Raw genomic sequence first — 101,499 nt, 5'->3', positions numbered from 1 at the left:
CCTGGCTGTGTGACCTCGGGCAAATCATTTTTTTTTTTTAAGATTTATTTATTTGAGAGAGAGAGAGAGAGAATGAGCTGGGATGGGGGGGCGCAGAGGGAGAGGGAGAGGCAGGCTCCCCGCTGAGCAGGGAGCCCGATGCGGGGTTCGATCCCACGACCCCGGGATCATGACCTGAGCCGGCTGAGTCACCCAGGCGCTCCAGGAAAAATCATTTGGATTAACCTCTCTGCAGCTCCTTGGCCTTGATGGCCAAGTGGGGGTGACAGCAGTCCTGCCTCCAAGGGCTCTCAGGAGGATTAACCGAACTGGTGTTTAGAAAGCACTCAGGACCCAGCCGGCCCGCAGCCGGTGCTGTAGGAGGGCTGTTGAAATGAGCCCTGCCTCCCCTGCACGGTTTCAGCTGCTCCTGTAAACACCTGGCCAACCCTCACTTGCTGCCCCGGGGACCTCGGAGTCAAGGTCCCCAGAAGCCCCTCTCCAGTGGCCTCCTCCTTCATGCCATGGCCTGGCGCTCCGGTTGCCCTCAAGGCCCTGCTCACGGCTGTGCCTCCCCTTCCAGCGTCTGGGGCCAGGGGCTCCGTGTAGGGAGCCAGGAGGACAGTCCACAGAGCCCACGAGCAGAAGAAGACAGTGGAAGCCTATCGTCTGGCCGAACACAATTTTCTTGACTCTGACTCCCACTGCCTCTGACAATATAATCGCGACAGGTTCTGGGAAATGTAGCCCAAACCAGTGATGTTTCAGTCGCACTGAAGACAGAGTCCCAGCCATTGGAGGACATGGTGTCATACAAGGCCTGCCTCTGGCCTGGCCTGTGGACCCCAGGCCCACAGGGCCGCTGAGGGGTGAGTAGGAGCCCACTACAGCGACAAGACAGGTTGGTGGGACTGAGCTGAGGCTGGCTGCCTCTGCGGTCCCCTCCCCCACCCCCTCCCACCTGCCCCAGTGGCGGGGTGACAGGAGTGCTGTGGTTTCCCCTGCAGCTTCAAGGATTCGTGCTCACTCTGCTGTGGCTCTTCAGGCCTCCTGCTCGATGCCCAGTTGGGCGCCAGCCCACAGCTCCAAGGTCACCTCACCCCTGAGAAGACTGAGCCTCCCTGGGGGCAAGCACCAGCCAGCCATTCCTCCCAGCGAACTTCCGTGTCCCCATCGGAGGCTGCAAACACTTCTGGAAGGCCTCTTCACTATGCAAAGGATGTGGGACACCGCCGCCCCCTTCCCCCCAAATGCCCTCCCCCGTTTGCTCTCTCTGCCCTATCCCCGGGCTTCTCGGATCAACCACAGGACACTGGTGAAATCCAAATTTTGGACAACCAACGACTCATGTTTTGGGAGGAGTATGTCCCAAATAGCGGGTCTGGAATTTTTATTCGCCAAATCTGGCGGCATAACGGGGGCCTAGCAAATCCAGCTGTGGAGAGGGTTGTTGGCCCCCCTCTCCCTCGAAGGCACCAAACTCCTTGGGACCCTTTCTCTGCACTTCCTTCGCTTCCCTCTGCCCTCCGTCCCCCCACCTCACCCCCTGGACTGGCCCCAAGGAGAGGTAGGGAGGAAAACCTCCACCAGCTCAAATGCTCTCTCTCCATCCCTTTCCAGCTCACTACGGTTCCTTTCCTTGCCCTCGGCCTCCCCTCCCCAGGCCCTTCTGCTCACACCTGGCACAACCCTTTGAACTGGCAGTTTGGGCTCTGTGTCTCCACCCCCAGCTGCTTTTGTGGGGGGTGGTAGAAAACAGAGCACATGTTTTGATGCCTCAAGTGAATAGACCGCCACAAAGCCAATCCGTGGCCCATACGTCCTCTGGTCTGAGTCCCATCACAACCTGCCCATTTCACAGATAAGAACACTGAGGCCCAAGAGCGGTCGAGGCCTCCCCCCAGGTCACACAGCTGGTGAGTGGCAGACTGGGGGTCTCTTTCAAGGGCCCCAGGGATGCCCAGAGCGGGGCCCCCGCCTCCTCAGAGACCTGGCTTCCCTGCGGCAGCGGGGCAGGCCCTGGAGGAAAGGGCTGAGTTGCCGAGGTCCCCCAGGTCCCCTAGGCCTTTTCGCACAGGACCTGGTGCTGAAGCTGCCTGGTGAAGCCTCATCCCACGCCCCCCCCCCTGCAGCTGGGCCCCTGTGACATTTCCTCTCTGAGGATCAGCCACAGCCGTGCTGGGCTGGGGAAGAGGGAGGAAGAGGAGGCCCCTTGCACCCATGGGAACCCGAAGTCTGACTGCTCGAGGCGGCCAGGCCTGCATGCGTGGGAAGGATTCCAAACGGCCTTGGGAGCTCCTGCCTGACTCAGTCAGTGGAGCCACGACTCTTGATCTCAGGGTTGTGAATGAGTTCAAGCCCCATGTTGGGCCCAGAGCTTACTTAAACAAAAATAAAATAAGGGGCACCTGGGCGGCTCAGTCAGTTAAGCACCCGACCCCTGATTTTGGCTCAGGTCATGGTCTCAGGGTCGTGAGATGGAGCTCTGTGCTGGGCGTGGAGCCTGCTTAAGATTCTCTCTCTCCCTCTCCCTCTACGCCCCCCGCCCCCCCCCAAAGAAAAGTAAAATAAAAAAATATTTTTAAAAATGGCTTTAAATAATAAAAATAAATGGTTAACACTTAGGATGGATTATATAGCAGACACTGTTCTAGGCACTTTACATAACCCTCTCAACCACCGCAGGAGGTAGGAAGTATTATCATCCCCACCTTACAGATGAAGAAACTGAGGCAGAGAGTTGAAGTCACTTGCTGCTGGAGTCAGTAATTCGAACTGAGGGCTCAAGGGTCCAAGCTGCTAACGACCACAGCTTCCGAGGAAAACAGCACAGAAGGATTGTCCAAATCAGAGCTCACCAGCTGAAACGGCCCGTGAAGAGACAGATGTTATGGAAGGGAGCAGAAAATCCGAAAACAGGCCAGGGGAATGTTAAGGATGCAGCCCCATTTCGGATGAAGAAAGAAAATACGGACTATTCACTACATGGCATTGGGACAAGGTTTTGCCACCTGAAATAAATAAATAAGTAAAAGGCTGCTCCGTACCTCACACCTTACAGCAAGGATCAATTACATTAAAGATTTAAATGAAAACAATAAACCACTACATAAAAATAAAACAAACAAACCAACAAAAACTTCTCATAGCAAAAGCCCCAGTGATATGAACAGCAGTCGAGAGGTAACACAGGCGGGCTTGCTTTGTGAAGATTTATCAAGCTGCCCGCTTCCGATCTGATATTTGCTGTGTATGTCATACTTGGAGGTCTTCATGTTCGTTCTGGTTGGTTGGTTGGTTGGTTGGTTGGTTGGTTTTTATAAAAAGGGTCAAACTGGGAAAGTGACAAACCGGCAAAATATATTGGCTCCCTCAAATAACAGAGTCAATTTTCCTAATATGTAAAGTGTTCCTAGACATAAACAAGAAAAAAACTACCCGCCAAAGTGACAATGTATACAAACGGGTCACAGAAAAGAAAATACAGACGACTTTTAAACACATAAAGAGATGCTGGCCTTTTCCTCACGAAAAAGAGAAATGCAAATTAAAACTGCAGCTAGATGCCTGACAGTTTGGCAAAAAGTTTAAGAGTTCAAGAGCGCTCTGAGTTGGCAAGGATGTGGGGAGAAAGGCGCTGTCGGATATTGCTTGTGGGGGTGTCAGCCGGCCCCCTCCCCCGAAGGGGAATTTGGCAATATCTACCAAAATCACACATGCTTGTTCACTTTGACCCAATGCTTCCACTTCTAGGGATTCGTTATACAGAGATACTCCCACGTACGCTCAATGGCATATGTCTGAGGTTGTTCACTGTAACTTTTTTTGGGGGGAGGGGTAAATTATTGGAAGCCATCTAAAATGTCCATCCCTGGGGAGGGGGTGGAGGGTCGGGGTCACTGGGGGATGGGATGGAATGAGCACTGGGTGTTACAGAAGACTGATGACTCACTGACCTCTACCTCAGGAACTAATAATAGGCCATATGCTAATTAATTGAATTTAAATAAATTTTTTAAATAAATTTAAAAAATCAATCGATCCATCAATCCATCAAATGTCCATCCCTGGAGAACTAGAGGACGCACATCTACGTAATGCAGACCATGCAGCCGTGGAAAGGAACGGGTCCCTGGCGAGGTGTGACGCTGGCACGTCTCCCTGTACGGCCCACGTCACAGGCGCTCTGCCCACAGGCCCGCAGCTCACTCTGCGGATCTGTCTGTTGTGACCATGTTCTGGAATACGCTTATTCTTATTTGAACAAAATCAACAAATGACGACAACTTCCCGACCAGCAGACATAAAGTCTCTGGGAAATGGAGCATCTTTTTCTAATTTGTACAGACCCAGGTCCCTCTGTCCGGTATTTTTTTTTTTTAAGATTTTATTTTTAAGGAATCTCTACTCCCAACATGGGGCTCGAACTCACAACCCCGAGATCAAGAGTTGCGTGCTCCGCTGACTAAGCCAGCCAGACGCCTCCCTCCAGTATTTTTTTTTTTAACACCAAGAGAATTAGACTGTTATTTTGCCTGAGCAAAAATCGGGTCTCTGTTACCTACAGTCAAATTTAATTCTAACTGATAGAGCGACTAATTTTTTTTAACAATTTTAAATAGAGGGTCACCTGGGTTGCTCAGTCAGTTAAGCATCCGACTCTTGATTTCAGTTCAGGTCATGATTTCAGGGTCATGAGATGGAGCCCTGAGTCGGGCTCCACACTGAGCATAGAGCCTGCTTAAGATTCTCTCGCCCCCTCCCTCTGCCCCCCACCCCACTCACGCTCTCTCTCTTTTTTTTTAAGATTTTATTTTTTTTTTTAAAGATTTTATTTATTTATTTGAGAGAGAGAGAGCACAAGCAGGGGGAGGAGCAGAGGGAGAGGGACAAGCAGACTCCTTGATGAAGAGGGAGACTGATACGGGGGCTCGATCCCAGGACCCTGAGATCATGACCTGAGCCAAAGGCAGCTGCTTCACCGACTGAGCCCCCCAGGCACCCCTCAAGCTCTCTCTCTTACTAAAAAAAAAAAAAAAAAAAATTAAATAGGAAAAAAATCCATCTTAAATTCATATGGAATCTCAAGGGACCCCAAATAGCCAAAATAATCTTGAAAAAGAAGAAAGTTAGAAGTCTCCCACTTCCTGATTTCAAAACTTACTACAAAGCTACAGTGCTCAAAAGAGTGTGGTACTGGCCTAAAGACAGACATACAGACCAAAGGAATAGAATAGTGAGTCCAGAAATAAGCCATCACATACCTGGTCACTTGATTTCCACCAAGGGTGCCAAGACCATTCGCTGGGAGAAGGACAGCCTTTTCAACAAATGGTGTTGGGAAAACCAAATATCCACATGCGAAAAAAAGAAGAAAATGAGCTGGAACCTCACTTAACACCATATGTGAAAATGAACTTAGAAATGGATTAAGATCAGGGGCGCCTGGGTGGCACAGCGGTTGAGCGTCTGCCTTCGGCTCAGGGCGTGATCCCGGCGTTGTGGGATCGAGCCCCACATCAGGCTCCTCCGCTGGGAGCCTGCTTCTTCCTCTCCCACTCCCCCTGCTTGTGTTCCCTCTCTCGCTGGCTGTCTCTCTCTCTCTCTGTCGAATAAATAAATAAATAAAAATCTAAAAAAAAAAGGAAAGAAAGAAATGGATTAAGATCAAATGGAAGACCTAAAACTATAAAATTCCTGGGGGGGGGAGGGTGGCGAGCAAACAGGGAAAAAGCTTCAGGATGTTGGATTTACGATGATTTCTTGGATATGATGCCAAAGGCTTAGTACATGGGACCACATCGAACTTACAAGCTTCTGCCCATCAAAGAACAAAATCAATGGAGTGAAAAGGCAACTCACAAACTGGGAGAAAATGTCTGTGGAGCATATATCTGATAAGGCATTAATATTCAGGATACATATACGGGGCTCCTACAAGTCAACAACAAAAAACCAGAAAACTAGACTTTTTAAATGGGCAAAGAATTTGAATAGACATTTCTCCAAAGACAACACACAAATGGCCAATATGCACATAAAAAAGATGTTCAGGGGCACCTGGGCGGCTCAGTTGGTTGAACATCCGGCTCTTGATTTCAGCTCAGGCCATGATCTCAGGGTCATGAGATCGAGCCCCACATCCGGCTCCGCGCTCAGCATGGAGTCTGCTTGGGATTCTTTCTCTCCCTCTTCCTCTGGCCCTTATCCTGCTTGAGAAAGAAAGACAGACAGAAAGAAAAAGAGAGAGAGAGAGAAAGAGAAAGAAAGAAAGAAAGAAAGAAAGAAAGAAAGAAAGAAAGAAAGAAAGAAAGAAAGAAAGAAAATATTTTTTAAAAAAGAAAGAAAAGAAAAGATCCTCAACATCATTCATTAGGCAAATGCAAATTAAAACCACAGTGGGGTATCACCACACATACGTGAAGACGTCTACTATAAAAAAGTAGACAATTACAAGAGTCGGCACGGACGCAGACAAATTGGAACCCTTCTGCCCTGCTGGTAAGAATGTAAAGTCGTGCAGCCTCTATGGAAAATAGTCTGTTCTTTAAAAAAATGAAAAATAGCGTTACCCTAAAGATCCAGCAATGCCCCGTTGGGTACATGCCCCAAAGAATTGAAAGCAGAGTCTCGAAAAGATATTTGCACACCCATGTTCATAACGGTGTTGTTCACAATAGCCGAAAGGTAGAGGAGTCCACAAGGACGAACAGGCACTAAGTGGGGTGCACACATACACAGTGGAACAGTATTCAGCCTTCGCAAGGAAGGAAACCGTGTCACCTGCCACAGCATGGATGAGCCTTAGGGACACCCTCAGCGAAATAAACCAGCCACGAAAAGACAACTAGTGCACGATTCCAATTATATGAGGTCCCTAGAGTAGTCAAACACACAGAAACAGAAAGTAGAAGGGTGGCTGCCAGGGGCTGGGGGAGGGGGAGGCAGGGAGGTGTTGTTTAACGTGTACAGAGTTTTCGTTTTGCAAGAAGAAAACGTTCTGGAGGTCTGTTGCACAACGATGTGAATATATTTAACATGATTCGACTGCACCCTGAGAAATGGCTAGATGGTTGAATCTTCTGTTATGTGTGTGTGTGTTTTTTTACCACAATAAAAAAAAATTAAACACTGCGGTGGGCCACCAGTTTGCAATCTCTCCTTTAGACAGTGCTCCCCCGCACCCCTCCACCCCCCTGGGACGGGCATGCACCACTTGCTAGGACGGCAAGGACCGTGGGGAAACTTGTCACGTAGGGGCTGACAAGCTTGTCTTAAGTGCTCTTTTACTCGGTTCATTCGACAATACTTACCAGGTGCGGACTCCGCGCCAAGCTCCAGGCCCTGGAGCGACAGAGATAAGTGGGGGAACTCCTAATCTGGGGGGGGGGGGGAGAAGGACAGACACTGAACACATGAAAAGATCAGAGATGGTGATACCAATTCAATGGGGTTGCAGGATGCAGGGTGACTGGGAGGGCATGAGATTACAGGGAATGGACCGGAAGGGCTCTGAGAAGTGGAACTTCATCTGAGATCCCAGGGACAGAAGCTTCGGGGCCTGTGAGGATGGGCGGGAGCTCCAGGCAGAGGGAGAGGGAGCGCAGAGACCTGGAGGCAGGGGCAGGCCTGGCGGGGCCTGTGGTGGGCAGGAGCAGGAAGGCCTGACTCAGGGGCCGCTGGGGGGGAGGATGGCTCACGGGCTCCCAGCAGCCCTGTGTGCAAGAAACAGATAAAGCCCAGTCCTTTCTTGGCATAAACTTGCTCTGTGAGTTCAAATGTATCATTCTCTTTTATGATAAAAAAAAAAATTAGAATAAACTAGATATTCCTAGAGAAAGCCTGAATCAATCGATACCCCTCAAACTCTCATATTTGTCTCCATACACCCAATAACGGCTGGATCTCTGAATTAGCTCCTTGGTGTGATTTAAAAACCACGGATCTGCTTGGGCCCCATCACCCCCACTCGCCAGGTGGGTGTCCTGAGCCCCAGGGTGGGGAAGGAGCTGCAGGCAAGCCCAAGGCTGAGCAGGAGTTAGGTCTGGAGGTGAGGGGTGCCTGACTCCCAGGTCAGGGGTGGGAAGGCCCTTACTTATTGGGGCACTGGAGGGCCCTGGGGCCTGCTCCCCAACCTTGGGGCAGTCTGGGCATGGGCGTGGGGCCTTGGAGGGACAGCTGGCGGTCAAGCCAGTGGCTTGCTGGCTGGGCTGGGGGTGTCTAGGCACCCCAGCAGTGGCAGCCACCTGCTCAGCAGGACCCCCGCCTCACTTCCTGCTGGGTGGCCAAGCCCGCTTAGCCCTCTCCCATGATCCTCTGGGCCTGGCTCCCCGGCCAGGGAATCTCTGGATCAAACAGCCCCTGTGGGTGTCTAGGGCATTCTCCCAGGAACTCCGAAGGAGCTGGAAGTCCTCTCAGGGCCGGCGATCCTCCCACAGCCTGTGTGGTGGCTGCTAGGGTCCCAGCCCTGCCACCGAGCGGCTGTGTGGTCTTGGACAGGTGGTGGTGTGCTCTGCCGGCCTGGGAGGGATGCAGCAGGGCCACTGAAGGGTTCTCAGTCTCTCTAGGTTTCCTAAGGCTCCATCCTGAATCCACACATAGGACTTTTCCCCACAGCCACAGCTGCCCAAGCCAATTTTTTATTAGTGTTCCTTAAAATGGCTTCCTTTTTACACTGAAATTCATTTCCAAGACAACTAAATGGAAAACCAGTGTCGTTTGCCCTGAATTAAAACAAATCCAGCAAAATCACATCAAATTAAATTCCATAGAGCTCCCTGCTCGGGGTGCTGAGCTTGAGGCTTTCTCCCTCGGTGGGGAAAGTCAGAGCAGCGAGTTTCTCGGGGTGTCAAAGGGCAGCCCCGCAAAGAGCCTCTGTCTGTAACCAGAATCGGAATTGAGAAGAAAACGACTTTGTCTCCCCAGGATTGAAGGCGAGGTCATGCTGCCTCTGCCTGAAATGGGCACGTCACCGTACGCCCAGACCCTGGGGACGGTTCGTCTCCTTCAGAGTCCTGCACACGGAGGTTTCCTAGCTGTGTGACCTTGGGTGGGTCACTCAGCTTCTCTGTGCTCAGTTTCCCCCTCTGTAAAATAAAGTTGATAACAGTCCCCACCTCCCAGAGGTGCCATGAGGATTCAGGCAGTGGGTGTTGACAGGACCTGTAGCAGAGAAAGTGCTGCCCAGAGCTGCGAGACACGGAAGCCCACCGCCCACCGTGGTAGAGATGGGATGATTGAGGTGCAGGGAGGGGAAGGGATGGGCTTAGCAGCACCTGGGAGCCCCCCTGCTCTAAGCCCCTCTCCGCCCCAGCCAGCCTCACCCTCGGACTCCCCTGCACGTGTCCTCCCTCCTGTCCCTCATCCCCAAACTCCCTGAGCCCCCCACCCTGGTCAGGTTGCTTGGTGGACTCTCGCACCAAGCCTGGGAGGGAGCTCGTTCATCGGGCCCAGTCCACAGAAGGGGGCACTGAGGCCCGAAAAGGGGACATAATTCCTCTGTCTCTGTGTGTGCCACACAGAGGGTACGAGGAAGGCGCAGGGGATTCTGGGCTCCCCCACCCCCATCCAGCCCCAGGCCCCCCCCCCCCCCCGCATTATCTCTAGGCGGTGGCAGCAGCCGAGCCTCCCAGTATCTCTCTGATCCCCCAAATTTCCGGTTCCCCAAAGACAACTCAGGATGTGGGGAGGGAGGGGCAGGGAGAGGAGGAGGGAAACAGAGAACAAGAGAGAGATCACAGAGAGAGACAGAGAGCCACAGAGAGACGAGAGACAGACAACTGGAGACAGAGAGCCGCACAGAGACAGAGAGATGGCAGAGAGACAGAGGAGAGATAGCGCTTCCGAGACAGATGCGCCACAGAGGGAGGCGGGCAGAGATGGGGAGACACAGGTGGAGAGCCAGAAGGGGGAGAGGGGCCCCAGAGACACAGACCCAAAGGGAGACATGAAGGGAGGCCAAGAGCCTGAGAGGGAGGCAAAACTGAAAGTGGCAAGTGGGAGAGGGAGTCTGTCAGTGTTGGAGTGGGAGGCACGAGGTGTTGGAGGCATCCGGAAACAGAAAGGAAACTGGTGAGTGTGGGAGCCAGGTGGGAGAGGGTGAGGAAAGCTCAGAGGCCCGCTCGGGTGCACAGGGAGGCAGCTGGGGACAGGGACCCGGCCATGTAGGCCAGAGGGGCCCCAGGGGAAGCAGACCAGAGGCCCCACTTTCCCCTCTTTCTTGGAGCCCCCACGGGGCCGCAGATGCCCCAAGCGTCCACCCACTGAGCTCATGAAGCCCTGTGTCCCCGAGGAAAGGGACTGTGTTCAGACCCAGCCCCGGAGCCCCCGCAGCCCTGGAGCCAGCCGCCTCTGTAGACGTCCGGCTGCGTGCGCTCTGAGGGGCTCAGCTGCCCACCCTGACTGAGGCCTGTGGACGGACCCGGTGGGCACAGAAGTAGCCCTTGGGGGCTGGCTGCTTGGGGACGGAGCGCCAACACCCTGCTTGGCCTGGCCACCTGCCCTCTGTGAGCCTCAGCTTCCTCGTTTGTCCAAGGGTGGTCATGAGAGGAACGTACTCAGGGTCACAGTGAGGACCAAGCACATGTGAAGTGCGTGGCGCGGGGCATATGTAAGGGCCTGGAGGTGGCCTGTTGAAGGTCAAGGGCCTGGAGGTGGCCTGTTGAAGGTCGCTCCTCAGCATCCTGTCTCGATGAGTCAGGGCCCTTTCATTTGCAAATGACAGAAACCCAGCTGGAGCTGAGCCAAGTGAGGGAAGGGTGTTAATAAACTCAAGTAACTCAACAGTTCTTGGGTGGAGCAGGTTTCAGGCACAAATGGATCCAGGACCTCAACCCACATTCCCAAGAACCTTTCTCCCCGACGTGGCACTGCTCACCTCTGTGCTGCCTTCTCTCTCTCTCGGGTGCCCTTCCCGTGGTGGCCTCTGGCAGCTCCAGGCTCCTGTCCGCCCTGTTGACTGGTCCCAGAAGACAGAGAGAGAGAGACCGAGAGAGCGCCTTATTCCCCAGAGTTCTGGCAAAAGTCCCTGTGCAGAGCACAATTTACTCTCTGTGGAATTTCTCTTTTGGTTTGCCTCTTTGTTTTCTCCCTTTGCACTAACTTTTCACCAGAACATAGCCTCCCTCCCCCGACCCCAAAGTAGGCTGTGCTTCCCTAAATAACTTTGGAATGTGCTGTGTGACCTTAAGCAAATCACTTAACCTCCCTGAACCTGTTTTCTTTTCTGCAAGAAAGGTTCCTCATACCTTATACAGACAGGAGGGAGTGTAGTGAGACTCACTGAAATGACGAGCGTGGCACACAGTAAGTGTGGAACAAGGGCCTCTCAACAGCTGTCCTCCTTTCTACCAGCAGTAGCCCCTCAGCTTGGGAGCCTTCCCATCTCCAGTCCAGAACTGGGGGTGGCGCATACGACACAGCCCTAAGTCAGTCAGCACATGGCATCCTCCTGGGCAGAGACCGGTTCAGGCAGTCCTGGGCCCCGAGCCAGGGCAGTTAGAGTCGTGTAGGGCTTCTGCTGGAGGTGCTCGGACATCTTGCCCCAGGCTGGGAACCCAGGAGCACGCGGTGTCTGGAGGTGCTGGAACTGTCACGTGACCACACAAGGGGCGCCTACAAATAGAGGCATTAGAGAAAGGAGGGCTGAAGAGAAACTAGAAGGTGGCGATAATATTTAGGCCTCTGACTCCAGCTACACCTGATCGTTTCCAACCTTCTCAGCAACCAGGGAGCCCATCTTTCTACTTCTGGGGACATCTTTTGGGGCTATGGCCCTCAGAATGAGAAGGTTTTACAGTTGAGGTCTAACATCCTTGAAGGTCCCCAAAGTTCAGAAATCTAGTGGCGGAGTCGGGACTAAAACGAAGGCTCCTCACTTGTGTTCCGGTGTGCTTGCCACCAAACGTGGTCCTTGTTCTGGAATCATTGCTCATCAGCTCCGAGACTAAGAATTCCAAGTAAATAAAGCCAAAGTAAGGAACACCTGGAGAGATTTCCCCGCGGGGATTGAGGCGGGAGGGAAATGGAATGCAGGGCACGAACGAGGGTGGGGTGCCTGGGACAGATGGGTCACCTGCCTTAAAGTGTCCTCCCGGGTGTCTCCCAGAGGCAGTTAGAAGAGGTGGAGGGTGAGGGAAAAGGTGAGTCTGGAGTTTTCTCACGTGGGTTGCTAGGGTCTCATCATTAGACCAGGGTAGGCTGATTGTGGTTGTGATTTGGTGGAAATGATAGCAGCCATGGTTATGTTAGAAACCTTCCTCCTGTACGTGACAGAAAGCCTGGCTTAAATTAGCCTAAGCAAAAAAAAAAAAAAAAAAAAAAAAGTCGATTGGCTCTTCAAGTAATGGCTTCAGAAACACTGATCTGGGTGCTTTGAGGGGCTATCAGAGCTCAACCCTTCTATTTCCATTTCTGTCCCCTGCTTTCTTCTGTGGTGCCTTCCTTCACAGGAAGGCGTTCTCCAAGCAGAAGCCTGCAAACCCTGCAAGTGAGGACCTCCCTGGTAGCCCCACACCCAGGGCACAAAGAGCTTCTCTTTGCCAGGAATTCCTCCAAAGTCTCAGGAACGTGTCTCATTGGCCTGAATTGGGTCACATGTTCCAGTATCAACCAATTACAGGGCCAGGAGGACAATGGTTGGCCATCCTGGGTCACGTGCCCATCCAAGCCCGCAGCGCCACGCAGTCGCAGGAACATTTCCAAAGCAAATCCCATGGCGGCGCTGCGTTGGACAAAGAAGGAATGGATGCTAGGAAGGTGAAAACAAAAAAATGTTAAAAGGTGGTCTGCAGATTGCTAATAATAACTTTTTTTTTCGTGAGGTCAAATAAAGTCGGGAAATACCAGATTAGGCAAAGAAAAAGCAGATATTTTATCCCAGGCCCTCTCCCGAGCCATTAACTTACCACTGCGCATGTCTCTCTGAAAGGGTGTAGAAAGAACGCTCTTTTCCCAGGCGCCCCCGACCACACAATTCTTTCTTGAGAAGCCTCCCTCAGGGGCCACAAGATGCATTTTGGGAAAAACAACACAAGACACCACAAAAAGCCCAAGCAGTCACCGTCCGTGTGTCCTTCCGTTTCGCGGGGCACTGGCCTGAACGGCTCCTGGCACCTGTCTTCCTTTGCTCAAGGCTTGCTTCGGCCACCGGAAGCCGGAAGTTCTGGAGAATTGGGTGGGGACAACTGGGCAGAGACGTGGAAATACCCCCGCCCCCTCCCCAGGACGGCAGGGCCCACACTCACACGCTCCTCACCCACACGCACCGCGCTGGCTCCCAGCTGTCACAGGACCGTGCCCCGGGGCCCAGGAGTAACTGGCTTCATAATGCACCCTTGTTGGACGCCTTCTTTTTCCCGCCTCACTCCCCGACTCCCATGCCAGTGTTTTGGGACCACCTCCCAAATGAACTACTTGCACTAGGACTCTCACCTCAAGGAGTGCCTCTGAGAGAACCTAAATCAAAAGTGCTGTTGCCTACCGACGGCTTCTAGAAGCACCTAGATGTCCCCCCCAGCAATTCCAGAGAACACTCGCTTATCACTACACCGACCTTTCCAACAACAGACTTAAAAAAAAAAAAAATCTAATTCGCTCCCCAGCTTCCAGGGGAAGCTCTTAGGGATTCTTTCCACCGGCCACCCCAGTGGGCTCAAATACCCCAGGCCCAGCCCTATAGACCTCATTGCATTGGATCTCTCTGTCATGCCTGGCTCGACTTGTGGTAGAAAAGCCACATGTTCTTGCTGGTCCAAGAAGCAAAAATGGGAAGCTGCTTCATGCTTCAGGGAATGCCCATACCCCCAATGCACCAAGGAACGGACCAGAATCACCTTGGATTTCCCCATTCCTCACAATGCAGGGCCGTCACCACACCCCTTGCTTCAGCCTCCCAAGCATCTCATTCTACCACCTCTGTCCATTGTCCCTCCTTCTTTAGCCAGCTTACCACCATCTTTCACATAGATACTCCCAACAGCTTCCTCTCTGCTCCCACCTCAGGGCCTTTGCACATGCTGCTCCTGAGGCTGCAACACCATATGCAACTCGCCGACTTGGCACAGACAGATCCATGACTCTCAGCCTGTTTACTGTCTCTTAAAACTGCCCTGACCCCCCCCCCCCCGCCACTCCCTCCTTGGGCCTCCGCCTCTCTTATTATGAAATCACTCAGATATGCAAACACTTAAGAGAATCATATATCAAACACTTGTGAACCCAACCCTGCTTAAGAATTAGACAGTACACTTACCGCTGAGGACTTCCTGAATGCCTTCCCAACCATTCCCCACACTCTGCCGCATGGTTGCCTCTCCCCTGAATTTGGTATTCCTCGTTGCTTTGCCTATCTTGCATATGTGTGTATCCCTGAACCATATATACCCGTTTTCATGCTTTCAACTTTATATAAATAAATCAACTTGTTTTCCTTTTCTCACTCCATACTCTCTTGGTGATGTTTATCCATGCTGACAGGTGCTGCCCCAGTGCACTCATTCTTACTTGCTGGGGAGCGCCCACCCGCGGTGTGATGGGCTACCAGTGCTCCACCCACTGTCCGGCCTCTGTCCGCCATCGCCCACCGCCACCACCATCGCAAGGCCGCCCCAGCCTCTGGTACTCGCCCCCTTAGCTGGCGGGCTATTTGATCAGGGTTTATACCCAGGAATTTGCTAGGTAAAAGGACACACCGTCTTCAGCCTTACTGATGTTGCTAGATTGCTCTCCAAGGTGCTTGTACCAACATCCCTTTTTGATAGATTTTCTGTTCCTCGGCCCAGGGACAAACGTGCCTCTTCCCTTGTCTGTGTCCTCCAAATAAACTCTGCCTGTTGACGTCCAGCCCGTCCAGCCCTCTCCCCGGGGCCTCCCTCCCCCACTTCTCCAGTCGGGCCTCTTACAAGCCTCCCTTGGAGAGCAGCCGGCACTTTGGACAACAGCCAGAGCAAGGACGTTGGCAGCAGGGACTCCAGAGGCCAAGAGCTGCAGATGCAATCCCAGATTTACCACTTTGGCTATGTGCCTTTGGGCACATCGCTTCTCCTCTCTGGGCCCGTTTCCCCACCTGCGAATGGGGATACCCCCAGTCCACCGACCACAGGGGAATGGCAGTGATTAAATGAGATAAGCACGGAGACATGGCGGGTGCTTGAAGATAAGTTGTTACTATTGCCTTTGAAGCCCACAGAGGACGCCGACAACTCTGCGTCGCTCCGGGCTACTTTGTGTATGCAACAGAAACCCCAAGTCAAGCCGGTTGAAGACAATTGGGAATTTATTGGTCCACGTAACTGGGAAGCCGGAGGGGGTGTCTCGCTTCAGCTGTGACTGGATGCAGGAATTCGGACACCATCAGGAAGCTGGCCCTGTCCATCTCTGGGCCATTCTGTCCTCCACACCGCCTTCAATCTCGGGCAGCCTCTCCAATAGGGGCTCAAGGAAGAGACTCTTCCAGTTTACCAATGGCCATGAACGAGAGCTTCACCTTCCAGACACTTCCTGCCCAAATCCCAGGGCCGGTCCTCAGGGGCCCAGGTTAGGTTACGTGCCCAGACCAGAGCCAGTCACAGTGACCGAGGCATCACCCAGAAGCTGCTCAAAGTGCGGTTCTCAGCACAGAGCTGTCGGAAGGCCCTGGTAGCTCCTGTGAAATGCAGATGCCCAGGCCCCATCCCAGACCTACTCATTCGGAATCTGCATTTTAGCAAGACCTCCAAGGGAGTCATCTGCACATCAAGGTTGGAAAAGGCTGCACTGCACATTACCTTTCAGCTGCCCTGGCGTCCAGTCCGCCCCCTTACTTTAAAGATGGAGAAACTGAGGGCTGGCCGGAAGCGGTCTTGTTCCAGGTGTCTGCTTCGCACCCAGGGCTCCCCCAGGCCCTGCCCTCCCACCATCCCAGCCATCGTCTGCCACGTCCGTGGACTCTCATGGGGGGTGCATCGAAGCTCAGGAGTGGCAGCCTGGGTCGGACTTGCCTCGCACCGAGGTGGCAGAGCCGTGTCCCTGCCACCATCCAGCCACTCCCAGTACCTGGTCAGGACCGTCGGGAGCGCGGCGGCCCCAGGGAGGATGGAGACCCCAGACGCACACACAGGCTCGTGCACACACATGCAATCCCACACGGGTGCTCGGGCACGGCCCCCCCCCCTCATGCGGACTCCCATCCACTGGGCCCCCCAAAGGCAAGAGCGCTACAGACCACGTCAGCCTTTATTCGACTGCAGAATAGGGCTGGGCCGGGGTAGTCCATTCTCAGGCTGTGTCAGAAGGTGCAGTGTCGGGGGCACACAGACTGGACCCCAAAGTGACAATAAGTTAGGGGGGAGGTTCTCAGACAGCTCTCTGGCTGGAGTCAGGGCAGGGAGCCACGTGGGGCCCCCAGGGCCCTGCCGGCTGCCCGGCTCGGGGGTTCCCAGGCGAGGCTAGTTCCAAAACAGGCACGGCCTCACGCTGAAACAACAGGGCAGGGGGAGGGAGGGGTCATGAAGTCAGGAGGTCAGCAGGGGTCAGACGGCCCCGAAGGAGTCGGAGGACAGGGCTGAGGGGGGCAGGGCGGGGCGGCCGGGGCCTCTCACCGGACCCTCAGTGAAGCCCCTGCAGATTCTCATAATCTGGAGCTCCCTCTTCCTCTTCGTCGTCCTCATCCTCCACCTTCTGGGAGTTCAGGATGGCTGGGAGGGGAGGGACGGAGGTCTTCGGCTCACAGATGGCCCCCCCTTCCCCAGGCGGGCTCCCCGAGCTTCTGCCGCTGCCCACCCCCCCCCCCCGCCCCCGGCCCGCCCCTCCCCCAGCCCAGCACACACCAGCCTCGGTCCTAGCCATGGGCGGCAGCTCCTGGGACACGTTCACATACTCCCGGCTCCCATCTGCAGGGGGCAGAGCAGAAAGGGGGACGGCCACGTGCAGGGTGAGAGAGCAGGACACTCCGGAAGAGTGCCACAGCAGAGTGAGGCAGGGAAGGGGGACCCCGGTGGGCAGCGGCCACTCACCCAGAGACACGTCGGCACTCTCCTCGCTCTCAGCGACGTTCACGTAATCCTCCCCCGACTCCACTGCAGGAGAAGCAGGGCCCCCAGCCCCGTCACCCAGAGCCCCAAGCACAGACCCCCACAGTGTCCCAGCTAGACTTCTGAGCCCCGGACCCCCACCCGCAGATCCCAGAGGCCACCCCACAGTCAGCCCCGGGGGGTGGGGGCACAGAGGCCTTGGTGACAAGGAGAAGTAGGGCATCTTGGCCAGAGCGGATGAGAGAAAGTGGAACTGTGGCAGAGGGCGGATGGCAGACACCAGCATGGCCCCCAGGCCAGGGACAGGGACAGAGAGCAGCTCAGCGGCGAGGCTCTGGGCAGCACCATGGGCAGAGGATGCCCACAGCCACTTCCCCCACCGGTGCTGCCAGTCAGGCCTGCCCCGAGCCCCCACTCTCATCTCGGTGCCTCCCAGCCCCTGTTTCCATCAGCACCATCTTGTCCTTTTATGGGGACTTGTAGCTCCACGAGGCCGGGGACAAGGCAGGCTTTGGAGCCAGAGGGCCCAGGTTCAAACCCAGTTCCGGCACGAAAAGGTGTGTAACCCCACACGAGATACCCAGCCTCTCTGGGCCTCAGTGTTCTCATCAGTGAAAAGGGGCGAGTGGTGGCACCCGCCTCCCAGGGCTGTTGTGCGAACTGAAGCAGAGAACATCGAACCAGGCCTGTCCACAGTAAGTGGCGCCAAGTGTCTGTTAAATAAAGGACCCCTCCTGTTGTACGATCAGGACAACCGAGGCGCTGGAGGGCAAGAGCTGGGCCCAACAGCACCTGCGAATCATGGGGTTTAATAAGTTAACACACGAAACACTCTTAGGAGGGCAGGTAGGAGGCTCCCGACGCCGCTAGCTCTTGCCCCCCCCGAGCTGTCTGATCAGAGGTGCCCAGTGAACACGGGCGGGGAGGGAGGGGGTGAGGGACGATGAACCCGAAAGAGAAGAAGCGCCAGCACAGACGGTGAGCTGCCCGTTGAGCTGGCAGATGAAGCCAGCGTGGAACAGCTACGGAGAACGAGGAGCGTGACGGGAAACCAGGCACGGAAGGCAGCCTCTAACAGGCAGCGTGAGACCAACACGAAGGGAGAAGAGCAGCTCAAAGGAAACCGAAATGATGCCGGAAGCAGAAGAAAACTTCCAAAAAACCACCCCCCGCAGAAGATAAGCGATAATCAATAGCTTTAGAGAGTTCCGAGCCGAGACGGCCTCCGTGAAACAAAACAGAAGGCAAGAGAGGATCGCAAGAGACCAAGAAAGAGCTTCTAGATGGGAGAGACAAAAGAAGAGCGTCTGAGAAAAGAGTGAGGTCGAAGAAAGCGCGCAGGCAATAAAAGGGAAAGACAACGAAATAGGAAAGAGGACAGGAAAAGTAAGGAAATCAGAGGATCAGAGCAGAAGTCCACCCTGAGGGATAGGTGTTCTAGAAAGGGAGAACGTGGAGGGGCGGCGAGCATCAGAGAAACCGCAGGAGAGGGAAGCAAGGAGGGGCCGCGGCCCAGAGAGTCAGGAATGGCCAACTCACTGGAGAAGGCGCTGTCTCGGAGGCCGGGGTTGCTGGGCACGGGAGCCGGTGCGACAGCAGTGCTGGTGGCCGGCGTGCTGTCAGGAAGCACCTCCCTGAGGGACAGTCGGGGGGCGGGTGAGTGAGGACCCCCGGGCCACGGCCCCCCCCCCCCCGCCCCAGCCTGGCCACTCACAAGTAGCCCTCGTTGTGATAATCCTCCTCATCCTCGTCGTCGTCCTCACAGGCGGGCTCTGGGGTGGCGACACAGCGATCAGCAGGGCCCGGGCCAGGCCCTAGCCTCCCTGCCACCAGGGCACCTGGGGCCCCAGACGTACCCTCGTTCTCGTAGCTCGCCACACTGTTGGCTTCAGGGAGAGAGCGAGAGGGAAGCTGAGTCAGCTCAGACGGGATCTATCCTCTGCTCAGCCCCAGCCCTCTGAGCCCTGGCCTCACACTTACCCCCATCTGAGTCCTGCCGGGAAGATGGCATGCGGTGGGGCTGTGGGGACCTCCTGGGAGTCAAAGGCCAGAGGTCATGCTGCGGTGGGACTCTGGGGCAAGAGGGCTTGCAACGGGGAAAGAGACCCCCAACCTACAGAGGTGGGGGGTAAAGAGGGGAATTCGGAAGGGAGGATGCTACTTACGGGATAGGGAGCAGGTCCGGCTGGCTCAGGGGGGGGTAGGAGGTAACAGGTGCGTAGGAGGTGGCTGACGGCCAGGGCACGACCATGGCTGAGGACACAAGACCAAGCTCAAGGAATGAGTCCGGACAACTTGCCCCTGTCCTCGGGGAGGCGTTGATGGACAGACTAACCCCGTGAACCCTCCCATGCCCTGGACAGGCCTGAGGACAGCCATCTCCCTACCTGTCCCCAGCTCAGGTCAAAGCCATGTGGGCAGCCACTGGGGGTGACCTGAACAAAGGCACACGCCCTCTCACACGCCATGGGACCCTCTCCCCTACACCCGAGGGAGGGGGCCCTCCAGGTACTCACGAGGCCGTTTGAGCATGATGCTTGGGGTCAAGCTGGCAGGAGAGACACAGCTTGGTCAGGGACAGGAGAAGCCCCCACTCCCGTCCCAGTCCCCAGGGCCACACAGGGTAGAGAGGGAGCCACACGGGGCCCACGAGCAACTCACCTATCAGAGGCACCAGTGTCATAAGAGCCTGGGGAAGAGAAGTCGGTGAGGCAGGAAGAGAGGTGGCGAGGGGAGAGGGTGGGAGTGTGGGGCAGAGTTAGGGAACGGCTAAGATGGAGTGGGGGGTCCGGGAGGGCCGGAGATCCCTCCAGGTGTGTCCTGGCCCGAGCACCTGGTCGCCGGGCAGCCCCCACTCACCTGGCATCTCCCGGCAGCGCACGCACAGCGCCACAGCAAGCAGAGGGAGCAGCAGGAGGCCCAGCACATAGGGGATCAGGACAACGACCTCCATCTGCGGGAGAGAGCTTGGACCAGGCCGAGCTGCCCGCCGCACACCCTCAAGGGCCGAGCTGCCACAGGGTGAGGGCTGGGCCGGCAGGGGTGCGAGAGCCGAGTGGGCACCAGCCTGGAAGCCTGAGGGGGGACAGCTGCGCCCTCCTGGGGCCCTCCCTGGGCCCCCTCCCCTTGCTGGGCAGCGTGAAGGTCAGCACTGGCTGGGGAAGACCCGGGATCCCAGGGCAGTCCAGCTGGGGTCCGGGCCAGAGTCTGGGGCGCCAGTCACCCCGGCGCAGCCCCTGCGCGCCCCAGCCCTACCTGCCCCTCGGCTAGGCGCCTGTCTCTCCACGCCTGCCCGTCTGTGGCAGGAAGCTGTGGTGAGCCCCGGGCGAGGGCAGGAAATCATCGGGCTCAGCCGGCTGCACCCGCCCCCTTCCCACCCCCACCCAGCCGGTGGGGAGGAGGAGGAGGAAGAGGCCTGAGGAGCCAGCCCCAGGCCCTCAAGGTGGGTCGGCCGGCCTCGGGGACAAGGAGCAACTCCCACCATGAGAAGGAGGGCGAGACACTTACAGGCCAGCCAACAGCCACAGGCTCCACAGCCATGGCCCAAGGAGGCAGCCAGGAGGGAAGCCTGCCTCTGGAATTCTGAGGGGCACGGGGCAGTGTCCACCCCACCTTACCCTGGCCGGCCTGCCAAGAGGGGAGGGCTCTAGGGAAACCATGGGCGTGACTCACGGTCACACTGAGTTAGCTCATTCCACACTCTTGTTCGCCCGGCACAGGAGGGCAGGGATTTGCCCAAGGTCCCGCAGGAGTGACCCCGCAACCCTAGGCGTCCTGGGGCTTGGCAGGGGGCATCCCCTGCGGCCTACCAGTCAGAGGTCAGTAACACCCAGACAGACTCAGGCAGGCACTGGGGGTCTGGCTACAAATTTTATTCAGTTACAAATAGCACCAAGCCCCTGGGGCCGCTCCAGGGGAGGGGAGCCCCCCTCCCGGACCCACTGCCCCCTGCCCTTGGCCGCTGTCTGTGTAGTGTGAGGGAGCTGGAACGCGGCCCGAGGCCACTCCTAGAAGCTGGGCCAGGCCGAGGGTTTGGGCCTGGGCTCCTTGCGGGGTGGGCCCGGGGCCAGCTGTGGTAGGTATGCAGGCTGGCAAGCGACGGCCCCTCAGATGAGCACACTGGACACGGGGACCCGCGTGGAGCGGCCTCGCTGCGGCACCACGATTCGGTCGTCTGTGAGCCCTGCCTCATGCAGCAGACCTGCTGGGGGAGGGGTCAGAGCCAGGGCTGGAGGGACAAAAAGACACAAAGCCAGGGAGGGGACCGAGGGGCAGTGGAAAGCGGACAGGGCATCAGAGCCATCAGAGCCGTGGGCACAGTGGAACGTCAGCTCGGTGGCAGGCAGACCCAAAGCCCAATGGACATGGGCAGGGACAGAGGGATAGACGGACAAGCAGGTAGTAGCGTGAAGCCGGGTGAGGAGCCATGGAGGGGGAGGGGACAAAGGGAAGGCCCCACTGACCCTGAACGTGCAGCTGGGCCCGGCGGCGGTCCCCCTCGATGAAGATGGCGGTGCCCAGGAAGGCGGCCCCGCCCAGAGCCCCGACGAAGGCGCAGAGCATGAGCGAGAACTGCAGGGCCCGGAACTCAGACAAGAAGGAGGGCGGCCAGCTCCGGCGCAGGCGGTCGGATATCTGCAGGGAGACGAGAGAAGGGAAGCCAGGAGCGTGAGTCATGGAGAGGGAGCCCCCCCAAACTCCAGAAGAACAAAGAAGTCAGGGGCCGGCAGAGAGGGGTGGTCTGGAAGACCAGGGAAAGCCCCACGGCCTCCCTGTGGAATGTGCGAAGACGAAATGCTGCCTGCCTGGCTGCCGGGCCAAGGTGAGGGGGGCCTGGCACAGAGCACAGAGACCTGCCCGGGGGCGGCCCCTCTAAGTCAGCCCCAGCTCTGGCCAGTGGCTGGTGCTGAGAACGCAGGGTTCCATGATCCCCACCCCAGGCCCAGCCGAGGGGCAGTGCTCACCAGGCCAATGAGGTAGGGGCTCCCGGCATCACCCAGCAGGTGGGACAGCACGATCTGGAAGGCCTCGGCAGTGGAACGTCGTGTGGGGATCACCACGTACTGGGGAGAGGAGGGGCAGAGGGCAAGGACAGGGCCAAGGCTCAGCCCAGGCTGAGGCCAGAGGGCACCCCAGCTCAGGGGCATTGAGTGGGGTGAAGGCCTGACTACAGGCCCCTCTGGGGCTGACTCTGAAGTTAGTCTGGGTTTGGGTTTTGAAAAAGGGGCAAAGGCTATAATGATGGCAAGCGAGGCCTCCCGCCCCCACTCCTTGCTCCCGTCAGCCTTTGGGCTAACCCTGCAGAGACACCCCTACTCACCAGCAGAATGTCAGCTACAATGGCCCAGTTCATGGACAGCAGTGTCTCTCCAATAAAGATGAAAATCTGGGGGGATGGAGGGGGAGACCGGGGTGGGGTGGAAGGGGGACTGTCTCACGGCAAGAAGAGTGAAGACATGGAGGGTGTGCCGTGTACTAGGCCCATCTATTAACTCGTCTAATGAACCCTCAGAACGCCGCTGTGAGACAAAGCTATTCCTAGCTGACAGACGGTGAAACTGAGCATGGAAAGGGTAACTCGCTTGCCCGATGTCACACAGCTGGGAAGAGCCAGAGCTGAGATTCAAAACCAGGCACTCTGGTTCGAACTGTCTCCAAACCACTATACTGGTGGACCCCAGTCCTGCCCCAGTGCACCCCAGTCCTGCCCCAGGGCACCCCAGACCCAGAATGTCCCCTTTGACAGCTGCTGGCTACTCACATAGGTGGCCACGATGCTACCACGGGCACAGGCAAGGGACAGGAAGAGGAAGGGCGCGGAGCCCAAGAGGCCAGCAGCGCAGACCAGTGGGTCAGCCCGGGGGTTGGAACGACGGAGGCGGCGGCTGATCTCCACGCCCAGGCCCACACCCAGGACCCCGGTCAGGCAGGTGATGAGCCCAAAGATGAGGCTGAGGGCAGGGGGAGGGGCATGGGGGCCAGTCCCTCTGCCTGCACAGCCCCCTCGCCACGCCCCCACGGCCTACAGAAGAAGATGGTCCGTCCCAGCTGCCTGCACAACTCGGGTCTATCCAGGACCCCACGGGTCACAGAGCTCCGAGAGGAAGAAATCAGCCCATCACCTATTTCCCAGCCCAGGAAACGGACACTGGGAGAGGAAGTAGCCTGAGTCTGAATCAGTGAGTCTCTCCCTCCATCCCCTGCCACCTGCAGGCCACCTAGCCTCACCCCCTTCTGGTACCTGTCAGAGGAAGAGCAGGAGTCTCCAGGAAGGCAGGGTGGAGTCTCCCCCAAGACCACACGGGAACGCAGCAAGAACGCAGGAGCCCAAAGAGCCAGGGAGCCCGTGACAAAGGCCACAGCAGTGAAGCCAAGGGAAGAGAGGATGAAACTAGGACTGCAGACAGTTGGGAGGGAAGAAGTCAGACTCCACTGGGGTGTCAGGGTAGGGGACATCTCCTCTCCCTCCCTGGCTTATTTTAGTAAGGTCAGGACACTGGGTATGGAAGCAGTCTTGGCTCCTTGGATCTGGGCCTGTAATTCAAGTAGCTGCCACAAGGGGGCAGTCGTGACTAATGCCTGGCCTTGGGGGACCGCCAGTGGGGAGAAAACAAGAGCCCACACTCACGCGAATCTCAAACGCCACAGCAGGGCCTCCCCTGGGGGACCTCAGATATTGGGCTAGAATGGAACTAAACTCACTTTCTTGCCAGGGCCCTCAGATCTGCCCACCAGGAGGTGGGGTTGAGGGGCGGGGAGTCTGAGTGGCGCTCCACAGCTCCCCTTGGCGGCTCCCGTACCACCAGGAACAGCAGCAGAACAGCCACCACCCCTAGACCTGGAGTCACCTGGAGAAAGAGTGGGTTTCAGGACAGGCACAGACTGGGACACACTGAACCCCTGGGGCTGGGAAAAAGTGAGGTGTATAAAGGCAACTCAGGCCCCAAGGCCTCAAACCCCCAGCAACAGTCTGTTCACAGGCAGGCACTGAGCCTGCATCCCGAGGGAGGGGCAAATGCCACCAAGGGCCCGTTTCTGAAAGCCTAACTGCTCCCTCTTTGGCAACAGCACCCTAATTTCCTTTTGGGAAACTACTCCCCCCACTTTTCTTCATCCATGTGGTTCAAACAGGGCGGGGCTTGTAACCCAGACTTGGCCGACAAGAGTCATGTTAACCTCCCTGGCCTCCGTGATTGATTCAATGGCAGGCATGTGACCCACGTTCATCTAATCAGACACCATCCAGGACTATTGCTCAAGGATCCAGGGTGCCGAAGTTTCTAAATGGGAAGATAAACGCGTGGAGCTTTCACTTGCTTGAGAAAGAAATTAACATAGAGGAAAGTAGAGCTGAGAAAAAGAATAATTAAATTCCTGTGATGAAGTGGGAGTCCTGGATCCAGCTTTACCTGAAGCTCACCCTGGGACTCTCCATTACGAGAGCCACCAGAGTCCCATTTGGGGGGCTTACAGTTTTACGGGGCACCTGTCACCCGCAACCAAGAGTTCTGTCTAGCACACAGCTTCGTGGAGGGCAGCCAGGCTTCCTACACAGGCTTGGCAGACTGAGGACTGCCTTAAAAGGGGGGTGTCTGAAGGTAGGAAAGGGAGAAGCAGTGTGAAGGTTGCTGACTGTCCCCCAGGCTGTGTCCACACTCACCCGCAGAGCCCAGTGCCAGTCCCCCGCCACATCCTTCACTTTGGAGCCTGCAATGTAACCCAGACCACTGGGGAAAGGGGATGGGAGAGGAGAGGGGACGGCCAGTCAGACCTGCCCCACACCAGGTCCTTCTGCCGCCCCACCCTCCCCCCTCCCCGCCCCCCACCAGGCCCAAGGCCCACTCACCTGCCCACCGGGATAGCAAAGTAAAACACACTGAGCATCCGACTCCGCTGGTCCGCCACGAAGAGGTCAGCGATGAGGGTGGGCGCGATGGTGGAGTAACTGGCCTCCCCAACCCCCACCAGGCCCCGGGTCAGGAGGAGCAGCCAGAATCGCTGGGAAACGAAACATGGTGGAGGTGGCACCCCACCCTGCGGCCCACCCCCCAGCCCCCCTCACCAGCCAGCTCTGGAGAGGCGGCAGGGATGCACGAGAGGCCTGAGCTTGACAGACCTGAGCTTGAGTCCTGGCTCCACTATTTACTAGCTTTGACTTTGGGAAAGCAACTTAACCTCTCTGAGCCTCAGATTCCTCATCTGCAAAAGGGGGGAAATGATAACTTGCTCACGTCACCATCACCAGGATTGGACAATCGAAGTTCTATTCAGTACGCTGCGCCCAGCAGGTGCAAAATAAATCTTAATGTCTATCACCCAGGACACCGCGGTGGTGAATAATGACCTCAGGCAGAGGTTTATTTGTCTACCAAAGACACCTGACGCTAAGGACAGGGTAGGGTCACCCAAGGAGAGTATGTAGTGCCTGAGATTAAGGACAGACTTCCAGGGCAGAGAGTGAGAACAGACAGAGGAGGTTTCGAAGGAGCAAAGAAGCAACAGCCAGGGAGACAGGAAGAAAACCAGAAGAGGGGCATCACGGAAGTCAGAAGAGTGTTGCCGGAAGGAAGAAGTAGGTCAATAGAGCCAGAGGCTCCGAGGAGATCTAGCAAAAGCAGACTTAGGAAGTAGAAGCTACATTTAGCAACCAAAAGGTCGCTGTTGACTTTGGCAGTGGAGCGGTAGGGGCAGGTTGGCCGGCAGTGGGGTGAGTGGAAGGAGAGGAAGTGCAAGCAAAGTGAGAGCCTCTCCCTGGCTGCTCCTTCACCCAGACCGGAGCTGGGTCAAGGGGGCCTTGTGGGAAGTCTGACGAGGAAGGAGAAGAGGGAGAACGGACAGTCCGGGTAAGGTCTTTTCCCTGTACAGAACTGTGAGTGTTGAGGTGTGGCATGGAAGGAGTCAATGGTCAGGGGGAAAGGGGATGGACAGAAGAACGTTCTAGAAGAACAGAGGAGAGGATGGGGTGGGCAGATTAAGTCAGGCAAGCGGGGGAGATAGGATGGCACGGACCCAGGGAGGTGCAGAAGTTCCCCAGGCCCGGTCTGCAACAACTCCAAAGAGCAGCAGCGAAGACTGACGGGCAGCGGGGGGGGCCGGAAGCAGGAGCCAGCATGGAGCCTCACCTCTCTGGGGATGAAGGACGACCCCAGTGTCACCAGGGACCAGAAGGCAATGCCCCCGCACATGAGATACTTCCGATTGTACCTGTCACCCAGGTAGCCAAACACAGGCGCCAACACCATGTAACTGGAAATGAACACTGAGGGGAAGCAGAGAGTCACAGCCTGGCCCCAGGACCCCTCACCCACCCTGACCCCAGCTCAGGGAGGGCAGGGGGGCCAGGGTTAACTCCCAACCCTGAAACTACCACAGCTTGCGGCCACAGAAGTCCAGCCCCATCTTCAGCACCTTTCAAACTTTCCATGGTGGAATGAATGGCCCGGCTGACCCGTCACTTCCTCCCATCCAGCCAAGAGCAAAATCCGAACTCCGTACCACGGCCTGAGAGGCACTAGCTGACCTAGCCCCTCCATACCACTCCAATCTCGTGCTGATCCACTCTCCCTTCTCTGCATCCCAATGGCCCCACTGCCAAACCCAGCACCATCTTCCGACTTTTGACACCCACTGTCCTCCCCATTGGGAGCATTTCTCCTCTCGCCTGAGTGTCACAGAACCTTCAGGGTCCGGCTCAAATATCTTCCCAACCCCCACATGTTCAATCTCGTTTTATCACAGCTACTCTGTTTTCTTTTACAAAATACGCCTACCAAAAATTATCTCATTATTTAAGTTTAGGTTTTTAAGGACTGGTGCCCTGTCATTCTCAGCAGAATGTCAGCTCTGTGAAGACAAGGGCCTTGCCTATCTTGGCCACGGCTGTGTCTTCACCACTGAACACATGGCATCGCACGAAACAGGTGTTCAGTAAACATGTGTTGAATGAAAAAGGGAACGGCTCTGACAAAGACTTGCTTCTCCTCTAACTCGGCAACTTTTTAACGCTTTGCAGACCTTGACCTATGATCCCATTCCCGTTCCTCTAGACCTTGCCTTAAATACCTCTAGGTCCTCTCTGGCCTGGGGCAAAGCAAAGAACTCTTCAAGATCGTATCTCCAACTCCTCTTCTCTCACTTGTTGTGTGACTCTGGGAAAGCCTGAATTCTTCTCTAAGCCTCAGTTTCTCTACAAAAACGTAGACAGTACTACCTACTTTTTCTATAAAATAGGAACAACACTGACTCTTTGATGAAAGGATTGGATGGGCGTAAAAGGTCTTGGCCAAATTCTGTGAACATTATCACCTCTTCCTCCAGGACCTGGCACAGAGTAAGTGCTCAGAAATGTTCGAGAAATGAAGGAAGGAAAAGAGGATTTAGCCTTGGCTTTGCCTCTCCCATAAATCCCAAGGCTCTGAACAAGTAAAACTCAACTCTCCCCATTCCAGACACCCCCTTCTGCCATTATTTATTGGGTGCTACCATGCTCCCGACACTGTACCATGCACGTTATAGGCATTAATTTGCATAAAATCCTCACATCAGCCCTATGAGGTGCTCTGGGATGCTCACCAACAAGGAAAGTGAGGCTTAGAGAGACTGAGGGCCTTGCCTAACATCACACTAAGTTAAGTGGAAAGCTGAGATTTAAACCCAGGTCTGTCTTAACCATAACACTAAACTGACTGCCTTTAAAATGTGGTATCCTAACTGAACAGGACAGCCCAGAGCAGAATAAGGGCCATCTCCCCCCTCCACTAAGTCTGGTCACTCTACCTCTATTAATGAGGCCCCAAGCATGCCGGCATGTAACCCCATTTGGGGCAGAAAAGGAAGAAATGCTGCTGTGCCCAGAAGGGACCTCCACTCACCGGTCTGGATGAGGCCAGAGCTGCTGTCTCCGATTTCGAAGAACTGCTCAATGTCTGGAAGGACGCCTGGGAAGAAGACTCGGGATGGGCTCGGCGAGGCAGCCCCACCTCCGGGACCCCCCCTCCCTTCCCCTGGTCTGACGTCCTCCCAGGAGTCGGTACCCGCCACGGTGAAGCGATCCATGTAGTTGAGGAGGTTGATGTAGCACAGCACGGCCACTATGAGAGCCGAACGGCCCGGGGACAAGCCGGTGATGCGCTGCAGCCCCTCCCGGTCCGGGACCTCGGGATCCTCGGACTTGGAGTTCCCCAGGGACCCCGGTAACCCCGGGGTGCCGGGCACCGGCCCGTCGTCCGTGTCATCCGCCTGGCTGAGGAAGGGCGCGGTGTCGGACCCGGACATGGTCCCCGGGGGCCTCGCCCGCCCGCGCTCCGGTCCTACAGACGATCCCACCTGCGAGGGGAGGAGGCTGGAGAAAGGAGGCTGGAGGGAACCCAGGCGAGGGAGGTGCGCCCAGACACCCGCAGGCGCTTGCCCGGAAGCACGGAGCACGGCTGGGATGGAACCCGGGCCCTGCCTGTCATGCCTCCCCGTCCCGGCAGACACAGCGCGCGGCGAGTGACGCCGGAGACAGGAGCGGGGTGGGGAGGGCCGACCCCCCCTGCCCAGGCCGAGGCCTCCCCTCACCCCTGGTAGGAACCCACTGCAATCACCGTCGCTCAGCCCCGGCCCTGCACCACGGCCGCCGCCATGTTGGACTGGAGCCGGTCATGTGACGCTGGAGCCCCGGGGGCGGCACCACCTCCCTCAAGCCCTCGACACGTGACCGCCGTGTGACTACTGCGTCGCGGCGGCCGCTGGCTCCCCCACCACGTGACTGTCGGCCGGTCGCCAGGGCAACCGGGGAAAGGTCTAGGACTCCCACCGGGAGTCGCGATGCACCGGGGAAGTCGCCCGACCCTCCGAATCTCGGCTTGCTTATCTGCAGCTCCCACAAGGCACGGTTCTTATCAAACGATATCAAACGAGATAATCGAATCGTAACGGGTTCTGGAAGTAGTTTATCTCCAGAAATGCCAACGATCAGTTCTCGCTCTCGGCAGTTACCCTTCCTCGGTGTCTGGTTTGGGCTTCAAACACGCTCAGGAAGCGTTGAACGAATGAGTGTTGAACAGCGGCCTCTGGAACGGCCCGTCCTTATCGTTCGGATTCCCCAAGCTAGCTGCCTGTCAACTCCTGGGCTTCCCCCCCGACACTGAAGGGAGGGTCCCAGACCCCACACGCCCGGTCTGGAAAGGGTTTTCCTCGCCTCCAACCGAGACTGAAGTCCTTGCGCCCTCTGGTGGTCTCATCTGGGATTCTAGCTGCAGGACTGGCCTCAAAGACCACAGAGCCCTGGCGCCAAGGGATAGCTTGGAGGGGTTCTTTAGTGACCTCCCTGCCCCGCTCCAATCTCCTAGCTACAGTCATAAACGTACACTCGAAGTAAAATTAATATAGTTCCGGGGCGCCTGGGTGACTCAGTCTGTTAAGCGTCTGCCTTCGTCTCGGGTCATGATCCCAGGGTTCTGGGATCCAGCTCTCCATGGGACTCCCTGCCCTGCTTCTCCCTCTCCCTCTGCTGCTCCCCCTGCCTGTGCGCGCTCTCTCACTCTCTCTCAAGTAAATAAATAAAAGCTTTTTAAAAAAGATTTTATTTATTTGTTTGTCAGAGAGAGAGCACGCACAAGCCGGGCTCCTTGCTGGGCGGGCAGCCTGCTTCTCCCTCTCCCTCTCCTTCTGCCTGCCTCTCCACCTGCTTGTGCTCGATCAATAAATGAATAAAATCTTGGAGGAAAAAAAATTTTAAAAAACCTAAATACACCAATAACACAATTTTTTAAATGGACAGTAGACAGATATATGAATGGCCAACAAATATATGACACCATTGGTCATTGCGGAAAATACAAATTAAGACCACAATATCACTATACTAGGGGTCAGGGGGAGGAGGACATGCGAACAGGCACAGGAACCATCTGCGGAACTGGGTACTTCTACTAAGACTCACTGAACTGTACACTTCAAGTGAATGAATGGTTAGGCATGTAAATTAAACTCCAACAAATTTTTAAAAATTTAAAAGCCTGTAATCCAAATTATTTAGTAAAAATTAAATTTTTTGGTTATAAAGGCCAATATTTGGGGGCGCCTGGGTAGCTCAGCTGGTTGAGTATCTGCCTTCAGCTCAGGTCATGATCCCAGGATCCTGGGATCCAGCCCTGTATCAGGCTCCCTGCTCAGCGGGGAGTCTGCTTCTCTCTGCCTCTGCCCCTCCCCCCACTCGTGCTCTCTCTCAAATAAATGAGTAACATCTTTTTTTAGATCTCAGATCTTTTTTTTTTTTCCCAAAGATGTTACTCATTTATTTGAGAGAGGGCGAGAGTGACAGAGAGAGAGAGAGGACAAGGGGGTTCAGGGGCAGAAGGAGAGGGAGAAGCGGGCTCTCCACTGGGCAGGGAGCCTCATGGGCTCTCCATCCCAGGACCCTGGGACCATGACCTGAGCCAAAGGCAGACGTCCAACCAACGGAGCCACCCAGGCACCCAATAAATAAAATCTTTTTAAAAAAGAAATAAAGGCAAATATTTTGATGCTAATTGGTTTTGCCAGATGGGAAAAATATTTAGCTCTTCTCTGGGGACAGGTGTTTTTTCAATCTGATGGATCTCTTGAATAAAATTCCTTTAAGGTCAGATAAATAAATATGTCTGTACAGCTCTATTGGTTTAAACTGGAGCCCAACTTTTGTTCCACTTGCTGTGGTTTGTGACATGAAAACTATATGTGGAATTTCTTGGGGAAAAAAAAATAGTTCACCTATGACAAGTGCCACAAAAAAGACATCTGGCCTATGGGTATGACGAGGACCTGATAACAGGGCCATTGGACTGGGTCAAGGAGGTTGAGAGTCTCACTGAGGAAGTGGTCCTTGAGCTCAGATATGGGGGAGGGGCAAGCGCTGACCTCCCAGGAGGCAGAGGAAGGCTTGTGCAAAGGCCCTGCCACAGAAGGAAGCAGAATGAGCACAAGAATCTGAAAGGAGGGCAGTGTGGAGAACAGGGAGGGGAGGGACGCCAGCCAGGCAGTAGGCAGAGGCCGGCCTGGGCCTGGGCCTAGCCCATGTTAGGGATTTCCTTCATTTTAAAATCTGACTTGCGGGGCGCCTGGGTGGCTCAGTCGGTGAAGCATCCGACTCCTGATTTTGGCTCAGGTAATGATCTCAGGGTCGTGGGTCTGGCTCTGTGCTCAGCAGGGAGTCTGCTTGAGATTCTCTTTCTCTCCCTCTGCGCCTCCCTGCCCTGTGTGTGCACACTCTCTCAAATAAATAGCTCTTTAAAAAAATAAATAAAAATAAACTCCAATTTGCATCTGAGAAGATCCCTCTGGCTGCACTGTGCTTGGACTGAGGGGTCAGAGAGGCAGCAGCAGGCGGCTGGGGCACTGGGCCAGCCTTCAGGCAGCGGCGGCTGGCACCAGGGTGGGATGGAGGGAAGTGAACCCCTTTTAGAGACACCAGGGGCAGTTGAGTTGGGTGGGTGATGGAGCAGATATGGGGGTTAAGAGGCATCAGACACCAAGCTAGGGATCCTTGAGAACAAGATACAGTATTTGTTTCCAAGGAGCCTACAGTCTAGTAGGGGCGACAGAGACCTATGGGCGGAAGAGTGTGCTGAGCCAGACCCCTGCCCCGGGCTGAGATGGGACGCGCACAAGAGAACATGGCCAGTACCGGGTGGGGGGGGGTGTTACGGAAGGAAGGACAAGGGTCGGGAGACAGGAGGCTGTGCGGCTATGGGAAAAAGGCAGAATTGCACTTTCCTCCTCCAAGTGTGGCCAGCGCCCTCGTCACGACACCTGGGAGCTCGTTGGACACGCAGCATCTCGGGCCCTGTGGCTGAGCGCTGACCCCGCGTGTGCGTTTTCACAAGCTCCCCGGCTCACGTGTGTTCAAGGGTGAGAAGCGCTGGTCTTGTCGTAGGTCAGGCGCACCTGGCTTCCGTCTGGCTCTGCATTCGGTGGCAGTGAGGTCTGGGGCAGGCGCGCTACCCTAAGCTTCTGCTCCGCTTCTGAGAATGGGAATGACTCCACCACTTACCCCGTAGGAGCGGTAAGGATGAATGAGATCGTGAAAAGTCCCGAGTTTGGTATGTGGCACAGAGCAGGGCCCCCTCTAGCTTTGAAGGTTTTTAATTAGGAGAGTTTTTGTTTGCTCTGTCTTGATTTTTTTCAGGAGAGTTCAAGAAGACCACCCAATGAGGCACCTGGCTGGCTTGTCAGTAAGGAACGCGCGACTCTCGATCACGCAGTTGTGAGTTCAAGCCCCACACTGGGTGTAGAGATGACTTAAAAATAAAATCTTTAGGGCGCCTGGGTGGCTCAGTCAGTTAAGCGTCTGCCTTCAGCTCACGTCATGATCTCAGGGTCCTGGGATCGAGTCCCTGCATCGGCTCCCTGCTCAGCGGGGAGCCTGCTTCTCCCTCTCCCTCTGCCTGCCTCTCCGCCCACTTGTGCGTGCTCTCTCTCAGTCAAATAAATAAAATCTTTAAAAAAAAACCAAAAATAACAAAAGACCACCTGACAAGTGATCCTTTGATCAAAAAGATGATCTCTCTCATCATAGAAGAAATGCAAATTCTTTTAAAATGAGTAGTCTTTCCCATCTCCTCCCCAGATTAAGTGCTGGCGAAAAAGAACCCGGAGTCTTCTCGCACTTGAGGTCCAGTCACTTTGGTCAGCAATCTGGCAGGTACTGAAGAGAGAGCAGACAGGGACATGCGTGTTCAGTGACCGGTGATTCCACTCCTGGATATAAACCTGAGAGAATCGCAGCTGGGGTCACTACAATGCTGCTTGCGATAGACACATCCTGGGGCTAGAACTGGGTTGGGTTCCCAGGGACAGAAATCCTCAAAGAGCAGTGATTTTAAACAGGATGGAAGTTCCCCTTCCCGTGAAAGCCTGGAGGTCAGCAGTGCAGGGTTGGTGGGACCCGGGCTCCTTCTCTCCTTGTCCTGTCCCATGTGGCTTCCTTTCCCAAGGTCATCTCGTGTCAGCGGCAGGAAGAAAGCGAAAGAGAGGGGCTCACACTTGCCCACTTTGGGAAACATCCCGCAGGGCGCATCCCTCTCCCCCTTCCACCCGTGAGGCTACACTGGCACCTGGCTACAACAGAGGCTGCCAAGTGCTGTCCTCACCATGAAGTCTCTGCATTTTGCTAAAACCAGGGGTCCTGTTAGCCTGGAAGGAGGAAGAATGGATGCAAGGGGCCATAGCGGGAGTCCCGTGAGGACCACGAAGACAGAAATCCTCAAGTAGACACGAGTTGAATGTACTCCCGTTTATTTTGTTGAAACTGAATACACAATTTTAACGTGTGCAAACTTATTAATGGATGTAAAAGATCCGGGGAAAAAATGAGAGTTATACCATATTGTGGATTATTTAAATGTTATAGAGGCTTCTTTCTGTTTCTCTCACATTATAAGGTCAAAGGAAGGCCATATTCCAACAAAAGGTTTTAGAAGGTGAAATACTTTTGCCAAAATTATACCACATATCAGTGGAAAATTAATGGCTTTATTAGTAGACAGCACTTGAGAAGACTGGCTCATTCTGGGTTGGAAAATAAAACTTGGATCTCTTAGCAGCCGGTGCAGCCCGGAATCAACCAAGGAGAACCAATGTTCATCACACACAAGAGACACCAGCCAACGTGCATACCAGGCTGTGCTGGCTGGACTTCAGCCCTAGTCAGTGGCCGAAATGTGAAAGGACAAACTGAGAAGCTAACAGCAGAAAACATAAACCATCTAAACTACTTTTAAATAAGAAAACGAAAAGCAACAAATGATAGGACAAAACAGTTCACCCATCTACATTAAAATTGAGAATTTTTCTTCGGTGAAGGGCACCCCTAAATAACCCAACACGAGTGCCACCCTGAGAGCTGTTTGCAACCGGCAGGGCAGTGCACAGAAAGGGATCCCCAAAGGCTGCTTGGTGGATGAAGAAATCCCCCCAATTACTGGTGATCAGATGAATGGACATTGAAACACGCCCCCACTTTCCACCCAACAGACTGGAAAAAATGAGAAAGCAGGGCAGCAACAAGTGCTGGTGAGGATGAGGAGAAACGGAGACCCCCGAAGGGGAGGCTCAATGACTAATCGAAAGAAGAATTCGGTAGAACCATAGGAAATTAACCAGCCTGACCCATCATCCCATCCTGGGTACCCATGACGGAGAACCTTCCACGCGAGCACGGAAGGGGATCCACGGAAGCTGTCCCTCAGGGCCTTGTTTACGAGCCCAGGAGCTGGAGGCAGCCCGCTGTCCAAACATGTGGGACGTAGCCAGAGCCCACGAGGAACACCGCAGAGCGGTCCGGCATCAAACCGGAAGAAGCAGCAACACGTGTTGCGTGACAGAGGAGACAGCCCAAGGTCTGCCGCCGAGTAAGACCACATGTCACGGGGTTTAGTCCCACACGCAACAGCGCACCTGACAAGGACACACTCCTGTTCAGAGACGTGTCATCCACACAGTAAAACAGGCACTCGGGATGGCAGGAAGAAAACAGGAAAAGAAAGCCGTGAGACCAGAGAAGCCTTTCGTGGACTAGCGTCCTGAGATCTAGACAAAAACGCTCAGTGTGTTTGATTGCGCCTTAAACAACACACGTGCGTCAGGAAGGTGGGCTCTGACGGGCGCAGGGGTGAGGAAGACACGCAAGGCTGAGAATCCACTCTGTCCTGCAAAAGCGTAACCCACCGCCTGCCTGGCTTAAGTGTGTGTGTGTGTGTGTGTGTGTGTGTGTGTGTGTGTGTGTGAGAGAGAGAGAGAGACTCGTGCAGCTTGTGCTTCAAGCAAACGTCATCCGCTCCCCCCACCCAGGGCCACTGCTGGTCTTACGCACGGCAGAACCCCCAGGCCTGGAATCCACACCCACACCCCACGTACTTCTACTTGCTCTAAATATGAGCGGTTTCGTACAACAGACATTTTGAGGAAGGAAAGGCTGCGCGTGAGGGATACCTTCTCTGTGTCCCAAGGGGGTCGCAAACGTAGTGTACCAGGTGGATGGAGCCACAGTCCACCCGGGGCGACAACAACCACCACACAACTAAGCAGGTTACTAACGGTGAGAAACCAGGGTCAATGGGAAAGGGGTGCGGGGGAGGGTCAAAGGTCACTGCTCGATTTTGCGTCAGCTTAAGGATAAGCCCACATAGGGCCAAAAGGGGCAGCTGTTCTCCCCAAGTCCAGGCTGAGCCTCCAAACAGGGAGTGGGGTTTCAGCCCCAGACCTCGATGAGGTCCCCGGATTCCATGCCCAGGTCAGCAGGCAGCTCCTTGCCTGACAGCTTTGTCCCATCAAAGAAGAAGGAGAGCTTGTGGCCTGACAGTCCCATGGCCTCCTCGTAGCGGGACATGAGGGTCTTGAGAGGAGAATCCTGGACAGAGAGGAAAAAAGTAAAGGTAAGGATTTGAACAGAGGGGGTGGTGCCTGGCTGGTTCAGTTAGAAGAGCCTACAAGTCGTGATCTCGGGGTTTTGAGTTTGAGCCCCACACTGGGTGTAGAGATTACTTAAAAACAAGTCTTAAGGGGCGCCTGGGTGGGTAAGTCAGTTAAGGGTCCAACTCTCGAGTTTCAGCTCAGGTCACGACCTCAGGGTTGTGGGATTAAGCCCCATATCAGGCTCCACAGTTGGCGTGAAGTCTGCTTGTCCCTGTCCCTCTACCCCTCCTGCCCCTCTCTTTCTCAAATAAACAAATAAAAATATTTAACAATTGTTTTAAAAAAAATACAAGAAAATCTTACAAAAAAAAAAAAGAATTTGAAAGGAAGGGCTTAGAACTTGTAGAGATGGACAGAGGACTCAGGACAGAGGGGACAAGGGGACAAGTACAGTCAGAGCCCACGAGGAAAAGGCGATTGGACACAGAGGCCAGCACAGCCGGCTCCTCTCTACGGGACTGGGCCACAGAGCCAAGGCTCAGGATGTAGGTCAGACAAGTTCCGCAAGCCCCCAGTTCCTCACGTCCCAGTGCAGGCATCTGTCACTGTGATCAGACAGCCCAGACCCCAGCGTGGAATGAGGATGACCTGAGCTGGAGGCCAGGCTCGCCCACTCAACTGACACTTGACCTTGGGCAAGCATTATGTATCCTTTGTGGTCCCGAGCGCTGGTAAGTGCGAGTGGGACCTTGTTTGGAAAGAGGGCCTTTGCAGATGTAATCGGGTTAAGAGGAGGGCACACACTCGATGAAGGTGGGCCCCAATGACTGGTGTCCTTGCAAGAAGACACACGCACAGAGACACAGGGACGACACCACGTGACCACAGACGCAGAGACTGGGGTGACGCAGCGGCAGGCCACGGAGAGCGCCGTGGACCGGTGGCCATCTCCAGAAGCCAGGCCGAAGCCAGGAAGGGCTCTACCCGGGGTCTCAGAGGGAGGATGGCCCTGCGGACACCCCGGTTTCCGACTCCCCGTCTCCAAGCCCGTGAGGGAATGCGCGGTCCGTGGTACTTTGTTACAGCAGCCTTAGGAAACGACTCCTGCAAATTATCCCCCTTCTCCAGACCCTATGAGTTAAAGGAGGGCTACAACCGCGGTTTCCACCTAACTCGGCTGTGAAACTCACCAAGCCCCTGACTATGAATTCTCTCTAGCACGGGGACCGCCGCTTAGAAGCTCGGCGCTGTTACTCTGACAGGTTTCACTGTCACAAGGGGCCTTTCCATTTTGCCCAGAAGGAGGAGTCAGGAGACTAGAGCAGAGGTTCCCGGCGCAAAGGGGAGGGAAGTTGAACAATGGGCTTCTGCGGGTCTCTAGGATGGGCGGGAACCCGAACCGCTCAGGACCAGGGGGCAGCCCCCTCGGTTAACTGACGGGAGAGACAGGATGGCAGAGGAAAGAGTGAGGGGCATGGACGGCCATGCCTCCCACTCCACTCACGGGAGACAGCGAGACTTCCAGCGACTGGTGTTTCTCCTTTCCCTGCACCCGTAGCTGGAGCAGTCGCGACATCTCCGAGGCCTCGGGCGAACTTGCGAGCACCACGCAGTCTGTGGGAAGGAGGATCAGGAAGCCAGGCCTAAGCAGGGCCTGGAAGCGGGGCCAACTTCTTTCCCTTCATCCCTCCCTGCAGCAAAGGCCTCCTCAAGGCTCCACCTCCCTGCCTGCCTCTCACCGATGATGTCGGCCACTCCGAGCTTTAGGGTCCTGGGAGTGGCAGTAGGGGACAGCTCTGTCTCTCCGAAGAGCAAGAGGATCCTGCTTGGGGACACCCCGAGATGGGTGGCCATGTGGTCCACCACACGCTGTAGGGGCTCCGACTGGCGAGGGGACAAGAAGCAAAGAAGGCCACCTCCTGACGTGCCCCGCCCGACCCACCACCTCCGACGCATTGCCGGCCTTTGCTACTGGCTGAGCTCCTCAGTCATGAGTTCCATAGATTTCCCTGGCGAAGTACAGAATAAAGTCATGTCAACATGGGGTTCAGGGAAGTAACACAAAGAACTGAAATAGCTGTGGATCAGGAGGAAAAAGGGCAATGGTGGGGACAGCAGCAAAGTAGACCTCACGTGCCCCATGTGACAAGCCAGATGTTCTCCGCACTCCCGGACAGGTGCAGCTACGTCTCCCCATGTGAGAGAAGCCAGGCGCCTGGTCCTTCTTAGGAAATCACTCATTGCAAGGGGTGGCAACGAGTTCCTATGTTTTAAAAGCATTCTACAGGTGCGCCTGGGTGGCTCAGTCGGTTAGGTGTCTGCCTTCACCTCGGGCCATGATCCCAGGGTCCTGGGATCGAGCCCCACATGGGACTCTCTGCTCAGCGGGGAGCCTGCTTCCCCGCCTGCCCTTCCCTAGTTCGTGTGCGTGCATGTGCTCTCTCTCCCATTCTCTCATAAATAAATAAATAAATCCCTTTTAAAAAATAAATAGGTAAAAGCATTTACATCTACAGGGCAAAAGAAGCAAGATGCACTGGCTAAAGCCGTGGGCTGCACGTTCGCAGTGTCTGGCTTAGTTGTTTCCCTGGTGCACGGTTATGGCTCAACAAATGGTCATTTCTGTTATCACTCTTGTTTCGGCATCAGGCTCATCCCTACAAAAATGGTCCTTTCCACCAGGAAGCTGGGGGAGCTCAGAAGGCCTGAGTGACACCTGTGTGTGGACCGCAGTTAGAGCAAGCACTCGTGGGAAGCACAGGGCTCGTGGGAAGCACAGGGCCCGAGGGAAGGGAAGAAGGAGGAGGCTACCAAGCCAAGCCTCTCCAGATGCTTCGTGGAGCGCTGAAGGCTGGGTGGGCAGTCTGCCGGAGAAGGGAGAGTGAGGAAAAGACCATCAGAACAGAGGGAAGAACGAACCCAAGGCACAGGGGGCCTCAAGGAGCGCTGGCAGGATGGGCAAAGCGGGACACCGTGCTTTCTGTCCACACACCACGCTCGCTCCACAGGCAGCTCTGGGGACCCTTCTCCCACAGCCCCTTCAGGCACTTGCCATTCTGACGGGCAGTCTGACCACATCAGCCCGGCACCGGATTTTCAGCGGGAAGAGTCGGGGGCTCTCTGGAAGGATGGGACCCTCCACCAGGACCACCTCGTCCTCTTGGTTCTGGTGATCCTGGCCCTGGCGCTGCTTGGGACTCAGGCAGGAACGGAGATCTTGGAGGCGCTTGCTCACCTCCCTGGGGTGCAGAAAGGACTGTGGGTCAGGCAGCATGGGCCACCCGCCAAACTGCCCCTCTCTACCCCAGTGAGCTCCCTGCCCTTGGCACCTTAACTTCCGGAGTGCCCGAGTGTGTTTTCTGCTTTTGGTCCTCGGCAGAGGCGAAGGCAAAGGAGAGGTGTCTTGAAACCTGCAAAGAGGAGAGAGGGCTGGGACGCAGGAAGAGGACGGGACCCCAGCCCCACACCTCTCCTCATGAGCTAGGGACCGCTGGGGACCAAGAGGGGGAGCTGGATAATCAAGAGGGAGCACCTTCCAGCGACATCATCTTGTGGACAGGGGGAAGTAAAGTCAGGGAAAATCTGAAGCATCATTTTTATACTTACATGACCCAAATATTAGCGAGGAAAATGCCTAACATTCATTCACTCATTTGTTTGTTTGTTTGTTTATTTATTTATTTTAAATGCCTAATGTTTAAGGTAAGTCACTTCCCAGGTGAATATCTGATAACGTCCAACAGACACCAAGTACTTACTATATGCCAAGTGTCAACTCTTAATCTACTCAAAAATATTGACACAGGTGCCATCATTATCCCCATTTTCCAGAAAAGGACAGAGAACCACAGAGACAGTTAAAGAGACAGGTAGCTGGATTGGAAGCACAAGGGCCGTCTCCACAGCCACTACCCTGTCAGACACGGAGATGAAACATCCCACTCCTTTGGGTGGTCTCCTCCCAAGAACTTCATTCCTCACCTGACCCTGGAGACGCCCTCCACTCCCTCCAAGCCTCCTCCTTACCCGAGGATCCTGCCCCTCTCTGGCCACCCCTCCGGCTCCCTTTCTGCTCTGGCGGCCTCAGTGCTCCCGCCTCACTCACAGAAACACGTCCTTTGTCTTCTCTTCTGCATCCTTACTCCTCAGCTTCTTCTTCCAAGGAGAATCTGGAAACGGGACATCCTCCGCATGGGGACTGCTAGAATCTGCCACATCTGCATCTGGGGACAGAGGAGGAAAAGTACAAGGAGTCAGCTAAGGGAGGGCCGCAAGAGGCCAAGCAGAAGCACGCCAGGGGCTTCACAGGGTCCCAAGAAAGGAGGAGACCAAGGTCCCAAAGCGTGCACACGCACACACACACACAACCACGAAATACTGCTGGGGCAGTGCTGGACGGGCATGAGTCACAGGGAAATGCCTGTTGCAGAGAAAAGGATGAACTGTGGTCTGACAGAACAGGAGTGTCTGAGCCTCGTGCTAAGGCACAAGCTGGCGTGGCAAGTGTGGACAATCACCGAGCGGCCCGCTCCCACTAATTACGATTAACGTAATCTCTTCTCATTTTTTTTTTGATCACCTGTACCCCACAAATAAAAAGTACACACAAACTAGGAAATACGCATTTACTTAATACACGTGTACCCCTTATTACACATGTATGTACTACTTCAAACCAGATGTTGGCAAAGGATTTCAAAAAAAAAAAAGTTCCTCTTGGGGCGCCGGAGTGGCTCAGTCGGTTAAGCATCTGCCTTAGGCTCAGGTCATGATCCTGGGGTCCTAGGATGGAGCCCCACATTGGGCTCCCTGGTCAGCAGGGAGCCTGCTTCTCCCTCCCCCTCCATGTGCTCGCTCTCTCTCTCTCTCTCTCTCTCAAATAAATAAATCTTAAAAAACAAAAACAAACAAACAAAAGTTCCTCTTATTTCTTTCCTGTACCCTATTGGATAGGCAGAGAAATACTATGCGAGCGTGGGGTAGGAGGTGGCCTGGCACAGGGAGGGAATGAAGTAGAGGTAAGTACGGGCCCTCAAAGCCCGTATTTCTCAAATTTCATCCATGTGAGCATCCCTATTGCATTCTGCCACCCATGCCTCTGTAATATTTAATATCTTTCTTCAAATCCCTCATTGTAACTAAAATTCCTTACAACAGGGAACTAGAGATTTATTCTAGAATATAGAGGCTCTTTTCCATTTGTTTGCCACCAACAAAGGATCATCAGTAACCATAAAAATAAATATAAATACCGCAAAAACAAAGCAATGATAATAAATGCTAGATCAGTGGTTCTCCACCAGAGGCAATTTCGCCTCCCAAGGGACGTGCGGCAATGTCTCAAGACAATTTCTGTTGTCACCATGAGGGGGGGAGGGGGTTGGAGTGTGTGATCCTGGCCTCTGGTGGGTAGAGGTCAGAATGCTGCTGAACGTCCCACCGTGCACAGGACAGCTCCACACGAAGAATCACTCAGTCCAAATGTCAGTAGTGTCGAGGCTGAGTAACCCTGTCCTCGATAAATGTGGCAGCTGCTAGAGACCCGAGATTCTGCCTTTCCGACAAGCTCCCGGGAGATGCCCAGCACTACTGGGCCTACGTGCAAGGGGGCAGAGGGACCTTTGCACTTCTACGCTCCAGGAACCGTCCGAAACCATATATATAGCCCAAGAGAGGGCTCTCTATGTGTTCTCTTTAATTAACTCTCACCAAAATCCTCCGACATAGGCCCACCGTTATCCCCATTTTCCCGATGACAAAACTGAAACATTAAGAGCTAAACCTGCCCAAAGTCACACAGCTAGTGACGAAAGGGTAGAGCTAAGATTCAAACCCAGGCCAGCTGGTTCCTAAATCAGATCTTCCTACCATACAGGGTAGAAGTCTCATTCCAAGGTCTACATTTGCCCCCTGGATCACTTCCTTATTAAACTTGATTCCTACTCACTGCCTTTGGGTGGTTTGCAAAAACCGCATCACTGGGGGAGGACCAAGGCCGGCACCCCTGATAAGATTCAAAGAACACCATGCTGGCTCCAGAATGTTCCCAAGGAACTTGTTGCAGATGTACCAAGATGTTACAGATTCTCAATAGCTCCTCCTCCCAGGTCCCAAATCTCTGGGGATGGCCTAGAAATCTGTAGATTAGCACACTCTTGTGCCTAGCAGGTGGTGGGAAGGGTGGTTTGGCAGCATATCCCATGCCTCCTGGTTAACGCTCCATCTCAATTCAGGACTGGAGCTTTTTTCCGGCTGGGATGCAGGAGTCACCCCTACCATGCCTTCCCCTAAGCCTCAGGGAACAACGGACCACAGGGATGTAAACTCCAGGAAGCTTCCTCAGAGAGGCCAGCACTGGGCACCTCTCCCTGGAAGCCCTCCCCTACCTTCCTCAGGCTCTTCAGGACACAGTTTCAGGAGGGACTGGTGATCTGGGATGAGATGAAGGCTGCTTTTCACCTGTGAAGACAAAAGCGAATCAGTCCCAAGTCCTCCCTCCACTGAAAGGGAAAACAAGATGACTCTTCCCTTCTTCCAGCTCCCAAGTCCAAGTCCTCTCTGGGGGAGTCAGGAGCCCAGCTTCCCCAAGATCCAAAACTGGATTTCCCTTACTACTACATCCCATTTCCCCCAAGGCATTCTGAGGATGCAAGTTTAGTTCTTCTTTTACCCTCTTACTAGGTTGCTAGCCATCCTGCTATCTCAGAATCCTGGGAAATCGCAGATACCTAGCTCACCCTACCACCTGGAGTCCCCAGTCTTCTCTTAACTTCCATGACGCCAGCTTCCTGAATCCTTAGCAATGGGCCCCAACCTCAAAACCCAACACGCCCCAAATCCCAGTCCCAGGTCCTGCCAGTCCCTCTCTGAACCATCAGGGATCCCGGCCCCTAAGCCAATCCCTCTGCTCCCGACACTCCAGCTCCCCGGAATCACAAACTCCCAACACACTCCAAACCTCTTCACCTCTCCCATCTTCAGAAACCCTACATCTCTCTGCCCCACCCCCTGCTCCATTTAGTCCCCCAAAACCAACCCCAGAAGCCTAAAATCAGCAGTCGCCCGACCCAGCCCTTCTGCTCTAGCCCTCCCGGGGCCCCGGCTGCACCTTCCCGGAATACACCGGAACAACGGGTGCCTCCCCCGGATCCAGCAGCCGCCGCCGCCGCCGCCTGACCGGGGCCCGCGGGGCTCCGGCGGGCGGTGCGTCCGCCCCTTCGCTGTCACTGTCGCTGTCGTCCCGGGGGGCGGCCGGCACTGGAGGCTCCGGGAGAGGGACCGCGAACGAGTCCGCAGCGCCGCGCGCCGTTGCGACCTCCAGAATATCCTCATCGCTGTCGCTGACCAAGTCCACAAACTCCGAGTCCAGGGTGCGCGGGGCTGGAGACCGCGGGACGAGAGGACGCCGGCCCCGGCCGCCCCGGGCCCCGCGACCTCCCCGGCCGACACCGCCGCCCCGAGGCCGGCGGCCCCGTTTCCTCACCGGCTCCGCCATGGCATACACCCGCCGACCACAGTCCCCGCCTCTAGACGTCTCGCCCGGCCCCCTCCAGAGACTTCCGCCAGTCATTGGGTGAACCGTCTGCTAGTCAACACCTCTCCCCACCTACAGTCTCTGGGTCCTCCTCCCTGCCTTCTCATTGGTCGGTGCTCCCGCCCATCAAGCATCCACCACTGAAACCAAGGCGCCAAAGATTCCAACCAGTTTTGGTGCAATCAGCCTGGGTTTCGATTCGTTACAGCTCACCCATTGGCCGGATTCCACCTTCCTGACCAGCCCACTCTAGGCCCTCCCATTAGACATCTGTGTTCCGGGTCTGTGGAGGCATCCTGGGAATTGTAGTCCTTAAGCCCTCAGACTACAAAGTGGAGGAAGGCGGACTCCCGAATAGCTTTTATTTTATTTATTTATCTACTATCGTTTTTTTAAAGTCATTTCTACACCCAGATTGGGGTTCGAGCCACAATCCTGAGACCACGAATCACCGGCTCTACCGACTGAGCCAGCCAGGCACCCCTCAGAATTGCTTTTTAGAAACTGCGGAATTAGGAGCACCTGGGTGCGTGGGGCCTCTGACTCTTGATTCTTGACTCTTGACCTCAGCTCCTGTCTTGATCTTGGGGTCTTGATCTCGGGGTGGTGGGTTCCGGGGCGGTGGGCTCCACAGTGGAAACTTAAAACACTTAAAACTTAAAAACAAGCAAACAAAACAAAAACAAAAACAAAACCCACTGTGGAATTAGGCCTTAGCCCTCTGGGGTACCCTCGTTACTGTTCACCGCAACCAGATTGTGCGCTGAGTAATTGCATTTATCGCCACCCCCAAGCGCACGCCCCTCCTCATGTGCAGAATTCACACGGTCCACGCACCAGCCCAGCACTTCAACCCCACTCAACTCTGAGCAACCTCCCACATCACACATCCCCTCCCTCGCACCCAACGCCTACAGCCCAGCTTCACGCGCGATGTCAGCACAACCCGCGCCCACGCAACACCCGCCCACTGCACACGCCTAAGCACAACACGCCTCGCAAACGACACCTGGACGGGCAAATCCAGATGAAAACTAAGAGGCTTAATTCTCCCGGTTGAAAAGAAGGGGTGTGATCCCTCCCCCCCATCCCTGCTTTTGTTTCAGAATTTCTTTCTTGGTCCTTTTCAAATCTATGTAAATCTCTACCGTGGTTAAGCAAGCCTTTGGGAATTCTCACAACTCGGGGACTCCTGGAGCTGGAAGTCCTCTTTTTGAAATGCAAACATCTCGGGAGGTAGCTCCGGATCTCCCGCGTCCTGGGGAAAATAACAGCCTAACTTTGGTGGGGGCCTTGCTGCTAGATACTGAACCACCTCTGGTCAGAAGTGAGAAGCTTCTTTCTCCCCCGGATTAAAGCCAATGGCCAGGATAAAGTTAGGATGAACTGCGCGGGACAAAAGGTGTTGCTAAATCCTTTTACTGGAGGTCTAGTTGTTGTTTATCTTGGAAAGAAGACGTGGGTTTTGAAATTTTATCCTGAAAACAGGGTGAGGGGTTGTACCTGCTTGGCTACCTGAACAATTGCTTGTGTGAAACTGAAGGGAAAAAATCCACATTCAAAATGAGGTTGGGGGACACCTGGCTAGCTCAATGAGAGCGTGTGACTCTTGATTTCAGTGTCCTGAGTTCAAGACCCACGTTGGAGGTGGACCTTGATGTGGGGGCCAGAAGTAGGTGGTCAAGGAAGAATTCTTGAGATGTTTTCAGTGCAGAAAGGTGCTTTTATTGTAGCACAGGGACAAGACCTGTGGGCAGAAAGAGCTGCCCGTGTGCAGTATGAAGCTGGTGGATATATGCTTAGTGCTCAACGGAGAGGGGACATGCAGGGAAGAGTAGATTATAAATGCCTTCTTCAAATTTTTTTTTAAAGATTTTATTTAGTTATTTTAGAGAGAGGAAGGGAGAGTGCACGGGGCAGGGGGAGGGACAGAGGGAGACGGAGAGAATCTCAAGTCGACCCCTTGCTGAGCACAGAGCCACTCGGCACCCACTCAGGGCTCAATCCCAGGACCCTGAAACCATGACCCGAGGGGTAATCAAGAGTCAGACACTCAACACTGAGCCACCCAGGTGCCCCTGTTCCTCAAATTTCCACTTGTAAAACTACCTTCAAAAGATTTCTCTGGTGCTTATCATTCAGTTAGATATTAACTATTGGTGACATGTACAGACAATCATGAGACCCTTGAAGAATGTAGTAGCCATTAAAAAAAAAAAAAAAAAAGGATGTAGCAGCCAGCATGTATTTGATCCTTGTTGGAACTACGCAAGGCTTTAGATCAGCCTTCTGGGCTAAAGATGAGCATTTCACTGCTTCTATCCCTCACCAGAGCTTACTTAAAAAAAAAAAAAAAAAAAAAGTTGGGACGCCAGAAAGGGGAGCTCTTATTGTCCTATCACTCTTGCAGCCCTTTCCAGAACCAACAAGAAACTTAGCTTTTTTTTTTTTTTTAAAGATTTTATTTATTTAACAGAGAGACAGCCGGTGAGAGAGGGAACACAAAGGGGAAGTGGGAGAGGAAGAAGCAGGCTCCCAGCGGGGCAGGGAACCCAATGCGGGGCTCAATCCCAGAACACTGGGATCACGCCCTGAGCCGAAGGCAGACACTTAACGAACGACTAAGCCACCCAGGCGCCCCAAAACTTAGCTTATTAAAAGAGAGAGAGGGGGGCGCTTGGGTGGTGCAGTTGTTAAGCTTCTGCCTTCAGCTCAGGGAGTGATCCCAGAGTTCTGGGATCGAGCCCCACATCAGGCTCCTCCACTAGGAGCCTGCTTCTTCCTCTCCCACTCCCCCTGCTTGTGTTCCCTCTCTCGCTGGCTGTATGTCAAATTAATAAATAAAATCTTTAAAAAAATAAAAGAGAGAGAGAGAGACTTAGCTTGTACTTGCAAGAGGAAAATCCTACAAGGAGATTTTCCCTTTACCCAGCAACAGCCCAGCCAATGTGAAACCATCACAACTCAGCCAATGAGAAGTCAGGGTGCTTGGAACTCCCAGTTCTCTCCAATGGACTCTTTGTTTATAAGAGCACCCCCCTCCCCAACTTTCCCTTTTCCACTATAAAAGAGCAGTTCCTCTCCAGCCTTTCCTGTGATTTTATGAGTTTGCATGTCCTGGATAGCAGTTCTCTGCTATTCCTGAATAAACCTATTTTTGCTGGAAAAATAACTGACAATATTAGTTGTTGGTTTTTTGGTTTTTTTGTTTTTTGTTTTTTTGAGAGAGAAAGAGAGTGAGTGCATAGGTGAGCGGGGAGGGAGGGGCAGAGAGAGGGAGAGAGAGAATCTTAAGCAGGCTCCACACCCAGTGCAGAACCCAAAGCAGGCGGATCTCAGGGCCCTGCACCACCATGAGCTGAAATCAAGAGTTGGATATTCAACCCACTGAGCCACCCACGCGCCCCATGACAGTGTTATCTTAATGCCTGTAATGTGCATCACATTCTGGTTTAATGCTTTCAATAATAAAAACTTTCTGTGGGGATGCTCGGGTGGCTGAGTCGGTTAAGCATCTGCCTTCAGCTCAGGTCATGATCCCACGGTCCTGGAATCGATTCCCACATCTGGCTCCTTGCTCAGCAGGGCAGCCTGCCTCTCCCTCTCCCTCTGCCTGCCTCTCCCCCTGCTTGTGCTCTCACGCTCTCATTCTCTCTCTCTGGCAAATAAATAAATAAAATCTTTTTTAAAAAAATTGTTTTTGTGTCTCTGCTACCTTGGTGGAGGTTTTCAGCGTTGGAAGAAGATTTTGTCTTTTCTTTGCGTTTCCCAACACACCCACCAACCACGCTGTGCACCTGAGAAGCTACGTACCCTCCCTACATCCACGTTATTTGCAACTCCGGCTCTTCGCTCAACGTGGCACAGAATTGCAGACGGAGCCCCCGGCCCAGAAGGTGCACAACTCCAGCAGGCGGTGCTGTTTACCAGGGGACAAAGGCACCCCAGGCTCCGGCAGAGGGAACTCCAAGGACATCCCGGTCCCAGGAAACCGTCAGCCACTCTCTGTTGCCAGGCTGAGAGCAGAGAGATTGCGCCAAAAACCCTTCTGCCAGCCTTGGACCCCACCTGGAGGCCACTGCCAACTAGGGAGGCAGGGACTGGCTCTGAGGACCTGGAATGTCCCTCAAGCCTCCTGCTTCTCGAACCTTGCTCGAGAGCTAGAAGTGGTCCAGCCCCTGCCGAAAAATCAGGTCATGTGGGTGAGGAGAAGCTTTGGAGTGTGACTTCCTCCTGGACAAGTCTCTGCACTGGAGGGAGCCCCAATCCACATGATCTTGGTGCCCCCTGGCTCCTGGCACACCCCCTGGCTCCTGGCTGGTCCTCAGTAAATGCCACATCATAATAATGGCTACTGTTCGAGTGCTTTCTATGGCAGTGTCATGAGCTTTCCATCTCACTCAAGACTCGTTAAGGTAGGTATAATTATTATCCTATTTTACAGATGTCTGTCTGCCGCACAGAGAGCTTGAGGCACTCAGCTAGAGAGGGCTGAGCTGGGATCCAAACCCATATAGTCGATCCCAGACCACTGGGCGGGAGCTGGCACACCTCTGCTTCTCAACTTCCCCCTGAGACTTCACCGGGTGGCCCAGGAGGGGCTCCATCCTCTGCACTCTGCCTCTCAGGGCTTTCCGAGTCGGTCCTTCCCTCCTCCTGGAGCTCCTGATCTGTGCCTCTGCCTGGCTGGGTACCAGGGGCACAGAGAAGACCCCGACATGGATTCACCCCCAAGAAGGCGGGATGTTTTCACCCAGAGTCACATGCTCAGATGCTTCAGGCACAGGCAGAAAAGCTAAACGGAATGAAGCAAGTGGGTGACAGGTAATAGGGAATGGTGGGGATTGTGGCAATATGGAGGGCTTATTCTGGCTGAAGGGTAAGGTGCGGGTTTGAATGCTGAGCTAAATCTGGATTTCTTATTAATTTGTTTTTCTTTGCCACAGGGACTGTGTCCAAAATGCAAGCCCAAGGTAATGCTGGAGGTTCATATCCCACCTCCCAAATTCCAAACATACACTATGCAAGATATAGTAGGTATTGTTTTCTTCTTCTTCTTCTTTTTTAAGATTTTATTTATTTATTTGACAGAGAGAGAGAGTGAGAGAGCAAAGCAGGGGGAGCAGGGAGAGGGAGAGGGAGAAGTAGAGAAGCAGACTCCCCATTGAGTAGGGAGCCTGACACAGGGCTCAATTCCAGGACCCTGAGATCATGACCTGCGCTGAAGGTAGATACCCGACTGAGCCACCCAGGCTCCCCTCTTCTTGTTTTTTCTTTTTTTTAAAGATTTTATTTATGGGGCACCTGGGTGGGGCTCAGTCAGTTAAGCATCTGTCTTTGGCTCAGGTCATGATCCCAGGGTCCTGGGATCGAGCCCCACATCAGCCTCCTTGCTCAGCGGGGAGTCTGCTTCTCCCTCTGCCTGCAGCTCCCCCTGCTTGTGCAGTCTCAATCTCTCTCTCTCTCTTCCAGCTCTGTGTTAAATAAATAAATAAATAAAATCTTTAAAAATAAATAAATAAAGATTTTATTTATTTGAGAGAGAGAGAGCAAGTGAGCGAGAGGGAGCACAAGCCGAGGGGAGGGACAGAGGTAGAAGGAGAAGCAGGCTCCCTAAAGTAATCCGTACCCGCAACATGGAGCTTAAACTTACTACCCTGAGATTAAGAGTCACATGCTCTACCGACTGAGCCAGTCAGGCACCCCTTCTTTTTCTTCCTTTTAAAACAGATACCTGAGGGATGCCTGGGTGGCTCAGTCAATTTAGTGTCTGCCTTTGGCTCAGGTCATGATCTCAGGGTCCTGGGATCGAGCCCTGTGTCAAGCTCTCTGCTCGGCGGGAAGCCTGCTTCTCCCTCTTTTTCTGCTGCTCCCCCTGCTTGTGCTCTTTTGCTCTCTCTGTCAAATAAATAAATAAATCTTAAAATAAAATAAAATAAAATAAAATAAAATAAAATAAAATAAAATACCTGAGCTCCAAAGCAAGACAGAACCTTCCTAGTGCTAGAAATAAAGAAGGAAATCAAAGCCACAGCAGTGAGAGTGGCTGAAGTCAAGCAGTCCCCAGGGATGCTGGGATCCCGAGGACTGGGGTTCTAATCCCCACATAGGGACAGAGGTCAAGCTGAGGCCCCAGGAACAGCACAGAACTGAAACTCCGCGCCCTGCACAAAGCTAGGAGCTGAGAATGGGCTGTCTGTTCTGGGCGCAGAAGACAGAGAAAAAAAATCCATCCACAGGCCCTGGGATGCCGTAGAGAAGGAAGCCACCCAACAGGGAGGGGGCGGGAAAAGTCACTGCAGGAAAGCAGAGCCCCAAGGTTCACCAAAGTACGGGCTTGGATTCTGACCAAATCTCTGGTAGGAACACCTGCTCTGAGAAACTCATGAATAAAATGGTCAGAAACCTGTGTTGCCTGTAAGAATGTGGTAGAAACCAAAGCAAGCTGGCCCCCCGGGGATGGCAGTGGGGCCCAGGGGACTCAGGGGACTCCTGCAGGCAGGAGAAACACGAAGAGGTCAAAAAAACCTTCCATGGTGACACCATCATGGGAAAAGCCAACCCGTTGTACAGATGATAGTAACCACACCATGCTCCCTCCCTAATGCTGTTTTATAACTGGGGGAGCTGAGGGTCACTGAGCTTAAGCAAGTGACCTAAGGTCAGTTAGCAATCGAAGTCTTTAATCTCTGTGACTCAGTCTTCTCAGCTGTAAAATGAGAATAATTTTAGCGTCCCTCCCTCATTAGGATTGTTGCAAAGATAAAATGAGATGGGCCCCGGAAAGTACTTAATAGAACAATGCCTGGCACATAATAATAGCGTTAATACAGAGAAAGTAAGTTTTAAAGGTTCAGAGATAGGGGCGCCTGGGTAGCGCAGTCGTTAAGCATCTGCCTTCGGCTCAGGGCTTGATCCTGGCATTCCAGGATCGAGTCCCACATCGGGCTCCTCGGCTGGGAGCCTGCTTCTTCCTCTCCCTCTCCCCTGCTGTGTTCCCTCTCTCGCTGGCTGTCTCTCTGTCACATAAATAAATGAAATCTTTAAAAAAAATAAAGGTTCAGAGATAAAGAAGGAATAGGGACATTATGAGGAAAGAATTGGTGCATTAGGAAGAGGAATTCTGGAGGGGCGCCTGGGCGGCTCAGTCGGTTAGGTGTCGACCCTTGGTTTCAGCTCAGGTCATGATCTCAGGGTGGTGAGATGGAGCTGGGCATTGGGCTCCATGGGAGGGGAGTCTGCTTGTCTCTCTGCCCCAACTCCCCACCCCCGCTCATGCTCTCCCTGTGCCTCAAATAAATAAGTAAATCTTTAAAAAAAAAAAAAAGGAGTTTATCAGAGAGGAGGCACACTGGCTCTAACTGCAGTCAGATTTCTGGATTCACACCCAGCCCTGTGCAGCGCCGGTCAGGGGACCTTAGACATGTCACTCGGCCTCTCTGACATTCATTTTCCCATCTACAGAATTGCAACCAGGGAGAGAGTCAAGTCTAAGTATAGGCTCTGGAATTGGACCGTCAGAGTTCGTGCTGACCCCAGCTAGGCGAGCCTTGGCCATGTTCCTTAGCTTCTCTGCCTCAGACTCTCATCTCTGAAATAAAGTGGTTTATGAAGATAAAATGAGCTAATATACATAAACCTATATACATATATGTGTATATACCATATACGTAAAACAGACATAAATACTTAGATACAATCCTGGCACCTAAGTGTCAATGAGCTTGTGAGGTTATTGTAGAGATGAAATGAGTTGACTGGCGTGAGAACGTGGGAGACGGTCCGTAAAGGCTAGTGATGACCACGCCTTCCCGGCCGGCTGCCTCTTCCCGGGGCCCCCACTGCCGCTGAAGGAACGATCACTGAACGATGGGGTGGTGGCAACGGCAGGCAAGTGAGGGAGATGGGTGCAGGCCAAGTCACTGGAGGGAAAAGGCCCCTTTGTACCCAGGATGCAGCTCTCCCTCCTCTGCTGGATTTGAGAGGAGGACGGGAGTGCAGCATCCTCACCTTCCCCTCCCCTCCCATACAAGGCTATTTACATCAAAGGAGGAAGAAGTCATTGAGTTTATTGGAGGAGTGCAAGGGGAGCCAAAGTTTCATTGGTACACACATACACACACACACACACACACACACATACACACATCCACGGTGCTCCAGAGGTCGACGCTGTCTGCTCAGGGTCCCAGATTTCAGAATCAGGTACGGATCTCAGGGGCCTAAGGAGGCCCAGGCTATGGAGAAGAAATGGTGAGGTTCCAGAAGCTCACCCCCTGCATACCCGGCCTTAGGAACCCTTTCCCCTCTGCCTGCCTGGGAACCACTTCCAGCCCTACTCATCTCCCTCTTTCTCCCCCTTCCTTAGGGGGCAGTTCCCGGCTCACCTGAAGGGAATCATCTAGTGCTCCAGGTGCCCATGTGACCCCCTCCTCCCCATGCTGGTTCTGGCCCACTGGGATTATCCATGTCCATGTTCTCATAGGAGTCCGCATCTGATCAGGACCAGGAAGGGTAAGACACAGCTAGGGTCAGAGGTAGACTGGGAGAGGGTGAGCCTCAGAGGACAACAGGGGACAGCGGCAGAAGGACCCACCTTCCTCATGACTGGGTCCAGGCTGGGCCCGGATGGAGCGGAGCTGGGGGGCGGCATACAGGATCCCTCTCATATCCTCATAGGACTGGGAGCCTGCTTGGGCAGGAGAGTTGGAAGCCTAGAGCCACGCTGGGCTTGGGGAAGGGAAGTGCAGCCTAAGACACGGGATATTTGAGGGGCAGAGGAAGGCGGAGGGCTTGACCCATGCTGTACTAGGAGGAAAACGTTAGGGACAGCGTCAGATTCAGGACGCTTGTGAAGGGTTTGGTCAGATGCAGGTTAGCTTATGATCACTGTCAAGAACAGACCTGGCAGAAGTCAAAGTCAGAGTCGTGAGGAGGTTGTAGAGACAACTGGGGTCAAAGCTGTGGTTTGTATGGGGGCTGGGGTGAGGTGGAGGTCAAAATCCAAGCTGGAATCACACTGGTATCAGAGCTGATGTTCAGAGTTAGGGGTGGGGTAAATACTGGGATTAGGATTGGGGTTGAGGTTAGTGTTAGGAATTGATCCAAGGCCAGAATTACAGCTGGGGTCAGAGTCAAGGTCAAGGTTGAGGTTGAGCCTGGAGTCAGAGCCCAGAGCCAGGTCAACCCAATGTGTCCAAGGCAGGACGGGTCCTAGCATTTCTCACCAAGAGAGGTTGCTTCCCTGCTGGGGTCCCAGGCTGACCCATGGGGGCTCAGGAAGTCTAGAGAAGAGAGAGGCAAGTTATTCCTCCTGGCCTCCAGGTCACACATACACACATCCCCACACCCCACATTAATGTCACCGTCCTCACACATACCTACTGTCCTGGTGACTGGCTGGGCCAGCTCTTCATCCTCATTCTCATAAGACTCCGCGGCTGCAGGAAAAAAGAGAACTCCAGGGACGGGTCCTGTCCTTTAGGGGCTCCACAGCCGTCCGGGTCCTCTTAAGCCTCTGAGGCCCCACAAGGCCCCCAAATTACCGCTGGAGAAGGAGTCTTCATCCTCAGGACCCAAGGCCCCATCCTCGGGGTTCTCATAGCCGCTGCCATCTGGTGGAGAAGGAGGGGGGTCCAGCGAGGGCCCACAGCCCGCCGCTGGGAAGGCGGGGGAGCCTAGGGGGGGCGCAGTCTTACCCTGGGAGAGTTGGTCCTGCCCACGGTTGGAGTCATTCTCGTAGAACTCGGAGCCTTCCTCACTGTCCGGCTCCTCATAGGCCTCCCCTTCCTCTTCTTCTGGGCCTGGGGTTTGGGGATGCGAGTGGGAACCGAGTCACAGCCCCCTTCCTCCAGGCCCCAGTCCAGTATTCCTGCCGCAGACCGCTCCAACACCCCTCACATGAGGACACCCCCCCCCCAAGGCTCCCTCAAATCACCTGCCGGCGGCGGGCTCCGGGACCCCGAGGCTCCAGCCTCCGGGACGTCGCTGCGCGGGCTTCCGTAAGACTGGACGGCGGCCCCCAGGCCTGCAGCCCACCTCAGGGCGCGTCCTGGGGGGAGCAGCGTTTTAGCGGGAGAGAAGAGATGCGGGCGATCAAGGCTAAGGGTCTGCGAGGTTGGGCAGGGACAGGAAGCTCCCGGCTCCGCGGGGGCCTTCGCGGCTGGGCCCCAGGCCCTGAGCCTAGGTGGCAAGATCTACGCCTGGGGGCGCGGCCTCAGTTTCGGGGGAGGTGCGGCTCTCGGAACTGGACTTCAGGTCCCGCGTCCTGGGGGCGGGGCCATGAGCTCTGGGGGCGGGCCCTGTGTCTAGGGGCGGGGCTAGAATCTGAGAGGGGCTCCGCCCTCTAGGGCGGGCTCTTTTTTTCTGAAGGCGGAGCTCCCGAGCTGGGGGAGGCTGGGCGCTGCTGGGATTGGAGTGACGCGAAAAGGGGTGGGGCTCTAGCTCGGAGTCCAAGAGCGGGCGGTGCCTCCTACCGGTGCCGGAGGTGGGCGTGGGAAGGGAGAGCACGTTCCCGTACTGATTCTGGGCCCCGCTGCCCGGGGGAGGCGTCACTTTGAAGAACCTGGCGGAGGAAGGGGAGTTGCACTGTGAGGCCTGGCCCTCAGAGGATAAAACGTAGTCACGTGTATTTAGCTCCTCTGTTCCGCCGCAGCCTACAGAGGGGTCTGGAATTACTCCAAGGAGGTCTTCACAGGGGGAGGTAGCTTTGGAGCTGGGCTTTGAAGTTTGTGCAGTATTTCAACGGTAGAGGTGGGGAATGACACGCTGAGAAGAGGAAACAGTAAGTGCAAAGCATTGAGCAAAAAGTGCAGGGATGGGAGACTGCGGGGGCGCTCGCGTCATTACCTTCTGGTAGGATCGGTCATTCGCTTTCTTTTCCTCCTGAGGATCAGGGCTGGTGAGAGTTAAGGGGCGTGATCAGAGGAGGCAGGGTGAAGATGGGCGGGGTGCTGGGGAAGTCACTGGGGTCAATGGAGGGGAGGGGACTTCAAAGTCCAAGGGGCCCGGTAAGTTTGGAGGGCGGTTAGAAGAGTGGGGAGCAGGACTGGAGGTCTGTGAAGGAGGTATGGGAGGAGAAAGAGGTGGTTGTCAGACTGGCCGGTGTGGGCGGTCCTGGGGAAGATGGGGTAGCTTGGGCAGACGGGCTGGGGGGCATGACTCACCTCTTCGAAGATGAAGAAAGCTCACCAGGGATCCCAGGCAGAAGATCAGATAAAGTAATGGCACAACAGGGACTTTCCAGCCACCAGTCTCCAGCAGCCAATACCTTACTGCTGGGGAGAAGCAGCCATGAGACAGGGACCCCAGGCTGGCATGTTGCCTCCCAGCCTCAAGACCTCAAAGGACCATAAGTCTGGGAGACACGGACAAGACACAGATCCTCAAAATCACAAGCTACAAGGAGGGCTGGCCTCCCTCCCTCTGAGGTCAGGGACTGTGCCCCAGAGCCTGACCTGGGGCCTGGGGCAGTATCTATGCAACAAACCATGACTATAGTCAGACTCTGTGTTAGGATTCAGGGGAGCATGATGATAAGCTTCCTGCTGCAGTGAGGGCCAATCATGTTCAAAGTGAAGGTCAGAGTCAAGTTCGCAAGGTTAGAGGTAGGAAGCAGCAACGTACTGGAGTGAAGTGTGGAGCGAAAGTTGAGGTTGAGGTTGAGTTTGAGAACTGTGGTTAGGGTAGCAGGGGAGGATTGTATTAAGGGAGACAGAAGGGGCAGAGCTCTGTGACCAGTTTGATGAAAGGGTGAGGAGAAGGAAGGCTACCCAGGTTCCTGGCTTCGGCCCGTGGGCAGGTGGTAGTGGCCTTCGCTGACACAGAGACACCCAAAAGACTATGCTTGGGGAAGACGTCAAGTGTGATTTTGTATATTTTGAGCCTGGGGGGCATCAAATGACAGGAAGTGGCTGGGGGTGAGGTGTATGGAGGCTGGAATCGAGTCACTAATGCATGGTGGCCTAAGGAGCCATGGGAGTAAAGGAGGTCAGACAGGAAGAGAGTGTAGACAAGGACAAGAGAAAGTGCTGTTGGGATAAGACGAGGCCTCAGAGCTCCACAGTGAGGAGTGGGGGAGGGAGGAAGACCCTTCCAAAGCCGATGGGAAGGAGCAACCAGTGGTAGGAGAAGACCCAGAAAAGTAGTGATTTGGAAACAAGGGAGAACAGAGGTGGGGTCAGTGGTCAGTATAGAAGCTGCGGTTCGGGATAAGCCTGGGGGTGCCAAGGTTGGGGGTGCCAAGGTTGACTGGCTCCCGATTCCTCCCAGTAGCCCCCATACAGATGCCCTGCAATTGGGAGAAACTCTACCTGACTGGGCAATGACCTTCAGCTGCATCTCGATGGTCATGTTGCCGTGGTAACAACGATAGATGCCAGCATCTCCAACTGTGGCCTGGGGCAGCAACAGAACAGCCCCTCCCCTGAGGGTGCCCAGGACCCACATCTCTCTGCCTGGGGCATCCTCCCTCAGGTTTAAGCTCAGCAAGGAGATGTTATGCTTCTTGGGGCGCACGTGGGTCCAGGAGATGGGGCCTCTGGCCACGGAGGCAGGGGGCACCTCACAGGGCAGCCAGAATGTGGAGCCACGGGCCACGGTGAGGTCTGGGGCAGGGAGAGCCAAGGCTAGGAGGGTGTAATCCTTGAGGTCTCCTCCCTGCAAACCCTCCAGTTCCCAATAACCATCCCCCATCCCTGGAACCCCCACTTCCTGGCATCTCCCCAGCACCTTACCTTGGTTGAAGGTCTGGTTCAGACTGGCTGGGGCACATTCAGGGTCTATCTCCCAGGTCTCAGGGTGGTCTTTGGCCCACACATACAGCTGGGAGCTTGTGGGGTAACCGGAAGAGGGCTTGGGGCCCTCTGAGGACCTGTTCCCCAGGCCACAGCCTGAGTCGTTTAGGGCCGAAGCATTCCACCGGAACAGCTCCCCTGGGAAGAGACCCAGAACCAGATACGGACACATCCAGGAGAGGCAGAGAGGTACAGAGACCCAGAAAAGCAGAGACAGAGACAAAGACCCAGAGAGAGACAGAGAGAAATGACAACTCAGAGAGAAAAGAGAGTGAAAGACGCAAGAGCTCAGCGTTGAAGTCAGAAGGGACAGGAGTTCTAACGAGCCCCTTGTCCCTCAGCCCCGCCAGCCCCTCCCTCCAAATCCGTTTTAGCTGCCGGACGTCCTCCATCTGTGGTGGGCCTCCCTCTTCTCGTCCACCCCTCCCTGCCCCAGCCCAGACCTCACCACTGCCTTCCACGCTGACTGTCCAGCCAGACTGCCAGGCCTGCTCGGAAGGGGGCCCCAGCTGGCACAGGTAGAAGCCCCCCATCTGGTCAGAGACGTTGAAGACGAACAGCTGGACGCCCAGGGACCCCTTCCGGATGCCCAGGCCTTGGGACCCGTAGCCCAGCTCTGACTGAGACCCCCGAAACCAGGCCTGCTGTTCAAGGGGACCATCTGAGGGACCTTTGAGACATGGCAGCTCAGCTTTGCCTCCCTCTGAGGAGAGAGAGAGAGGGAGAGGAACTCTTCGCCCACTTCATTCCTCACACTGGGTTATTCCCCACCGACCCCACCAGCTGGGAGTGGATGAGCTCTCAGAGTCCTTCCAAGCCCTCCCTGAATTTTATAAATAACAAAATGAAGGCCCAGAGAGGGTAAGCAACTTGGCCAAGGGCACCCAGCCAGACCCAAGTTTCCAGCCCCAACTCTTTCCATCTGTACCCTCTGGACATACCTTTAGCCTCCACCAGCAGTGTTTTCTGGGGCCTGACTCCCTCGGGTGTAAGGAAGAGGAGGAAGAAGAGAAGGAGAGGAGGTGGCATGGCGGCCAGACTCCCCGGGGCACCCAGCTTGGCCGCGCGGGGGATGCTGGGGCAGGCAGGGGCCTGGGGGGCACTGAACCATGAGCGTCTGTGGGGGCGGGCGGGCGGGCAGGCAGTCCCCCGAGGGAGGAAGGGGTGGTCACGCCTCCGGTCCCCTTCTCCATGCACCCCTCCAGACCCACAAAACTTGTCTCCTCCCTGCCACACTTTTATTTTCACCCCGACACTTACCACCGTGTGAAATGACCTTGTTTGTGTGTCTGCTTGTTCACTTTCTGTTCCTCCCACTAGAAGGTAAGCCCCTCGAGGCAGAGCCTTGGTCTTGTTCAACGCCATATGCACGGTGCTCTGGGACAGTGCTTGGGGCATCGCGGGCGCCCAATAAATATTTGTTGAATTGAGTGGCTCCAGTTTTAGGGGCTCCTTCCTTCTTCCCCTCCCTCCAGGCTCTAAACCCATTTCTCTTCGCACACACACCCCATTCATTCATTCCACCCACATTTCTCGGGCCTCCTTCCCACTCTGTACAACCGTCCCGCGTCCTTTGAGATCTGGTGGACTTGACTTTGAATCCACATCCACCACTTGGCTGAATGTCTTCGTCTCTCTAAGCTTTCGTTTCTTTCTCTGTAAACTGGGGATAGTAATAGTGCTATCAAAATCTTGTTTCTGAAGAGCAAACAGGGCAGTATCCATATGGCATTTTTAGCCCAGTGCCCGGCACATAGTAGGCCCTCAGTTAACCAGAGAGAGCATCAGCCAACGTCCTGGAGTGTGAGCCAGGTTGCCCCCAAAGCGCATGCGTGGTGGTCCCCAGCAATGCCTGGGACCAATGACCCTTCGGGTCCCATCTCTTCCCCAGGAAGCCCCTGCTTCAGTTATGGAAGGAACCCATTTAGAAATGGGGAAATTGAGACCCCCAAAGGGCAGGATATTGGCTGCGATCACACAATGAGCTGGTGGTGTGATAAGCCCTAGAACTCAGGGGTCCCGACTCTGAAATCTGTGCTTCTGCCCCCCCTTCCCTCCCCCCACCGCAGTCTCTCCCCTCCTTCCTCCTCCTCTAGCTCTCTCTCCCCGCATGTGTGGGTGTATCTCTGTCTTTCACTCTGCAGTCACTCAGGGAAAGGGTCCAGGGACCCAGGAGACCTGCTCTCGGTAGCCAGTTCCCAGGCCTGGGCTCGCTGGGCTGCTGCTTCCTGTTTGCTTCAGGCAAACCCCAGGGGACCCTCCAGCTGGCAGGGCCCCCACTTCCCTTTGGTGGGTTGGGGTGGCTCGGAGGGGGAGAGTGGGGCATTGGGGAGTGCAGAGAGTGAGGGGGCAGAACCCCGTTTGCCTTTCCACAAAAATCTGTCCAGCCCCCTTTCTTAGCTTTCCAGCGGCCTGGGGCAGATTTCCTCACTAGAGCACACCGGCTCCCCGCTCAGTCCCCACCAGCTGTGGTGGCTTTTTCTCTACCTCAAATAACCCCTCCAAACCATGGCCTCCAGAGGCCTGAGGGAGGCTGCCCAGAACTGCAGTCCCACCCCAACCCTCCAAACAAAGCCTTCAGACTTGCTGCTCTTCCTCCAGGATCCCTCCCTGGCTCTTCGCTCCCCAGGGTCCTTTTCATCCCTCAGGCCTCCATTCAAATGCTACTTCCTCAGAGAGGCCTTTGCTGACCATCCCCCCCCCACTTTTGATTTCACATTCCTGTTTTATTTCCTTCCCAGCATTTGCCCAGTTCCCAAACATGCTTGTTTCTTTGTTAATCTCTCATCTGCTTCCTGCCCCAGAATGGTCACTGGCTCTTCCACAACAGGGATCGTTCCTGTCTTGTTCCCCAGCATCTAGTAGGTGCTCAGTAAGTATGTGTTGTACCAAGTGTGAAAAATTCAACAAGGGAAACTAGGCCAGAAGGGGGAGCACTCACGCAGAACCACTACCTCAATTAGCGGAAGTGTGGTCAACTACAGACCCAACAGAAGACCCCTCCACAGGAAAGAGTCATTCATTCCAGGCCCCGAAGGAAAAGATGTACGTCCGTGCATTGCATCTCCTACAAGAAATCGGACAGCCCTGCAACTCAGCCAAGGAGAAACCATTACCACCCTGAACTCCTGCTTTTCTTCTTCCAAACAACCCCTCCCAACTTCCTCCTCCTTCTCCCTAAAATAACATTCCTCTCCTTTGTTGGTTGGGCTAGCCTATAGTTTTTGCTGTAGCTTGCTTATTCTGAGCTGCTATTCCCAAAATGACCCAGTTATTGCTGGTAAAGTACCTTTTATTTTTAAGGTCCACAAAAGGAAGGAAATTAGGAAGAGCAAAAGAAAACTTTCTCTTCACTTCCCTCTCACGCATTCGGTCGCCAAGGCTAGTCCAATTTTCATCCTAAATATTTCTAGAACCAACTTCCTCTTTTTGGACTCTTCCCTTCCCACCAGAACTACCTCAACAGCCTCTTTTGTGGGCTGTCTTCTGTCTCTTTTGCTTTCTACCTACACTCCCCACAGAAAGAACTTCCTTGGTATCAGTCATATGCTTCTCCTGTTCAACAGTCTTCAAAGGCTTCCAGGGTCTCAGGATAAACTCCAAGCCTGGTAGTTGACTGGAGCCTGATAGTCATCATTTCATCTCCTTCTCAAAAAACTCTGCCTCACACACAGAGAACCTCAGGGCAGTAAGCTACTGAGAGCAGTAAGCTGCTGGGGTTTTATAAGCAGGAGTTAACCTGGCCAGATTGGGTTTTTTTAAGTTTATTTATTTGTTTTAGTGACCTCTACACCCAATGTGGGGGTTGAATTCACAGCCCCGACCCTGAGATCAAGAGTCACTTGCTCCTCTGACTAAGCCAGCCAGGAGCCCCTAACCTGGCCAGGTTTGCATTTTCTAAAACTCCTCCTGGATGCAGTGTGGAGGGGAGATTAAAGGGAGGCAGAGGAAAGTATTCCTTAGTTCATTGGTTTATTCACCAAATGTTTATTTACTATTGTTTTGTTTTTACCGGGCACTGTGGTAGGTGCTGGGGAAATAGCAGGGGACAGGACACCTCATGGAGCTTTGATTCAAGTTTTGGGGACTCGGAAGGGTAAAGGGGAACAGGCAAAAAACAAGTTAATCCATAAACAATTTCAGAGGGCGAGAAGTCATTTAATAGCGGACAAGTGATAGAGGTAGCTAGCGACTTGAGACAGGATAGTCAGGGAAGGCCTCACTGAGGAGTTCGGGAAAAGCTTAGTGTGTTCAAATAAGGTCACATTTAGGGGCGCCTGGGTGGCGCAGTCGTTAAGCGTCTGCCTTCAGCTCAGGGCCTGATCCCAGCGTTCTGGGATCCAGCCCATCAGGCTCCTCTGCTAGGAGCCTGCTTCTTCCTCTCCCACTCCCCCTGCTTGTGTTCCCTCTCTCGCTGGCTGTCTCTGTCAAATAAATAAGTAAAAAATAATAATAATGTCATGTTTAGTTTTGTCAGAAACTGTCATACTTTTTTTTTTAAGTTTATTTACTTAAGTAAGTAATCGCTATACCCAAGGTGGGGCTCAAACTTGGGACCCCAAGATCAAGAGTCACATGCTCTTCCAACTGAGTCAGCCGGGCACCCCGGAAACTATCACACCCTGTCCTAGAGTGGCTATACCATTTACATTTACCATCAGGAATATAAGAGAAATCCAGTTTTTCCACATACCAACCAGCATTTGGTATTATCACTCTTTTTAAATTTTAGCCATCCTGGTAGGTGTGTAATGGTATCTCCTTGTGGTTTTGATTTGCATTTCCCTAATGGCTGATGACGGTGAACATCTTCTCATGCACATATTTGCCATCTGTGACATCAGTGAATTGTCTAGTCCCGTCCTTTGCCTATTTTCAAATCTGATTGAACTAGAAGATTTAAGCTGACATAAGATCTGTTTTGCAAAGAACACTCTAGTTGCTTTGAGAATTAACTGAAGGAGCCAAAAGGCGCCACAGGGGAACAGGAGGCGTTGTGGAAGTTCAGGAGGGAGATGGTGTTACTGCTGGAGAAAAAGAAAAAGGGACACCTTCTAGAGTATTCAGTCCTTTGGGGATAGAGCTTACAGGACTTAAAGGCTGCTGGAATGTACTTCACAGAGGGAGAAACGGGTTTAGAAGAATGGGAATCAAGATTCTGGACTTAAGTTTGAGCTGCCCGTCACCGTCCAAGGGAAGATGCCAGGTTGCCTGTTGGAAAGTTCACAGATAAGGAGACCTTGATTTAGGGCAGGGGCCCAGGGAGGAGAGGAGGGATTTGAGAGGCACAGAGAGGGGAGGGGGGATTAGGAGCTAACCCTGACTGGTTGAGTATCAAGGTGGGGGTGGGGACGCAGAAGTTTCTAGCTTCTCCAACGACTCCGCGGGACTCCTGCGCCCTGAAAAGTGAAGCCGACCCAGCCTTGCCCCGAGGGACGCTCCACCAGGGCGGAGGTGCAGACAGGCCCGGCCACAATTCGCTGTAACGTGAGCCAGGCCCCGGCGGAAGGGGACCAGGGGACCATAGAGGAGCTGGCTGCGGGGCTCGGAAGAGACCGCGAGAACTTCGCCCTCTTTAGGCTGAGGCCGGCAGGCGTCCCGGAGGAGGTGTAACCTGAGTAGACCTTCCCAGGTCACGCGGAAACGCCAGAAGGCCTTTGATGAAAGAACTTCTTCAGGATTTGAAGGACAAGCGTCCTTCTCGAACAGCGCTGCCCAGGAAAGAAGGCGGGGAGGGGCGGGGCGCCCGCGGCCGGGCTCGGACTCGGACTCGGAAATCTTCGGCCCGGGCTCGGCAATCAGTCCCCAGCTCCGGCCTGGGCCTCGAGCCCGGGGCTGATCCGGAAACAGCCGAGCGGATCCGGAAACAGCCGAGGGGACCCGGAAGAGGTGAGCGCCGTCACCAGGGAGTGCTGGAACCCGCCGTTTGCGCGGAGGCGATGGCGGCAGCTGCGCCGGCGGCCGCGGGCGAGGATGGCCGGCGTCGGCGGCCGGGGGCCGGTACGTGAAGGCGCGTCCGTGCACGCGAGGGGCGGTGGAGCTGGAGGCGGGGCCGAGCTCGGAGCCGGCGGATGGGGGGTGGTGAGGGGAGACGGGAGAAAGGGGCGGGGCCATGCCGTCTGGAGAGAGGGGGCGGGGCCTGCGGCCACCGGAGGAGGGGGCGTGGTCCGGCGGTCGAGGGGTAGGGCCAGTGGCAGGTGAGAGGTGGTCCAGTGAGGGAAGGGGCGGGACCATTGGAAGGGAGGGGTCTAGTCTGGGAAAAGAGGTGGCGGGGGGGGAAGGCGTGGCTCCGGGCAGCACATGGTAGAGCGAGGTGCGAAGGAGGCGGGGCCTGGTGAGCGGGGCGGGGCCGGGTGAAGGTATGAGGATCGTGGCTGCAAGAACTAGGTTGCAGGACTCCTAGATTTGATGGTCTCCGGTACAGGGGACCCTGGAGCGATGGGAAAAGAGGTTGTTCTCCGTCCCCCACAGCCCTGGACCCCCAACCCCAGGAAGGGGCGAAGGTGGAGGCTGAGTCAGAGGAGCTCAGCCGGCTGCGGGCTGAGCTGGCAGGCGCCCTGGCGGAAATGGAGACCATGAAGGCTGTGGCGGAGGTGAGCGAGAGCACGAAGGCCGAGGCCGTGGCTGCAGTGCAGCGGCAGTGCCAAGAGGAGGTGGCTTCACTGCAGGCCATCCTGAAAGGTGAGACTCTTCCCAGACTCCCCAGCGGCCCCATAAGAGGGAAATGCATGACAAGCAAGGGGTCAGGGGGCACAGATAAGGCCATGCGGTAGGTTAGCAGGGCTGCCCAGCAGAGGGTAGGCCTCGGCGCCCAGAGGAAGGGGTGCCCTTTTCTGATTTGCATAGAGGTGCTGCCCGTGCTAGAAGCAGCTCTGTGAGTTCCAGCTAAGTTTAGCTGAGAGCTTCTACCTGTTCCCTTGCCCGCTGTCATTTTTTGTCCCTCACTGATGACTGATCAACCCTGAAAGATGAGCAGCTTTTCAGTTCCTGGAACCAGCCTCATGTAAGCCTCAATCTCCGTGAGTCTAACCCTCCAGTTTCCTTCCTTCCCCAAGCACCCCTACGTTGGCACTGCCCCATACCTGTTCAGACTTCCCTGCCTCCCTTCCATTCTGTGTCCTTGAGATGCACCAGCTCCCTGAACCCCAGATCCCCCAGCCTCTGCTCTTATTTCCACCTTCTCTAGTCAGAGGCCAGAGTCTCTGAAATAGCTTCCAGCCCTGTCCCACCCCTCTGCTTCCAGGGCCCCTGCTGGAGTGACAACTCCCCCGGACTGTGCCCCAGCCTTCTCGCAGGTCTGGCTCTGTAGTCTGGCCTTGACATTGGCTTCCAGACTGAACTTGCTAAAATTCCCATCTCACCGTGTCATTTCCTTCTCTTAATAACCACTACTGGCTCCAGGCTTCTCCAGGGCCGTATTTCCCACATTTCAGGCATCCACATATCACTCGTGCACCGTGCTTATCTCCTCGTACAACTTACTCTGTTACCTACTTGGTATTTGTTCTTTAAATAAAGCCAGTTTTGGGGGGACGGGGCACCTGGGTGGCTCAGTCGGTTAAGAGTCTGACTCTTGATTTCGGCTCAGGTCATGATTTCAGGGTCGTAAGATCGAGCCCCCGGTTGGGCACCACACTGGGTGCGGAGCCTCCTTAAGATTCTCTCTCCCCCTCTCCCTCTGCCCCGGCCCCTCTTAAAAATAAATGAACAGACTCATTTTTTTTAAATGCACATTTATTTATTTTTTATTAAAAGTATTTTTTTTATTTATTTGTCAGAGAGTGCACAAGCAGAGGGAGTGGCAGGCAGAGGGAGAAGCGGGCTCCCCGCTGAGCAAGGAGCCCGATGCGGGACTCAATCCCAGGCCCCTTGGGTCATCACCTGAGCCCAAGGCAGACGCTTAACCGACTGAGCCACCCAGGCGTCCCTCACGTACATTTATTTTACAAGAAACTTCAGGATGCCTCGCTGGCTCAGTTGGTAGAGCACGCGACTCTTGACCTCAGGGTTGTGAGTTTGAACCTCATGTTGGGTGTAGAGATTACTTAAATAAACTTTAAAAAACAATAATAAAAGAAACTTCCTGTCATGTAAGAGAAACTTAAGTGTGTCCTGAATAATAATAATACAGGTTTCCCCCATCATCCAAAAACCGGGCGTTCCTATGAAAATTTTCTTTTTTTTTTTTTTTTTAAGATTTTATTTATTTATTTGACACAGAGACAGCCAGTGAGAGAGAGCCAGTGAGAGAGAGACAAGCAGGGGGAGTGGGAGAGGAAGAAAAAGCAGGCTCCCAGCAGAGGAGCCCGATGTGGGGCTCGATCCCAGAACGCCGGGATAACTCCCTGAGCCGAAGGCAGACACTTAACGACTGAGCCACCCAGGCGCCCCTCCTCTGAAAATTTTCTAAACCAAAAGAGCATGTAAAAGGAAGGCACAATTACCATTAATTTAGATGGAAAATTGTTTGAGTGTTCCCATTCCCCAAAAATAATCCTCTTTGGCTTTTCTGATACCTTACAACACATTTCGCTAATGTATGCGTGGAGTAAATCGAGGTCAGGCACAGGTGCTCCCACAGTTCAGTGCTGTGACTCTGGGCGGCTGAGTGTCATGCCCTGAGAAGGAGCTTGTGGGACCGCCGTGGCTGCCCGGGCTGCGCGCTGCCTCTCTAAGGGCTGTCTGCAAAACAAACGCTAAGCGCTATTGTCACTTTCTGCCGTTTTTTGTAAAAGTGAAAATCCTCTTTGGTTTCTTTTAGTTAGTAGAAACACGAACTACTGTAGGATTTTTTTTTTTTTAAGATTTTATTTATTTATTCGACAGAGATAGACAGCCAGCGAGAGAGGGAACACAAGCAGGGGGAGTGGGAGAGGAAGAAGCAGGCTCATAGCGGAGGAGCCTGATGTGGGGCTCGATCCCATAACGCCGGGATCATGCCCTGAGCCGAAGGCAGATGCTTAACTGCTGTGCCACTCAGGCGCCCCTACTGTAGGATTTTTGTAAAAGCGAAGTGGCGTAACGTGAACTTTCGAAATGTGGAGCATACCTGTAGTTGTAAGAGTCAACATTTATTTATTATTTATTTATTTGAGAGAGAGCAAGATCAAGAGAGAGCACAGAGGGAGGGGAAGAGGGAGAAGCAGGCTCCCCGCTGAGCAGGGAGCCCGATGCGGGGCTCGATCCCAGACCCCTTGGATCATGACCTGAGCCCAAGGCAGACGCTTAACCGACTGAGCCACCCAGGCGTCCCTCAATGTTTATTTTTATTTATTTGTTTATTTGAGAGAGAGAGTGGGGGCGGGGGGGCAGAGGGAGAATCACACAGGGCTTGATCTCATGACCCTGAGATCATGACCTGAGCTGAAACCAAAAGCCGGATGCCATCCAGACACCCAAGTAGTTAACGTTTTTTGAGCACTTACTATGTGCCAGGCTCTGAGTTAAATACTTTATGAGTATTTCTTTAAGTTTTATTTACTTAAGTCATCTCTATACCCAACATAGGCCTCAAACTCACAACCCCGAGATCAAGAGTCACGTGTTCTTTCCACTGAGCCAGCCGGGCGCCCCGATTTACGAGTATTTAATCTTCATAACAGTCTCCATGAGGTTGGAATTAGGATCTGTTTCCATTTTGCCGGGGAAACTCTGAGGCCCAGAGAGGTTAGATAACTTGCCCGAGGTCATACGGCTAGAAAGCAGAAGGTTGAACCCAGGCAGTCTGGAAGGAGAACCTTCAGTTCTAATGTTAGTACGTGTTAAGATAAATAACTGTGCAAATAAAACTGGTGGGGCGACTGGCTGGCCCAGTTGGTAGAGCATGTGACTCTTGATCTCGGGGTTGTGAGGTTGAGCCCCATGTTGGGTCTAGAGACTACTTAAAATCTTGAAATAAAAAAAAAAAATCTTTAAGGGGCGCCTGGGTGTCTCAGTCAGTTAAGTGTCTGACTCTTAATTTCAGCTCAGATCATGATCTCAAGGTTGTGAGATCGAGCCCTGCATCGGGCTTCACAAGGGCCTTGGTGCTGGGCGTAGAGCCTGCTTAAGATTCTCTCTCTCCCTCTCCACCCCCCCACTCACGCGTGCGCACTCTCTCTCTCAAAAAAAAAAAAAGATCTTTAAGGAAAAAATGGCCCTGTTCCACCCAGCATCCCCTCCACCTCCCACTGACCTGTGGGATAAATTCCAAAGTCCTTGGTGTGGCATTCACGGCCTCAGGAGGCATCCACTGTCGCCCCGGGCCCCCCTTGCAGCATCTGTCCTCGGGCACCTTCACTCCAGCCCTGGCAGTATGCCCGCCCCGCCCCAGATACACCCTCCGCTTTCCCACCTCTGAGCCTTTCCTTGTGCTGGTCCCGTGACTCCGTCTGTCCTTTGTCTCCTCCGCTGCCTGGCGGTGGCCTCTCGTGGCCGGGTGGGCAGAGTGAAGAGCTCCTTCCTCTGGGACCCCCCAGCCCAGGAATGGTCCTCTTGGGGCTGTCCTCCCGCTGCTTTGTAACTGTTTCCACAGCGGCCTTCCCCATCAGAGTGTGGGCTTCTGGTTTAGTGTTTGTGTTTGATTCATTTCTCTGTGTCCAGAGCCCCGCTCGGAGTCTGGTCCAGAGTAAACCCTCACTACTGTCGTTGGAGGTTGCTTGTTACTGTACATATTAACGGGTGTAGAGATGCTATCTTCAGCATTTATCGCGTACCGGGAGGAGGGCCGAACACCTTCCAGATGTCGTCTCACTTGCCAACAGCCCAGCGGGGTAATCATTAGTGTCCCCGCTTTGCAGCAGAGGACACCGAGGCAGAGAGGCTGATGGCCCAGGGCCACCTCTCCGCAGAGCCCGCTGTCTCCGTCGCGCTGGTCAGCTGCGTCGCCGAGAGTGGCGACAGCAGCAAGCCCCTCTCCTCACCCACAGGTAGAGCCAGCGCGCTGACCTTCCCCCTCCTCTGCCCTTCCCGCTTCTCCAGAGTCCATCAGCAGCTACGAAGCCCAGATCACCTCCCTGAAGCAGGAGCGCCAGCAGCAACAGCAGGACTGTGAGGAGAAGGAGCGGGAGCTGGGGCGCCTGAAGCGGCTGCTGTCCCGGGCGCACCCCCTGGACTCCTTGGAGAAGCAGATGGAAAAGGTTGGGGTGACTGGAAAGATGTCGAGGCGGCCAGGGTGGCCGTGGGGCAGAGGGAGTGTCGGCGTCCCATCCCCAGATCACTGGGAGCAGTGCACCCAGTAATAATTCTAGGTGTTGCTCGTACTAGCTCTGTATTTGGCAAGGTCCTGGCTCTGCCACTTCCCGCCAGGACGGCTGGCTTGGTTTGCCTCCAGAATGAAGGAGATGATGCAGGGGGGAAGGGAGCTAACGCTTGAGGACAGCACTCGTGCACTAGGCACCGGGAACACTGCTTGACGCATTCCGTCTCTCCGGTCTTTCCCCATTAGACCCGTTTCACAGATGAGTAAGGTGAGGTGCGGAGACGTTCAGGAAATCTCCCCAGGTTATTGCACAGAAAAAAGCAGAGTAGGGATTTAAACATTGAGGCAGCCTGGTTCTAAAATTCTTGTTCTTAATGCCTATGGCTTATTGCCCCCTTTATCACTGGTGTCCTGGACAGTGGTAGGGAGCTGCTCTCCCAGACTCCATCTTTCAAAGCAAGTTCACATCAGTACCTCGTTTGATCCTCACAGCAGCCCCGTGAGGTAGGGTAGCTGCTCACCGCACTTCATGCAGGAGGAAACTGAGGCTCGGGAAGACGGCCTGGGTAGAAAGACAAAGATCAAAATAGGAGCCCAAGAAAGGAGGCTTGCAACCCACGGCCTCCAGCAGAGGCTGCCGCTTGCCTTCCCAGCGATCCTGGGGAGCAGTTCCACGGGGGGGTGAGGGAGAGGGCCCTGCCGCGCGGTAGCCCGGTGCAGCGAGCAGAAGGACAGCAGGCCTAGAGCCAGGCAGTTCAGTCCTGACAGCTCCCGCGTTCGGCCATCGGCCACCCTATGCCCGGGCATCCGCAGCGTGTGTCTTTCGGGGCTTCAGTTGGGACCAGAGGTGTATTTGTTTTGTTTGGGCCATGCAGGCTCACCCTGCCTGTTGCAACTGTCCACATACGGATTTGGAGGGTTAAACTGAGCAGGCTTGAGACAGGTTTTTGAGTGATTCAAGAGGTAGAATGGGCACGGATTGGAAGAGGATGGGTGACTGGCAGGTTGCGGCCTTGGACAGCTGGATAGGTGACCCAACGCCTGTAGGAGGAGAAACGGCGTTGTGAGTGGTTCAGACTTGGCCGTACTTGGGATGGAGGAGCCTGTGTGAAATCCGGCTGGAGGTGGCCATAGGCCGTTGACTGTGCGCGTTCAGCAAGATCCCAAACCTGAAAACAGACCAAAAAGAAATGGCCAGCAATGTGGGAGGGATGGGAGTACGGGACATATTAGTTAGGAAGAGATTTAAAAACCCAAATCAGGGGCGCCTGGGTGGCACAGTCGTTAAGCGTCTGCCTTTGGCTCCGGGCGTGATCCCAGCGTTATGGGATTGAGCCCCACATCAGGCTCCTCAGCTATGAGCCTGCTTCTTCCTCTCCCACTCCCCCTGCTTGTGTTCCCTCTCTCACTGGCTGTCTCTATCTCTGTCAAATAAATAAATAAAATCTTAAAAAAAAAAAAAACAAATCAATGGTAGTTTAAATAGGATAGAAGTTTATTTTTCTTAAAGTCCACAGATAGACATTTCGGGACTGATGTCAGCTCAACACGTCTTTAGGAACCCAGGTTCCTCTTATGGCACAGTTTTGCCGTAGGTAGCTTATTGCCTCATGGTCGAAAATGACTGCTGGAGTGCCAGCCATCATATCCACAGTCTAACCATCAAAGAGGAAGAGAAGTAAAGAAAAGCACACCCTCTCCCTTTAAGGAGTTTTCCTGGAAGTTTGTATTAACCTCTCATTCGCTGGAACTTAGTCATGTAGCCGTGCTTAGTTATAGGGAAGCTGAGAAATGTAGACAGTGTTGTAGAATTTAGGGCATGTGTCCAACTACAAATGTGAGCACCTGTGATAAAAGAAGTAAAAGTGGATGTTGGGGCCTCCTGCGGGACGCGGACAAGTCGTGTAAGATCTCAGAGCCTCTGTGTTCTTATCTTTAAAATGGGGATGGACAGCACTTCTTGGGAGGATTAGAAGGGCTGACGTGCTTAGAGAGGAGGCTCGAACAGACCTGAGGGGTCCAGCTGTCGGGAGCGGGGGCTGCTGCTGCCTAACCCCCTTCCTCCAGGCCCATGAGGACTCGGAGAAGCTTCGGGAGATCGTGCTGCCCATGGAGCAGGAGATCGAGGAGCTGAAGGCGAAACTGCTCCGGGCAGAGGAGCTGATTCAAGAGATTCAGGTGAGGGGACGGCCGGGGGTGCTGTGGGAGGAGGGGCGCTGCAGGACCCTAGCCCTCCAGCCTCTTCCCTGCCCCTTCCCCTAGAGACGTCCCCGGCATCCCCCTTCCTTGCACGGCTCCACGGAGTTGCTGCCCCTGTCCCGGGACCCGTCGCCTCCGCTGGAGCCTCTCGAGGAGCTGAGCGGAGACGGGGGTGCAGCAGCCGAAGCCTTCGCCCACAACTGTGACGACAGTGCCTCCATCTCTTCCTTCTCCCTCGGCGGCGGGGCCGGCAGCACCTCCCTGCCCCGCAGCCGTCAGGGCCTGAGCCCCGAGCAGGAGGAGACAGCCTCTCTGGTGTCCACGGGCACCCTGGTCCCCGAGGGCATCTACCTGCCCCCTCCCGGTTACCAGCTTGTCCCGGACACCCAGTGGGAGCAGCTGCAAATGGAGGTGAGCAGAGGGGCGGAGCAGTGTCCCCCCCCCCCCCGCCCCTGTGCTCACTGAGCACCTGCTGTGTGTACGCCCAGAGCTAGAACCGGGGCTCAGGCAACGGAAGCAGGGCGGCTGGTTGGGAGCTGCCTGCCCCCCCCAGGTGCAGGAGCCCTGGGGCCCTAGAGGCTGAGACCGACGTCGGCATCTGTGGCAGGGGCGGCAGCTGCAGAAGGACCTGGAGAGCATCAGCCGGGAGCGGGACGAGCTGCAGGAGGGTCTGAGACGGAGCAACGAGGACTGTGCCAAGCAGGTGGGGCCTGCTGTGCCGCCGCCGCCCCAGCAGGGCGCCTGGCCGCTGGCCTCCTGGCCCCGACCTCACCCTCACCTCCTTCCTCCTGCAGATGCAAGTGCTCCTGGCCCAGGTCCAGAACTCAGAGCAGCTGCTGCGGACCCTGCAGGGGACCGTGAGCCAGGCCCAGGAGCGGGTGCAGCGGCAGATGGTGAGGGCTGGGGGCCGGGGCGCGAGGGACAGGAGTGTGATGGGAACTGGCTGAGAGGGGCACGCGGAAGGATCATGGCACCTGTCTCCCCCCCCCCCGCCCCCCCCCCGGCACCGTAGTCAGAGCAGAAGTTCTGCGTCCCCCCCCCCCCCCCCCCGTGCATCAGCTCTGTGATCTCGAGCGGATCCCGCAAGCTCGGGGCCCCTGCCTCGCCTCCACGAAATCCAGGTGGTGCGACCTAGCTTGCAGGGTCACGAGTGAGGCTTAAAAGCAAGGCTTGCAGATCGGATGTCCCCCAGCCGGGACGGGAAGTGGAAATGAATCCATCGGGCCAGGTGGAGACGGGAAGGGGCCGTGTGGCCAGCCGGGAGGCCCGCCAAGGGCGCTGCTGCCCCTCGGCTCTGGGACGGGAGCCGGGTGGGAATGTGAGCTCGATGCTGCTGCATTTTCTCATTTGTCGGGAGAAGCCAGAAAGCCGGGTACTTAGTGTTGTCGCCCAGTTTTTAAAGTTGGTAACTAATTTCAGCTTAAAAAGGAAACAAAACCGTATGGACCAAACAGAACACTCGAGGTCCTGCCGCTTGGGACCTCCGAGCCGTTGAGGGGAGTGTGTAAAGAGCTTGGGGATCAGGGGCGCCTGGCTGCCGGGTCGGCGGAGCCTGCGACTCTTGATCTCGGTGTCATGAGTTCGAGCCCCACATTAAGTGGGCTCCACGCCCACTTAAAAAAAAAGAGCTCGGGGGTCGAAGACACTTAATAAAGAGTGCTTCTTCCTTCCTCAGCAGAGGACGGCCTGGGCTTTCTGGCCATCAGCGGTGTCGGGAAGAGGGTTCAGGGCCCCCCTCAGCCTCTCCTACTAACTGTCTGTCCCCAGGCGGAGCTGGCCACGTCACACAAGTGCCTGAGCCACGAGGTGAAGCGGCTGACTGAGGAAAACCAAGGGCTGCGGGCCGAGCAGCCGCCGTCTTCGGCCGCCCGGGGTCTGGAGCAGGAGGACGGCCACGAGGAGTCGCTGCCCAGCTCGGTGCCGGTAAGCGGCGTGTGGGTGCCGAGAGCCCGGGGGCCGCCCCGCTGGCCCTTTCCCCGCACACACGGCAAGGCACTGGCCTGCAGCCAGGGGACTTGGGGACAGACCCGGGCTGCTCTGTATTCGCTGCGTCACCTGGCCAAGTCCCTCGATTCCGCGTCTGAAGAACGGGCGCACAGCCCCTTCACGGCCTTGGCGTGAAGAGAAGAGGAGTTAGCAGAGTGCGCGGCATGAAGGGAGCGGGAATTCGGTGGGTTGGTTATTTTGAAGTGAGATGCACAGAATCGAATTGACCATCATCGTGGTTTGTAAGAAGCGGGCGTCACTGATCTGTGCGCGGCCTTTGCTGAGTTCATGAGAAGCGCGAAGTCCACTCCGTGCCCCTTGGTTCTGTGGCTGCTGTCCTGACCTTTGTCGTTGCCTTGCTCTGCTTTGGTGTCGTATCCACGACACGGACGCGCCGGCCTGAACAGCGGAGCGCTAACGCTGGTTGTGGGAGGGGGGGTGTCCTGCTCCGGGACGGTGGCCCCCGCGGCCTCCCGCCCCCAGCGGTGACCGGCGTCCCCTCCAGGAGCTGCAGCAGCTGGTGCAGCACACGCGGCAGGAGGCGCGCGCCCAGCAGCAGGCCCGGGAGCACGAGGCCGAGCGCCTCCGGATTGAGATCGTGACGCTCCGCGAGGCGCTGGATGAGGAGGCGGCGGCCAGGGCCAGTCTAGACGGGCAGCTGAGGGTGCAGCGGGAGGAGACAGGTGAGGGGCGGGGAGCGGGGCACCCCGGGCTCGCTCCCGGGGAGGCTGAGCTCCCCGCAGGGGAGCACTGGGCGAGAGGAGCCGGTGTAAGAAGGAGGAGCCTTGACCTCTCTCTTCTTCCTTCCCACACAGAGGTGTTAGAGGGTGAGTACAGGCCGGAGCCCGGCCGGGCGGGGCAGGAAGGAGGGAGGCCGTGGGCCTGACGGCTGGCCCCTGCCTGACTTCCCAGCCTCCCTGTGCAGCCTGAGGACGGAGATGGAGCGGGTCCAGCAGGAACAGAGCAAGGTGAGGCTGGGCTCTGGGGGCCCCTGCTGCCCTTTCTGTTCCTGTGAGGCCCGGCCTCACAGAAGAGGTCAGGCTCAGGGCCGGGGTGGAGGGGGCTCCCCTGTCCAGACATCGTGTGTCTCCGGCCACGCACCCTCCTGTGCGGCGCGAGGCCCCAGCCCTGCGTCCTGTCCCCACAGGCCCAGCTCACAGACCTGCTCTCAGAGCAGAGGGCGAAGGTGCTGCGGCTGCAGGCGGAGCTGGAGACCAGTGAGCAGGTGCAGAGGGACTTTGTACGACTGTCCCAGGCCCTGCAGGTACGCTGTGTCCCCTTCTGAGGCGGCCGTGATCCAGGTCCTACAAGGACAGTCCCCCAATTAGGGGCGTCCTTGTCCTCCTGCCGAGGCTGGCGTCCTCCTTTCCTCTGGGCTGTTGCTCAGAAGAAATCGAAGACCCCGCGCGCCCGTCTCTGTGGGACGTGGGAAGCCCTCTGTCCCGAGCCTGGCGTCTGGCTCACGGTGGCAGCCCTGCCTGCGCCTGCCCACACTTGGCAGGCCGTTCTCTCAGGACCCATTTCTGCCCTCGAATCCCAGTTTCACTGTGGGTTGGGGAAGGTGGGGCCCCGGGGTATACTGGTCCCGGGCCCTTGCCCCTTGGGGGGCTGGCAGGTGGGGCGGAGGCTGCATTTCCCCACCAAGGGCCCCCTTCCTCCCGCACCGGACCCCACAGGTGCGCCTGGAACGGATCCGCCAAGCAGAAAGTCTGGAGCAAGTGCGCGGTATCATGGATGAGGCGCCCCTCAGGGACATCAGGGACATCAAGGACACCTGAGGGGCTAGAAGCCACCCAGCCTGGGGGAGACTGCCTTTCCCCGCTCCTGAGCCGAGAGGCCTGGGCTTTGGGGATCTCAGGATAGAGTCTTCGTGTCCTCTAAGCCTGGGGTTGAGGGGATGGGGCCACCACCGCCCTCTCTCCAGCTCCTCCTCCCCGGGGTGGCTGGCCTTCTGCCCCCAAGGACGACACCTCGGTGGGAGGCCCAGCCCCCTCCAGGAACCAAAGGTGTAGGTTTAGCCCTGCGGCTTTTTGGCTGCCACGCTGCCTTCTGGGTCCCAGCCCTCCTGCCGCTGCCCCCCCACCAGCCAGACTAACAGCTGTGCCCGTCACGGCGCCGTCCCTTCCCCAAGGCACAGCCGAGCCGAGCGTCGTGGCTGGGAGCCTCTGGCCCGCGGCAGCCAGTCCCTCCACGTGTGCACCCTGGGACAGGCCGCTGCTTTCTGGACTGCATGACACTAAGATGCTTGTCCCCAGGGGCCCGACCCAGGCCCCAAGATGTGCACAGAGGCAAGACCAGACTTTTCTGTCATTTATTTTCAATAAATAAGCAGCTCAGCTCAGTCGGTCGCCTTGTCCCTGCAAGCCCCATGGGGCTGGGGAGGGGAGGGTTCACAAGAGCAGAAGGGAAGAGGGGCTGTGGCGGAGGGTGGAAAAGTGAAAGGGACCCTTGTGTTTATAAACGGAAGACTGTCGGGGAGTGGAGGGGACGTGGGAGTCTGTGCCACGGCTCTGGCTGAAGATGTGTCACTATCAGGGTGGGGAAGACGGGGCAAAAGGACTGGTTACTTCCTTCTTTCATCTTCTGGATCTGGAAGGAGAGAGGGAAGGATGAGGCAGGGGGCGGGAGGGGAGAGGAGAAGGCCCTCCCAGGCTCTCTGCCCCTCTCCCCGGGCACACTCACCTGGAGGGTCGGTGCAGCCCCCCCACCCCGCCCGCCCCAGACTCCCCTGTGTCCCACACCCCACTCCTCCCCAGCACTGCAGCCCCGGCAGCGCACAGCTCAGCGCCCAGCCAGCGCAGCCCCGCAGCCGCCCAGCTGACCGCACGGGGTCAGGCCAGCAGCCCGCCCGCTGGGAAGCGCGGCCGTGGCAGGGGCAGCAGGGCTCTGGGGAGGAGCAGCGAGCGCGAGTGACCTCGGGGGTGTCCCCGAGGGGTAGCGGGGGGCGCGCGCGGGGCACAGCAGCTGAGGGCGAGAAGGGGGCGATACCTGTGACACGGTTCAAAGAGGTGGAGGAGGGGGAAACGGGTTATCCTATGGCCAGAGAGGACAGAGACAAGGAGTTACGGAGGGCGGAGGCGGCCATGGAGGCGGAGAGTGCGGAGGCAGCTGCGGGCGCCTGCAGGGGCGCAGGGGCAGGGGGGCCCAGGGAAGGGGCGCTGGTCCTCGCAGGGCCAGAGCACCCCACTGAAAAGGAAGGGGGGGCAGGCGCCTTCGCAGCGCTGAGGGAGGGCCTGTGGGGGGGCCAGGGGCGAACAAGTCTCGGAGGAAAGCGCGGCTTACCCTCCAGGTAGTTCCGAGCAACGAACTTGAGGATCTCGTCGAGCCCAATGACTGGAAATGAGATCTTGAGGACCATGAGCCACTGGGTGACGTCCAGGGCCTGGAGCTTGAAGATCATCTGGGAGGGCCGGCGGAGGTGGTGACCACCAGTGTCCCGCTCGGGAGGCGGCGCCGCCCCCAGCCTGCCTCCCTCCTCCCTCTGTGCGCGCCCCCGCCTGCCGAGGCTCCCCAAGGGGCGCAGAACGGCGGTCCCCGGCCCGAGAAGTCTCACCGGCAGAGGGTCGACGTAGAGGATGAGGAAGTGGAGGGACATGGAGAGGCAGATGGAGCCCAGCAGCCAGATGTTCACCCAGGGCGGCATCCGCACGAGGGACTGGTTCTCAGACAGGCTGCGAAGGGGAGACCGCGCGGAGCCCAGGGTGGGGGACAGCACAAGAAAGCAGTGGTGAGCAGAGAGAGGAAGGGGGAGGACACAGCGGTCCCTGGAAGGCGGCAGGGGCGGGCGGGCAGGCCCCACCTGTTCAGAGCGTTGCACATCTCGATGGTAACCAGCACGGACAAGGCCATGGTCATGGGCTCGGGGGCCTCAAAGACCTCACAGTCCACGCCCTCGAAGTCAGGGTTTTCCTCGTTGCACTGCATGAAGTGAGTCTGCAGGGGCAGGAGACGGGAGCTGGGATCCCACAGAAGCCTCCACGCCTCCCTCCTGCTCCCCACCCGCCTCCCTCCTCTATCCTCCCTACCAGCTGGCTGTAGGTGACATGAGGCCCGTCGTCTGCATACAGGAACCACCAGGCAGCCGCTCCCACAGTGGCTGCACCCACGTAGCCTGTGGTAGAGAGAAGATGGGAGTCGGGGTCACGGCTGGGCAGACAGGTGTCAAGAGGGCTCGCGGCCACGGACGGCCCATTGAGGAAGAGGACCCATTGGGATGGCTGTGCTAGGGGAGCAGGTATGCCAGAGAGGGGGTTAGTCCCAAGGGTTGGGAAGGACTGTGGGGTCCCCATCCGTCCTGCTCACCCCCAATTGCCATGTAGCGGAAGAAGAGCCAGCCACTGATGAGGGGCTCCTTGGGGCTCCGGGGGGGCCGGTCCATGATGTCCAGGTCTGGTGGGTTGAAGCCCAGGGCCGTGGCCGGGAGCCCGTCCGTCACCAGGTTCACCCACAGCAGTTGCACGGGGATCAGGGCCTCGGGCAGCCCTAAGGCGGCGGTCAGGAAGATGCTGCCAGAAGGAGGCGGTCACGTGTCCGTCCTGCCTCCGGACCTGTGGTCAAGCCCCGGGTTCCTGCCGGGCACCCGCCCGCCCGGCTGCTTACCAGACCACCTCGCCCACGTTGGAGGAGATGAGGTAGCGGATGAACTGCTTCATGTTGTTGTAGATAGCGCGGCCCTCCTCTACCGCGGCCACGATGGTGGAGAAGTTGTCGTCGGCCAGCACCATCTCGGAAGCCGTCTTGGCCACGGCGGTGCCCGATCCCATGGCAATGCCGATCTCGGCCTTCTTCAGGGCGGGGGCGTCGTTGACCCCATCGCCGGTCTGAGGGCAGAGCGAGAAGGTGGGCCGCAAACCCTCGCACGTACCCCTCCCAGGGGGCTGACCCTCCCTCGCACATCTCAGTTCCCCGGGGGGCGCCCCCCCCCCGACGCCCCCCAGCCGCGCAGCCCCGCCATCTGCTCACCATGGCCGTGATCTCATCGTAGGACTGCAGATACTCCACGATCTTCGACTTATGGGCCGGCTCCACGCGGGCGAAGCAGCGGGCGCGACGGCAGGCCTCCCGCTGCTCGGCCAGGGGCAGGTCGTCGAACTCCCGGCCCGTGTAGGCTCGGTCGGCCACCTCCTCGTTCTCCCCGAAGATGCCGATCCGCCGGCAGATGGCAATGGCTGTGCCCTTGTTGTCCCCAGTGATCATGATGACTCGGATTCCGGCGTCCCGGCACAGCTGAATAGAGCCTGTGACCTCCTTGCGGGGGGGGTCCAGCATGCCTACCACGCCAACGAATGTCAGGTCCGTCTGGGGAGACAGCAAAGAGTGACAGCGTCGGGGAAGGACTCAGAAAATGAGCCAGGGAGGACGCTCCAGGGCGGGGAGGGGGGAGATGCGGGGAAAGCTGCCCCTGGGCCTGAGACGTTCCTTGTTCACACGCGTGCCTGCAGGCCTGGTGCTGCCAGGCCCAGGGTGGGGGACCGCCTGCAGATATTTCAAGGAAAGAACTAGAACTGGGAGTTAGGGCAGTTGTTTCTGCCTTCGGCGGGGCCACTCACTGGGTCTACAGCCCTGAGCAAGTCCAGGCTACCTGCCGGGCCACCAGGTCCCGTCTAGAAAACGAAGGAGTGGACTCTAGCGCTCTGCAGAGAGCCGGCCTGCAAGGTAAGGCCCGCGCCCCGGAGTACAGGTCTAGCCCCACTTCTCGCATTGGGAATAGCTCACTGTGGAACCACGCCCCACGACGCAGTAGGACACAACACGGGTGGAACCAGGGGGTGTGTGTGGATGACCCTGGGGCGAGGGGAGGCTTCCGTCCGCTCACCTCGTACTCCATGAACCTGGCAGAGTCGTCCAGGACCATCTCCTCTCGCTTCGGGGGGGTGTCCCGGGTGGCCAGGGCCAGGCAGCGCAGCGTGTCCCGGCCAGTGCCCCACTCCTTGATCACCGACAAGATCTTGTCCTTCACCGGCCCCGTCATGGGCACCCGGGTGGTGCCAACTCGCACGTAGTTACAGCGGTCAATGACCCCCTCGGGGGCGCCCTAGGGGACCAGGAGAGCTTTCAGAGACCGCTTTCTTCCAGGACAAGGTGAAGGGGGGCAGGGACAGGAGAGGGCTCAGGATTAGGAAGAAGGGGGGGCTGAGGCTGGTTCTGATTTCTGACCTTAATAAACATCTTGTTGCCCACAGCAGCCCGGGATTTGGCTGGGGAGCAGTAGACAGACATGGACTTCCTGTCCCGGGAGAACTCCAGGGTGAATTCCTTCTTCATTAGCTGGCGGATCACCTGGGAAAGAGGAGAGGAAGAGGCCAGACGTGAGATTGGTGGGATGAGAATGACAACGCTGTGCTAGAAGGGCGGAGTCCCAGACTCCTTAAAAGATAGTCCGAAAGGATCTGGAGGTCAGAGCAGACCCCAAGCTGAGTCTCGGACTGGAGCTCAGTCTGGTACCTACAGCGTAAATAGAGAGAACTTCAAGACTGGTGTTGCCGCTTTCTTACAGTGTCTAGTTTAAAGCACAACTGAAACAGGATGGCACAATATGGTACCGTCTAGAACTTTCGGTGATGATGAGAATGTCCTGTAATCGGAACCATCCAATATGGTGTCATTGAGCACGGTTATTCAGCATGGAAAATGTGGCTGGTGCTGCCAAAGAAATGAGTTTTTACTTTTATCTCATTTTAATTAATTTAAATTGAAATAACTACACGTGGGCCCTACAGACGTATTATCGGACGACGCAGACCCAGTTCCTGGCACGCAGTAATAAACACGCCACAAAAATGAATGCGAGCCCTTTTGCACCAACCAGGTGATAGAGATTTCAAGAGAAAACAAGAATAAAAGTACCAATAAATAAAAGATAGGATGATGTTTATATTAGCATTTGTAAATTTCTTCCACGCACTCTCTACGGATAGATATTTAGATTGTTTTCATTATTCCTGTCCTATTAAGTAAAGCAGCAATGAGCGTCTTACATATACAGAAAAGAGACAACAAAACAATGAGCGATGAGTAGAACATAATATACGAGGGGAGCTCAGTATACGCATTAAAGAAATATTAACAGCAAAATCTTAGAGAGGAACAGAATGGGGTTTGTTCATCTGCACCAGGGAAGCCCCATGATGGGTGGCTGCCGTTTCTGTGCCCAGTGTTGTCCCTTCTCGCTGGGGACACAATGAGAGAAGTGTCATCCAGGGGGGCTGCAGGGAGGAGGTGGCGAGTGCCAATCAGTCCAGGGGCAGGAGGACCTACCCAAAGCCGGCCTGGCCAGCAACAGCTGTGGAGAGGCCGGCTGCCCGTGCTGGCTGGGGTCCCAGCACAGGACACAAGGTCCTGCCCCCTGAGGTTCCCTGGGTCCCGGCCTGTGTGATCCCGAGCAAAGAAGGACCCCGTGGGAGGGAGCGCCCAGACTCACCGAGTTGCAGGCATTGGCCCTCTCCACCTTGGAGAGGTTCTTCACTTCGGTGTTGAATACATTCATCTTCTCCACCAGGGTGGTGAGCGCGGTCTCGGTGGCCTCGCCCACCTTCTCATAAACACCTTTGGTCTGAGAGGACAGAAGAGGAAGAGGAAGTAAGTGCCCTGCGCTCCTGGCCCTTGCTCCCACCTTCCCCCTAGAACGGGAAGGGGGCCAGCCGCTCCGTCCCCCTTCCACCCAGGAGAGGCCTTGGTACAAAGTGTCCCCTTCCCACGTGGCCCGGGGAGGAGGCCTGGCCTCGGCCAGTGGGAAGGGGACGGAGGGGCTGCGTCAGGAGCGGACAGGTTACCTCATTGAAGTCCAAGGCGGAGTCATTGCAGAGGGCACAGATGGTGGCCAGCTCCACCAGCCCATCATACTGCCCTGAGCGGACTGGCTTATCATTCTTCAGGCTGGCAGCGGGGCGGGGAGGAAGGAAGGAGAAGAGACAGGTAGAGGAGAATAGGAACCGAGATGCAGAGAGAACATGGGGAGAGCGGCGAGGGCCAGTCATGGATGTGGCCACCGATGCGGAGACCACTCAGGCGGGAGAGAGAACAAGGTCAGGGAAGGAAGAGGAGACAGGAAGATAAAACTAGAGGGAGGCCCCCGGGAGAGAAGTGGGGGGGGTGGGTGTCTGCGGGGCGCAGGGGGAGCTGAGGGGAGGACTTCTGGGGACTTACACCTCTCCTTCTGGAGCGTAAGTGGAACCAGTGATGGAGAACTCGTTCAGGACACAGATGTTTCCATCCACCTTGTCGACGATAAACATCTGCAGGGAGAGGGGCATGCGGACAGATGTCTAGCTGTCACCATATCACCATACACGAAGGCAGCTGGCACCGAGGGGAGGCCGGTGCCCCGTCCCTCTCCCGGCCATCCCCGCAGGCTAGGCCAGCCTCCCCGCCGCCCCGTTGCCATCATCTTCCATGTGTGCTGCTAGCGGCCTCTAGGCCAAAGTCCCTAGTTTCTGCAGGCCACACTCGAGGCTCCTTCGGGCGAGGTAACAAAGGGAACGGAAATGTGCGCAGCGAGGTACTCGAGCGCCCGCGGCCCGCTGTCAGCAGCTCGTGGCCAGATCTTCCCGTTTTGCAGGAAGATCCACAAATTCGGGTTATTTTCCTGTAAAATCTCTTGACTTTCAAATGAGGGCAATCAATTCATTTTTAGGAACCAGGGCAGGAGGCCAGCTGCAGAGGCTTTGAGGCCTGGGCTCTGGAAGGTCCCAGGGAGGAGCAGCCCGCCCTGGACTACAGCCAGCGGGGGAGGGACGGGGCTTCAGACAGGCTCCGAGAGACAACGGTTCTGGGGTTCAACAAAGTCGAATGCACCCTTTCGACGGTCAGCCTTCTCTGAGGCTTTCAAGCACCAGCAAGCTCGGGGGTCTCCCCAAGGTGCGCACGGTATAGCCTTTGTCACCCTGGTCTGACTACACTGTCCTTGAGTCTCAGAACAATTTGGGCTTCATGGACGTGCTCTTACACAGAACTCTGTTTAGGGCAGGGGTTCTCTGCCTGGGGTCCCTGAATGATGCTCCCCGACCCCGATCGCCCTGCCAAGAGGACTGGGAACTTCTTGGAGGGCAGAAAAAAAACATGACACCTCTTCTTTTCTGACACTGAGCATGTCCTTGCGATCACGATCGCAGGCAGCGGACCACATCAATCCTAGTGGTGCCCGTGACTTTGCCAGCGACAGGCCCACAGCTCCTTTCCTATCCCATCGCACTGTTGCAGAGCCCTCAACACAGCCTGCGGCTCCTCACTGCTTGACCACCCACCACTGGACCGGCCACGGAGGACCACTCTGGGGGCGGGGGGCGCAGAGGGGCCCCCGCTCGTCCTTTTCACAGCTGGCAGGGTGGCAATCTGCACCTGCCCTACGTGCATTTCCTGCCCCGGCCAGAAGGAGAAGCTGCCAGGGAGGAAGGGCTGACCCCATCTTTGGAGGGCTCATTTCACCTCTAAGGCCTTCTTGGGAGTAGGAGTCCCACTGTTCCCTGACCTTGCAGACAGACATCTGGTTGGTGGTGAGGGTGCCCGTCTTGTCCGAACAGATGACAGAGGTGCAGCCCAGAGTCTCTACGGAGGGCAAGCTCCTCACGATGGCATTTTTCTTTGCCATCCGCCGGGTGCCCAGGGCCAGACAGGTGGTGATAACGGCAGGGAGGCCTGTGGGGAGGAAAGGAATGGTGTGAAGGGCGGCCCCCAAGGAAATCGGGTCCCGATCCCTGGAGCTTGTAAATGTTACCCTACTTGGAAAGGGGCCTCTGTGGATTCGATTAGCCCATGGGAGGAGAAAGAGAGCTTGCCGTACCTTCTGGGATTGCGGCCACAGCCAGGGCCACGGCGATCTTAAAGTAGTAGATGGCCCCACGGAACCAGGAGCCCCCGTGGACAGGATCGTTGAAGTGGCCGATGTTGATGAGCCAGACGGCCACGCAGATGAGGGAGATGACCTTGGAGAGCTGCTCCCCAAACTCATCCAGCTTCTGCTGCAGGGGGGTTTTGTCCTGTTCTGTGGCGGCCATTTGGTCGCGGATCTTCCCAATCTCGGTGCTCACACCAGTGGCAACCACGATGCCCAAGGCCTTGCCAGCGGCAATGTTGGTACCCTGAGAGGGAGGACGAGAGGCGAGGAGTCGGGCGAGAGGTGACCCTCCCACTGCATCCTCCCAACGGCGGGCCTCATCTTTCCTCGCACGTGTCTGTCCCCCACCGGGGCCTCCGGCTCGAGCGCGTGACAGCTGGCCCCGCGTGGCTCACCGAGAAAAGCATGTTCTTCTTATCCTGGTTGACAGCTCGGGGGTCAGGGACAGGGTCTGTGTGCTTGATGACAGATACGGACTCGCCTGCGGACAAGGAGCCAAGAGGTTTTCAAATGACATCATGTCCTCCTCCCACCCTTCCCACCCCTGACTCCGGCCCTGCCTGGCAGGACAGGGCCTGGTGACGACCAAGCAACAGTTCTGGAGGAAGGCTGAACTCTGGCAAAAGCCACTGGAGGCAGGTGGGAAAGCCATCGCACTTGGAGTAAAATGACCTGGACCCGAGCCCCAGCTTGACCACTTACAAGCTGCAGAATTTGGGATCACTCAACCTCGGTTCTCTGTAAAATGGGGACGATAATATATAGACTTCAGAAGAACCAGGTCTTGGTGAAAGTCAAAGAAGGTTTTTTATGGGAAGGGGCATGGTCAACAACAGAGCACGCTCCTGGAAGGGAGATGCCCTCCTCTCCCCATTGGGCAGGGGCTCGGGCGGCCACCCTGGGCCGGGCCAGCCTTGCCTCCTTGGACCACAGGGAAGGCTCGCTGGCTCTTCACTGTCTCTCTCCCAGTGGAGAAACGGAAGCAGCTGTGGTTTTAAGCACAGCCAGACCCTCCAGCTTGTCCCAGAATCTGTGGTTCCTCACTCAGGGGTGGGGGTTTGAAGCAACAGGACAGTTCTCTGGGTGTCTGAATGTCCATGTGGAAGGACGGGGTCGACGACCATCTGGAGAATGGGCACAAACGCCCCGCCCTCTCCCATGACCCCTTGTGTTTCACCTCCCATCACCCCTCGCAATGGTGAACAAAGCTAAGCCATGCTGACGTCACCGGTGCTAGGGAGCCAGGAGGGAGCCGGCTGCTCTCTTTCATCCACCTGGAGTTTCATCCCTGTGTGTCCATGCAGCTCCCCACCTCATCCCCACGCCCCCTTGAAGCATCCTCCCACCCGGCCCACCGGACCTGTCAGGATGGACTGGTCAACCCGGAGCGTGGTGGATCTGATGGACAGGATGCGGATATCAGCAGGGACTTTGTCCCCCACTGTGGAGAGAGCAGACGAGAGTGAAGTCAGCTGAGAAAGGAGTTTTCTTCCTTCCCAAGAAAAGCCCGATCTCTGTCTGACTACCTCACCTCATCCTTCAGATCGCCGGGGCTGGGTGCCCACCCCGGGCTTGAGTCAGGCCCTTGGCGTGGGCTCCTGTAGCCCCAGCAAGCATCCCTCTCTCAGCACTCATTCCAACTGCCCCCCTGTTGCTTTTCTCCCCACCCTGGGCTGTGAGCCTGTGAGAGGGCCCAGCGCACAGCCTGGCACATAGCATGTGCTCAATAAACGTCTACGCTGAGTGGCTGAAGGGAAAATTAGGAATGATCCAGTTGTGTAATGAGACAGCAAAACAGAGAGGCAAACAAGAGGGAGGAAGATGGGGAGAGAAGAGCAAGAAAAGAACTAAAAGAAACGGTGAATTTGAGAGAAGGGCTTCAGAGGGGAGAGGAGGCCGTGGAATTACAGGGCAGGGGTGGGGGAAACAAGAGGAAACAGGAGAAAATACGAGAAGTGAGGAAATCTGTGTCCAGCAGGACAAAAGGTGGAGCCAGAGGGAAGGGCGAGAAGGGCAGGAGTAGGAGGAGAGGGCGGAGCTGCAGGGGCATAGGGCACAGGGCCTGCAGGGCCTGGTGGAGACGGCCTGTCAGAAACCTGCCAGGCCCTGGTCTGCGCTCCCGAGGGAAGGCAGGAAGCCACAGTGGGTGAGGTGCGAGAGCGGGGGAGCTATGCGGCAGAGAAGGAATGGCAGGGCAGGAGGGGGCCAAGCACGAGTGGGGGCAGGCCGCAGGAGATGCAGGGAGGGGGTCAGGCCAGGAAACCACCTTGCAGGTAGGCTGACAAGGCAGATGATGCCCCCCTGGACTTCAGGGCCTTTGAAGAGGCTTATCGCCTCCCGGGGCCTCTGCCTAATCCCTCCAGGTCCCACGGACAGTACTGGGGATGGGGTTCGTTGGGCCACTTTCCTTTCCCTGTTTCTAAGGTTCCTCCTCCCGTGCCAGAGGAAGCTGACGGAGGAGGGAGGAGGTCGGCAACGGAGTTGGGCGGGACACCCTGTCACCCAAGCCCAAGCGATATTTATAGACATTCATGGCGCTGACTCCAAACGGTCACCATGGCAGGATGGCCCTGGGATGGTGCCCTGGGGTCTTCAGCCCGCCCTCCCTCCCTCTCCCTAGGCCTCCCGCGGTGGCAACTGGGGAGTCTAGCGGAGGCAAGCGGGCCTAGTACTTTCCCCTCTGCCAGGGGCCTGGAGATGTGGGAAGGCCGGCGCAAGGCAAATATAAAAACCGCTGAAGGGGGCAGAATCCCAGTAATCTTAGCCACCCGGCCCCCACCCCTCCCTGGTCAGGCATTAAGTGTCCCTCACCGGAGAGGCGGGGCCCCTCCTTGAGCTCCCCTCCTCCCAGGTCCCGTGCTCCCTGCTGGGGCCTAAGTTTCCCTTACATGGTTGGGGGCTTGAGCCTTCGGCCCCCCTCCTCCCTTCTACCCTCACTCCTACCCCTTCAAGAGGCCTCAAGGGTACTGAGAGGTCAAGATTTAGAGCTGACCAAGCTTGGGGGTGGGTGGAAGGAGAGAGAAGCCAGGCCTCGGGAGGGGGGTGGAGACGGGGCCATTGGCAGGGACTAGGTTCCACCTGTTGCTTGCAAGTGCTGGCTGAGAGGAGGGGGAGCAGGGGGTCCGCCTGGAGCGTCAGGGACAGGACTGGCTGTTCCTGCTGAGACTCTGACAGGGAGGGGTGCTATGGCCATGGTGCCCTGGGGTGACCTCCTGAGGAGTCTGAGAAGGAGAAGCAAAGACTCCACCATCCCGCTACCTCCCAGACAGCAGAATCAGCCCCCCCAGCCACAGGCATCCTCTCAGCCTCGAAGTCAAGGCCTCCCTTCCTGGACCACTCACTCCCATCACTCACCGGCCACCTCCACGATGTCCCCGGGGACAATGTCCCGAGCCTTTATCCTTTGCACTGACTTGCGGTCAGCCCGGTAAACTTTTCCCATCTCGGGTTCATATTCTTTCAGAGCCTCGATGGCGTTCTCTGCATTACGCTCCTGGAGGGACAAGGTGGAGGAGAGGAGGGTCATCAGAGGGAAGAAGGTTGTAGAATGGGAGGGGACTATCCAGGGAGGATTGGGAGGGGCAGGGCCAGAGTCCTGGGGGAAACAGGGACATGACAGAGGAAGAGTCAGGTCATGCAGTCCTGGCTCCTGGCATCGGGGAGTAGACACACCCTGCATGAGGGTAGGTGTGTGTGTGTTGAGGAAACTGTCATTTATGGCCGAAGACAGATAAGGAGGTTCAGGGGAAAGAAGAAAAGAGAATCAAAGAAAATCAGAAAGCAAGGGGCAGGAAAAGTAGAGGGTGGCAAGGGAAGAGAAGGGAAGTCAAGCTAGCATTTATTGACCGGCTACTATATGCCAGGCACAGGGGTGGGCACCCCACAAGCACCCTGTTCCATCTCAGCACCGCCCAGGGGCAGGATTGTTAGCCCCATTTTACGAGTGAGGACACTGAGGCTGAGAGAGGTGAAGGAACTTGCCTGGGTTATGGAGCCAGCAAGTGACAATGGGAACATCAGTCTCCCATCTCTTTCCCATACTCCATCCCCTTTCCAGGCTGGGCATTAGGAATGGAGAACACTTCCCAGAGGAAGTGACAGAGGAGGAGGAGACTGGGAGGGAGGCTGGCTTTGTGTTTAGTGTCAGGATGTGAAGGAGTGAGGCGGGGTCACGGCTAACCTGCCAAACCCCCACGATGGCATTGGCAATGAGGATCAAGAGGATGACAAAGGGTTCCACAAAGGCAGTGATGGTCTCTTCGCCTTCCTCGAACCAGGCCAGCACCTGGGGAGCAGGGGAAGGGAGAAATTTCCTCCAACACATAAAGAAGGGCAACGGGGGCACAGACGAGTGCGGGGACAAACGGGGCTGGAAATCGCAGGGATCCTGCAGCCCCTCACCGGCCTGAGGTCCTACACACTCCAAAGCACAGACTCACACATACGCTGCCACTGCTGTCATGCAGCAGGAACCCGCAGGTGTGCAGGCACAACTCGGAGCTTAACTGGGAATGTTTTTGGGTTTCCCTGGCCAGGCTATTGGCCTGTAAACAAAGCTCACCGGACACCCGGGCCAACGACCCCCCACAGCCACATCCATCCCACGGGAGCCAAAACCCTGTGGTCCTTGCAGATGCCGGGGCCCCCCCACAACCCTCCCCAACATCCCAAGGCAGGGAAGCTCCAATTTCATGAGGGAGCAGGAGGGGGGATAGTGTTACGGGGCCTCCTGTACACACCCCACCCCAGCTGTTGCCACTGCCAGGCAACAGCCACCGGCAAATGTCAAGGAGCAAATCTGAGAAGGGAGAAGGGAGGCCCTGCCAGCTAGTACTCAGGGGCCCACAGGGCCTCCATGAAGGAGACCAGGGGACAGGGAGCCTTCTTTGCCCCCAGTCTTGTCTTCTGGCAGGACTAAGATGTTAAGGAAGAAACTCCAAAAGGCAGGCAGGCTGCTGGGGTGGTGGGTGCTGGGGCGGGGTCGGGGGAGGTCCGGGGCCAGACAGGTGGCGACCCTGCGGCTGCGAGGGGCCCCTGGGAGGGCGGGCAAGGTCAGGCCGGGCGGGTGGAAGTGGGTCCCTGGGGTTCCAGCCCTGATGGGCGGCGGGCAGCGAAGCCCGGGACAGGTGTGGGGTCTGGCTGGGCCTTCGGGCGCACTTAGAGGCACCCTCACACCAGCAGCTCTTTCCCGCCTCTGGGAGGGAGTCTTTGCCGTGACTAATCAGCGTCAGGAGGGCGGGGCGGCGGCGCCAAGAGGCTCGGGGATTGGTGGAGCGGCTGCGCGCCCCGGGGCATGCCGGGAGTGGTGGTGGCCAGAGCGCAGCCGAGTCTGAGCCTGAGCCGGGGAGCCCGGCGCTTGGGGGGTAACCCGAGCCCTCGAAGCCCTTGAAGCTGCGGGGGTGGCTTAGCTTCAGTGTTTTGGCTGAGAACACCCTTAAAGCTTAAAATAAAACCTGCCTGTGGGGTGTGGAGGAGGACCGAGGCGTACGCGCATCAGCGCCCCCCCCTCCCCGCCCCCCTCAGTTCTGGTCTGCGGAAGAGGATGCTGAGGGCTTGGACCAGAGGAGCCGAGGAGCCAGAGCCTCCCCCCCCGCCCCCCCCGAGATGCTCCAGCCCCCCCAACCCACACCCCAGCCAGCCCCCAGATGACTGCCCACACTTACGAAGGAAATGCAGGCGGCCAGGAGAAGGATCCGCACCAGGAGGTCTTCAAACTGCTCTATCACCAACTCCCACAGGGACTTCCCTGGGGGAAGAGGCAGGCGAGGGGGTCCCGGGGTTAAGGTCTGGCGGGTGATGGCTGGGACTCTAAGTGCAGGCTGGGATCCAGGGGCTGAGAGTGGCCTGACTTTCAGCCTGAGCAGGAAGGTCCTGGGATGATGAGGCAGGCCGCTTGGTACTGAGAGGGGGCTGAGGGAGCTCACTGGGAGTCCAGAAACAGGCTCCTCAGAGTGGTGGTGGGCAGTTAGTTGCTCAAGGGCTGGAGGCCTCAGGGCTGGAGAAAGTGCCTGGAAACTCCTGTCCCCAGCCAGACTCTAAGCTCTGCGGAGGGTATTTGCCCCAGGAGTCAGTAGGGAGAAGGTGGGGAGAAGGAAGTGGGACATGGTTGGGGGGTGGTCCTTAAGAGAGCTCAGGGATTCCAGGAACTTACCTTCTTCAGCAGGGAGCTCTACACAGAGAAAAAAAAAAAAAAAGAAAAGAAAAGGACATATTCATTTGGGGTTCAGTCTAATGCCCCCCCCCTCCCAGGATTCTGACTAAGGTAAGACAGTCAGGCCACCAAAAGGGCATCTGAGGTTCACCAAGGTCATCCCATAAAACCTCCCCAAACCCTAAGTCTCAGGGACCCTGTCTTGTCAGTATCCTCTTACCCCCTGCAGTCACTGGACCAGGGCCCAGCTCTTCCCTAAGGCACTCTGGAGGGAGAGACTCCAGTGCGTGAGTGTGTGTATGTGTCTGTCTGTGTTGTGGGGGAGCAAGAGGGCGTTACCGGCCTCTCCTCCAAGAAATACTTACCATTGGGGCCGTATTTCTCCAGATGCCGCTTCACTTGGTCCGGGCTAAGGCCTGTAGTCTCGCTCACCCCAAAATAGGCCAAACATTCTTCTGTGGTCTTGGAGTGTGCAGCCTCCATTGTGCTCCCTTCCTGGGGGCCAGGGGGCGGTGTGCTCCTTCTGGGGGGGTTCTCACGTTTCGGGGGCCTTCTTCAGTGTCCACCTGCCTGTTTGTCTGGGTTTCTTGCTTTTCTCTCCTGCCCCCCCCGCCACGTTTTTCTTCCTTCCACGAAGCTCTAACCCCCGTCCCACTTGCAGCAGCTGGCCACCCCCCCAACCCCCAGCTGGTCCTTATGAGGGAGTAGGGGGGGCCAGGCTCCCCCCCCCCAGATCAGGGATTGGCTGGCTAAGACTCCAGCAGGAGGGGTCAGGAGAAAGATATTTCTGCTGACAGAGGGGGAACAGTGGGGCTGCAGCCTGAGATGTCACTCATGAGGGAAGCTAAGGTGGCCCCAGCCCCAGGGAAGGGGGGGGGCAGGGAGAGACTTCACTGTCTGTGTTTTGCTGACCCCTCCCTCAGTTGCCTGGACTTCCTCAGTTGTACTGAATTTCCTGTTCCAAAGTCATCCCTGTAGTTCTTCCTCCTCCTACTCCCGAGCCTCCACCTTTCTCTTTCCTGGACTCCCTCCCGTCCCACCCACCCTCGACCTGTTTCTTTTGCCACAGTCTCCTTCCTCACCCAGTTTGCTGAAAGGGCAGCAGATACTCCAACCTTCAGGGGATGGGAGAGGGGGACAGCATCTTTTGGGGGCCAGAGGAAATGGCTCTAGAGGGACAAGGGGAAGTAGGGAAGGGAGAGGGTCAAGGGGACAGGGCAGAAGATGGTAACCCAACCCTCGGGAGGGGTTGCTGCAGCCATCAACAAGGGATTTAGTGTCCAAGCCCTGGTGAGCAAAGCCAGGACTGCCTGTCTCTCCCCCAAACTGCCCCCCTTCCCCATCGCTCTAACTCGGCCTCTGGAAACGTAGCCTTCGGGGGCCCCCCCATCCCTGGCAGGGAATCCCCCCCCCCAAGAAAATGGGATACCCAGGCAGCCAGGTAATCCAAGAGGCTACAGAATGTGCTGATGGCAGAGGGGGAGAGATCAATGTTTCAGGATGGGAGCAGGAGTCACCCCAAGTCCTGGAATGAGGGTCCCCTCATCCCCCACTGTGTTAACTCAAGGGGTTCACATGGCAGACCCCAGATGGCGGGTAGTCCACACTCTGCCCTAGCCCTGGAGTATCTCCTCTAGGGGAGAGAGGATCACAGGCTGCGTGCTCAGGTGCTGGGCATACCCTGCAGGAAGAGGCGTGAGGGAAGAAGGGGTGTCAAGGAAAGGGGGCTGGGAAGCTGGATGGAGCAGAGGCTCCAGACCAAAGGAATGGGGAGGGGGCAGATTGATGGGGACAGGTCTGGGGGAAATAAGGACAGAACAGAGCTGGGGAAACAGAGACAGGGCTGCCGGGGCCAGAGGGAAGTCTGAGGAGCAGTGGGAAAAAGGGACTGCAGGCAGCTGGCATGCAGCAGCCAGGTGGGTGGGGGCCCAGGGCCGGGTGCAAAGCCACAAGTTGTCGCTGAGCGGCTGGCCTTGGTATCAGCTTCCTCGTCGGAGCAGCTGCTTGGAGCCCCCCACCCCCACCCCTGCTCCTGGAGGGGGGCATCTTTTGGTTACTACCAGGGCAGCTGCTGGAGGAGCGGACAGAGGGTAGCCTGGGCTGTGGGCAGGGGAGGAAAGGAGGGCAGAGAGAGGAGAAAGGTTCAATGAGAGGTAACAGTAGAAGGTCAGGGAGGGGAAGAAGGAGCCTCAAGTCCTTCCTGCGTCCAGGCCTCTAGCTTCCTGAGATGGACAGTCAGAGGAGTATGGGCCACTGAAAGGGTTCTCCAGGCTGCTTCCCCACTGGCGCTCAAGTTCTTAAGCAGATGACGGCAGAGCAGACAGGGGGAGAAGGAAAGGGAGGCCTCACTTTTGGAGAGCAGGCAGGCCAGCAGGGTTGATGGCACTTAAGGATTTAGCCGCCCCCCCCCCCATTTATCCCTTCCTCTGTCTGGACTTGGGGGGGGAGGGGAGCCTTCCGGGTGAATTGAGGACATGGTGCTCCTTCCCTCCCCCTTTTCATGGTTCCCACAAACCCCTCCCTTGAGCTGGGACCTGAGGAGGGGGGCTGAGACAATGGGGTCACATCTGCAGGCACCTCCATCTGGCCCAGCACCCACCTTCTTAGGCCAGAGTCAGGCTCAGCCTGTGCCAAGCCTTTTGGTGCTCTGTGGCTTCTCCCTGCCACCACCTGGAGGAGTGACGGGCGCTGTCTGAAAGGAGCAGGAATGCCCAAACATGGAGAAGGGGGAGAAGACTGAAGGACCAAGGCTCCAGGGGAGCTGAGAGCAGGAGGCTGAAGACAGGAGGCAGGCTTTACAGGACGCTGCTGCCAGCGCGGCCCTTTAAGGTGGCCCCTCCCACCTCCCCCAACTTCCCAGATGGACAGCTACCCCACAGGAGCTGCAGAAGGCTGGCCACCGGGGAGGCTGGGGGTGTGGCCTGGGATGGAAGAAGGAACTGGTTCTCCGGGATCCCTCCCGCAGGGGTCTCCAAGCCCACAGCTGGAAGGTGTTCCTCCCCTCCTGGGAGGGCTGAAGCTGGGAATGGGAGAAGCCTGCTTCTGAAGGACAGGGACATAGAGCCTGGCCGGTCCCTGGCCAGTCCCAAACTTCAGCGCAGCCATCCTTAAAGCGAGGCTTAGAGGGAAGCAGTCTCTTAGGCTCCTCCAGCCAAAACATGCAAATCTTGGGGTGGGGGGAATGCTCCTTGGCCTCCTCCCCCACCCATCTTCAGAAGGCAAGTTCCTGAAGCCGGCAGGGTTTAGGGGGAGGGGGAGCCTCGCAGCACCAGTTGCTGCTAGATTAGGAGGGGATCAGGTCCTGCTTACCCTGGGGCGCCACGGCCTTCACTCACCACCTCCTTTTCCAGAACACAGCACCCAGCTCCCCAAACCATCCCCTCCTTTGCAAGGCCAAGTCTATCCTCAGTCCCCTGAGGTCAAGGTTTGGGGGAGCCCCAGGAATTAGACAAAACTGGGAGAGCCAGCAGGCTTCCCCCCGCTAGACCCCAGCCTGGGTGGCCTGTGAGCCCAGCTGTCTCCTGTCCATCTCCCAACAGGACGCAAGGCCCAGAATAGCAAGGTCATAAGCATGGCTAGGGCCTCCTGGAGGTGGGGACAGTGGTTGAGGGGCGCGAGAATATAGGCCCCATGCTGCCTGGGAAGGAAGGTGACCGGCAGCACTGGGTGGAGGCGAGGAAGGGAGAGGGCCAAGCAAAACAGGTGGGAGTCTTCAGAACCTGGCCCCTCCCTGTGGGCACCCACCACCTGCAGAGCTGGGAAACCCAAGGGTGCCCTCCGTCGGAAGAGGGCATGGCTGCAGTTCAGTTCAAAGAGCAGAGCCTGGGCTGAATCGGGGTGCTGTGAGGAGGGAGAGATGTTGCAAACTCATGCCCATGGGGCTGAGGTCACGTGAGTGCAGTGGGCCAGTGGGGTTGGAGCAGATGTGGAATGTGGAAGGTGGAGCACCTGGGGCTGGATCTTGGGATTTTCACGAGAAGCCAGTAATCTGAACTTCTATGTGAAATCCCAATGGAAACACTATCCAAGCAAATCATGTCCACAGCGCCAACCCACATAAAACTTCCCACTAAACAGATGAGGACAGCGAGGCCTAGAGAGGCTAATACCTTGCCGAGGCCAAACAGCAAAGGACAAGAAAAGCCAGGAGTGAAAGCCAGTCCGTCCTCGGGCCCCTCTGCAGCCAGGCTCTGTGGCTGCCACATTAAATCTCTCCCAGCACAGCCACGGTGCCCCAGCCCCAGCCCCACGATCTCTCTCTGATTGCTTTCTCCCTAGGGTGGGAAGCCTTCACTGAAGAATTCAGAGCAGGAAGGGTCCTTAGGGGTTGTCGATCCTGCTGCTCACTGTCCTGTCCCATTGAGAACTTGGCTGGAGACCCTGGGAAGCACTGTTTGGCTCTGCACTTACCGCTCAACCAACAGCACAGCCCACAGGGGAGCAATGGGCCGAAAGCACAGGGCTAGAGGCCAACAGGGACTTGCCCTGACCCAGCCTTCTGGCCTCTCAGCTCCAGAGTGGGCAACACTGAGTGGGCTGCCTTCCTGACCCGCCTGTCCCAGCCCCCACTGCAAACACTGGCCACAGCCATCGCGATGGAACTGAGATAAACCCTTTTATTTATTTATGCTTCTCCATTTTGTTTAAAACAACAACAACAACCACCTTAATATAACTGACAGCCCTTCCCCCTCACCCTTCCTCGGGGTGGGGGGTGGTTAATGGGGAAATGGCCCCCAGGGATGGGGCTGACCATAAGAGCCCCTCAGGGAGGTAATGGAGCCCAAATCCCCTGCCCAGGGGATGGGGCACCTGTAGTGTATGAACTGGGGAGTTAACAGGGCTCTCGAACCTCTTCTTGTACCAACATAGGTGCCCTTGGCCGTCAAGGGTCAGGAAGCACATGGGGAGGGGATGCCTACCGCTCCTCTATGTCCCTGCCCAGCCCCAATCTCACGAACTAAGGGCTGGGGAGCAAGAAGAGTGGAGAAAGAGCGGGGTAGGGTGTCTCACACGAAGGAGTACTGGTTATTAATGGCTCTGGGATGGCCCCCTTCTTCTCCATCGCCCCCTAGTGGTAACTGCTGGAGCTGCACCATCGGGGTGGCCCCGGGGTCCCCACCAGATCCAGCGCCTCCCTGGGCCTCCGTGCCTGGTGCTACGGCCTCTTCCAATTCAACCACGGGGACCAGCTCAACCACGGGGACCAGCTCTTCCTGGACCCCTCCACTGCCCGCTTTCTCTTTCTCTTGCCTCTCTTTGGCTGCTGCGGCTGCTGCTGCCGCCACTTCTGGCGCCCCCGACGCCTCTTCTGCCCCAGGATGTGGGGGATCTGTCCATGAAGGGGGTTCAGGGGGCTGGGGTGGGTCATGGGAGGTGTTCGGTTCTGGATAGGAATGGTAAGAAGACAGACTGTGGAGGGAGGCCAGCTCTGGCGGCGGCCTCCCCTGCACTTGTGCCCCCAGGAGCCATGCGCTATCTCCCCCACACCCGTCTCCTGAGCAACCCCCCGGGCCATGGAGATGGATCATGGGCGGCGGTGAGAGGAGGAGCACACTTACACACAGTCACTCGCTCCGAAGGGCATGAGGGCGGAGGAGGCATCGGGGTAGCATCGATCTCCCTCGCACACCCCTGCATGGCTCCCGGCCTGCTCCCGGCCTGGGGGGGAGGGGCAGCGTGGGGACAGATGGGACGTTGGGGCGGGGAAAAGGAGAGATCAGACAGGGACATCAGACATGGGGGGGGGATCAGACCAAGCATCCCCAAGAAGGACAGGCCCAAGGCAAGACTGCGACAAAGGGCAGAGACAAGGCCAAGAAGGATGAATCCAGGAGACACACAGGTGATGGAACACGGGGGTCTGATGGAATGGTAATGCACCGCCCCAACTGCCACTTCCTCCCGGCTCCAGCACGGGGCCTTCTGCCTCCCTACGTCCTCAGTGTCCTGCTTCCCCTTCAAAAGCCCCACACCCAAGAACCTCCGCTGCCCTACTCTCGCTCACGAAGCTTCTCCTCCTCACAGCCCCCCCGCCCCGTCTTTCTGGCACACACACCTCCTCACTTCTTGGGTGCACGGGCACCTCCTCCCCTGCAGACCTGCTCTGCTCACCCTGCTGTCGCTGGGAGGACACGACATAGCTGACAAGAACAACGTCACTGGAGCCTCCAGACTCCAGAGGGATGGGGTGCACCCGGAAATGCTCGAGCATATCGAAAATGGACTGGAACCACAAGTGCTGGACCCGGCACTGACCCTCCTCGTTCAGCGACAGGCGCAGGTGCTGAGGGCAGGGCGAGCAAGGTGAAGCGGGAGCCCACGCCCCTGCCCGTTCCAGAAGCCTCCTCCCCTGGATGGCCCCGTTCCCCCACCCCACCCGCAAGTTCCCTGCGGGGAACACAGCCTTTGCCTCACTCACCTTGGCCTTGCCCTGGAAGTTGAAAGTGAGGACGTACTCGCCCCGCCTCGTCTCACTCTGCCGTACCAGGAAAACACCGTGGGAGCCAGTGCCTCCAGCCAGCACTAGCTGCGCAGCCTTGAGTCGAGAGAGCATCCCGTGGAACCAAGGGTACCCTGAGAGGGGCTGGTCCCCTTCACCTCCCTCTGACTCCCCCTGGAACAGGAATGATCCTTCAGGAAGGAGAGAGGGAGGGAAACCGGGGTGTCAGGGAAGCCTCCCCCATCCTGGGAGAAGAGAAGCCTTGCTTTCCCGCCACCTGTCACTCCCCTCCCCCAAGGTCCGATCCCTCAGGTTCCCGAGACAAGAGTTTCGGGAGGGCGGGCAACCGGGCCTGGAGGCAGACACATGCTCTCACCTCTGGTACCTGTGGCTGTTTCCGGAGTGTCCAGGGGTGGGTAGGGGGCTGAGAGGGGATGAACTGTGCCCGCTGGGGGCCCCTCTTCGATGGGGATGCGGGGGGGCAACTCTGGGGGCAGCAGTTCCATTGAGTCAAAATGGGAGGCAGCGATGGAGGCGGAACTGGGGGAGATGGATGCTGAGGGGCGGTCTGAAAGGCCCCCGTAGGCCCCTGGAAAGAAAGGGAGGAGGGCAGGTTGAGAACTGGAGCAACCACTCTGTGTGCGCTGGCAGTCAGCGGGCTGAGGTGCCCGCCCTTCCTCAGCCAGGGGCCCGTCGCTTCTGACCCACGACTCCTGACTGAGGCCCTGGGCACTGCTGAGGGGCTGGAATTACTGCAAGGACGTCCTGGAATCCAAACGTGCCCCTGTTGTTTCTGGAGCAACAGCTGAAATGACAGTGACTGTCAAGTATCCTCGCATTAAAAAGCATCCTTTTTTGGCCTACAGAACAAAGTCCCCAACTCTCAGAGGGGTCAAAGATCCTCCCCCTGTCCATCGGCCCACCCTGACCACCCGACCACCCCGACTTGCATGGCAGTCTGCCTTCCCGGAGCCTCCGCGCTGGCTGGCTCATCCTGCCCGAATCTTCCAAAGCTCCAGCGCTCCCTGCCTCAGGGCTGGGCTCTGGCCACTTACTTCCGCCAAGCCCTGTTCCTCTCTCTCACCTCCCCTGGGTGCTATCCTGTCTATGCCACCTTCCCCGATTCTCATCCTCCTCTGAGCTCCCCAGGCGCTTCCTGCTTGTGCGGCTCGGAGGACACTAGGCACAGGCTCTCCAGGCTTTTCAGAGGGAGTGACAGCTCGTCAAAGCTACACTGGGAGCCACAGAGAGAACAGGAAGCACGTCTCGGGTGCTCGGAGCCTAGCACAGGGTCAGGTACGTACTCGGGCATCCCCGAATGTCTGCTGAGTGGCAGGCCTGAGCCGACGGGAACGTCATATCTGTGTGTGGGGTACGGAGAGCAGGGGGGCAGGGAGCAGACTGGCACAGCCCTGCTTTTTGTCAGGGACTCTCAGGTGACCTCTGAATAGCCACTTCCCCTCCCTGGTCTTAGCTGCCTGAGGGGAATGGAAACGAGGGGACTGGAACCGACGACTTATGAGGTCCACCCTAGCTCCAAGACTCTTCAACCTGTTTACTCAGTGAGCACAGCCAGGGTGCCAGGCACCGTGAAACGTAAGCTGGAACAGAGGAGCAGGACAAAGGGGAATACGGGCATCTGGAGAGGTGAGCTGGGCCAGGTGGACACATGTCTCTGGGCGTGCTGTGTGTGACCGCGCCTGTGTATGTTCAGTCAGGCCAAGAAGTAAAGAGTCAAAAACACCTGGTAGCATCAACGTACGTACAGAGATGGGGAGTAAAAGCAAAACAAAGACGTGAACCAAGTGTTCCAGAAGCTTGGGGAAGAGAGCCGTTATCTCCAGCCAGAGTGGAGGTCTGCATAAGGCTTATGGAAAAGGAGGAAAGGCTGGGCACAGAAGGCTGGAAGGGAGTTGGTGTGGGGCTCGTGCAAGGTGGGGATAGGGATGGTTCTGAGAGGCACGTTCTGGGCCAAAGTGAGACATTCGGTGGTAGGGGTCAGCAGCCAAGGGGCAGGAATGGGGTGCACGATCAAGTCGGGAGAGAGGGCCTCAGCCTGGTTCGGGGGGCTCTGAGGTCCCCAGCCCTCTGAAGTTCCACCCTTACCTTGCGACAAGCGGTCATTGCTCTCGCTGGCTCCCAGCAGCAGATCCTGGCTGGGCAGACTCTCTGAGTGACTGAGGCAGGGCAGCTCCAGGCTGTCTGTGTTCTCCCTGGTAAGGAAGGAGGTCCCGGGGGCCAGAGGGAGGGTCATGGGGCGGGGACTGGTGGCAGGGCAGGGTCTGCGGAGACGGGGAAAATGGTGCTGTGAGCAGGTGAGAGGCCCAAGGCTGCTCCCCAGCCCCACTGGCCCCCTCGGTGACAGCAGGCAGGCTCCTCACCCCGGGCTCAGGCATTCTTGGATGTCAGACACCCAGGCCTTCACATGGAGAGCATCGGCTGTCTCCAGGATGTACTCCGAGGGGCCTTCCACCTACGAGGACAAGAGGAGGCCCACAGGCCACTTCCAGGTCCAGAGGCTGGAAGCCACCGTAATGAGAACAAGAATACCCTCCCCCTCTCCCCTCCTCCCAGGGAAGCTGCAGCTCCAGGGACACCCTCAAGGCACTGGACGCACAGGCACCTCCTTCCACGCAGTCCCTGGCTGCAATGTGCTACGCAAGCTTTCGCCCCAACACGAGCACTCCAAGGGGGCAGGAGCCCAGAGCTCCTACCTTAACCACAAACGTGTTCTCCCGGTCAGGCATCTCCAGGGCCGTGGTTGTCCGCACGTCCGTGATGGTAGAGCAGGGAATGCTGAGTCGAGGCCGAGATGCCTGGGTGGGGAAAGAGACCAAGAGCCAAACTGTTGGTGTGCAGGGACCACCTCTCACTTCCCTCCAGAGAGCCACCATCTTTCCTTCTATGCCCTCTAAAGGAGTTAGACAAAGGGTCATAACACTACTTTTCCAGTCCTGCCCACAGCTCCTCCCCCAGAGTGAGGAGCTAGCTTTAAAAACCCAAGTGAGCAATAAAACCAAACCAAATCAAACCCAAGCGAGCAAAGCTATGCATGTGGGCTGCTCCACTCTGGGGGCTCAATCGCCTGCGCCCAGTCACCCACCCTCCCCGGGGCCTCACCTTGGGCGGTACAAAGAACTCCAGACGACTTCCTCCTCCTCCTTCTCCTTCACTTCGGAGCAGCAAGCGACACTTCTGCCACTGAGGCTGCCCTCCGCCCCCTGAAGTAGGCCCAGCTGCCCCTCCTCCCCGGCCCACTCCAGCCGGGTCAGGGGCTGCCTCTTCAGCCCCCATGAAACTCAGCAGCTCTTCCCTCTGCACCATCCCTGCTCCACCCTTCAAGGCCCCCCCGCCCCGACTGAGTCTCAGCCTCTCAAATCGGTGAGTCCATCTGTCCCCAGGGGATGTTCCATCACTAACCAGTCCCCTGCCAATGGTCCCGGCCCCGCCAGAAGAGTTGGAGTTGCTGTTTCCACCCAGGACTGGGGGGCCTGATGAGGTCTCGAGGGGCCCAGCCGGGGAGGGAGGGTCAACGGTCCCCCGCCACTGCAGGATGCCACGGACTGAACCGCGGACGGAGCGACCCACTGAGCGGAGGGAGAAGCGTTTCTTTAGCTTCGGCTTCGAGGAGGTCGTAGAAGAGGAAGAGACTGAGGAAGGGAGGGGGCCGGCCAGGTCCTCAGATGATCGAGAAGGGCCCAGCACAGCCAGGGGCCCACCCACCCTGCAGCTCTCAAGGGACAGGTCATGTGACGGGATCTCCACACCAGGACTCAGGGGAGCCGGGATGGGTGGCGAGAGGGAGCCGGAGGCCCGGGCCACCTCAGCTTCGAAGTGCTGCAGGAAGAGCTCAGCAAAACGGCGGGAGAAGGCAGCCTCGGCCCCCGGCCCTGCATACTGGGGGTGGGAGGCCAGGTAGAGGCGAAAACGGCGGGCAAAATCCAGGGCAGCAGCCCGGGCGTGGGACTCGCAGAACTCCCGCCAACTAGGAGGAGGGGGTGGTGGCAAAGGGGGAGGAGAGGGGGAGGCCCCATCCTCCGGGGAAGGGGCACCATTCATGATGGTCCCCAGGAGGTGGAGAGGGGGAGCCTGTGGGGAGGGGCAGCAAAGAGGGAAGCGGCCAGAAGACACGGGGTGAGCGGCAGCAGCTGCAGAAGGAAGAGAGGCACATACACCGAGTCACTGCTGAGGTGGGACTGGGGGCCGAGCCCCACCCCCAGCCGGACTCCCCACTCTGGTCAGGACTCCTCGGAGAGCCATGGGGAGCACCACACTGCCCCCCCTTCCCCTTCCCAGAGCCTCACACCCCACGCGCCCCAGTCAGCTGGCTCCCCGGGGTCCCGCCCCGCACCTACCCTGCTGCCTTCCCAACCCCACTCCCCCTGGCTCTGGTTCCAGGAGTGACAGACAGCCGTGGAGCACCTTCCTCTAAAACGGAGCCTTTAGCACGCACGCCACCTCCTTCTCTAAAACAGGTCCTTCAAGATTTATCACATGCTCCCCATAGGCTGTTCTTACCTTTCCCTGCAACAGGCTTTAATAACCTTGACAATAGATGAGGAAACCGAAGCTCAGAAAAGTTTCCGAACTCCAAGCCTACGGTTTTGCCCACTGCATAGTGCTGTGTCCAGGGACTGGCTGCCCCGGCCTCAGGCACAGCCCCTCACTGCCCCAGCTCTCAGGGGAGCTAGGTCTGTAGCGCTTACAGACCCTGCCTCATGGGTCCTGAGGTCCAGCTCTGAGGAGGGAGGCTGCTCAGGAAGGAGGATGGACGGATGACGGATTGAAACCGCACTTCTCCCCAAGGCGGACCCTGGGGCCCAGCACCCCGGCACGGTGTGACGGAGGCTCGGAATGGCCACAGCCCGCTTCTTTGATGCCCCTTTAGCCTGGGGCCCGGAGGCAGCAGCACCAGGCAGGGAAAGACTGTGGGTTGGGTCAGAGCAAGTCTCTGTTGGCCACAAAGTAAATAAAACATAACAGGGAGCTGGGGCCCTAGGCTTTTTCACTTCCTCTTCTTGCACTGGGGAGTGTGCCCTAAAGGCTGGTTAGCCTGGTGGTTAAGGCTATGGGCTCTGGAGTCGGACTTGGGACGAAATCCCAGCTCTGCCACCTATTAGCTGGGTGATCTGGAACAGGTTCTGTGTCCTCTCTGAAGTGCGGATCTGTAACTATAAAACAGAGCTAATGATCCCTAACCCATAGAATCGTTGGGAAAATTAAATGGAACATGTCAGGGCTCGACACAAAGTAAGCGCACGATAAACTGCTGCCATTATTACTATCTTTATGGGTTCCAATTCCTCTAAACGAGAAATGAAAAAAGAAGAGGCTTCCCAAGATCTTACAACTAGCAAGTGGAGGAGCTGGGCATGGCGTTTATAACCCATGGCTCTTTTGTTAAGTGTTCCTCCCCCATATTATACTGGAAGATGACTGGCACCAGGACTGGGGGGGGGCAGCTCAGGAAAGTCTCCCCAAACCTGACTCCTGCTCAGACCGACAATCAACGACCCCTCCCCTTCCTCCTTGGCCTAGACCCTACACATTCAGATGGCTCCAACCGCAGGGACAATTCCAAACCAACGAGAAGAAGCCAAGAGATGCGAGAGTCATGGAGCACAGGGGAACCGAGCCAAGAGGTGCAGACACAGCAGAGAGACCAATCTCCAGGCAGAGGCCACCTCAGCTCACACAGGCCCACCCAACCCTCTGCACCACAGGCCGACCCAGCCCCCTTCAGGCCCGCTGACCCTGCGACTCCTGAGCTGGTGACTCAGTTTCTCTTCTGCCAAGCAGGACTCAGACACATTTTCCCGGTGCACCTGCCTCTTGGCTTAGTTCTGAAATTTCCCGAAGGGCGGGTGGTGGAGGGTGCAGGCTCCGCTCCCGGCTCGGACCCTCTGGGCCCGGTGGTCAATGCATTCCGACCCGACCCTACTCCCTGGACACCCTCGACCCGCCCATTCCTCGGGGCCGCAGCCGCCTCGGGACGAGCCCCGTCTGCTGCACTCTGCGGGACCGAGCACCCCTCCTGCCTCTGGCCCCCCTACGCCCGCCCCCACCCAGGGCTCCTCTCAGGCGCCGGGGCCGGGTCGCGGACAGGGAAGAGGTACTTGAAGAGGGGGGTTCCGGTTCCGGTCCCACCTGCATCTCGGTCCCCGCGGTTTGCTCCGGCGGCGGCGGCAGCTCCCGCTCCCTGCCCCTCCCCCCGCACTCCGCGACTAGCTCCCAGGCCGCCTCTGCGCAGGCGCCGGGACCCCTTTTCCCGTCACCGAAGGAAGCGACCATAGAGAAGAGCGGCGAGATCGAAGGGCACCTACACACTCACTTCCGCCATCCTCCAATTCTGCGCAAACCCTTCGACCGCTCTGAGGTGGGGACTCTTGGGGGGCTCAGGGGCTTCTCCGGTTGCACTTAGAAGGAGCCGCAAAAGCCACCGTGGGAAGGGGTTCCCACTAGGTGCCCTCCCGGAGGAGACTCGGCACAAAGGAAAGGTGTCAACCATAGAGAAGCCAGCTCGGGGATAGAGTCCCGAGGCCCCGCTGTAGGCTAGAGTAGCCGCCGAGTGCCGGAAACCAGCGAGATGAGGAGGCTCTTTGCAGGGCGGCTGAGGGGTTCGCGGACACCGCCCCCAACGAGCCGGGCGAGGGAAGACGCGGGTGACCTTGGTTGAAGCCCCGCGAAGAGGCGGAGCCTGAACTTACGACCTTGGCTTCTCTGAGCAAAGGGACTGGAGGTCTAGGAGGTTCCCTCTGAGACAGGAAATAAAGATAGAGGGCAGAAATAAGGAGATCACTTTGGACGTGCCTGTGGGACGTCAGGGGGCAGGGGGACGTACGGTCTGGAGCCCAGTAAAGACATCAAGGCCAGATACAGGCATTGGGAACCGTTAAGGTGTAGAGAGCCATTGAAATCATAAGCACAATGAAATCAGTAAGGTCTGTCCCTGACCCTGCGCCAACTGGCCTAAGGAATAGGGGAATCTTGGCTGAAGCAGTTGATAAAAACCGGATTGAGCTTCTTCAGGAGCAGCTGAATAAAAAGCCAAAAGCTATGAGGAACCTGTGGTTCATGTTTAGGCTCTGCTTGCCCCCATGCATTTGCCTTCACTCGCAGGCAGCCCTATCTCAGTGGCAAAACGGCTTTCCATGGCTCCAAACTGAAGTCCTAAGAGCTTGGCAACTCAAGTAGAAGCAACCTGCTTCTTTTCTGAGATTGGCAATAAAATTCCCAGAACTGACCCCAGCTGACTGGCTTCGATCAGATACTCATCCTGGAACACAAGAGACTGGAGATGGATAAATGCCCTGACTCACACAAGAACGTTTATTCAAGGCTGAGGCTGCGGGATGGAGTTGGAAAACTTCATTGTGGAGGGCAAGTTCTGGCCTAGCCAGTCCTCATCTCCCAGCTCTCCCCCTATTCTAACCATTCTAAGATCAATTCACAGATGGCCTTTGTTAAGGTCTTCATCACCATCTTTGTCCGCCCATATTCCCAGTTCAGAAGAAGATATCAATGAAAAAGACTAGTTCTGTGGTCCCCACACTCCTCTCTGAAGCCCTTACCCTTCCTCTATAGTTTCTGCCCATTGTTTCTAGGAGAGAGACACAGTTGAGTATAGAAAGGCAAGGGTCTGGTGTTGATGAGTTAGGTTTGGAAATGGGTCTAAGCTGTCCAATAAAACTTTCTGCCACGACCGATGTTCTACATCGACACTGTCCGGTGTGCTAGCCACTAGCCATATGTAGCTCTTGAGCACTTGACATGTGGCTAATGGGACTAGGGAACGGAATTTAAATTTTAACCAATTAAAATAGCCACATGTGGCTAGTGACTACTGCATTAGTGCAGGAGGTGTCTGTGGACAGCTACGGGGAGCTGTCCAGCAGAGAGGGAGCTACCATCTGAGCGCATAAAGCAGTTTGGGGATGATCAGAAGTGAGTAGTGGTTGAAGCCATGGACATGAGCGAGATGGTCCAGGCAATACCTGTAGAGAGAATAGGGCCCAGGAC

The 101,499-nt window shown here is 56.5% G+C and overlaps 7 protein-coding genes and 1 long non-coding RNA gene across 33 annotated transcripts; 1 reads left to right on the top strand and 7 right to left on the bottom strand.

Moving 5' to 3' along the window:
• Positions 1–2,577: 2,577 nt before the first annotated feature.
• On the bottom strand, positions 2,578–14,140 carry LOC148110489 (uncharacterized). Of its 2 annotated transcripts, XR_015727293.1 has the most exons (6): positions 11,856–14,140; positions 11,261–11,592; positions 10,856–10,936; positions 7,293–7,358; positions 5,244–6,191; positions 2,578–2,840 (listed from the first exon to the last, which is right to left on the bottom strand). It is a non-coding gene; the product is annotated as an uncharacterized LOC148110489 (long non-coding RNA). The 2 variants fall into 2 exon arrangements; XR_015727291.1 differs by having other exon boundaries at positions 11,261–14,140.
• A 1,095-nt stretch (positions 14,141–15,235) lies between these two features.
• LAT (linker for activation of T cells) lies at positions 15,236–20,492 on the bottom strand. Of its 3 annotated transcripts, none has more exons than XM_045785882.2 (12): positions 19,848–20,492; positions 19,650–19,677; positions 19,505–19,536; positions 19,154–19,241; positions 18,969–19,021; positions 18,845–18,874; positions 18,703–18,760; positions 18,528–18,622; positions 16,971–17,033; positions 16,785–16,847; positions 16,557–16,652; positions 15,236–16,431 (listed from the first exon to the last, which is right to left on the bottom strand). In XM_045785882.2, the coding sequence occupies exons 1-11, from the start codon at positions 19,939–19,941 to the stop codon at positions 16,564–16,566; spliced, it is 693 nt and encodes a 230-aa protein (XP_045641838.2). In that variant the 5' UTR covers positions 19,942–20,492; the 3' UTR covers positions 15,236–16,431; positions 16,557–16,563. The 3 variants fall into 3 exon arrangements, with proteins under 3 accessions (XP_045641838.2, XP_045641837.2, XP_045641836.2); XM_045785881.2 differs by having other exon boundaries at positions 18,703–18,874; positions 19,848–19,941; positions 20,244–20,492; XM_045785880.2 differs by having other exon boundaries at positions 18,703–18,874.
• Positions 20,493–20,845: 353 nt separating this feature from the next.
• SPNS1 (SPNS lysolipid transporter 1, lysophospholipid) lies at positions 20,846–28,644 on the bottom strand. 12 transcript variants are annotated; one of them, XM_045785873.2, is made up of 13 exons: positions 28,574–28,644; positions 28,022–28,313; positions 27,860–27,925; positions 26,111–26,247; positions 24,835–24,986; positions 24,649–24,715; positions 23,691–23,836; positions 23,230–23,385; positions 22,750–22,939; positions 22,309–22,374; positions 21,953–22,051; positions 21,452–21,623; positions 20,846–21,192 (listed from the first exon to the last, which is right to left on the bottom strand). In XM_045785873.2, the coding sequence occupies exons 2-13, from the start codon at positions 28,260–28,262 to the stop codon at positions 21,095–21,097; spliced, it is 1,590 nt and encodes a 529-aa protein (XP_045641829.1). In that variant the 5' UTR covers positions 28,263–28,313; positions 28,574–28,644; the 3' UTR covers positions 20,846–21,094. The 12 variants fall into 12 exon arrangements, with proteins under 12 accessions (XP_045641829.1, XP_045641828.1, XP_045641830.1 ...); XM_045785872.2 differs by having other exon boundaries at positions 28,565–28,640; XM_045785874.2 differs by having other exon boundaries at positions 28,022–28,226; positions 28,574–28,632.
• A 4,584-nt stretch (positions 28,645–33,228) lies between these two features.
• Positions 33,229–42,879, bottom strand: NFATC2IP (nuclear factor of activated T cells 2 interacting protein). The gene is made up of 8 exons (XM_045785883.2): positions 42,472–42,879; positions 41,750–41,822; positions 39,469–39,586; positions 38,693–38,773; positions 38,416–38,602; positions 37,103–37,247; positions 36,868–36,977; positions 33,229–35,358 (listed from the first exon to the last, which is right to left on the bottom strand). Exons 1-8 carry the CDS (start codon positions 42,856–42,858, stop codon positions 35,200–35,202), a joined length of 1,260 nt encoding a protein of 419 aa, XP_045641839.1. The 5' UTR covers positions 42,859–42,879; the 3' UTR covers positions 33,229–35,199.
• Positions 42,880–50,946: 8,067 nt separating this feature from the next.
• CD19 (CD19 molecule) lies at positions 50,947–56,748 on the bottom strand. 5 transcript variants are annotated; one of them, XM_087869222.1, is made up of 15 exons: positions 56,633–56,748; positions 56,140–56,394; positions 55,632–55,829; positions 55,209–55,502; positions 54,063–54,173; positions 53,746–53,794; positions 53,373–53,461; positions 52,835–52,948; positions 52,596–52,700; positions 52,443–52,511; positions 52,278–52,337; positions 52,125–52,181; positions 51,494–51,586; positions 51,285–51,392; positions 50,947–51,134 (listed from the first exon to the last, which is right to left on the bottom strand). In XM_087869222.1, exons 1-14 carry the CDS (start codon positions 56,718–56,720, stop codon positions 51,295–51,297), a joined length of 1,680 nt encoding a protein of 559 aa, XP_087725348.1. In that variant the 5' UTR covers positions 56,721–56,748; the 3' UTR covers positions 50,947–51,134; positions 51,285–51,294. The 5 variants fall into 5 exon arrangements, 4 of the variants coding, with proteins under 4 accessions (XP_087725348.1, XP_045641840.1, XP_087725355.1 ...); XM_045785884.2 differs by having other exon boundaries at positions 54,063–54,170; XM_087869229.1 differs by lacking the exon at positions 52,443–52,511.
• Positions 56,749–61,065: 4,317 nt separating this feature from the next.
• Positions 61,066–73,396, top strand: RABEP2 (rabaptin, RAB GTPase binding effector protein 2). The gene is made up of 13 exons (XM_045785889.2): positions 61,066–61,691; positions 62,163–62,372; positions 66,651–66,808; positions 68,938–69,048; positions 69,133–69,480; positions 69,677–69,772; positions 69,864–69,962; positions 70,837–70,992; positions 71,561–71,738; positions 71,871–71,882; positions 71,968–72,023; positions 72,203–72,319; positions 72,732–73,396. The coding sequence occupies exons 1-13, from the start codon at positions 61,352–61,354 to the stop codon at positions 72,831–72,833; spliced, it is 1,983 nt and encodes a 660-aa protein (XP_045641845.2). The 5' UTR covers positions 61,066–61,351; the 3' UTR covers positions 72,834–73,396.
• ATP2A1 (ATPase sarcoplasmic/endoplasmic reticulum Ca2+ transporting 1) lies at positions 73,353–87,720 on the bottom strand. Of its 2 annotated transcripts, XM_045785887.2 has the most exons (23): positions 87,404–87,720; positions 87,039–87,056; positions 86,551–86,633; positions 85,068–85,172; positions 84,242–84,380; positions 82,248–82,328; positions 81,283–81,368; positions 80,834–81,131; positions 80,522–80,688; positions 79,201–79,289; positions 78,828–78,930; positions 78,476–78,607; positions 77,212–77,334; positions 76,871–77,089; positions 76,018–76,353; positions 75,655–75,875; positions 75,358–75,560; positions 75,081–75,166; positions 74,855–74,988; positions 74,609–74,726; positions 74,338–74,455; positions 74,044–74,088; positions 73,353–73,644 (listed from the first exon to the last, which is right to left on the bottom strand). In XM_045785887.2, exons 1-22 carry the CDS (start codon positions 87,519–87,521, stop codon positions 74,084–74,086), a joined length of 2,982 nt encoding a protein of 993 aa, XP_045641843.1. In that variant the 5' UTR covers positions 87,522–87,720; the 3' UTR covers positions 73,353–73,644; positions 74,044–74,083. The 2 variants fall into 2 exon arrangements, with proteins under 2 accessions (XP_045641843.1, XP_045641842.1); XM_045785886.2 differs by lacking the exon at positions 74,044–74,088.
• A 3,916-nt stretch (positions 87,721–91,636) lies between these two features.
• Positions 91,637–100,242, bottom strand: SH2B1 (SH2B adaptor protein 1). 7 transcript variants are annotated; one of them, XM_045785893.2, is made up of 9 exons: positions 99,812–100,242; positions 96,601–97,628; positions 96,195–96,296; positions 95,862–95,953; positions 95,587–95,762; positions 93,857–94,069; positions 93,460–93,671; positions 93,153–93,324; positions 91,637–92,424 (listed from the first exon to the last, which is right to left on the bottom strand). In XM_045785893.2, exons 2-9 carry the CDS (start codon positions 97,537–97,539, stop codon positions 92,048–92,050), a joined length of 2,283 nt encoding a protein of 760 aa, XP_045641849.2. In that variant the 5' UTR covers positions 97,540–97,628; positions 99,812–100,242; the 3' UTR covers positions 91,637–92,047. The 7 variants fall into 7 exon arrangements, with proteins under 7 accessions (XP_045641849.2, XP_045641847.2, XP_045641848.2 ...); XM_045785891.2 differs by lacking the exon at positions 99,812–100,242 and adding an exon at positions 99,628–99,755; XM_045785892.2 differs by lacking the exon at positions 99,812–100,242 and adding an exon at positions 97,999–99,621.
• Positions 100,243–101,499: the final 1,257 nt, after the last annotated feature.

This window comes from Ursus americanus, chromosome 2 (genome assembly GCF_024610735.1).
Source record: "Ursus americanus isolate L20-20 chromosome 2, mUrsAme1.1.p, whole genome shotgun sequence".
NCBI lineage: Eukaryota > Metazoa > Chordata > Mammalia > Carnivora > Ursidae > Ursus > Ursus americanus.
This window is presented reverse-complemented; position numbering and strand designations above follow the sequence as displayed.

What these genes read in the sequence shown, in the direction of transcription:
- LAT (XM_045785880.2), bottom strand. Translation starts at nt 19,941, where the DNA reads ATGGAGGTCGTTGTCCTGATCCCCTATGTGCTGGGCCTCCTGCTGCTC. An exon ending in CCGGACCTGCTCCCTATCCC is followed by an intron (nt 19,022 to 19,153) that starts GTAAGTAGCATC and finishes TTTGACTCCCAG; the next exon opens with GAGGTCCCCACAGCCCCACC. An exon ending in CATGGCTAGGACCGAGGCTG is followed by an intron (nt 16,653 to 16,784) that starts GTGTGTGCTGGG and finishes CTCCCCTCCCAG; the next exon opens with CCATCCTGAACTCCCAGAAG.
- SPNS1 (XM_045785868.2), bottom strand. Translation starts at nt 28,444, where the DNA reads ATGACAGGCAGGGCCCGGGTTCCATCCCAGCCGTGCTCCGTGCTTCCG. An exon ending in TTTGCTATCCCGGTGGGCAG is followed by an intron (nt 24,716 to 24,834) that starts GTGAGTGGGCCT and finishes CCCTTTCCCCAG; the next exon opens with TGGTCTGGGTTACATTGCAG. An exon ending in GTAGCATCGTGGCCACCTAT is followed by an intron (nt 22,375 to 22,749) that starts GTGAGTAGCCAG and finishes CCATCCCCCCAG; the next exon opens with ATTTTCATCTTTATTGGAGA.
- NFATC2IP (XM_045785883.2), bottom strand. Translation starts at nt 42,858, where the DNA reads ATGGCGGAGCCGGTGAGGAAACGGGGCCGCCGGCCTCGGGGCGGCGGT. An exon ending in TTCCGGTGTATTCCGGGAAG is followed by an intron (nt 41,823 to 42,471) that starts GTGCAGCCGGGG and finishes TTGTCTTCACAG; the next exon opens with GTGAAAAGCAGCCTTCATCT. An exon ending in AAGACAAAGGACGTGTTTCT is followed by an intron (nt 38,774 to 39,468) that starts GTGAGTGAGGCG and finishes TCCTCTTTGCAG; the next exon opens with GTTTCAAGACACCTCTCCTT.
- CD19 (XM_087869222.1), bottom strand. Translation starts at nt 56,720, where the DNA reads ATGCCACCTCCTCTCCTTCTCTTCTTCCTCCTCTTCCTTACACCCGAG. An exon ending in ACTGCTGGTGGAGGCTAAAG is followed by an intron (nt 56,395 to 56,632) that starts GTATGTCCAGAG and finishes CTCTCTCCTCAG; the next exon opens with AGGGAGGCAAAGCTGAGCTG. An exon ending in CAGGGAAGCAACCTCTCTTG is followed by an intron (nt 51,587 to 52,124) that starts GTGAGAAATGCT and finishes CTGCCCAAGCAG; the next exon opens with GCTCCCAGTCCTATGAGGAT.
- RABEP2 (XM_045785889.2), top strand. Translation starts at nt 61,352, where the DNA reads ATGAAAGAACTTCTTCAGGATTTGAAGGACAAGCGTCCTTCTCGAACA. An exon ending in AGCGGGTGCAGCGGCAGATG is followed by an intron (nt 69,963 to 70,836) that starts GTGAGGGCTGGG and finishes GTCTGTCCCCAG; the next exon opens with GCGGAGCTGGCCACGTCACA. An exon ending in GACTGTCCCAGGCCCTGCAG is followed by an intron (nt 72,320 to 72,731) that starts GTACGCTGTGTC and finishes CGGACCCCACAG; the next exon opens with GTGCGCCTGGAACGGATCCG.
- ATP2A1 (XM_045785886.2), bottom strand. Translation starts at nt 87,521, where the DNA reads ATGGAGGCTGCACACTCCAAGACCACAGAAGAATGTTTGGCCTATTTT. An exon ending in GGACATCGTGGAGGTGGCCG is followed by an intron (nt 82,329 to 84,241) that starts GTGAGTGATGGG and finishes CTCTCTCCACAG; the next exon opens with TGGGGGACAAAGTCCCTGCT. An exon ending in TGCTCGGAACTACCTGGAGG is followed by an intron (nt 73,645 to 74,337) that starts GTAAGCCGCGCT and finishes CTCTCCTTCCAG; the next exon opens with ATCCAGAAGATGAAAGAAGG.
- SH2B1 (XM_045785893.2), bottom strand. Translation starts at nt 97,539, where the DNA reads ATGAATGGTGCCCCTTCCCCGGAGGATGGGGCCTCCCCCTCTCCTCCC. An exon ending in AGTTCTTTGTACCGCCCAAG is followed by an intron (nt 96,297 to 96,600) that starts GTGAGGCCCCGG and finishes TTCCCCACCCAG; the next exon opens with GCATCTCGGCCTCGACTCAG. An exon ending in CAAGAATGCCTGAGCCCGGG is followed by an intron (nt 95,763 to 95,861) that starts GTGAGGAGCCTG and finishes CCGTCTCCGCAG; the next exon opens with ACCCTGCCCTGCCACCAGTC.